We start from the raw sequence: 114924 nt of genomic DNA on the forward strand, positions 1-114924 counted from the left end.
CTGGGTGTGTCCATCCCAGTACCTGCTGTACAGCACAGGGAACGCTACTCAGACTCTGTAATGCCCTCTATGGGAGAAGAATCTAAAAGAGAGCGGATATATGTATGCGTATGGCTGATTCACTTTGCCGTACAGCAGAAACTAACAGAACATTGTAAATCAACTATACGCCAATAAAAATTAATTTAAAAAAAAAAACAGAAGAGGGTTTAAAATCGCATCCTCTTGTATTTCAGCCTTTTTTAAAGAAACTAGACCGAAAAGATCCCTCTCCCTGAAATATGTCAGACGGGGCTTGTCGACACGCCAGCCACTCCTGCACAGTCACCGGCAAGGCAGACGTAGCACGAGCATCCTCGCGGGAGGGGAGCGCTCTGCGCAGGACCCGGGCTCAGTCCACGCCGTCCAGGTCCTGATGCTGTCTGCTCTCCAGCTGGAGAACCTAGAAGAGAAGATGCAGCGTCACCATGAGGACCTGAACGGCGAGGCCGTCACGATGCACCGATTCACCCGAAAGAGGGTCGCGGTCACGGGACTGAAAACGCAGGTCCTCCGACAGCATCTTCAGTGATGAGACGTGGGTGGATCCAGAGTCCGGAAGGATGTGCCTTGGCCCGGGCACGGGGTCGCTGCTGGGCTAGAAGATTCCAGGTGAGTTCCGTCTTTACCCACATGTGTTTTTCTCCATTTGAGGGTCTTGGCACACCCTCTGAACCCCAGGCCTGATGTGAGGGAACCCACTCCTGAGTGCGTACTGGTGGAAGCGAGGCCCCACGGCTGACTAATACTTGGCGGGGGGAGAAGGCTGGGCTGTGCACTACGGGGTGTTTTGGCGGCATCCCTGGACTCCGCCCACTAGATGCGGCAGCACAGACCCCTCCCCAGGTATGATAACCAAAAATGTCTCCAGACATTGCCTGACGACCCCTGGACGAGGGCCACGGCCACGGACATGCAGCGTTGCTTGCGTCCCATCTGTTTGCACATCATCTCCTCATGGTTGCTCCCCGCTCCCCACCGGCTAGCTCCGGCCGCTAGCTCGTCACTAAAGGGATCCTGCCTATAAGCTTAAATTATACAAAATGGCCCACCTCTGGCCCAACCCTGCCTCCCAGGTCACGAACATGAAGCTAAAATACCTTTGTTTAGCTCACGGGAAACATCCTGACCAGGCCCACCTATGAATGGCTGCAGGGAGGAAGAAAAAAACACATCCCCTCTGGGGCCAGGAAATGTTTGACTCTAGTCCCTCCCCTGTTAGGATAAAAGAAGCCTGAATTCTCGGGCAAGATGGCTCTACTATTAGGTAATTAGGGGAGAAAAGGAAGATGTGAAGCCAGTTGGATACCCTGGTAGTCTAGAAACGACAGTGGTTGGTACCACACTGACACAGTGTTGTAGCCCTGAGTTTAGCATCCTTAGCACAGCCCAAAATAGCTCATGCTCTGATTGACCTGAAACGTACTGGATCCTCTGCAGAAAGACGAACGCTAAAAAACGCCTCCGTATATATTAAAAAGCTTCTCGGTCCTCAACGGAAATGAGCTGATATTCCCTCAACAGACCTTTAACAGGGAGAAGAAGCATCTCTGCCTGATTTACCTGAGCTTCTATGCAGCGGAACTGCCAAGGCCAGCGGGCGTTGTACAGAAACGGCCGCAGGTCGAACCTGTTGTCGTCTGGGCTGTAGCTCTCGGCGTGATACGCGGGGGTCAGTGTGGTCATCTTGTGTCTGTTCATGGAATACTTCGAGAAAAACCGCTTCACTTTGTCGGCCACCTGGGAGGCGAGGGATGCACAGGGCCTGATGCTGGCAAAGCCGGAAAGACCCCAGGCTGGTGTTCCCGGCAGCACTGCCCTGGGCTGTGCGAGCTAACAGCACCCACCCCCTGCAACACGGCTGCGTCTGGACCCCCCGAAGGCAGGAGTGGACCGGTGCCACTGCTCGGGCTGGGGCTGCGGGATGAACTTTGAAGACGCGGTCTCCTGACTCCAGCACCCCGGAAGCTGCATCAGGAGACCCAGTTAGGGGTCCCGGGAAGATGTATCTCACGAGGCTTCCAGGCGGTTCTGCGGGGACCGCTCTGTCTGTGGGCTTCGGCCCTGAGGAGCCTGACAACTCGCAGAGAAGCAGCGATATTCCGACCTCAGAGTTCGCCCCCTGCCCCCCAAAAAGGAGGAGCTTGCGCGTTACGATGGGGTCCAGCCCCACCCAGACAAACTGAGCCAGCGCAGAAGGAAGGCCTGGGCTGCTGGGAGCCTGAAACTGGACCGTAGCTCCTTAGAGAGAGAGACTGTTCTCATCTTAAGGTCACACCGTGGCCACCTGCTCCTGAGTCAACTCCACCCACAAGGTGACCTTACCTGCCGACTCCCTGAGGACACTGCACATGGCTTACCTGTCTGGGGGTGCAGACGTCCTTCCACACGTAGAGGAGTTTGCAGAACATGCTGTAGGGCCCCATCTTGGCGATCTTCCGGAGCCTCCCGTAGACCGACAGCTCCGCGTAGGTCACTCCCATGTCTTCCTGGGGACAAAGGAGAGGCGTCTCATGAGTGACAGCAAGTCAGTGCTGGGGGACATGGAGATGGAACCGAGCCCCACCCCCACCACTCGCCTCATCACCTCCCTCCCGGCTCCAACCTCGAGAGACCTGAATTGAACACTGAAGGCCAGCCATGGATGACGCTGAGCCCTGGGCTCCCAGGCCGGGACCCAGCGATGGAGCATGGCTTGTTGGGGCAGAAAGGAGGCCATGAAGGAACCCAGCAGCAGGGAGGTGGGGGAAGAAGCACAGTGACAAAGCCACCGCCGTTACCTCGTCAGTCTGGGACACCCGTCCGTGGGCCAAGGGCTCCAGCTCGGCAGTGGCCGGCGCTACCAGGATGCTGCAGCCAAGACACACAGAGGTCAGTCACAACACCTGCGTATTAACTCAACAGATACCATGAAAGCACCAGGCAGTGCTCAGCCCGAAGACGGAGGGATACAAAGACCTCCCGGCCTTACGACAGCGGGAGAAGGGTGGTGAGGGGAAGAGGGAAGCAGCGGCTGCCTGATCTGGCCAGAGCCAGGGCAGCACCGATGGGAAGGAAGGGGGTGCCTGGTCTCGGGACCCCAAGCGCGCCTGCAGGGCAGGACTGTTTCCATCAGGAGATGGGAGCTATGGAAGGTGGCTGATGGGGCGAGGGTGGCCCGGGGCTGTGCCCAGACGCATACCCGGTGGCTCAGGGGCCACGGCTGAGGCCTCGTGGGTGCACACGCACCTCTGCAGGGCGGGAAGCTGGAAGCGCTCCATGCAGAGCTGGACGAAGGCTCTCAGGTCCGTCTTGCTGATCCCGCCTATGGGGTTGATGTCTGCGCTGGAGCAGTCGTACTTGGTCAGGTAGCCGAGGAGGCTGCAGCAGGAGAAAAACGCGCGGTTTCCATGCAGCAGACCCGAGGGGCTGCAGATTCCACGAACCTGGGGCCCTGGCCATCCAGCCCCTGGGCATCCGAAGACTCGCTTCTTCCAGGGCCCTGGGGCCAGACCCTGGCAGATTCAAGGGTCTTGGAGAAGCCTGATGTGCTGGGGCAGATTGGGGAAGGGGCAGAGGCTACGGACAGCCAAGGAGGAGGATCCAGCAAGCCGGACGAGACGTCTGGGCCGGGAAGCAGCTTGGGGACTGACCAGCAGCCACCTGCAAGCGGCCCGTCTGGGAGGGAGGGCTGGGGCCAGCAGAGTGCGGAGCTGAGGGATGGAGGTCCTCGGGAGGGAGGGGCAGGACCTCAGGCATGGACGCTGAGTCCACAGAAGCAGGGCCGCCTCCCCACTGCCAGACACCTCCTGCGGTCGGCAGAGTGGCCCCCAATGCCCACATCCTAATACCCGGAACCTGCATACGTACACATGCAGGGCGAAAGCAACTCCGCAGATGAGGTGAGGTTGAGGACCCTGAGACGGGTGATTGCCCTGGATTAGGGGGTGGGCCCTAAATGCGAGCACAAGGGTCCTTAAATGTGGAAGAGAGAACTGGCAGGCGGGGGCGCCAGTCAGCGGGAGCTGTGGCCACAGGGGAGGCGCACAGATTCTGCACCGCGGGCTCTGCAGACAGGGGAAGGGGCCACACGCCAAAGGATGTAGGCGCCCCCAGCAGCTGGAAAAGGCGAGTAACAGCTTCTCTCGCGCAGCCTCCAGGAGGAACCGGCCCTGTGCCGCCTTGACTCTGGCCCAGTGAGGCCCGTGCTGAACCCCTCACCTACTGGACTGTAAGATAATTCATTGGCGCCTTGGAGCCACCGACTTTGTGCCCACTTGTCACCTCAACCCCACGACACTCACCCCTTCGATGCGTCCGTCCCTCTCCACCCCGCCACCACCGCTACCATATTCTCGCTGGACCACTGGATGACCGCAGCTCTCCACCCGCATCCCAAGCTCCCCCCACACAAGGCCATTGCTGACCTGTGCCGTGGGTACTGTTTGGCCTTTGTCCCACCTGCACTCACACGGCTGACCTCTCCCCACTTTTCAAGAGAAAGACCAAACACTCAGCCCTCCAGGCTCCCACGAGGGTGCAAAGCCGGGGTGTAAGACCCCCTGGGTCCCAGACAGGGGGGATTAAAACCTGCACCGCCCTAAGCGGGGCTCCTTCAAGTAACCCCGAGGTGGGTGTAACATCACTCCCTGTCCCGTTAAACGGATGGCTGACGGAAGGAACAGGGTCCGGTCCGTGGGCAAGGGCCAGGGTTTACAGGCCAGAAGAGACCATCGTTTGCACCTGACCCCTGTGCCCCTTCCCCCCCTCGGCTGCTCTCAAAGGGGCATCAGGAGCTAAGGGAGATACAGACCCGGCCGGAGCGGCCGCGGGTCAACCAGGGGACTCGTGCAGAGCGAGGGCATACACACCTCTCATCCACGTTGGCAGATCCGAGCACGAGAAGCCTGCCTGGGGCGCCCCGGGACCAGAGGCTCAGCTGAGCGAAGAGGTAGGCAATGACCATCCTCACCCGCGCCTGGACCACAGGAGGGGAAGGTCATCCGCGCGGGGCGGGGGCGGGGCACGCGCATGCTAACACCGCCTCCCTGCAGCTCGGGGCAGGGGCTCTCCCAGCAACCTCAGGAGCACAGGAAAGTTTAAGTGATGCAGGAGCTTCCAGCGTCCAGAGGGGCCGGGAGCTCGTGGTCCCCTCACCCACACCGTGGGCTCCTGCGCTTAGCCACAGAGATGGAAGGACCAAAGCCCGAGGTCGCGGTGAGACAGGGCTGCAAAGCCAGCGGGGGAGACCGTGGTCCCTCCTGTCACTCCCTGCACTGCTCGGCAAGGTCACCCGCAGAAAGGGGACAGAGAGACAGGACAGACCCAGGCAGCTGTAGCCCAGGCCCCCTCTTTCCCTCCACAGACCACGCAGGGTCCAGCTCCCCTGCAGCCGCCTGGAAGGTGGGGCTGCGTCTGAGCCGCCCCCCAAAGACGCAGAAAATGCACGCACTTGCACACACGCCACGTTCACAAACCCTCACGCCGATGCGCACACTCTCACGCACACGCACGCACACGCACGCAGACCCCCATCCTTGTCGCGAGGCTGCACACTCAGGGTCTCTAAGGCAGGCTGCTGACCCCAGTGCCGGCTGTCCCCCGGGTTCCCTGCGGCCCCCGTTGTGGCCCCATCTGGGAGGCACACCTGTACGTTCTGCAGGGCCAGGTTCTCCCGGCTGCTTCCTCCGTGAGCTGCAAACGTAGGGCTTTTACCCGTCACCAGGCTGAAGATGCCCACGACGGCCTTCACGGCCGGGTCGATGTTGAGACGGATGTGGTGGCTGGGGAGAGGAAGGGAAGGCGTGCAGACGGTAAAACAAAAACACAGAACACAGAACTTACCATTTTCAAGTGCCCCACTCAGCAGCATCGAGGACACTGACGACGCCACCTCCAGTTCCAGAGCTTTCCATCAGCCCAGAAGGAAACCCTGTGCCCACGAGCGGTCTCTCCCCACCCCCTCCTCTTCCAGCCCCCGAGGACGCCTGACCCACTGTCTGTCTCTGTGGGTCTGCATGGGCTGGACATTTCAGAGAAATGGAACCACACAAGATCTGTGCTTTCGTGACTGCCTTCTCTCACTCAGGATGGTGCCCTCCAGGCTGATCCATGTCGTAGCCTGTGTCAGCGCTTCGCTCCTTTCTAAGGCTGAATACCGCCCCCTCGTAACCACCTCTTGGTTACCTACTCAGCTGTCGATGGACGTTTGAGCTGTTCTGCCCGTTGTGAATACACTGTCACGGACCCAAATGTGTAAATATTTGTTCACATCCCTGCTTTCACTTCCTTTGGGCATCTCCCTGGGAGCAGAAGTGCTGCGCGGGGACAGCTTTCAGCTGAGCTCCGCGTACAGAATGGGCAGCCTCTTGTTTTTCCCTTGGAGGCAGAATAAATGGGACGTTCTGAATGGAGCCGAGTCTCCCTGTGTGGCAAGATGCCTTCTCTCCACCTTCCTCAGGCACAGAGGCCTCCAGGTGGAAGCGGGCAGAGGGCTCCCGGGACGGGCGAGGGCCTGCCTGTGCTCCCAGCTGGAGGGGGGTGAGGAGGGAACCCGCTCGCCTCTGGGGTGCTCACTGACCCACAAACGTGGCCTTGGGGGGAGCTGCCCGCCGTCACCGCCACCTGGCCGCATCCGACGCCACTGACCAGCTACCTTCCGATCTGCTGGGCGAGACCTCTGGCTCTGTTGCACGTCTCCCGGGAGGAGTTCTCACTGGCCATGTAGCAGGTGGTCAGGATGCGGCCGCAGAGCTCCCGGGGGTCCTGGGGGGTGTAGCTGGTCTGGTTCACAATGGTCCGGACATCGGCCAGCACTTCCTGACCTGAAAACCACCGGACAGAAGCGCACGTGCCGTGTGCCAGGTGCCTGCACCACTTAATCCCTTCTCCACCGCCCGGGAACCTTGTCAGATCGGCCCTGCGATGCCCGTTTCTCGGCCGCGGACACTGAGGGAATGGCCGATGTCACCGCACAGAGCGACAGGGTGTGAACGTGGGTTTGTTCTTTCCTTGGGGCCACACTACCGACACACGGCAGCGACGGGCACCTGTGGCTTGATGGACACAGCCACGTGGGCCCTGGAAGGGACTTTAACGGCCTTGCTGTCCCCAGGCCCTGGGACTCGGGCGCGACGCTGTGACCTCTGAATACGACCTCCACCACGAGGCCCAGGACCTGGGTTTCCCCTCTGCTCCTCCCACAGGCTGACCCCCTGGAAACTGCTCGGGCCCCAGACGTCACCTACTTCCGCGCTTCACAGCCTCGCAGACCTGGTGGCACATGGAGTAGACGACACAGGCGGTGGCCCCGCTGTCCACCCCGCCGCTCAGGGGCAGGAAGAACCCCGCCTGGAACGGGCCGACCAGACGGGGGTGTGAGCAGGGCCTCTGGGAAGCAATGCGCCCCCAGATGCGCCCGGCTCCCCCTGCAAAAATGAGCGCCCACAAAATACTCTCCCTGGGGGAGGGGAAAAGATGCCCTGCACGTTCCAGGATGGACTTTCTAGAAGGCAAAGGGACCTCCACTGTGGAGGGTCTAAGGCTGGGTCTCCACGGTGAATTACAACAGACACGCACGATCACGAAAGCGGCAGGAGACGGGGAGTCTCGTAACTCAGTGTCATCAGACAGGACCCCAAAGACGGAGCCAGAGCTCAGCGGGACCTCTGGGCTCTGTCTAGTGTAGCTGAGGCTCCCGACGGAAGCAGAGCCATGAAATGCTTGCATTAAAAAAAAAGTCACCAGCCTGCCGCAGGATCAAACGCAAACCAACTGGGAGAAGCAGAGGGAGGTGGTGAGACACTGATGCCTTACCTGTTGGCTACGTCTTAAAAAATCCCAGAGCCAGCATGCGGGTCCGAGGCTGGGGAACGATGGGAAGCATTAGGATGGGGAACTGCTGACCTGGTCCACAGCTCACCTGGGGGCAGGTGCCAAGGTGGGCGCTGTGCCCGTGAGAGCCGCCAGCACGACGCCCAGGTCTCTGTTTTAAGCACTTCGTGTGAATGATTTCATTTGAAATCTCAAAACAGCCCCAGGGGGCAGATGCTATCATTGGCCCGGTTGTGAAATGGCACAGGAAGGCAAGAACAGCGTCTCTGTGCCCAAGGGCCCAGGGCAAGGAGTGGCAGGGCTGGGTGTGGGCCAGGGGTTCCGGCTGCAGCGTCAAGGGCAGGCTCTGGAGACCAGGACACGCTGGCCCCGCAGCGCCACCTGGCGGTGCAGCAGGGGATGGGGGGTTCCCCGGGGGACAACAGGACCACCCCCACCCCCAGCTTCCCAAGGGCCCCACCTGATCTCCTCGGCGGGACTGTGGTATTTCCACTCAATGGGCTCAGAGAGCGGCTCCAGCAGGTCCTCGTGGCAGGACAGGGCGAAGTCCACCTTCACGCGGGGGTAGGGGCTCACTCTGCTGGCCTGGGAAGGACAACCCCTCAGCGCTGGTACCCGTACAGGCCCCTGGGATGACTGCAGCCAGTGGGGAACACAGCTCAGAACCCCACTGGGGACCCTTCACGGCCGCCAGGACGGCCAGAACAGAGACGGATGTAGCAAACGCTGGCAGGGATGTGGGGAACCCAGAGCCCTTGCACAGTGCTGGGGGGACGTGAGATGGGCAGTGGCTGAGGACAGCCTGGCAGGGCCTCCTACAGTCAAACAGGGAACCACCACAGGACGCTGCAGTCCAGTCCCAGGTATGTAACAAAGGACACGCAAACACGTCCACACGGACACCCGGGCATACGTCCACAGCAGCACAATTCATCACAGACAGAGTGGAAATGGTCCAGACGTGCACCGACAGACGAATGGACAAACAGCACGTGGTCTAGCCATTTAGTGGAATATTATTCTGCCGTAAAAAGGAATAAAGCACTAACACACGCTACAGCATGGACGAACCACAAAACATTATTCTCAGCGAAAAAAGTCAGACGCAAAAGGCCACATATGATATGATTCCATTTCTATGAAACGTCCAGAATTGGGAAATCCATAGCGACAATGCAGACTGATGGTTGCCGGGGGCCCTGGGGGAGGTGGACGGAGAGTAACAGCTCGTGGGTCCGGGTTTCTTTTGGGTGATGAGAATGTTTTGACGCTGATTGTGGTGATGCTGCTTGACTCCACGAATACACTAAAATCCACTGAACTGTGTGCCGAAATCAGTGAATTGTGTGGTAAGGGAATGACATCTCAATAAAGCTGTTATTAAAAAAAATTCTGGGTCTTTGATGCGCATCCCACGTGTGTGTCTATAAGCACTTACCGCCAGGTTTCGAGATGAAATCTCTGCCCTGTAGCTTCTGACATCCTCCAAATCCAACGTGGCGGTGAGGACTTCCTGGAGAAGGGAGTTTCAAAGAGAAATCGTGATTTCCTGTTCTGTTTTGTTTTTCACTCACACGTCTAATTTGTTTTCGTAGGTGTGCCAAATGGCACCCGATGAGTTATGCCTTCTAAGGCAGGGACTGGGGGTCCAGGGAGAGGGGACAGCCAGTGGTGCTGCCGACCCAAAGCCCTTTCCTCTTGTCGTTGCCACGGGAACGTCCACGGAATTGCCGGCGATTCGTTAATCACGGCACGGGACACAATCCTGTCAATAAATGTCTGCTGGGGCTTCTGAGACAGCTTCTTAAAAAGACACACGAGGAGCAAGGGCCCCTCTTCTGCCTTTGAACGGGGCTGCATGAAGATGCATGGCTGGAGCTCCTGCAGCCATCCTGTGACCAAGAGGCAACTGAAAATGAAGCCCACACAGAGGAAGGCCCAGATGGAGAGTGACGGAGGGGTGGAGCCAGAGCCCCGGCAGTCATCACGTTGGGGTCCTGGCCTGGACGTGCTGCCTGTGCTCTAGGAGATGATGCTTCATTCCTTCGAACCCAGATGAGATGGGGGTTCTGCCACTTGCAACAAATTACAGAAAAGGGAAAAGTTTTAACTCATAGACGTTACTCCTTCCCTTATGAAGAAAAAAACACTAATCAAATTATATTATGAGGACATTGTCCCATACACACAGGTGCAGGACAGCAAGAACTGCTTCTGGGCACCACTGGGGGACACAGGGTGGCTGGGCCCCCGCTCCTGCCGCTGGGCTGTGGACAGCTACCTGTGTCAGCAGTGGGCCTAACCCAAGCTGGAAACACCCGTGAAGAGACAGAGAGTAAAGAGCTGCCGGGTCCTTTGGTTCTCCTGTCATTTCCCAAGTGACGGGTCACTGAAGCCGCCGGGCTGCCTTGACAAAGCCACAGAAAGTGAGGAGACGCCGGAGGAGTGAACCCTTCCTGAGAAGAAGGCTCCAGTCAACTTTCCCCAGAACTCGGTTAGCCTTGCACAAAGGCTCGACCGAGGCTGTGAGAAGCATGTGCCCTCGAGAAGGTCAGCTGACCACGGAGGGGGTGGCAGGACAGAAGGGCACGGCCCTGGCCGCAGGGCAGTGATGCCCCCTCTGTCCCCAACACTCAGGCAAAATCAGAGAGTTCTGGCTCGAAAGCCCCCTCCGGGGGGCGGGAGACAACGGTCCCCAGGTTTCTGTCTGGCGAAGAATCACACATCACCAAGTGTGCTTGCTGAAATGGGGGCTCCTTGGGGGGCCTGGACGGGGTCCAGAACGTGTAGTGACCTGCACGCCTGCTCATCCTGGAGCACGTGAGCCCCCCAACCCACCTGCCAGTGAATCCTGCCACCGGGTGCCTGAGGCTCTGACGTTTGGCTGAGTGTTTTGGCCAAGCCGACGTGCACTGAAGCATGTTTGGAGCAGATGAACACCTAGCCGTCTGCATGGCCTTCATCTTCCCCTCCAACGCCCTTCCGTCTTTAACATGGTCAATACTGAACAATAGGACGCCTTTGGGGACGCAGCCACTTGGAAAGCAAGGTCTGAGGGACCACGATCAGGACGACTTTTGCAGGGAGACGGAGTGTTCCCGCGGCCGGGGCCCAGACTGCCAAACCTCGGGCTTCCCTCTGGGCAAGAAAACACCATGGGATTCTTTTCAAAGTTCCTTTCCTCGGCCCATTTTGAAACCGAAGTTTGGTTTCATAACCACTTCCTTGCCAACAACCCCAAGGAGACTGCGGAAGGCATGAAACATCACCTCATCTGCGTGGATGCCAAGGAGGTGAAGCGACAGAAGTTACAACAGAGGGTCCTGGAGACTTTCTTATTCTGTGACATCACTTGCCCTTTGCTCCCGCAGAGCAATCCCCGGAGACTTTTTTTTTTTTTTTTTTTTTGCTACCACCTGCCTCTGTGAATGAGCATTTCCAACACTTGTTTCCAAAAAAAACCCAAGTTGGATCCAAAGACAAGATGTGCGATGCCATGTGAAACCTGTACTGACCGTCTGAGCCCAGTAAGAGTGACCCTTCCCGGCAGCACTGAAAGTTACGCTGTGTTGCGTTTGCGGAAGTGGAATCTATTCCCATTTTTGGGGCAGTAACAGCCATTTTCCTTCTTGGGTGCTTAAAAAAAAAAAAAAAACCAACAGGGAGAGCCACACGATTCTCTACAAGCACCTTTTCATCTCATCTTATTCTCTCTGTAACGGAAACTAATGTCCAATCACATGGGAAAGCTCTGTACTCACGTTAATGTGTTTTCAGAAGCAGAGGGTGTGCAGTTTTCATATTTGTGGCTCCAGTGAGGTTACAACAACGTTGGGAGGACGTGCCCCCCCGCGCGCCCAGCTGGTCATCAGTCCAGTGAGACCAGGGCGCCCCCCAGAATGAGGAGGGTGGGGGTCTCCAATGCTGCTTCCAGAACCCACGGGGCAGGGCCCACAGGGAACGTGTGCTGCCTTGATTTCTGGGGAAAACCCCCTAATGGCCCACCTGCAAGCCCCCTCCTGGATCCGCCCCCACGGACGGGCTCCGCTCTCATCACGGGGACCAGGCGCGGTGCCTCCTCATTCCTGAGGACTGGCTCCAGTTCCCCGCCAGCCCCGGCTGTGGGATTCTTCAAACAAGCCCATCACATCCTCCCGGGAACCAGGGGTCACCCCTCTTGTCACTACAAAGCCCGCTCCTGCAGCTCCTGGCCTCTCCCTCAGCTCCAAGTGCAGGCTCGGGGGGACCCTGCAGGGCACGTGGGGCTGATAAACTGCTGGGGATCCCATCCGTCCAGCGTGCTGTGCGGGCGGTCCCCGTAACCTCAGGGTGAGAATCCCTCCCGAACCAAGGAGGTGAAGAGGAAGCAATCAAAACCAGCAGGACCCACCACGGGGGCCACGTCAGACCCCCCGTCATGGGGGAGAACAGAGAACACAGCCCCTGAACCAGAGGCCCTCCCGCCATCCCACGCGGGCTGGTTCGTACCACGTCGTCCAGAGAGAACTGGGACCCCTGGGCAAAGATGCTGCCGTTCATGGCTATCAGGGCACAGCCGTCGTAGTACAGCCGGTCCCCGTCACAGCCCTTCTGATTGGCCAGCAAGTAAATCCCGCCGTTCTGGAAAATGCAGGGGACGGCAACGGTCAACTGTGGTCCGTCACCTTCACCCTCCTCCGGCCCAAACACACGAAGCTTCAGACGCCCCTGAGACTGTGTCATAATTAGCCCCCCACCGCAGCAAGAAAATGTGCGCCTCCAGGGAATGTCCGCAGCTATGGTGCTCTCGGCCTTCCAAGGTACCAGGCATCACACGAACCATTCATTCTCGCCTCCCAACTACCCTTCAAGGCAGGCGCTGTCACCTCCACCAGACAGGATGAGAGATGCAGCTTCAGAGAAGACAACCCCCCCAGGTCACGAAGCCGAGACTCTGTCCCAGGGAAGAGCAAACACGGCCCCTGGTGTCATGCTGCCAGCAAGAGGGGCAAACTCGTGGGCGTTCCCCGTGCCTTGCTGTGGTGCCAACGGGCATCCTGGTTCCCGGTCACCATGTCACTTGTCCTGAGACCAGTATGATATGATGGTCAAGAGCCCAGGAACCGGATGGCTGGGGTGTGAGCCCAGGGGCCACTTGACCGCCATGTACCGAGTGTCCTGCTCCAAAGAGCAGAGGTGTCAACAGCACCTGGCCCGTAGGGCAGTTTTGAGGGTTAAATGAGGTCAGGCAAGCGGGGCCCGGGAAGGGGCGTCACGCACACCGATCGGCTGCGGCTGTGACCAGAAGCACCGAGCATCCTCACGCTCAGGCCCCGCCCAGCGCTGGGCGCTGGGGTCACAAGCGTGAGACAGACACGCTCCAGCATCCCTGCCGCCACCTACCTTGGTGGTGGCCATGGTCACCAAGTCCACCCTGGCGTGGGCTTTGCGCAGCACGTGGTGGCTGCCTGAGGCATTGGTGAAGATCTCCACGCCGTCCAGGCCCATGTCCACGTGTGGGCTGTGGGCAGGGGAGGGCAAAGAGACCGGTGTCCCCAAACCACCCTCCCAGCCCCACAGCTCCCAGGGCATCTCCCCAGCCCCAGGCCATGACACCAGGAAGGCTGCAAACCTCCAATCCTCCGGGGCCCAGCGAGGATGGGATCTATGGCGCAGAGGGCAAGGCTGACCTGTGGGGTGTCCAGAGTTCCTCGCAGACCTCACTCCCGATGCACGTGTCCTGGGTGGAGAGGACAGCATCCCCAAAGGGCACGGTTTCCTGGGTCGGGAGACCAGAGCGCTTGAGACCCCTTGGCCATCCCGTCTGGGCCAGGTACTGAACCAGGATGCCAGATGTCACGCATGAGACTTGCATGAAGGCCACGATTTTGTTTCAAGTACTAATGAATTCCTCCTCGACCCGGAGCGTTCCCAGCCCAGGGGCCAGCAGGCAGCTCCTCCGCTGACCCAAGGGCCTCAGTCACACCTGGAAGCCGAGCTGAGCTGCCACAAGCTTGAGTGTGGCTGCCGCTAACTGTGACTCGGTTCCTGAAGCTTCCACGGGCCCAGACGGCCAGCGGCAGCAGCATCGGCTGGGTGCTCTTCTGACATCATCTGTGCTCCTGGGGGTCCCATCCCCATGTCAGAAACGAACGGACTGAGCTCTTACAAAGTTCACGCCAGCCGACGGGTCATCCAGCCCCTGAACGGCAGGGCTGGGGCAGGACGCAGGGTCCCTGTGTCTCTAGGAGCTATGTTCGTGTCCCCCGAGGGGTGGGAGCTTCCAGGGCAGGGACGGAGCTGCCCCTGAGGCCGCCGCACCGGTCTGAGCAGTCACCGAGATGAGCAAGTGCTGACAGGATCACCCGGGCGTGGGGCCCACCTTGGCCTCCTCTCTCGGGGACCAAGTTTCAGCTGCGCTGCCATTTCACTGAGCCAAAAAATCATCCTGGCGGGCCTGGACCGCATCCCAGCACTCTTGGTTGGGTCCCCTGACGTGTGTGTTAGTGAGTTCAACCCCCTTTATCACCAAGGGCAAGAACCGAGGGGCAGGCCTGGCATTTCCTGTTCTGATGCTTCTTGCCACGGACACAGCCCTCAGCCAGGACCCCGAGCTGGCCGTCCCGGGACCCCTGCACACCCTGCAACGGCTGCCTCGCATTCCTTATCACAGGGTTAGGGCTGGAATCCTGACCCCACCTTCCGGTGACAAGACCAGGGCTCGGGGCAACAGGGTGATAAACAAGCATGCAGGGGTGCTCTCGGTGACGGGCCCCTGACCTGAATTATCCAGGTTACGGCAGTTACGGGGCTGGTTTGCCCTGTGTCTTGAAAACTCCCCTGAACTTTAATCCACTTGCACCCAGGGCCAATTTCTGCAACTTGCTCTCAACCAGGGACACCAAGCAGCGTCCTTCCACCTGCAGGCGGCCCCCACGCTGGTTTAGGGGGGTCACCTGGCATGTTTTCTAGGATATCAAAGGGTCCTAGAAGAATGAAATGGAGGATTTCTCGCAGCAGGGGGACTGCTGCTGAAATGTTTGTTTCACACACACACACACACACACACACACACACACACACTCACTGTGTCTGGATCACGATGCACTTAAATTGTTCCCATTGCTGCAATTCACGGTCAGAAAAGTTTCCAGGTCACATGGGAGGCGACCAGACCTGGCTGAGAGCCCCTGTCCCCAACCTCAGCTGTGCCCAGCCCTGACTGCCTCGCGGGGGGCACCAACCCAAGCTGGCCCCCCGGACATCCTCTCTTAGGGATCAGAACCGGTGCCAGTGACTTAATCTGGCTCCTGAGCAGCGGTGATCTTGGCCCAAGGGCCAGGGAAGTGAGAGGCAGGCGGAGACCCCTGGCATAAAGAGGAAAAGGGTCTGGGGGCTGGTGGGATCGGGGAGAAGGGCACTCCTGCCCCCCCCCCGATCCATCCCCGAGGTCCAGATGCGTCCCTGCTGACCTGCTCCACTGCGGAGGTTCAGTGTGTCTCCATGAGCCACCTTGAGCGCAACAGTGAGGGGGTGCAGAGAATTGGGTGTCATGGGCTAAACCGTGTCCCCGAAATTCATGTGTGGAAGCCCTAAGCCCCAGCACCTCAGATGTGGCTGTGTTTAGAGATGGGGATCTTTAAAGAGGTGATTAAGGTAAAATGAGGTCACTAGGGTGGGGCCCTAATCCAATGTGACTGGTGTCCTTATGAGAAGAGGAGAAAAGCACACAGACACACACAGAGGGACGACCCCGTGAGGACACAGGGAGGAGACGGCCGTCTACACGCCAGGGAGAGAGGCCTCAGGAGGACCCAGCCCTGCCCACACCTGGATCTCAGATTCCAGCCTCCAGGACTGGACACAGTGAATGTCTGTTGTTTAAGCCACCCAGGCTGTGGTGCTTGGTTATGGTGGCCTAAACAAACTGATACACTTGGCAACGAGAATGGAAACTCAAGCAGGAGCCAGAGAAATCAGGGCCCCCCGAAACACCCGCTCTGTGCCCCTGGCTCTCAACGCCCCGCAGGAAGTGGACAGCACCGGGTCCCAGCTGTCCCACCGCAGCAGCTTCCAGGACGAAGGGGATGGTCGAGGTCCCCAGATAAGGCTGCAAAGTCAAAGCTCTTCAGGCCTGGCCAGCCAGGTGCAAAAGATAAGACAGGACAAGACAGATTTCTGGTGCTGAGTTTTCACAGAATGAACAGGCAGCCAAGGAAAGTCCTTCATGAGTTTTATAACTAGAAACCCTCCAAACCCGGCTTCTTGAGCAGTCCCTAAGCCCGAGCCCCAGCCCAGCAGGGAACAGCCGGCCTGCCGAGGTGGGGCAGGAACCCCTTCCCCCAGGCTCCCCTGAGCCCTCTACCCCGTTGAGTGAGCCAGAGGAGAGGAGAGGGCAGGGCCAGGACAGGCATGACACAGGGGCAAGGAGACGCCCACCGTCCCCCCACCTCTGCTCCCGGGACCCTCCCCACTTGTTACAGACATCACCCCTTTGTCTGTGCTCCTTACACGGGCCATGGTGATGCCCGTTACTTTGACCCGACGGGTCTTGCCCCCACGGCCCACCCCAGAGCGACGTCTGACCGAGAACGGGTTTTCTTCTCTGAGACTCACCTGCTTTGTCAGGTCCTGTATCATCCGGGGGAGAAAATATTCCTCTGTTTGCCTGAAAAGGAAACCACCACAGATGTGAGAAGGACCATCCGGGAAATACGCAGAACGGCACCCAGACGCAGAGCAAAACGAGAGCTTGGAACGGATGAGCTGGCAAAGGAACCATCAATTTAAGGCAAAAAGGCAAGTATAAGCCTGCGCGATGAGGCTCCCAGGCCACGTGACAGCGAGACGCTGGGTGCTCTCCTACCATCGGCCTGGCTTCCCCACCCTTTTGTAACTGACCAGGACACCATGGGGGCCTTCCTGGGACAGGCCTTCCCCCATAGCCTCTGCGTTAGCTCCTCTCTGAAGTACCTAGATAACAGTAGTTGATGCCCATTTCCTGAGTTGTTTTACAGATGTGAACACCCCCCACCACCACCGCCAAATGGAAGAACTACTCAGTGACCGTGAACACGTGGCCCCAGGTCTCCTGGAGCCTAAGGACTGATCATATTAACCCTGTGACAGCACCCTGCTGCCTCACCGTCAGCCAATCAGAGAACTGTGCACGAACTGATCGCGTACCCTGCAACACCCTCCTCTCCCGGCCTTTAAAAACGCTTTGTCAGAACCCTTCGGGGAGCTTGAGACTTCTCGGGGCCTGGGCCACCTCGTCTCCTTGCGCGGCCCTGCAGAAAACCTTTCTCTGCTCCGAACTCTGACATTTCAGTTTGCTTGGCCTCGCTATGCCTCGGGCACACACTTGTGTTAACACTTTCACGCGCGGCATCGGAGAGGCATGTCACGGCGATTATCTGAAAAGAAGTCGTATTTCCCCACGGAGACATCCAGGTGGACTTCCTGTTCAAGGGTCCTGAATCAAAATGATCACACCGCATGAACCCAACGTACGGTGACAAACGGATATCATCACTGAAGTAATAAAATAACGTCCCAGATTGTATGAGCTGGACACAGAGTTTAATACACAACTTCAGTACAAGCCGTCCCACGGTCTACACGAAAAGGTAGAATTCGAACAATAGATGGTTTCCAAATCTGACCTCAAATAGGCTGTTACCAGATGCACCATTGAGACATTTAATTAACTAGATTTCTTTTTGCTTTCTTGGAATTCACAAGAACCTTCTGCGAGATTTTTGTGGCTTTTACTTAAGTAAATTTTAAAAGCAGAGAAATGGAGAGGACAGTGCTGTTTCTCCCTCACTAATGAAGGGAAAAGAAACTGTAGACGTCCTCTGACCCCCGAGCTGCCTTGGCATCCCATAATGAGCTCACCATCGGTAGGCTCGGTGATGGCGGTGCCGCTGCGTCACAATTTGTTTTAGAGGGAAGAGCCGCCCCAAGGTTTCTCCCTTCACCCTCGCCTCTCCCCTCAATTTGCACGAAGATCCATTCAGAACCAGATGCAGGCAAGCCCACCAGGGAACGACGCAGGTTCCCCTTTGCTCCTCCCCACGCCCTGCTCCAAAGCCAGCCTACACCTAGCGGATGGCTCATGAGGTCCGCACAGTTCATTAAAGAACCAGAGTACTGACAATAAACCCTCCGGATCGGCAGTGAGTCATTCCGAGCTGGCTTCACGCTGGCCCGACCCATCTTTCCAGCTGCCTCCACACCGGAGCCCCTCCTGCTCTGCACAGCTCCTCTGATGGGCTGTTCTTCTTCCTCAGCGAACATCCCCTGGAGAAACCCTAGCAGCATATTTCTGCCGAGAAACCACTCCTGGCCATGCTAATTTCAAGTCTTTTCTGGCCCTCTGGGAGCTACAAGAGTCCCCTCGACACCCCCGCCCCCCAACACCCCCGTCTTGCTGGGCTCAGATTTGGGGCACCCACCTAAGAATCTAATGAAAGTGAACCCAGATTCTTAAGTTCTCTGCAGTCAAGAACTGGGCCTTTTTTCTGTTTTCCTACAAAAGCCTGAAATAGCATCTTGAAGCTGTGACGGACTCATTACTAAAGCAGGGACACAGTGACAGAACCATTTTATTGTCACCATTTTGGCACAACTCCCGAAGGGTAAAAACTCTGTTTTAGTTTTTTAACTGCACCAGAATGAAAGCTTCTGGTTCCAGCTCAGTATCCACTGCCACCCTTTCTACAGGCACCATTAAATGAGTGATGGTCTGAAAGGATTCAACATTTCAACATTAGAAATGGAGGAAAAAAAAAAGTGAACTAGAGATCTACACTGGCATAGAGTTAGAGACAACAGAAGCCAATGCAAGATAGCAAAGATAATCAGACAACAGAAGATAAAAAGTGAGCTCAAAACTAAGAAAATAATTTGAAAAATTAAGACATTTGAAGATATGAAAACATATTAGGTGCATCAAAGAACAGAACAGAGAGGGAACCCTTGGGTACTGCTGGTGGGAATGTAAGTTGGTGCAGCCACTGTGGAAAACAGTATGGACGTTCCTCAAAAAACTAAAAATAGAGCTACCATATGATCCAGCAATCCCAATCCCGGGCACATATCAGAAGAAAACAAAGACGTAATTTGAAAAGCTAAATGCACCCCAATGTTCATAGCAGCACATTTACAGTAGCCAAGACATGGAAGCAAGCTGTGTCCACAACAGATGAACGGATAAAGGACATGTGATACATAGACACAATGGAATACTACTCAGCCATGAAAAAGAATGAAATGTTGCCATTTGCGACATTGTGTATGGACTGGGAGGGCATTATGCTTCGTGAAATAAGTCACACAGAGAAAGATAAACACTGTATGATATCACTTATATGTGGAATCTAAAAAATAAAACTACTGAATATAACAAAAAAGAAACAGACTCGCAGATATAGAGAACAAACTAGTGGTTACCAGTGGGAAGAGGGAAGCTTGTTTCAGAAGCTGATCACAGGAATCTCTCTTTGGATGAAAATCAGAGGCCCCATGACCTGCAACCAGGGATTATACATACTAAAAAAGTCATCATTTCGGGCTTCCCTGGTGGCGCAGTGGTTGAGAGTCCGCCTGCCGATGCAGGAGACACGGGTTCGTGCCCCGGTCTGGGAAGATCCCACGTGCCGCGGAGCGGCTGGGCCCGTGAGCCATGGCCGCTGAGCCTGCGTGTCCGGAGCCTGTGCTCCGCAACGGGAGAGGCCACAAGAGTGAGAGGCCCGTGTATCACAACAACAACAACAGCAACAACAACAAAAAAGTCATCATTTAAAGGACTCTGTCTCCAACTTAGATGAAAGGACCCTTATCAGGTATTCATAAGTCGCTCAAGCATAGTGCAACAAGGGAACTGACCCTTGAGTTCATATTTCCCACTTACGAGGGGTCTCTGCACCAGACAGGTCTACAGAAAGGACTGCTGAGCCAACAGCCACCCCAGGATGAGAAGAAGACAGCAGTTGTAGACAGCTGACCCAAGAATCTGGACCAGACCCATTCTACTAATTCAATTTACTGTTTACCAAATGTCTGTCTCCCCTATCAACATTAAAGTTATTGTTTTACTTCGAACCATACCTTTGCCCCCAAAGTTCAGATGGAAAGAAAATTCTCTAGTGAAGTTGTCACAGAGTATACGTACTTGTGACAGGTACCAGTGCTTGCTTTAAGTCTACTGCTAGAAGCACATGTAAAATGTTTCCTTGACAATTCAGTATAATTGGTAAAATGTATAGCCTATAAAAGGTCTCCTTGCTAGCATACTTCTGTGCTTGTTCACTGCGTCTGATTAGTTTCCCCAACGTGGATAACTAGGCATATATATTTGTTTATGTCTATGTTTGAGGGACTGGTTAAACTAGGTATTATCGTTTTGTGTTTGCTAGGATTTATATCCCTTTTTGTCATAACTCTCTACTTGCTGTTTGCCTTGTATCCTTAAGCCCAAAGTCTTGGCCTCCTCTTGGGATTTGTGAGCATTTGCTATCAAATTCGAAACAGTTTCATTCCTCAAAGCTTTGTTAGGCCTACATCCCTCTTCAGCAGGAAGCAGCCAGAGTGGTCATGGCCCCCTTCCCTCAAGACTGAGGAAAGTTTAGAAGGTTCGGGGGACTGAAACCACGCCCCCTAGAGTTCACAGAGTTAACAGAAGCTGACGGGGGGGGGGGGGGGGGGGGGGACTGAAACCACGCCCCCTGGAGTTCACAGAGTTAATAGAAGCTGACGGCTAAAAGGAGTTCTTGAGGTTGTCTTGCAGAGCAGCAGACTGGGGAACAGCTTGTTAAAACCCCTCTGCTTGTAAACCGCCTTTACTGAGGTAGCTCACTTTAGTTATTGTTTTCTTTCTTTCTTTTTTTCCTCTCTTTAATTGAATACGCTCCCAGCTTCATGTAGCCCAGTTGTTTTACAAGAACGTGGAGGTTGGCTCATTGGTTACCAGGGAAACCAGCAAAGGGGCATGTCCCTCACCGCCCCTTTGATAAACTGTCATAGATAGTTCTGATCTAAAGATTAGAACAGTCGTCACTAGCTGGGGCCAGGGGGCAAGTATGTAGGCATTTACTGATTAGGCTCTATGACTAAGAGGGAAGGTGAGTCAGGTGAGCGGGGTGTAGGTGAGGCAGGGACTGGTCCAGCGGGGATGTACAGAGAGCCAGAGGGCAGCCACCTCGGGTGGCCTGACCGCACAGTTGCAAACCTGAGCATCTCGGCATTTGGTTTGCTGCACGTTGGACAAATGGATGTGTCCACAGCAACAGACTTGTGACTGGCAGTTCAGTGGGGCTGAGCCCTGAACCTGTGGGGTCAGACACTACCTCCAGGTAGACAGTATCAGCACTGAGTTCATTGCCTGCTGGTGGTAGAATCATAGAAAGCTACTGGGTGCTGAGTTTCAGCAAATGAGCGGCTGACAGGGGAAGACAGTCATCTAGGAGGCTGAGCAAACCCAGGAGGGAAGAGAAGTCCCAGAGAACTGTGACAGGGAGGGGGTGCCGGCTGTGCAGCCAGCCTGGGGGACAATAAGCAGACTGGGGCAGGAAGTGCCTGTCTGTCTGTGGGAGGGGTGTTGGGCGAGAACAGAGATTGAAAGCAAAGGAACTTGACACTGGTCGACTCCAGGCAGGAGAAATGAGCGAAGAAACATGGATTCAGAACACAATCTGCGGCTCAGCTGTGAGCGCAGATATCGGCCGATCGTGAAACCCTGAGCTGTGACTGGTTAGAGAGAAACAGCAAGCCCAAAATGGAGTCATCTGCACCAACACAGGAAACCAAGACTTCACTGCAGTTTCAACCTCTGAGAACAGTCAGTCTGACGTCCTGCTCACACTGGGGAGGCAGGCTCTGCACGACGAAGACCCTGCTGTTACTGTTCACAAGGGCCAAGACATGGAAGCAACCTAAATGTCCATCGACAGATGAACGGATAAAGAAGAGGTAGTGTATGTATGCAATGGAGTATTACTCAGCCCTAAAAAAGAATGAAATAATGCCATCTGCAACAAAATGGATGGACCTAGAGATGATCGTACTAAGTGAAGTAAGTCAGACAGAGAGAGACAAATACCATGTGATATCACTTATATGTGGAATCTAAAATATGACACAGGTGAACTTACCTACGAAAGAGAAACAGACTCACAGACATACAGAACAGACTTGTGATTGCCAAGGGGGAGGGAAGGATTGGGATTTGGGATTAGCAAATTAGACTATTACATACAGAATGGATAAACAACAAGGTCCTACTGTATAGCACAGGGAACTATATTCAATATCCTGTGATAAACCATAATGGAAAAGAGTATTTAAAAAATGTATATATATAAAACAGAATCACTTTGCTGTACAGCAGATATTAACACAACATTGTAAATCAACTATACATCAACTAAAAAAAAAAAAAAAAAAAAAGACCCTGCTTGCTGTGTCCTCCGTATCAAAGAGGAAGTCCTGGCCTGAAACTTTTCTCTCGCTAATATCTTCTCGTCCTGTCCTTCTTCTGCCTATAAAAACCTTCCATTGTGTACAGCCCCTTCTATTTACTAGCGGGAGGCTGCCCGGTTCCTGAATCATTGAATAAAGCCAATTAGATCACCAAATTCACTCAGATGAATATTTGTTTTTTTAAACAAACTTAACCAGAGAACTGTGAAGTGCCCATGTTAGGAAGAGGAGGTCAGAGAAACTAACAGTGAGGGCTGAATTGTGTGCCAAGTCCTGTCCTTCCAGAGCAGGAGGCCACGAAATGGCAATGTTTGCACGAGTTAGAAATACCAAGGCGGGGGCTTCCCTGGTGGCGCAGTGGTTGAGAATCTGACTGCTAACGCAGGGGACACGGGTTCGAGCCCTGGTCTGGGAAGGTCCCACATGCCGCGGAGCAACTAGGCCCGTGAGCCACAACTACTGAGCCTGCGCGTCTGGAGCCTGTGCTCCACAACGAGAGAGGCCATGATAGTGAGAGGCCCACGCATCGTGATGAAGAGTGGCCCCCGCTTGCCACAACTAGAGAAAGCCCTCGCACAGAAACGAAGACCCAACACAGCCAAAAAAATAAATTAATTAAAAAAAAAAGAAAAAAAAGAAAGAAATACCAAGGCGGAACCCAGAGGCTACAGGAGAAAGGAGAAAAATGGAAAATGGAAATGGACAGCTATGGGGAGCAGGGCTCGGAGACGGGGCAGATTGGGGGGGGCGGGTTGTGTATTTCTTTTTTGTTATCAAGCTTATAGAATTATTTATGAATTACAAAACCATATTATTATATAAAAGGGCAAACTATTTGTACTATGTATAAAGGAACAAACCATTGGACGAATCTCAAAAGCATCATGTTAAGCTAAAGAAACCGTTTCCAAAGGAATGTACACGGTGTGACTCCATGTGTATGAAACCCAAGAAAGGAGAAGGCTAACCCTGGGGGCATCACCTGGAGAGGGGCAGGGGTGCCGTGGACATGGCTCTATCTCCTTTAGGGTGTGATTGCACAGATGCACACAACGGTCAAAAAAGAAAGCTCCTAAAATCTGCATATCTTATTGCATGTTATTTATGCCTCACTGAAAAAGTGTAAAAGTAAACACTATTTGATACAACATTCCCAACTGTAAAGAGAAGTTCTGTCATATTATTACTTGATATTACATGATTTTTATAATATTTAAAGCATTCAGAGCACAGAAAAAAAATGTTTTTAACTAACATAACACTGGCATATAAATTTAGAGAAGAGAGGGGCTTCCCTGGTGGTGCAGTGGTTGAGAGTCCGCCTGCCGATGCAGGGGACATGGGTTCGTGCCCCTGTCTGGGAAGATCCCACATGCCGCGGAGCGGCTGGGCCCGTGAGCCATGGCCGCTGAGCCTGGGCGTCCGGAGCCTGTGCTCCGCAACGGGAGAGGCCACAACAGTGAGAGGCCCGCGTACCGCAAAAAAAAAAAAAAAAATTTAGGGAAGAGAGGGAAATCCTGAATAGATACTAGCAAACGGAAACAAAGTTTAACATTCCACATCCATTTGGAGCTTATAAAGACATGCAAAGACTTACCATGTTCATCTCAACATATGCTAAGAAGAAATTTGATAAATTCAACAACCATTCTCAATTAATTTTAAATCCCCAAAGTAAAAATAACTAAGGATGGATATAAATCTGAAACCAAATCAGAAACAGGAAGAGCTTTCCAAGTCAAGTTGGGAAAAAGACAAAAATGCCTGTTATCAAAGACGTTTGTTCTAGAAATGATCTAGAATATTGTTCTAGAAACGCTGGCCAAGAAAAGTAGTTTCGAAAATGAACTGAGGGATGTAAATATTAGAAAGAAGTAAAATTAGTTTTCTATTATATAATTTCTACCTTAAAAAAAAAAACAAACTAAGAAAATCAATAGAATAACTACTAGACCCAATAAGAGAATGTAGTAAGGTGGCCAATTACAAAAGCAACACACAAAATCTCAACTTTTCCTACATAAAATTCCACTTGTAACAGCAGCAACAATAAACAGACAGGAATAACTCTAAGAAGAATATAGGGCAGGGGTTCTCAACTGGGGAGGATTCTGTCCTCAGGGGACACTTGGCCATGTCTGAAGACAGTTTAAATTGTCACAAATGGACGTGTCTATCAGGTGGTGGCCAGGGATGCCGCTATACACCTTTCCATGCCTAGGACAGACCCCCACGACAAGAAGGATCCAGCCTAAACCGATGGGGCTGGAGCTGGGAAACCGTGATATACAGGATCAGATGTATAATGACGGAGGATGGGTGACTGATGACTGAGAGTCTCATGTGGTCTCTGATAAGTGGGCTATAAATTGATCGGCAGGGTCAAAGCAGCTATAGCTAAGTGACAGGTACTGCGGGGCAGGGACTCTGCCCGGAATCCTTGTCTATCTCCCCCACGACCTGCACAAGCTACGCGCAGGAAGACGCTTCACAAGCGTTCGAGGAGCAGTCACAGACCTGGCTCCCGGCATCGGGCAGCGACTCACCGGCTCCGGGACCACGGGGTGAACCAGCGCAGCTCTCGGTAGTTGCCTTCGTTGGCCAAGGCCATTTTGGGTCTGATGAGCAGGATCTTCCTACAGGCAGGGGGACAAGGCCACGCCTGAGATGAACACGACCCCTGCCGAGAAGCAGCTGCCGGTCCGTCCACCCCGACAGTCGACGGGCACAGGGCAGCTAAGACCCGGCAGGGGCGCGAGGGGACATGACAAGGCCTCTCTCCCTGGACTGACCTCCCAGCAGTGGGGCCATGTGTCCCCAAACCCAACCCCGTGGCCTCTCTCTTTCTAATACCTGAAGGTGTCCGTGGTGGTGGTGACCAGGAGCAGTGCCACTCGAGTCACCTGCCTGGTACCCCAGCCCCCACTAAGGTAGTGACAGAAGAAGCCTCCCTGCACAGGGCCCCCAGGGCCCGTGCCCCAGGGCACCGGCACGAGTGCCCGCAGGCCCTAGAGCTCAGCGGAGGCAGGCAGGTCACTGCTCCCGGCGGTCACCTACCTGTTGAGAAAGATCACCCTGCAGTTGTAGCGGACGTTTCGGTGCATCACGGGCCTGTGGAGAGAGGGGACCACGCGCTTGCTGGCAAAGAGCAGAGCTATGTGTCTGCTTGGGCCTGTGGAGAGAGGGGACGCACGCGCTTGCTGGCGAAGAGCAGAGCTGTGTGTCTGCTTCGATGTGAAGCTTCTCCGTCCTTTGTGAGAATCAGAAGGCCCCCCTGTGGCTTTCTCAAGCCAAAGTTAACAACAAGCCCAAGTGTTTCTGCCACAGCGTAGGCCCTAAATGGGAGAGTCTCCTAAATAGAGCACCAGGTCCCTCCCCGCTCAGGGCTCTTCCTCTCCTCCTGGGAGGTTCTCGGACCTTCCAGCGGCTCCCTCCCTCCCCTTCTCACACCCCTGCTGTCACATCACCTCTTCGTCCCCTGCTGGCCTCAGGCACTGGCCCCTGTGCCTCCCCAATTCTCCCTCCCGGCACCTCTCCTGACCCGAACACCCCCCACCCCAGAATGCAGGCTGCAGGGCAGGGGCAACGGGTCCGAGGGGCCGGGGCTGGGGTGGGGAGTGGTGGGCCCTGAGCAGATCTACTCACCCCTCTGTCTGGACCCTTCTCAGGATAGACACTGTGTTTACATCTCCTCCCGGACCACCTGGTACCCTCCTCCTCTGCAGGGGAGGGGATCAAAGCTCCAGAGGCTGGGGTGCTCTGGGGCCAGTGACTGGGGCAGAACTGGGGCACAGCTGGGTCGAGACGGGGCAGAGGTGGGGCAGAGCTAGGCGGAGCTGGGCAGAAATGGGGCAGAGATGGGGCAGAGCTGGGAAGAGCTGGGGCAGAGCTGGGGCAGAGCTAGGCGGAACTGGGCAGAAATGGGGCAGAGCTGGGGCAGAGCTGGGAAGAGTTGGGCAGAGCTGGGGCACAGCTGGGCAGAGATGGGCAGAGATGGCAGAGAAGGCAGAGCTGGGCAAAGCCCAGGTGCTGGAGCCCAGCTCAGGGTGAGAGCGCAGGCGCTCAGGGCAGAAGGCATCAGGCACCACGGGAGGATGGCCTTAAGGGGTACCTAAGACGATGGGTTGTCAGATAAAATTAATAAGGCAAATAAATAAATGCCCTGGGACATGAGTGATGGAGGGGGAAATAAAACCAGCCATTAATAGTGTGCGCTATCAAATCAGGTGGCCAGGTCCCAATCCCGCTTTGCACTGGCTAAGTCTCTCTACCCTGGGTTCCTCCTCCCAGAGGGACTGAAGGACAGGATGCAGGCGGGGGTGCCCCCAGTTGTGGTCACGACACACGGATGCCACCAGCAAGGACTCCCACCGCTGTGGTTTCTAATCCTCCCCAGGCCAAACCAAAACCTGCCTGTGTTCACATTTATACAAAAATGTGTTCAAGGGCTTCCCTGGTGGTGCAGTGGTTGGGAGTCCGCCTGCCAATGCAGGGGACGCGGGTTCAGGGCCTGATCTGGGAGGATCCCACATGCCGCGGAGCAACTAAGCATGTGCGCCACAACTACTGAGGCTGTGCTCTGGAGCCTGTGAGCCACAACTACTGAAGCCCACGCACCTGGAGCCCGTGCTCCACAACGAAGGGTAGCCCCTGCTTGCTGCAACTGGGGAAAGCCCGCGTGCAGCAACGAAGACCCAGTGCAACCAAAAATAAATAAATAAGTAAATAAACTAAAAAAAAAAAAAATGTGTTCAAGGCAGGAGGTAAACTTATATTTTAAACAAAACAGAGACCCTCAGTGAATATCCGATTTCCAATTGGAGTAAGCCTCTTGAACAAAAACAAACAGAAAATTGAAAGCTCAACGCATAAAGTTAAACAGCAAACAACATACAAGTAAAAGTATTTTTATCGTATGTGGGGATGGGTTGATATTATTCACACATAAAGAACTCTTAAAATAAATTAGACACTTCAACTGTACGCTAAAGAACAAGTGTCGCAAACGGCCAAAAACAAACAAGAGAGTTCACCTTCCTCAGTCATGAAAACAAACAAATAAGATCTTTTTTTTAAAAAAAAGTTATTGTGCGTTTTAAGATTCTATTTTGTTTTTTAAGTTTTCTTTATTTTGAGCTAGCCCTTTGTGATCAGCTAAGGATAATACGCCTTCAGAAACAGGGCAGGAAGGAGGCTCAGCACCTTTTTCCTGGAGGATAATTTGTAAAGACAATTTCAGACGGAGAATATCCATGACATCATGGTATGACGGTTGTTTTCTTCAGTGGTGCTTACAGATCCAGATAAATGCTGGATTTCCAAAGAAAAATATCTTTAAATATGACTGTTAGCACTTCGAGGACAAAAAGCAGAAAAATTATAATCGGATTATAAGTTCAAGGCCAGTAGAGGAAAGTGGAACAAAGAAAACACACAAAACACAACAGGAAAAACAAAAAAGAAAAAGCCATGATGACTAGGACATTTAATAAAGTGGCCAGAGGTGGGAATGTGAATTGGTACAGCCACTATGGAGAACAGTATGGAGGTTCCTTAAAAAACTACAAATAGAACTACCATACCACCCAGCAATCCCACTACTGGGCATATACCCTGAGAAAACCATAATTCAAAAAGAGTCATGTACCACAATGTTCATTGCAGCTCTGTTTACAATAGCCAGGAGATGGAAACAACCTAAGTGTCCATCATCGGATGAATGGATAAAGAAGATGTGGCACATATATACAATAGAATATTACTCAGGCATAAAAAGAAACGAAATTGAGCTATTTGTAATGAGGTGGATGGACCTAGAGTCTGTCATACAGAGTGAAGTAAGTCAGAAAGAGAAAGACAAACACCGTATGCTAACACATATATATGGAATTTAAGAAAAAAAAAAAGTCATGAAGAACCTAGGGGTAAGACAGGAATACAGACACAGACCTACTAGAGAACGGACTTGAGGATATGGGGAGGGGGAAGGGTAAGCTGTGACAAAACGAGAGAGAGGCATGGACATATATACACTACCAAACGTAAAATAGATAGCTAGTGGGAAGCAGCCGCTTAGCACAGGGAGATCAGCTCGGTGCTTTGTGACCACCTAGAGGGGTGGGATAGGGAGGGTGGGAGGGAGGGAGACGCAAGAGGGAGGAGATATGGGAACATATGTATATGTATAACTGATTCACTTTGTTATAAAGCAGAAACTAACACACCATTGTAAAGCAATTATACTCCAATAAAGATGTAAAATAAAATAAAATAAAATAAAGTGGCCAGAATCAGTCCATGTGGTGGGCTGCGTAAAGGCCCCCAATGATGTCCCCATCCCTATTCCTAGGACGTGCAAGCATGTCACCTCATGCGGCAAAGGGTACCTCGCCGATATAACAAAGTTACAGACCCTGAGATGGGAGATTCTCCCGGACTCTCTGGGGCCCTCATCATAACCACAAGGGTCCTTCTGTGAGGGAGGAGGGACAGTTGGAGGGCACGTGGCAGTGGAAGCAGGGGTTGCAGTGATATGATCGCTGGCTTTGAAGAGGGAGGGAGGGGGAGGGGCCACGAGCCAAGGGATGCGGGCGGGCCTCCTGAGCTGGACTCTTCCAAGGAAACCGATGCTCCCCCAACAGCCTCCAGAAGCCCAGCCCTGCTGACCCGTTTCAGACTTCTGAGCTCCACACCCACAAGGCAACAGATTTGTGTGGTTCTGTGTGTCGCATCTGTGGTACTCTGTCACACAGCAGCAAAAGAGGACACAAACATGGTCCGTGTGTCAAGAATGATAGTAAATGCGAACAAACGGGGTTAAAAATCTCATCTGTTCACTGTTCAAAAGAGACCTACCACACAGATGTCGCAGCAGGTTGAAAAGGCAGTGCAGCCCACGTGCAGGGCCGAGGAAAAGAAAGCAAACTCGGCCACATCCACACCACGTGACACAGGGTGAAGGATGCAAACAGAAACAACATAGAGGCCCGCCAGTGGGCTCTGGTTACGCAAAGCACATCACAGACACGCTCAACAACAGTCCTAGGCCAGAGCCCTACCCACGTGACCTGCACCCGTGGAAACTACACGCTATGGACCTACAGGCAGACCTCGTCTTATCGCACTTGCTTTACTGTGGTTTGCAGGTACTGCTTTTTTTTTTTTTTTTTTAATTGCAGGTCTGTGGCAACCCTGCATTGAGCAAGTGTACTGGCGCCATTTTTCCAACAGCTTCTCCTCACTTCCAGTCTGTGTCACATTTTGGTAATTCTCGCAATATTTCAAACACTCCCCCAGGAAAAAGATTACAACTCCCTGAAGGTTCAGACGATGGTTAGCATTTTTTATCAATAAAGTATTTTGTAAGTAACGTAAGTACGTATATTTTTAGACATAACATTGCACACTTCATAGACTACAGTATAATGTAAATGTAACTTTTATACACACTGGGAAAGCAAAAGCTTTGTGACTCACTTTATTGCCATATTTGGCTTTGCTGCAGTGGTCTGGAACCAAACTTGCAAGGTCTCCAAGGTCTGCCTGTACACCACGCGGGCCTACAGCTATGGAACCTACATCATGTACGTCTATACTTACGGAACCTGCATCTAGGGAACGTACACCATACGGACCTACACTTATGGAACCTACACCTATGGACCTATATACCACATGGACCTATACCACATGGAGGAACCTACACCTATGGACCTACAGCTATGAAAGCTATATATACCTACACCCCCTGGAACCATATGGTCAGCATGTCGATATGGAGTGATGTGGAACCATCCCAAGACTTACCGTTAAGTAAAGAAAGAGCTATACATGTGAAAGGGAGACCCTGTGCTCCCAGCTGTGCAAAGCGTGCTCCCACATGCACAGTAGCATCTGGAAGAACATACAAAAAAAAATCTCCCAGGAGCGGCCTCCGCTGGGGGAGTTGGTACCTGCAGGGCTAGAGAGGGAACAAAGCCCACTTCTCCACAAGAGGCCTTCTGTATCTTTGAAATGTGCAGATTCCACCTCCCTGATGTTAGGATGGCTCCAGACATACGACGCCCTTGAACTTGCCTCTTTCCAAGCCGGCCTTTCCCCAAGCTCACGCCAGCACTTACATTCCCACATCACAGATGATATCCTGAGTGACTGGAGATTCCAGAAGGGCAGCCAGGACCTGGAGCGAATGCAGGAGGGTGTCCGACTCGTAATAATGATCCCAACAACCGTAGCCACTGCAGAGGGAGGGAGCAGGACAGTGAACCCCTGAGACACACCGGGTGGGCCCGGGGGCAGGGGTGGGGCAGGGGCCTAGGGGCCTAGGAGTCAGAACATGCAGGGGTGCAACCCAGGCCTTGGTATCTTTTTTTTTTTTCTTTTTTTTTTGCGGTACGCGGGCCTCTCACTGCTGTGGCCTCTCCCGTTGGGGAGCGCAGGCTCCGGACGCGCAGGCTCAGTGGCCATGGCTCACAGGCCCAGCCACTCCGCAGCATGTGGGATCTTCCCGGACCGGGGCACGAACCCGCGTCCCCTGCATCGGCAGACGGAGTCCCAACCACTGCGCCACCAGGGAAGCCCCTTGGTATCTTTATAAAGCTTCCCAGGAGATTCTATTGTGCAGCCAGACTTGGAATCACTGCTACAAAAAAAACCCCCAAAACGATGCTCTTTATTGGAAATTCATGGACTGGGCCCCATCCACTTCTCAAAGTTGTCAGTTACAATGAGAAATTCTCTCTCATGTCAAAAAGTGTCTGCTCTTGGATTTTTTTTTTTTTTAACCTTCAATGTAGCCCAAATCCCACTAATCTACAAGAAAGGGATGCGAAAGAAACAAAGCTGGACCCAGAGAAAAACATTCCTCGGGCAAAGGGACCATGAATAATCATTCGAATGCCACTCACACAGCTACTCCTGAGTTTCTTGCTATAGATACGGAAGCTTGTAGGGGGCTGAATGGTGTCCCCCAAAAAGATGTGTCCATGCCTTAACCTCCAGAAGCTGTGGATGTGACGTCATTTGGAAAAAGTGTCTTTAGAGATGTAAGTGAAAGATCTGGAGATGAGATGACCCTGGCCCTAAAGCCAGTGACAAGTGTCCTTACATGAAACAGAAGGAGGAAAAGCCATGGAGAAGAGACGGGGCTGGGGCTGGAGGGATGCGGCCACAAGACAAAGAACTGGGAACCAGAAGCTTGAAGGGGCAGGAAGGACCATCCCCTGGAGGAAGCAGGGCCTTGCTGACACCTTGATTTGGGACTTCGGGCCTCCTGAACTGTGAGAGAATAAATTCCTGCCGTTTTAAACCATCCAGTTTGTGAAACTTTGTTACAGCAGCTCCAGAAAAAACTAATACAATGCTCAATGAGGTCCTAACAGGGGAAGTGGGTGGAGAGTAATTTCTCAGTCTGGGAGTCCCAGTAACGAAATGTACAGAATTTGTGAAGTACTATTTTATGTTGTTTTATTTATTTACTATTTTATCTTATTTCACTTCACTTTGTCTTATTTCCACACCGCATGGCTTGTGGGATTTTAGGTCCCCAACCAGGGATGGAACCCCGACCCCCGGCAATGACAGCGTGAAGTACTAACCGCTGGACTGCCAGGGAATTCTCTGTAAACCACTTTTAAATCTTCACAAGGTCCTTCCCACTACGCATGGCCCGGAAGTGATGTTGCCAACGCCGAGCAAACTTTGCACACGTGAACACAAACCCCCCAACTGGCCTTTGCCACCCTTAATGCCTTGAAAAGCATTCCTCTCGGCCTCTGGTTCTGATAAGGGGGAGAGCCTGATTCTTAGATGAAAACGGGCTCCAGACCTGGGATGCCCTTTCCTCTCAGGACAGACTCCTGCCTCAGAGGCTGTCACTTCCGTACCTCCCAGGCCACATGTGATATCAAACACCAATGCAATGCCAGACGTCCAGCCAGCTTTGACATCAGCCCCGGACTGGGAAAAGTCTGCCTCTCTACGAGCTCCTGTGTTACCCGACATAGGAACCTGGGATCACCCAGCCTTGCTGGGCCTGCTCTTGTTCAAGTGTGCCAAGCACGCACACTCACGGGCTTCTGATGGTCTCCTAGATGGGCCTGCATGTCCGCAGTTCTCAAGGCCCGCCACCTCCTTCCTTGCACTTTCGGCGGAGGCGAGCTGATATAGACGCCTCTACCTGCCCACCCTGGGGTTTCTGTGTGTTCTGCTCTCACCATATTTCCAGTTCTGGTCCAAGCCTGTATCTTGCTCCTTTGTGCTTGGCAATTTCAATACCTACATGTACAGAGAGAGAGAAAGAGGGGCAATTTCAGCACCCACAACGGGTCCAAAGGCAGATCCAACTGTCTCGCTGCCATAGGTGTCGTAAAAAACAAAAGGGCATCTCCCAGACCCTGCTGACACCTGCAGGAAATGAGAGACACAGGCAGGGCCTGCAGGGCTGACCCTCAGCACCAAGAAGGAGCAGGGCGGGGCGAGGGGGGAGTCACACACTGGTAGTTTATTAACCAGCAGATGCAGAACACCCTGTGTAGGGAGAAGACGGGACCCAAAGGCACCAGCAGCAGGTACCAGCCGCCTCTGGGTTTGAGCAGCAGGCCGGGGAGGAAAGGCTGGCCAAGTGGAGACTCAGCTCTGGCCACCGAGACTGCCTCTCTTCACTCCAACTAGATTTGCTCTGAGCTCTGATGAGATGAAAGCAGGTTGAGATCGAAAAAAACAAAAAGGATGAAGGTCCGAGGCACATGGGTGCTAAGGTGCCCTCACCTGAATCATTCTGTTTTTACTGCGGTTGGCAACTCTGCTGCAGTAACCAGCTGAGGACAGCCAGTCTGAGGCGGCCGAGCCTGTAGGGTCGCCCAGGGCAGCCCCACTTCAGGTGTAGATGTCAACAGTGCAAACTTGCGCTTTCAAAGGTGAGCCGGTGCAGGTGACAACTGTATGGGGACCCCCGTCACACACACACAACGACCACACCTAGTCTCTAAGCTGGGGGTCTCACCCCTATTCCACTTCCCTCTTTGGGTCGGTTTCAGCTCTAGAAATGTCACATGCGACCCCAAAGATATTTGAGGACAGGTTCACCCCAGCCCTCCCATCTCCACCTCCACGGCCAGACTTTTCTTACCACGCGTACATACCACGTGTCCCCAGGCACTGTAACCCACTCCGCACCCCCATTCATGAGGAGGACCCGGGCACTTACGGGCAAAGGCGTGGTCATAAGATAGCTTATCTTATCTGTCCCCATGCCAACGGCCTAGAGTTTCTCCAGAGCAAGGCTGCGTGTGCGTCACAGCAAGCCTGGCGGCCAGAATGGACCTTCGCCCCTCTGCCCCACGCCGCCCCTAGACTCACTCTTTAAAATCCTTTGCAAATTGCCCTCGAAGTCCAGGGCCCACTGGTTGAGCGCGCAGGTGGCTACGGTCACCTTCCGGCCCATCCTGGCTGCAGTCTCCTGGGCAAAAGGCCGGCCGGACGGTGGGTCTTTCTGTCCTAGGGAGACAGGCGGCCGCGGCTTGTGTCCTTCCGGGTTGCCCCGTCCCGTCCCGCCAGGCCCTGCAGGGACAGGACAGCAGAGCCCCAGCGTCAGGCCCCGCCGCGATCTCCCCGCCCTCGCCCCGCCCCGCCCCGCCCCGCCCCGCCCCGCCCGCCGAGCTCTCCGCCGCGCCTGCGCAGGAGGGAGGCCCGCGGAGCCGCGAGTGCTCGGCAAGGGTGCCAGCGCGCTACCCCCGCCCGCGCCGCCCCGACTCTGACCGGGCAGGTGGGACGGTCGCCAAGTCCTGGAGCGCAGGTGGAGAGGGGCCGGCCCGCCCGCGTGCCCCCATACCTCCCCGCAAACTGCATCTTAATACGCTTGTGCAACTTTATTTCCCCCCGTGATATTAATTACGTTCTTTTGGTTATTTCTGCATTTGTCACTGCACTGTAGGAATAAAGCCCACTTCATCCGTTCATTTAAGTTAGCAGCTCTGTGCCAGCACACACGCGCACTGCTATTTTCATTCCTGTAATGCATCCCGTGTGAGGGCAGCTAGTTTCTCTACGTCGCCTACCGTTGCCAGTTTCCCCTGGAGCTGCACTTACCTGCGCCTCGCTCGCCAGGCGTAGGATATGCACACGTGCAACTCTACTAAATGTTACCCAATTTCCTCTCTGAAGCATTTGAACCTATTCACTACCAGCAGTTTTTCAGGTTTTGTTTTCACATTTCACCCTTTAGTCCCCTTAGGGTAGGAATTCATTTTTTTCCCCTTGTGAATAAGTAGCTGGCTGACCATCGTTGATGGAATAGGCCATCCTTTTCTACTGGTTTGCAATGCTGCCTCTGCCATACGTACTGTACACGTTTTCACATTTCAGACAAACGTGTATCCTGTTTATAAAGTAATGCTTGTTCATGAGCTTCCATTTGGAAATTTCAGAAAACCACAAAAATGTTTATATGTTCATTTAATCCTCACTTCGACCCTTTGGGGCAGTTTTCATTGCTAGAAATACCTCAGTTCTTTCCAGTATGCTCAAATATCTCCTGCCAACCATGGCTGATTCTAGGCTTTGGGCAGGGAAGGAGCAAATCCTCCAATGTCTGGTTGGAGCAGAAAATAAGGACGTTCTCCAAAAATGATGGGAACGTGTTATTTGAAAAGGAAGAATCAGTTTGGAGGGGTTCCCACTGGCCAAGTATGGGACAATATGGGAACTTTAAAAAAAAGTAAATGACAGTACAGGATCGTAACTCAATGAGCAAAAAATCTATTCGTCCATTCTGACAAAAAATTAAGAGAGGGAAATTCTTTACAGAAAAATGCCAACAAATAAATATTGAAAGGTTGAGGAAGTTAGATCACCCTTTTTGCATCCAGTAGTTTGGTTCAGGCAAGAGTCATCATTAAATGCTAGATAATTGGACCGAGGGTTATCTGTGAGCAGTGTATTTACAGCCTCAAAGTATCACTCCACAGCTTACGCGTTAATCATGAAAGGAAAAATGGAGACCTTTGGCGGATACCACCTGAACCACACGATCAAACTTACCATCAACAAAGGGACAAAGTGACAGCATGTTGCCTCCTGCTAGGATGCGTGAAGATACGACATCTGGGTAGCATATCATCCTGCCCCACAATGCATAACCTAAAAGCAAGGACAACAGCCAAACCCAATCAAGAGACTTGCTGTGAAAAGCCAGCCTTGACTCTTCAAAATTGTCAAGGACGGAAAAGAAACAATGAAACGAACTAGAAAGTACTGCTGGGGCAGTGGTGTAGATGAAGGCAGGCTGACGAGCTCAATGCACAGTGTGGTTCCCCGATTGGATCCTGGGTGTTTTCAATGAGCAACAAACAACATGACTGGGACAACTGCAGGAAGCTGAATATGGGTAATATATTAGACAATAGCATGGAATGGATGTTAAATTTCCAGCGTGTGCTCATTCTATTTTGGTAAAGTAGAAGAATGTCCTTGTTTTTAGGAGCTGGATACTGAAATATTCAGGAGGGAGGTATCATCTGTAGCTAATTAGTGGTTCGGGGAGGGGGGGAAGGAGGGGATACACACACCTACAGAGCGAGCGAGCGAGCGAGAGAGAGAGAGAGAGAGAGAGAGAGAGAGAAATTAAATATGGCAAACTGTTGACGGCTGCTGAATCTAAGTATGTGGGTGTTCACTTTACTATTTATTCAACTGGTTTGCATGTTGGACATTTTCAAAATAAAAGACTACAGGGGAAAAACATGTCTCTGTGAGGGACACAGAGATGGCCATCCAGATCCCTCTGCCAGTAAACCGATGCCCCAGATGTTGGAAGTTGGGGTCAGCAGCAGACACCTTCAGCTCCCCTCCCCTCCAGGGGCTGCCTGGGTTGCACAGCTGCCCAACCCGAGGTCATGCCCTTGCTAGGGCAGGGGTATATGAAGGAGGCTTGGCCATTCCTGCTGTCCACAGAAATAATCAATAAACCAACCTATAAGAGGAATAGAAGAGTTTTATTTGAGGCAAACTGAGGATTAGAGCCCAGGAGACGCTGATTCAAGAAGCGATTCAGGGCTTCCCTGGTGGCGCAGTGGTTGAGAGTCCGCCTGCCGATGCAGGGGACGCGGGTTCGTGCCCCGGTCTGGGAAGATCCCACATGCTGCGGAGCGGCTGGGCCCGTGAGCCATGGCCACTGGGCCTGCGCGTCTGGAGCCTGTGCTCCGCAACGGTGGAGGCCACAACAGTGAGAGGCCCGCGTACCGCAAAAAAAAAAAAAAAGAAGCGATTAAAACTATAAAATGGGAGAAGCTTCTAAAGGCAAAACCCCCCAAAATGAGAAAAGTTGTTTGTTAAGAATTGAAATTGCAGTTGGCAAGAAGTAAGAGCGCTTGTTAAGCAAGGATTGGTTGGGGTCCAACATGGTTGCATAGTTACAAGAGGAGACCTCGAGCCTTTCAAGGTTACAGCGGGCAGCCAGCAGCTATTGTTCTGAGAACAGCTGGTGGTGTCCTTGAGGCTGACACAGTCCAGAAAATTCAGGTTCTCAGTGATGTAGGAACAGGCCTGAAACCATGTCCACAAAGGCCACCCAGATCCATTTCAAATGCCTGAACCATAGTCACTCCCTTTTGATTTTTAAACGCATTCTTTTCTTGAATGGTTAAAGCAGATGTACAGCGCACGTTTAATGGGCCACAAACAGGCTGTTTTGGTGAGCCTGGAGCTCAGGGTGAACCACGTGCAAGCCGGAATGACCCCCTCACACCTTGACCTGTGAACATTTCTCTTATCACTGCCCAGGGGACAACTCTGAGGGGCTGTCTTATTAGGGGGCTTCCCCACGTGGTTGACCTAAGCTGCTGCTCGCATCCCCACTCAGCTTCTCTCTCCACCCAGCCCTGCACACTGTGAGCGCACCCTAAACTCCACCTCCCTGTCCCTTCCTGGGGAAGGCCTGGGGTGGCCTCCTAGCGGCGGGCTCTCCCTGACACGCCTGAATAAAACTGCTACCCACACACCCTGTTTTGATCTCCACACCACTTTCCACCATCTGACACCCTATTTGCCTGCCCGATTGTTTATTGATCACGCACCACCACTACCGCGCGTGCGCCCCAAGAGCAGGGATTTTGGTCTGTTTTGTGGGTTGTTGTGGACCCGGCAATCTGTACACCACAGGCTCAGCGTGGGCTGCGCGCCTTTGAAGCCCCATTGGCAGAAGAGGAAACTGAGGCTGGGGATCTAAGCCGCTTGCCCACCACCACCGGTGGGGACGAATCCTCTCCCCACCCCCCCTCCCCACCCCCCTAGCCTGGGCGGGGCTCCCCGGCCCTTAGGGAGGCTGTGCGCGGGACGGGCCCTCAGCTGTCAATCTCGTGCCCAGCGGCTGCCGAATGGAGCGCGCGGTGGCCCGGAGTCAGCCCAGGGGGTGGGGCGAGGCGCCGCGGCCAATCGCGGGGCGCGAGGGCGCCGGGCCTCACAGGGCCCGTCTCCGATTGGTCATCTGCCATTACGCCACATCTTGGGACGACCGGCCTGGAGCGCGCGAGTAGGAGCGGGTGGGGAGCCGGGCGCGGAGACTGGCGCTCAGGTAAGCGGGCCAGCTGCGCAAGTGTGAGACGCGCGCAGGGGAGCGGGGGGCGAGCAGGTCCGGGGGCGTGCGCAGGTCAGGGGTGGGATGGGTGCGCGCAGCAGCGTGGAGGGGGGCTAGTGCTCTGGCGAGGAGGAGATGCGTGCTCAGGTGGGCAGGGGTGCGTGCGTGCAGGTGAGCAGAGGCCGGAGATCTAGGGGCGCAGGTTGGCCACCCGAAGACGGCCTTTCGGAGATGCTCCGTCCCCCGGTGGTCGGGAGATCCCGGAGGAGCCGGGGCGGAGCCAGGTGGGTGCTTCCTGCGCCGAGTGGGCCGGTTCCTTCTTCGGGTGCCCCGCGTGAGCGGATGCAGTTTTCTGTTGAGGAAACGCGGATAATTTGTCTTTGCTCACTGAGAAGGTGGGAGCAGGTAGCAGGAGACTCTGAATTGCTTTACTAGGAATAGATTAATGGGGGGGGTGAGGGGGGGTCGATGCACGGCGGGCAGGGCAGGGAGTGCTCACAAAAGACCAAACGCTCCCTCTTTTCTTTTCCAGCTTTCCCGACTAACTTAAATAATGATGTATTGCCTCTTTCCTGGACATTTTATAATTTTATGAAAAAGGTTTTTAAGGGTAGGAATTGCTCTGGTGAGATTCCCGACAAAAGGTAAAGAAAGGAGACAGGAAAGTTGGAAATGAGGAATCGTGTTTATCAAAAGTGGTGTGTGAGACCTGTTATTTACTGGGTGTCTCCTGAGTGTCCGGCACTGGGCTGGGTGCTTAGACCTTAATTCTGAGAACAACCTGTGTACTTGGCATCGCCCCCATCTTACAGATGAGGAGACTGAGGCTCCCGAGAGGTGAAGTGACGTGTAGAGTCGTGTACTTAGCGGCAGAGCCGGGGTTCAAACCCAGAGATACCGGCTACATGACTTTGGTTTGGGGGGAAGAGCCCCGTCGGCAATGCCTGCATTTAGTAGGGGGGTGGGGGTGGGGATGAGAAGCTGAGAAGCTTGGGGTTTGCAGAGGCCAGGTGGTGGTTGAGCAGCCCCAGGCACCTTGAAGGTCCCCAGGAAGGCGGCAGGAACAGGCCTGGGGAGGATGGAGTTACCCCACCTGCAGGACACTCGCCACTCAAAAACCAGGACGGTTTGCCAGGCAGAAACCCAGAAAAACCATGCACAATTAATTCTTGAAAAACTTCCCACAAAATCCTTTTATGTAACTACTGCTGCTAAAAAAAAAAATGGCAGATTTATGCAGCAGATCTACCTATTTACATAGAAGATCTACCTAGTAGAAAGCTGCTTTCTAAGATCAGAGAAAGTGAAGAAGCAAACTTACAAAAGAATTTAGAGGTAAACGAATTTTGGGGGAGAAAAAGGAGGGAGAGTGGGTGTGTATCGTGTGACAATCCGGAGAATACACAGCAAAATTCAGTGACCCCAGGGGCTGGATTGAGGGGATTTGTCTGACTTTCAGACTTCTGTTGCAGCGATGGTGTTACAGTGAGTGTATATTTTGCAGCTTTCAAAAAACAGAAACCCTGTACCTGCAGTCAAAGCTGCAGTTTACCCTTTCGAATCAGAGGTCATCGTTTCTGGAATTTCCTTCCAGGGCTCACATGTATTTCTGGAGGCCTCAGAAGCGCCCCAGGAGCGGGTTGCCATGCCCCAGCCAGGACCTCAACCCTCCCCAGAGAAGCCAGGCCAGAGCTGTCCAGTGCCAAGAGCAGCCTCTGCATTTGACCACACCATCGGCAGAGGGCTGGGGGGGGGGGGATGCAAAAAAGCTGCAGGTAAACCCAAGAATGACCCCCGAAATCACTCCCCTATGCCTTGAGAGCAGATGACCTCCCTGACCCCGGAGAGAGCCACAGATGTTCCCAGAATTGTGGCTCTAAGAACTCCAAGAGCTGTACCAACAACTCATTTCATCGTTGTTAAATTCTTTTATTATACAAGTGTCCACTAGACAAACTAGGAAAAGGCGGGGCGGGGGGGGGGAAGCCCACGTGGATGTCCCACACTACTGAGGGTTTGGGTATACGGCTTTTTGAATAGCTTTTTAGTGATAGACCGTCTTGCGGCTTGCCCTTGTGCTGTAACATACCAGGGAACTTTCTGCCACGTTAAGCTCATTCTTTTTAACAGTTGCTGAGTATTCCCCTGCACCGGTGTGTCAGTGTTTCTCTCACCTGTGGGTTTACACAGCCATCTGTGTGTGTCCCAGGATAAATTCGTACAAGTAAATGCTGGGTCAACCTGAAGGTCTACCTGGCCTCTGAAATTGTTCTCCCACCAGGAGAGCAGCTGCCCAACTCTCACCGGTTCTGAATTGTATCATTCCTTTAAGTCCAAGTTGGGGCATGTCTGTATTTTTCAGTGTCTACCACTCCTTGGACTAACAAATTTCCAAAACAGAACCCCTGCTGTTCCGATAACATTCCAACTAAATGTTTCTGTATGTATGTTAGGATAGTACCTGATGCAGGACTCAGAAAGGTTGGCTCTTGTCATCACTACTCTGAATTTTACTCCACAGTCTCCCAAGTGTGTCACAGAGGGTGGCGTGCACGCAGACCCAGCTCTGTCCCTGTAGGTCTGTGCTAACAACTTGTTCCGCTTTCCTCGCCTCAACCCCCTCATCTGTAAAATGGGCCTAATGATGGCAACTCTCCAGGATTGGGGTGGGAATTCTATGAGCTGATGGGTGCTTGGAGCTTGGTAGATGCTCAATAAATAGTCGTCACCTATGATAGGTTGTATCATCCAGGATCTCACGTTCTTTTAATACCCTGCGGCTTCCCCATCAGGAGTCAGAGCCTGCTTCCCCTCCCCTTGAAAGCTGGTGGGCTTGTGACTCAGTGTAGCCAGATGAATGTGCTGGGCTGACGCGGGGAAGAAAAGGCAGCTCGGGCACCTCCTCCCACTGCCTTGAGTCCGCCATGCTGGGAGGAAGCCCAAGCTAGCCCACACCGAGCGAGCACGTGATGAGCCGCCGCTCCGGGACACCCCAGGCCATAGCTACTTAGTCAGCCTCCCCAGATTCCCAACCCACGGGAACAAAGGACGAAAGACCGTTTGTTTGTTTTGTTTTGACCACACCCCTCAGCTTGTGGGATCTTAGTTCCCTGACTGGGGATTGAACCTGTGCCCTTAGCCGTGAAAGCATGGAGTCCTAACCGCTGGACTGCCAGGGAAGTCCTGATAGATTGTTGTTTTAAACCACTACGTCGAGGAGTGATGAGCTGTGCAGTGGGTAACAGAACCCTCTGGGGTTGGGCCTTGCAGGTGCATCCCCCTTAGACCTCTGACAGGCCAAACGTCACCCCGATGCCCTGTGTGAGCCCCACTGAGCCTTCCTGAGGCCTGGGTGGTGCTGGTGGTGGTGTCAGCAGTAGCCGACTCTCTGGGGCGGACTCTGATGGGGCTTGGGTGGGGCTCTGAGCACTTGGCCCCGTGACCTCATTTACCCGACAGAGTAAGTTACTTTGCGGATGAGGAAACCAAGCCTAGCGGAGAACTTGCAGCCTTGAGGGTGACATCTGGGCCTCCTGGGGGTTCACCATGCCATCCCATCCCTGCCATGCATCTCCAAATACCAGACCCTCGAGATGCCGAAAGCACTGCCACGGGGCTTAAGCCTTCTGTTGTGTGCACCCCGAGCTGTCGACGGTGATGTTCTCAGCTATAGAACATTGGAGGCACTCGCCTGGACTGCTTTGCTGTGAGGAGCCCACAGACGTCTCCCCCGCCGGGCCATGTAGTGGCCAGACTGGCCCTTGAGGTTCTCACCATGATTGCAGGACGCCTTCAGCAAAAACCACCATGGAACGTTGAGGAACGAGATTTATTGCTCACAGGTCCTGTGGGTACACGCAGCCAGATTGTGGGTAGAAAGAGGGTGCGGGTGTGGGGCTGGGCTCTGCCTTTATGAGGGCGTGAGGGCCTGAGGGCGGGGTGTCTAGGGCTTCACGGGGTCACTCTTTATTGGTGAATTTAAAGCATAGGAACAGGAATTAGGGTGTGGGAAGGGAGCAGCGCGGTTACTCAAGCTGTCAGTCGCTAGGTTACCCCGGACTTCCTGAGTGAGGGCCCTTCGTGGGTTGGGGGACGCCTCGGTCCTTATCTGGTGGTTCTGCTGGTGGCTATGTGTTTATTCAAGGTGGAGGGCTTTTGAAATGGACGCTTACTGTCAGGCACTCACACTACATCATCCCAAACCCTCAGGAGAAACATCCCTTTATCTTTGGCCTGTGGAACTCAAAATCCGGCCCAGGGAGCTGAGCAGGGTGCCCCCCGGCATTTCCCTGGCTCCTTCCCGGGTGTGGACACGAAACCTCCTTTATCCAGCTTTAACAACAAGCGCAGAACCTCGTGTGTGTTTGTGGTTGGGGGGGGGCTTTGATGCCCCAAGACACTCAGGAAGGTCCCAGGTCCGGTACGTCTGCTGAGAACCAGCCTCCGAGCCCAGATTACTGTCAGCGGTGCCCTGTATTCTTGGGAGCTCACTGGCTCCTAGAACGTGCGGTGGGAATGTGCAGGCTCTAGCGGGGCGTGATCCGGGTCACTGGCACAAATGGCTTGTAGAAACGGTTCAGAGGCACGTGCGCTGCCTGGTGTGAGTCTGCAAAGAAGCCAGCTTTGGCTCGTTGCTGTTCACCAGCTCTGTGTCTGCCGTGTTAAGGCTCATCTGCAAGACAACTCCTCCCTGAAGCCCTCCATCCAGCTCTGCCCGTTGTTGATCAGTGCTTACTCTTCGACAGATGGTGTGGGTGCCAGGCAGAGAAGCTGCGTGATGAGATTGCCTTCTCCTGGGGGATCCCCACCCATGGGGGCCTCTTGTGCTTTAGAACCCCTAGGCGCTGAGCTTGCGCCTTTCACTTGGTCCCAGCGGCGGGCCTCGAGAAAATACCATCTGGGTCCTTATCTCCCTTTGTTCCCCCGAGTCTCTTCGTGTCCCCTGCAGGACTTTGTTCAGCGGGTTGAAAAGGATCAAGCGGGCCTTGTGGAGCGTGGGAATCTAGCGACTTGAAAGGGGGCAGTTCGAGAAGGAAAACCTGCGTTCTGCCATGAAACCGCTTGGTAAGAGGTTGGAGGTAAGCCCATCTCAGCACTGCTGCTCCTGGGCAAAGGCAGGGACTTTTCAGCTTTGGAGAAGTAGAGGCAGCTTGTCCCTCAGCTCCTGGTATCAATTCTCGTCTGACTCTTAGCAAAACAATAAATTACATCCAGAATGCCACCCTGTGCCCTATTTTCAGCCATCTCCTGCCAAGGATGTTACTTACACCTTTATTAAAAATTCAGTGCTTATGACAGAGGGGTGAATGAACGCTATTATAAGCTCAGAATAATTATCTGGGCTTGTTTTAATCCCTAGAAGATACGCTTCTTCCTTTCGGCTTTCCACATTTCGTTCTCAGCCTGTACATTTCTGGCCCTTTTGCAACTTTCCAGCACGTTAGATCAGAGTAGCTGCTATGTACCAGGCTCGGTGTTCTGTGTTTTGGGGCTGTAAAGATGGGTGGTCCCCGCCTATAAAGAACTCTTCAGCCTGCCTTGTACATCGCAGATGCTCCACAAACTAACCTGTGTAAATTAACTTATGTGGCTGCAGTTTTCATTACTGAAAAATTGTAAATGAATACACAGTTGTATTAAAGTAATTCATGTTCCCATTTAGAATAAAATCAGTGTTAAGAGGCTTATATATGAAGTGAACAGTTCGGTGACTCATCTCATAGCCTCACTTCCCAGAAGCGAATACTTCTTATCCCCTTAGCTACTTTCGTGTGGTTTTCACCTGCTTCTCTCTAAACCATTTCCTTTCAGCGCTCCCAGCTTCACACGTTTCCTTCTATACATCTAGTAGTCAGTCAGTCATCAGAGTTTACATGGTTCTGGCAAAGTTATTATTATTTGCTGTTAAGCTAAGTAATGTACTATCATATGGTTTGGGTGTTTTTCCCCCTTTGTATGGCTTTTTGATCTTTCTGGAGTCAATGGTCGCCTCCCTTTTTCCATACACTCAGGTTTCTGTGTATCTATCACTAATTTTTTTTCTGCGTGTTTTAACAGAGCCATCGTACATATCAATGATTGTTCTACACACTCGAACACAACAAAATGTGTCATTTCCTTTCCTCCTCCCCCCTGTAGCCGTTCGTCTTGTGCCGGTGTGGACCGGTTACTGTCTGGTCCACTGCACAGCTGTTCTCTTGGGACTTCCTCCTGTCCTTTCACTGGGCATTTCTTTAGCAGCTTTCTTGGATCCTGTGTCTTCTCTGAATAATAGTTAACCTGGGAATAGAACTGTAGGTTGAAATAAGTTTCCATCAGAATTTTGAGTTTTCCACCCTTGTTTTCTAGAATCCAGCCTGCTGCTGGTGTGACTCTTCATCCTGGATTTTTTCTGAAAGCTTTTAAGATCATCTTTTTTTTTTTTTTTTTTTTTGCGGTACGCAGGCCTCTCACCGTTGTGGCCTCTCTCGCTGCGGAGCACAGGCTCCGGACACGCAGGCTCAGCGGCCATGGCTCACGGGCCCAGCCGCTCCGCGGCATGCGGGATCTTCCCAAACCGGGACACGAACCCGTGTCCGCTGCATTGGCAGGCGGACTCTCAACCACTGCGCCACCAGGGAAGCCCCAAGATCATCTTTTTTTTAATGCCTGATATTTGGAACCTTGACAATTGTGAACTTGTTCTAGACGTGGAGACGTCACTGCTTCCCCCATATTATGACCACTGGTTGGCTTGTATGTTGGTACAAGATGAGTGGCTATGGGTGGGAGAGAGGAATGGAAATGATAAATTGTGTTGGGAGTATGTAGAAAAATTATTAATATGTATGATAGCTCTGTTAGAGCATTCAGAAAAAAAAGTTAGTGATAGATGCATAGGGACCTTAGAAAATGGAAAAAGTGAGGCAACCATTAACTCCAGGAAAAATAAAAAGTCATATACTGAGGAGGGGACATTTTATAGGAGACCTGAACGAGGAGACCTGTGAAGCGTGTTCTAAGCTGAGAAGTAGCGGGTGTCATGAACAAGATAAACCACATTTAAGGATTGGTAGGGAAATCTAGAAAAACGGTACAGATGAACCGGTTTGCAAGGCAGCAATAGAGGCACAGATGTAGAGAACAAACGTACGGACACCAAGGGGGAAAGTGGCCGGGGAGGTGGGGGTAGTGGTGGTGGAGTGATGAACTGGGAGATTGGGATTCACATGTATACACTAATATGTACAAAGTAGATAACTAATAAGAACCTGCTTATAACAGATAAATAAATAAAATTTAAAAAAAATGATTGGTAGAGACCTCCTTGTGCCTGGAGCAGAGGGTATGAAGGGAGAGTGGGGAAGAGGGGAGGAAGGAGCACATTGTGGGAGGGTTCTGAGCCACAGGTGTCTGGGTTCACGTAGTAAGAAGGATGTTCTGCTGTCGTTGGAAAATGAATGGAGACAGGCAAGAGCAGAAGTAGGGCCATGTGGGAGGTTATTGCGGGTTCCAGGAGTGAGTCTAAGATGCACTGATCTCTTCCCTGCCTGGAATCTCCCATCTAGGACAAGATAAAGAATAGGTGAATGAAGGAGGCCAGCCCTGTGGGGCCCGTGAACAGTGGCAGTGAGGTGCAGTGTCCGTTTGTCACGGGACGATCTGAACGCAGTGTCTCCTTCCCTCAGGGCCCAATGGCTGCAAAGTCACAGTCCAACGATCCCAAAACCAAGAGTCCTGGCAGCGTCAGCAAGGCCGCGACCCACGGGCAGTGGGGCCGTGCCTGGTAAGGCTCTCACCCATCTTCCCAGCTAGAAAGTAAAGTGGAATCTCAGTGAGAGGTTGCCAGCCTTTGGGATTTCATGAACCTATTTAAAAAATTCTTTTTATCAGCAAGACTATCATTAGTAGCAGTTTCCCCTTTTAGAGAGTGAGGAATTACAAGAAGAAGAAACTAAAAACTGATTCCAAGGACAGCTGGTGCCCTTGTACCGCCCTCACTGTGCAGCGCATGGGGGTCATGGTTGTCGAGCGATAGAGTGCTGGGGACTTGGTGAATGTCCCCCATGGCCCAGAACGGGAAGCCTCTGGCCACCTGGGTTGTGAAAGGCCTTCTGCCTTTCGTGCCCTGGGCCCTGGGCTTTCTGGGGGTGCCCACGGGTCTGTCGGCCTTCAGACTGCTTACAGTGGAGCATGCAGGTGGGGTGCCCTCCCCAGGCAGTGGGGGCCTTTGCGCTGCGAGCTGACAGCCTTCTCTTGGGAAGCGCTGGCGGGTTTGCACGTGGAGCAGAGCATCCCGTGCGTCGGGTCGGAGGGTCGGGAGGGCGCCACGTGACCTCCTACCGTCCGTCCGCCCCACAGGGAGGTGGACTGGTTTTCCCTGGCAAGCGTCACCTTCCTGCTGCTGTTTGCACCCTTCATCGTGTACTATTTCATCATGGCCTGCGACCAGTACAGCTGCTCCCTGACGGCCCCCTTGGTGGACATCGCCACTGGGCAGGCTCGACTCTCAGACATCTGGGCCAAGACGCCACCTGTGACGATGAAAGCGGCCCAGATCTACGTGGCATGGGTCACGTTCCAGGTCAGCCCTCCCGGCCACCGGCCACCATGGGCGGGGCTCCGCCTCTGCAGAGCGTCCCCTCCTGCCGGGACAGTCCTGGCCCCTTGTCAGGGGTGGAGTCCTGGCTCACACTGGCGTCCTCATTCCCGGGACCCAGCAGGGAATCACCTGCAGCCCGAGGGACTTAGCTCTGTCTTCAGATCAAGGGCACCTGGTGGCATTTCAGTGTCTGACTCGCTTTCCGCGGAGCCTCCTCGAGGTTCAGGGCTGTGCCCAGCCCTGCGGGGACCTGCCGAGCAGGAAGCAGGACCCCGTGGCAAAGCGTGAGGGCGTGGCCCACCAGGGAAGCCCCACGCACAATGGGGAGCTTATCCTAAAGGGCCGCTCTCAGTCTCAGCAAAGCCAAGGCTGTGTCCCCAGCAGGTGGTTGCACAGACCTGTCCAAGGACAGCCTTGGCTCTGCTGTGACCCCACTGGCCTCACAACCAGGAGGAGTTCATCAGAAGGCTGTCTGCACCATGAACTTGGTGAGCAGGTGGTGTTTATTATCTGAACCCAGGAGGTTTCCAGGGAAACGGTGCTGTGAGATGCCACCCCCTCCCCGCCCTGGGGTTTCCTGTTCTAAAGGAAGACTTTGACCACTACTAGCTGTTTCTCCCCACATTCCCAGCTTTCGAGCTTCAGATTCCCTCTCATTTCAGGTCTCTTGGTCCCTTTGGGTAAAAAGTGATTCAGAGCAGCGAGAGGCACAGTAGCCTAAAGGCAGAAACAGCCCACGTGTCCATCGACAGTTATGGACACACAGTGTGATCCATCCACGTGGTGGCATGGTGTTCTGCCATAAAAAGGGATGAAGGTCTGACTCAGGCTACAGCGTGGACGGACCTTCAGAACACGATGCTCAGTGAAAGAAATTAGCAACAAAGGGATACATCCTGTCTGATTCTGTTTATGTGAAAAGTCCAGGATGGGCAAATGCATAGGGACAGAGAGTGGGTTAGTGGTTGTCAGGGGCTGGTGGGCAGGGGCCGAGGGGAGTGACTGCTTGTGGGTGTGGGGTTCCCTTTGGAGGGGGTGAAACTGTTCTCTAAGTAGACATTGGGGAGGGCTGCACGAGCTTGGGAGCGCACTGAACACTTCCGGCGAACACTTTCAAAGGGCGAGTCGTCCAGAATGTGAACTAGTGGGTTCTCCCGAGGGGAGTGGCCGAGTCCCGTGGGGAGGCGGCTTGGGCGCTCTGAGTAGTGATGAGTTTCCTGTTCAGGGCCCCCTTCAAAGCCCGCAGTCAGCCTGCAGCCAGAGCTCCCGGAGCTATAGACTCTCCTGGAAGGAATAACTGGCTATGAGTAGGCTCTCTCCCGTTCCTTCGGCGCCTCCCCATTTATCATCTCGGTTAATAAAGCAAGGCTGTGTCGAAGCACAGCGGGCCCCCAGCTCACAGGGGATTCAGCGGAAAATCTCTGTGTCTCAGGTGCTTCTGTACGTGCTGCTTCCTGACTTCTGCCACAAGTTTCTGCCGGGCTACGTGGGGGGCGTTCAGGAGGGCGCCATGACTCCTGCGGGTGAGCTGGGCCCCGCCCCTGCTGCCCACCACCTGTGGCAGCTCTGCCCTCCCTTCATCTCACGGGGCCTCCCCCCAGCCCCGCCCCCGCGCAGCTTCCATCCCAAAGGCTGCCCCTGGACAAAGTAAAAACTTTGCCTGAGAATTTCCACACCCCGGGACCGCCCCAGATTCGAGGTGGGAAGTCACCTTCTCAGTCGGAACGGAATGCGCCCTGCCCCACACTGGCTGTGTAGCCGGGCTCATGGAGCTTCTCCCCGGCGGCGACGCTTCGAGTCCCCCAGGGGCACCTGGTGGGACGGGGCTTTTGTTAAGGGGTCCTTGGGGCTGCCTGGCCCGTTCATTCCCCGCAGTCACTGAGACCCCACCCCAGCACACAGAGAGCACCTGGTCCCTCAGGGAGGCTGCTGGGTCCCCCACCAGGTACCCTAGGGGACGCTCGTCCGCTTCTGCTGTAGCTCAGCCCCAGCCTCCGGCAAACTGCAGGCTGGTGACTCAGCCTCTGGCTGGTTCCAGACATCCTGCACCCTCTCACCCTTCCAGGAACTCGGCAAGCAGGAGCGGTTAGTCCCCAGCTCACAGCGTGAGGTGTGCCACAGGCATTTTGACCCTAGGGGCCCGACTGGCAGCAGCAGCTGACTGGCTATCAAGCCTGGGGTCTGGGGACCCCGGCAGCTGAGGCCCAGAAAGGCGGCAGGGCCGGAGCCAGGAGCTGTTGCAGCTGGGGGAACGCCTCCGATCTTCCCTCTTCCCTCCGCAGGAATCGTCAACAAGTATGAGATCAACGGCCTGCAAGCCTGGCTCATCACGCATCTCCTCTGGTTTCTTAATTCCTACCTCCTCGCCTGCTTCTCTCCCACCATCATCTTTGACAACTGGATCCCGCTGCTCTGGTGTGCCAACATTCTGGGCTACGCCGTCTCCACCTTCGCCATGATCAAGGGCTACTTCTTCCCCACCGATGCCCGAGACTGGTACGTCCTCAGCGGCCGGTCGAGCCCAAGATGGAGAGCAGGTGCCTTTTTCTGTTACCTTGGGCTGGGAGGTTGCAGAGCCCTGAGGACTGAGAATCCTTGAAGGAGGAGCTTAAGGGAACCTGATGGACTCTGGGAAGCATCCTTTCCAAATGTCTGGGTGGCTTCTCCTGCCTTAGGGAGGATGCAGTTGAAGACGGCCGAGTCCATCTCTGGTGGCCGAGCTGTGTCGTGTAGGGCTGTCAGGGAGCAGGGGGGTGGAAAAGGCATATTCTGGTTGGGTGGCAAAGACAGTCCATCACCTCTTTTTCTGGAACGTCAATGTGGCCTGAAACAGTCTTAGTGAGGAGTCCTGTTTTCTCAGTGGCTTTAATGTAAGAACTTCCCAGGGAGAGCCTTACTGATGGGTGTCCATTCTCATGGGGCCCTGGGTTGGATAGTTATCAACCATGCATCCATCTCTCCTTCATCTATCCATCTATCCAGTTCTTCGTCCATTCATCCACCCACCCATCCACCCATCTGTCCATCCATCCACCCATCCAACTCATCCATCCATCCACCTACCCATGCACCCATGCACCCATCCATTCATCCATCCATCTCCCATCCCTTCCTCCACCCCTCCCTCCCTCCCTCCCTTCCTGTCTCCCTGTATCCATCCATTCACCCATGCACCCATTCATCCAGCCCATTTATCCATCCATCCACTCTTCCCCCCATCCCTCCCTCCCCACCTCCTTCCATCCGTCCATTCATCAAGAGATGTTTGTTGGGTTCCTCCTGTAGACAGGTGTAGGCAGTGGGGCTTTAGGTGTAAACAAGATTCTTATTCTCGGGGTGCTTACATTTTAGTTTGGGGGTCCAAATGAAAATAAAGTATGTTTCCTTTACTGTTACACCTAAACTCTTAGGTTGGTTGGTGGTACTTTGAGCTTGTGTGATTTTTTTATCACATAATGAGGCTGGTCTTCTAGGACTCATGGAAATCATTTTCTCTGCTTTATAATCACATCCCCTATTGTAGACTTTGTATATTTGGCTTCTTTCTACTTACCCTACCTGAGGGAAATGGACACGAAAATATGTTTCTCTGACTAGCACAGAAATCCCTGTGTATGTACAGCAAGTTATACTTAATGAAGGTCTCCACAAGGGTTACTATGGCTGATTCTCTGATCGCTCCTGGAGAGGGCTATAGGTCAGGTAACCAAGGTAACGAAACATTCAACTTGCCCAGCAAGGGATGGGTGTGGGCCCTGGAGCCAGGCGCCCGGCTCTGAGCAGCACGCTTTCTTCCACATCTACCTCGGCATCACGTATAACTCCACTTGCCCACGGGAGACCTGAATGCCCTGTGAGTCTTTCAGAATAAAATCTCTGTCCAGTCGAGCCAGTTGGGCAGCTCACCTGTGCTGTGCCTCCAGGGAGCCTGGAGTGGGGAGGGAGGACCCTGGGCGCTGGCCCAAGGGAGGTGCACAGATACAATCGCCCCACCTTCCCTGGAGCAGAGCGAGCAACTCAAGGGCCAGAGGTGAACGTGGAGTGAAGCTCTGAGTCTGCGGGGAGGGAGGGAGGCTGACGCGACCTCTGCCTGCCGCATCCCCGCAGTTCACGGCAGGTCTCCCCCCAGGTCGTCTCTCTTGGGCCTGCCGTACCCAGGCTGGGCTGGGCGCCTGTGTCCGTGCCAGCCGCGTAGGCCACTTGTGAGATGCGCTCGTTAACGACACGCATCTGTTCTTTGTATTTTAAAGCAAATTCACAGGCAATTTCCTTTACAACTACATGATGGGCGTTGAGTTTAACCCCCGAATTGGGGAGTGGTTTGACTTCAAGCTCTTCTTCAATGGACGCCCCGGGATCGTCGCCTGGACCCTCATCAACCTGTCCTTCGCAGCCAAGCAGCAGGAGCTCCACGGCCACGTGACCAACTCCATGGTCTTGGTCAACGTCCTGCAGGTAGCCTCTCTGTGGCCCAGGAGGGTGGGAGCTCTGACACCCAGTGGGCGCTGGGGAAGCCTGAAAGCCAGACAGTTTTCAAAAGACCGTAATCTGCCGCCTTTACGTGGGGGTCGGCCCCCTTCCCACGTGTCTCTGGTCAGTACACGGCCGCTCCTGTGTTGCAGGCCATCTATGTGCTGGACTTCTTTTGGAACGAAACCTGGTACCTGAAAACCATTGACATCTGCCACGACCACTTTGGGTGGTACCTGGGCTGGGGGGACTGCGTCTGGCTGCCGTACCTCTACACGTTGCAGGTGAGAAGCAGGGGCAGGGAGCCCCCTGTGACGCATGCCCAGCACAGCAGCACACTGAGCTGTAAGGTCCCCGGGCACCCTCAGCGCTGCCCTCGGAGCAGACACAGCTGAGCACGTGCCGAGCCTTGTCGTCACCCAAGTGTCTGTTGTTTTGGGGGGTGTGGGGTGGCGCCAGAACCTGGAGAAGGGAGGCTGCTCCCCTGTTTTAGGAAGAAGAGAAGGCTTAGTGTACGAGTCAGCACAGGCCACTGTAACAAATACCACGGACCAGGCGGCTTAAACAACAGCGTTCATTGTCTCCCCGTCTGGAGGCTGGAATCCGAGACCCAGGTGTGGGCAGGGCTGGTCCTCCTGAGGCCTCTCTCCTCGGCGTGTAGACGGCCGTCTCCTCCCTGTGTCCTCACAGGATCGTCCCTCTGTGTGTGTCTGTGTCCTGACCTCCTCTTATAAGAACACCAGTCCTGTGGGATCAGGACCCACCCTAGTGGCCGCATTTTACCTTCCTCACCTCTTGAAAGAAAGACATGCAACTCCAAAGACAGTCACATTCTGGGATGCTGGGTGTCAGGACTCCGACATGTGAATCTGGGGGACACAGCTCAGCCCATAGACTGAGAGAAGAAGATGATACGGAGTAAACTTTGGGTCAAAAGAAATGCTTTGGGGGATCTGGGTGGGTGGAGGTGGGTATTAGTATTCATGTGTGTTCAAATCTCAAGGCTGAAAGGATGAGAGGCCTTCTTTCCTTCCGTCATTTGCATTTAAGCTTTGAGTATGTACACGCAAGAGTGGAGGAGATGCAGGGGGCCCTGCGCTCTCGGAGCTCACAGCTGGGAGGGAAAGTCCCTGACACAGGCAGTCCAGTGCGGGGAGGGGGAGCTGGACAGGAAGTGGGGTGCTGACCCCTGAGAGAGGGCCAAGGAGGAGACCCCAGCCAGCAGGTGGGGGTCACAGCCAGGCTGAGAGCAGAATGATGAGTCTGAGGGTAAGAACATTCCAGAAAGGTGGAGTGGGGAATATATCAGGGTGGGGGGGAGGGCAGAGGGGGACATTTAAGGCACAAGACAGTTCAGCGTGGCTGGGACACAGGACGTGGGGGTGGCAGGAAGCCTTGCCCAATTGGAGGCTGGAGGATCAGAGGCCAGCACCGGGTGGGAGGCCTACAGGAGGGGAGTGTTCCAGGCGAGAAGAGGATGCTGGGGGTTGGGGGGCACAGGCTCTGGGAAAAGTTCCCACGAGTAATGAATCAGGCCGGGTCCCCAGGAGAGCCTCGGCACACGCTGCAGAGCCGAGGGTAGAAAGCCTGACTGGGGAGCCTGAGGGACCTGGGTTTGCACCGATGTAGGGCTGCCAGCCGCGGGAGGGGGCCTTGAACTCGTCCCTGAGCATCTCTGAAAAAGTAGGGCGGACATCACCTCTGTTAGGGCTGGGCATCCTCGTTCCTGCACCCGCTGTGTTCTGAGGCTGTTGGGGAATAGGGGAGAGGCCTCATCATGAACCCCCCCGCACCCCTCCCAGCTCACAGAGAACAGCCCCGCTTTCCTCTGCTTGGCACGCGGGCTCCTGTGTAGGGTGGCTGCTTCAGAGGCCTGGCCAGATGCCCACCTGCCCGTTCTGTGAGCAGGTATGAAGAGGTGTGGCGGTGGGGGAAAGAGCAGGTTCTAGGGCACTTGAGTGGTTAGCGGTGGCCTGCCTTAAACAGGACGTGCAGGAGTGGAGAGGACCAATGCTAACAGACCTTGTCGGCTGGCCCGGATGTGCGCGGGCAGGTGGTGAGTGGTTGCAGCCAGTCCTGCAGGCGATGATAACGGGGCCCGTGGTACCTGGCTGACTACCCTGTGCAGCAGCGTGAAACAGGATCACTGGGAGAGGAGGAAAATCACAGCAGAGTGAGCAGGCTTGAGGGGAGAGAGCCCTGGGCTGGGGGCCACAAGTTCTGGACTCTGGTCCCCACGCTGGATCCTCTGGACGGACCCTCTGGACTCATTTGTCTGCTTGGCTGGTTGCAGGCTCACTGATTCCCTGATTTTGTGAACACCATTTTCCAAGCACGCAAAGCATTAGCAGTAGATCACACACACACACACAGACACACACACAGACACACACACACACACACACACACACGTATGTGTGTTTATTTGATTATGTGACTGGTGCGTTCAAGTCCCAAATCTTCAGGGCAGCCAGCAGGCTGGAGGTCCAGGGAAGGGTTGGTACTGCAGCTGGGCCTGCAGGCCGTCCGCTGGTGGAATTCGCTCTTATTCCAGGGATTCTTTCATTCTTAGGGCTTCCGCCGATTAGACGAGGCCCACCTGCATTGCGGAGGGTGGTCCGCTTCATTCAGTCTAATTGGAAACATTAATCCCATCTAAAAAGTACCTTCGTGGGGCTTGCCTGGTGGCGCAGTGGTTGGGAGTCCGCCTGCCGATGCAGGGGATGCGGGTTCGTGCCCCGGTCCGGGAGGATCCCACATGCCGCGGAGTGGCTGGGCCCCTGAGCCATGGCCGCTGAGCCTGCGCATCCGGAGCCTGTGCTCCGCAGCGGGAGAGGCCACAACAGTGAGAGGCCCATGTACCGCAAAAAAAAAAAACAAAAAAAAAACCTTCGTAACAACTAACGTTTGACCAAGTGTCTGGGTCCCGTGGCCTAGCCAATGTGACACATTAAATTAACCATCACAATATTATATTCAAATAATCCTTGTAATATTGTTATATAATACGTATACTATATATGATACACATGTGGATGTATGTACGTGTAGATAGACAGACAGATAGGAAGGCAGCTAGGTGGGTAGGTAGGTGGACGTGCAGATTTGCATAGTTACCTGTCTGATCCCACAGCAACCCTCCGGGGCAGGCACTTCTATTTGCAGGAGAGGAAACTGAGGTGGGGCACGGGGGCAGCCGGTCAGGTGCACAGCAGGGCTTTGCACCCAGGCCGTGCTCCCGAGCCCGCGGTCCCGCTCAGCCCGCTGACCTCTCCCGCTCGCCCTGCAGGGTCTGTACCTGGTGTACCACCCCGTGCAGCTGCCCACCTGCTACTCCCTGGGCGTCCTGCTGCTGGGCCTGCTGGGCTACTACATCTTCCGGATGGCCAACCATCAGAAGGACCTTTTCCGCCGCACGGACGGGCGCTGCCTGATCTGGGGCAGGAAGCCCAGGGTCATCGAGTGCTCCTTCACGTCGGCCGATGAGCAGAAGCACCACAGCAAGCTGCTGGTGTCCGGCTTCTGGGGCGTGGCCCGCCACTTCAACTACACCGGCGACCTGATGGGCAGCCTGGCGTACTGCCTGGCCTGCGGCGGCGGCCACCTCCTGCCCTACTTCTACATCATCTACATGGCCATCCTGCTTACCCACCGCTGCCTGCGGGACGAGCACCGCTGTGCTAACAAGTACGGCCGCGACTGGGAGCGCTACACGGCCGCCGTGCCTTACCGCCTGCTGCCCGGAATCTTCTGAAGGGCCGCCCCGGGAGGAGCCCCCAGCGGGGCAGGGAGGAGAGCTGGAGTCAGGTCCGCTGGGGCAGCAGGATCTCTGCGCCGCACTCCAGGAGCCTCTGCGTCCTCACCTGTAAGATGCAAACAGCCCGGCACTTGTCCTGAGTGGAATTCCGGGGGCTTACACCGACTGCCTTCTCGCCAGCAGAAGTGACCAGCTTTCTCCGTGCAGTGTCCCCAGGGTGGGAGGATGACCTGGCTGGCTCACAGATGACGCTGTTTCTTCTCTGGGGTCTGAGCTGCCCGCTGCCCAGACAGCAGGAGTCCGACACTGAACGGGATGTCTTCCAGCCCCCGTGGTCAGTCCTGCCCTTACTCTTGCTAAATAAAGTAGAAGTGGACACGTAAGCTGTGGCAGTTATCAATTGACAGCCTCTCAGCCCCAGGTGCAGTCCTGCATCACCTGCTCTGCGGTAGTGAGCTATGCCCTTCAGACTTCTCTCCTTCGCACGTGCACCTCGTTACATTTGTCTGTAGAGGGCGCTGAGGGATGCTGCATCTTCTGGTTCTGGGTCTTGTACAGACTTGGCCCAGGCAACCCAGAGAACTTGGCCACACCATCCGGGGGCCTCACCCAAGCCTTCCCCAAGGAGACCTGAACCCCAGCCTCGGGGACGGGACACCCTTCACGTGTTTTCTTACCTTGGGCACACTCCTCGACCCGTAGGTATTCTGGTTTTTTTTTTTTTTTTTCAATTTACTTATTTATCTTTGGCTGTGTTGGGTCTTCCTTGCTGCGCGCGGGCTTTCTCTAGTTGCGGCGAGTGGGGGCTACTCTTCATTGCAGTGCACGGACTTCTCACCGCAGTGGCTTCTCTTGTTGCAGAGCACGGGTTCTAGGCGCACAGGCTTCAGTAGTTGTGGCACGCGGGCTTCAGTAGTGGTGGCTTGTGGGCTCTAGAGTGCAGACTCGGTAGTTGTGGCGCACGGGCTTAGTTGCTCCGTGACACGTGGGATCTTACCGGACCAGGGCTCAAACCCATGTCCCCTGCATTGGCAGGTGGATTCTTAACGACTGCGCCACCAGGGAAGTCCCCACAGGTATTCTTGACAGCTCTCTTTAGACGTTATGCCCTAGTCGAGTTAATAATTCTTTATTCAGGTGTATCTGGGACGTATTGCAGGTTTGGTTCCAGACCTCCCCAATAAAGCGATTATCACAATAAAGCGAATCACACAAGTGTTTTGGCTTCCCAGTGCGGAGAAAAGTTAGGTTTACACGATTCTGTACTCTTTTAAGTATGAAATAGCATTGTCTTAAAAGACAGTGTATACACCTTGATTTTAAAAAGCTTTATTGCTAAAAAATGCCAAAACGGTGACCATGGTAACATCACAGGTCACTGATCACAGATCACCGTTAACAAACAGAAAGAAAAGTTTGAAGTACTGCCAGAGATGCCAAGATGTGACACAGAGACGCGAAGTGAGCAAATGCTATTGGAAAAGTGGCACCGGTAGACTTGCTGGATGCAGGGTCACCAGAAACCTTCAGTCTGTAAAAAGCGTGATTATCTGCGAAGCACGACGAAGTAGATGTGCCTGTTTTAAACTTTCCCTGTTCAGACTTCTTTGTGGTTTGTCTCCCAGTGGGGCCTGGACATAGACAAGGGCTCGATTTCTGGTGTGTAGAGGCGATGCCCGGGGAACTTTGGGTCAGATGCTTGGGTCCTGCCTCAGAGCTTTGGGTACCGATCACGGGATTCAGGGGAGGGCTCCACACTTTCCCCACCATTGGCCCTCTGTTGGGGCCACTCTTGTGCTGGGTGTGAGAATCCATTCCGTTTGCCAAAGGAAGAAATTCCAGTCTGGCCACCTGCCCCCCACAAGAGAGCGGAGAAGCCACAAAGATGGCGGTGCTAGGCTTGCTTCACACCTGGAGGAACCGAGGACTGGAGTGTGCTGGGGGCCCTGCTCCCTGGGCAGGGAGGGCAGGTGCAGGGCAGTGCCTCCCCTGCTCAGTCTACAACTGGTTGAGCAAAGACAGGCGGCCTCCTGAACAGCCAGGAGGGGACCGGAGCTTGGGGCCCACCTGGGCCGACTTAAGAGCCGTGATTTTCCAATGCTGGTGCCCCACCCCTGCCCATGGAGCTCATGGGTCAAAGGGGGTCCCAGGTGTTTGTATTGTCATCAGCCACACAAGTGGTTTGAGTACCAAGGCCGGAGCAGTGAACTCCCACCGGGATGGCGCTGAGTACGGTGGGCCCCGCCGTTTCCTCCCAGTCACTGTGTGAATTCATTTTAAGGAGGCTGGAGGGTGGTGGCTGTGAGCTCAGACCCTGGCTTCCCTATTCAACAGCTGTGTGACCACGGCCAGGCAATTTCCCTCTCTGTGCTTTGTTGTCCTTGTTTGAAAACTAAGGGCGATGATTGTCTTCTTGCCTTGTGTGAGGTTCCTCAGCCAGATTTCCTGGGACAGCTCTGGGTTTGAACCTTGGATCTGCCCCTCAGTTTGCCAAGTTTCGTTCGCGTGTTAGTGTCTTGGAGCTGGGCTGCGCTTTGACCTGTTTTGTTCCGCGTGCTCAGCTAACACAGTGAGGCAGGGCGCCCCGTGCCATAGGGTAGGTTTATCTGCCCTCCCTCACCTCCTCTGCATGTGGATGAAGCCCGGTGCCCCCTCTCCGGGCAAGCACTGGGAAGCCCGGAGCTCCACCTTTGTGCATGGTGAGTTTGGCGTAGGTGGTGGGGGGAAAGGATGGTCCACACCGGAGACGCGCTGCCCACGGCGATGGGCTTGGCTTCACTGCTGTCTTCAGGGAGAGCTATCCCAGGAGGGACAGAGGCCTGGGGTGTTCCTCCAGTTCTTGGCGCTCTCCTACCTGGATGTGGGTGTTGTTTCGATCATGAGAAGGCAGGCCAGGCAGTGACCCAGCCAGGTTCTCTGGGTGAGAGGCTGAGTTGAATAGAATATGCAAGATCAAGATGTAAGTCCACACCGCACGCTTCTTTTCTAGAAAGGGCAGGTCGTTCTCACACTGCACAACCACACTCTGCCCCTCACCAGACTCAGATCTCCACATCTATTGGGAAAGATGTCGAAAGCATGCCCTGGAGTGTCACGTGGGCAGACGTGATTAAGAGGCAGGGACGAGATGGCTTCAGTGGGCGCCAGAAATTCAGTGCCCCACGTGTGGCTGTCCACCAGTGACCCACACACAGACCTGCTCAGGCCGCCAGTTCCTTGTCCTGGGAATACAGGCAGGCCTTGGAGATTGGTGTAGGGCCAGCTCACTCACCTGGACAAACAGGGATGTGAAGAGCGCTCTCGGTAAGAGGCAGGTAACCAGGGAAGCTCACTCACCTGGACAAACAGGGATGTGAAGAGAGCTCTCGGTGAGAGGCAGGTAACCAGGGAAGCTCACCTGCCTTGGGGCCTTAAATACCTCCATAAGCACCGGCGACTACAGAGGTCCCCCTCCGATGCCTCTCTGGCCTGAGTCCCATCCATGTGTCCAGATGCCTCCTCCCTGTCTCACTTGTGTGGGTTAGGGTTAGGATTACGTGGGTTTAGGGTTAAGGTTACGGTTATAGTTTGGCGGGTTAGAGTTAGGGCTATGGTTAGGTGGGTTAGGGTTATGGTTAGGGTCTTAAAGCCTTCTCAAAACTTCACGGATCAGCAACTCCCACGTCTCCCCCAGAAGTTGCTCTCAGGTGATGGCAAGTCCAGACCCACTCGTGGAATTATCCCTCTCTCACCCAACCGGCCTGTACTCCTGCAGGCTCTCCTGCAGAAGGCATCCGGCATCCGACCACTCCCTACCGTCTCTGTGCTGAGCCTGTCCCAGCCCCGCCCTCTCTCGACAGCAAGAGGAGCCCCAGCACTGGTTTCGTGGCCTCTGGCCTCTCGGCCCCAGCCTGTTCTTAGCACAGCACAACAGTCAGACTTGTCCTGTTAAGGTGTGAGAGTCAGAGCATGTCACCGCTCTGCTCGGAACTCCTCAAGGCCTCCTGTCACTCACAATAAACATCAACGTCATTTCCAGAACCTAAGGTTTGCCTCGCTCCTTCTCCCACATTTGCCCAGCGACAGCCATGCCGGCTGCCTCGCTGGCCCTCCAAGGCCCCAGGACTCTTCCACCGCAGGGCTTTTGCACAGGCTGTTTCCTTTGCCTGGAACACTCTTCCCCTTGGCATCCGTCTGGTCCCTCAACAACCTCCTAGACGTGGCTTAAATATCACCTTCACAGGGAAGCCTTCCTCACACACGCATCCCAGGACTCTGCTTGGCTTTTCTTCATAGACCCTACTCTCCAGTTACAGATTATAAATTACCAATTTATCTTGCTCATCTGTCTCCCCCACAAGAACACAAGATCAGTGAGGGTAAATTTCTGATTATTTTGTTCCCAGATGTATCCGCAGCCCCAGAACGCCGTCTGCCCTGTGTCAGCAGCTGACTCTTCCAGCTTCTACTGTGCACCCACCACCGCTGTGAGAACCTTACATATACTCTCTGACCCTCACAATAACCCAGCTACTAAATACTATCGTCATCACCCCCATTTTATAGGTGGTGAAACCAAGGCACAGATGGACAGTGGGACCTGCCCAGGGTTCCATGCTGATACGTTGCAGAGCTGGAACTCAAACTCCCTCTGGCGCCAGAGTCTGTGCTCATTACCACCTCCCCTAGAGCTTCATCTCCTCTTGCTCTACTTGTTAAATAACTAGAAAGCCTGTGTCTTGAAGCAGGGCTGGGCCAGAGGCAAGCTTTCCACCAGTGCTTTCAAGGACTTTGGGTTGCGACCCACTCATGGGTCATCAAGTCATCCCCAGGGTTATGTATTATCTGTCGCCATGTTATAAGTGACCCCTAAATTGAGTGGCTTAAACCAACAATAAACATCATCTCATGCAGTTTCTGAGGTTTAGGCATCCAGAGGCGGCTTAGCAGGTGGTCCTGGCTCAGTGTCTCTCATGGTGTTGCAGGCAAGGCGTTGGCTAAGGCTGCATCATCCGAAGGCTCGACCGAGGCTGGAGGACTTTCTCCCAAGGCAGCTCCTCGTGTATTTGGCAACTGGTGCCGGCTGTTGGCTGGAGGCCTCAGCTCCTCACCACGTGGGCCTCTCCACAGGCTGCTTGAACATCCACACAACACGGCGGCCCCCACAGTCTGATCCCAGACACACGACGTCCTTTATGCCGAACCTCGCAAGTCCTGCTCCCCCACTTCTGAGCTATTCCATTGGTTACACAAGTCAGCGCCTTTCAACACAGGAGGGGGCTACACAGGGGCTACCAACAGCCAGGGGTGCATCTCAGAGGCTGCCTGCCATAGGTTACTTGACAATAAAGGAACTTGCAAAAGTCCTTGGAGAGGGGTGCCTCACTGACGGTGGCATGTCTGATGGGTGGCAGAGTTCCACTCAGAGGCAAGAGCGTGGGCCTCGTCCGCTTCCACAGGCTGCACCTTCCCACTGAGGTCCAGGGCTCCTCGTGGTGTGTAGCTCCTGCCTGGCTCTGCTTTCTGGCCCAGCACCTAGGTTGTTCTCAACACCCATTGCTTGATGAACTTGATGCAAAGACGAGGACGAGAATATGGCAGGTTCAGCTAAGAACATGGGAGGCTGGGGACTTCGCTGGTGGTCTAGTGGTGAAGAATCTGCCTTGCAATGCAGGGGACACAGGTTCCATTCCTGGTCAGGGAACTATGATCCCACAGGCCACGGGGCGGCTAAGCCTGCGTGCCACACCTACTGAGCTTACGCGCCTCAACTAGAGCCCGTGTGCCGCAAACCACAGAGCCTACGTGCTCTGGAACCCGCGCGCCACAATCGCTGAGATTGTCCTCAATTCTTTTCATTCTTTTTTCTTTATTCTGCTCTGCAGTAGTTATTTCCACTATTTTATCTTCCAGATCACTTATTCATTTTTTCTGCCTCAGTTATTCTGCTATTGATTTCTTCTAGAGAATTTTTAATTTCATTTATTGTGTTGTTCATCATTGTTTGTTTGCTCTTTAGTTCTTCTAGTTCCTTGTTAAATGTCTCTGTAGTTTCCCCATTCTATTTCCAAGAGTTTGGATCATCTTTACTATCATTACTCTGAATTCTTTTTCAGGTAGACTGCCTATTTCTTTTTCATTTGTTTGGTCTGGTGGGTTTTTACTTTGCTCCTTCATCTGCTATGTATTTCTCTGTCTTCTCATTTTGCTTAACTTACTGTGTTTGGGGTCTCCATTTCACAGGCTGCAGGTTCATAGCTCCCGTTGTTTTTGGTGTCTGCTCCCAGTGGGTAAGGTTGATTCAGTGGGTTGTGTAGGATTCCTGGTGGAGGGGACTGATGCCTGTATTCTGGTGGATGAGGCTGGATCTTGTCTTTCTGGTGGGCAGGACCACGTCCATTTGTGTGTTTTGGGGTGTCTCTGAACTTAGTATGATTTTAGGCAGCCTCTCTGTTAATGGGTGGGGTTGCGTTCCTGTCTTGCTAGTTGTTTGGCATAGGGTGTCCAGCACTGTAGCTTGCTGGTCGTTGAGTGGAGCTGGGTTTTAGCCTTGAGATGGAGTTCTCTGGGAGAGCTTTCACTGTTTGATATTACATGGAGCCTGGAGGTCTCTTGTGGACCAATGTCCCGAACTTGGCTCTCCCACCTCAGAGGCTCAGGCCTGACACCCGGCCGGAGCACCAAGACACTGTCAGCCACACGGCTCAGAAGAAAAGGGAGAAAAAGAAAGAAAAATAAATAAATGAATAAAATAAAGTTATTAAAATAGAAAAAAATTATTAAAAATAAAAAAGTAATAAAAAAAAAAGAAAGAGAGAAAGAAAGAAGAGAGCAAACAAACCAAAAACCAAATCCTCCAATGCTAACAAGCGCTAAAAACTATACTAAAAAAACCCAAAAAACAAAAAACAAAAGGTGGACAGTCAGAACCCTAGGACAAATGGCAAAAGCAAAGCTATACAGGCAAAATCACACAAAGAAGCACACACACATACACACTCACAAGAGGAGAAAAAGGAAAAAAAAAAAAATTTATAAAATAAAAAAAGGAAGAGAGTAACCAAATCAATAAATCTACCAATGATAATAAGCTCTAAATACTAAACTAAGATAAACATAAAACCAGAAACAAATTAGATGCAGAAAGCAAACCCCAAGTGTACAGTTGCTCCCAAAGTCCACCCCCTCAATTTTGGGATGATTTGTTGTCTGTTCAGGTGTTCCACAGATGCAGGTACATCAAGTTGATTGTGGAGCTTTAATCTGCTGCTCCTGAGGCTGCTGGGAGAGATTTCCCTTTCTCTTCTCTGTTCGCACAGCTCCCGGGGTTCAGCTTTGTATCGGCCCCGCCTCTGCATGTAGGTCACCTGAGGGCGTCTTTTGGGAAGACTGAGGTCTTCTGCCAGCGTTCAGTAGGTGTTCTGTAGGCGTTGTTCCACACGTAGATGTAGTTTGGATGTATTTGTGGGGAGGAGGGTGATCTCCACGTCTTACTCTTCCACCGTTTGAAGGCACAAACAGGCCATTATCAATAAAAAAATTTTAAATTAAGAATTAATAAATGCAGACTTTTGGGTCAGATGAATACCCAAATGGAGAAAAATGAATCTTGACTCCAGCTCACATCATACAAAACAAAACAAAACTGAGATGTAAAAGGTAAACCAATAAAATCGTCTTTAAAAATAAAAGAGAATCATCTTGGTTAGGCAAAGATTTCTTAAAAAGGACAGTGAAACAATAAGGTCCTACTGTATAGCATAAGGAACTATATTCAATATCCTGTGATAAACCATAATGGAAAAGAATATAAAAAGGAATGCATATATATGTATAACTGAACCACTTTGCTGTACAGCAGAAATTATACGACACTGTAAATCAACTATACTTCAATAAAATAAATTTTTAAAAAATATAGAAATAGGAAAAAAAAGGACAGTGAAGCACTAACCACAAAAAAAGAAAAGAAACTGGATTTCAGTGAAATTAAGAGCTTCTTTTAATATTACTCAGCCATAAAAAGAAACGAAATTGTGTTATTTGTAGCGAGGTGGGTGGACCTAGAGTCTGTCATACAGAGTGAAATAAGTCAGAAAGAGAAAAACAAATACCGTATGCTAACACATATATATGGAATCTAAAAAAAAAAAAAGGTCATGAAGAACCTAGGGGCAAGACAGGAATAAAGACACAGACCTACTAGAGAACGGACTTGAGGACACGGGGAGGGGGAAGGGTAAGCTGTGACAAAGTGAGAGAGCGGCATGGACATATCTACACTACCAAACGTAAAATAGATAGCTAGTGGGAAGCAGCCGCTTAGCACAGGGAGATCAGCTCGGTGCTTTCTGACCACCTAGAGGGGTGGGATGGGCAGGGTGGGAGGGAGGGAGACGCAAGAGGGAAGAGATATGGGAACATATGTATATGTGTAACTGATTCACTTTGTGGTACAGCAGAAACTAACACACCATTGTAAAGCAATTATACTCCAATAAAGATGTTAAAAAAAAGAAAAAGAGCTTCTTTTCATCAAAAGGGAGCCTTCAGAGAGTGAAAATGCAATTCACAAGGAGGGAAAAGGTATTTGCAACGATGCTCCGCCCACTGGAGGACTCATGGACAGAATATATAAGGGACTCCTACAAATCACTAAGACGGTGATTGGCAAGCTGATTTGTATCAAGGAGGAAGAGACTTGAACAAAATGACCAATAACTATATGAAAATGTGCTCAGCATCTTTAGTCGTCCGGAAAATGCAGATGAAACCACTTCCCCCTGGATGGCAAAGGTGAAAGGGCTCAGAAGCCCACCTGTTGGTGAGTGTGCAGCCCCTGGCACTTCCGCCCCTGGGATGGGGGTGCAGGTTAGAACGGCCCCTTGGGGGAAAGAGTCTGGTAGCATCTCTTAAAGCCGAGCGTCTGCGTCCCCTGGACGCAGCTCCCCTTGGCCGGGTTGGACTGCCAGGGACAAAGCGTCTGTACTCACAAGAGTGTTCACAGCGGCATTGCTCATAAACAGTGAAAGAACCCGAAAGTCTGTCCACAGTAGAGTGGGTGACCAAGGTACAGCACACGGCAAACACCCCGCCGCGGGGGCTACAGCGCACGGGAGACTCCTGTGCACGCTGGTGAGCGGAGGAAGCCGGACCCAGGAGCAAACACTCTCGGAATTCCAAGGTCAGGCCAGCTGCACGATGGCACCAGGAGACAGAGGACGGTTACCTCTAGGAGTGGGTGACCGATGTGGCGGGGGCAGGGCAGCTGTCCCAGGAACCAGAAACACCTGCATCTCCATCCCGTTACACAAGGGCAGCGAATGTCAAAGTCCTCCCGGTGTGCCCATAAGGGCACGAACTTCATTGTCTGTACAAAGTCACAAAGCCCAGGGGCTAAATTGTGAGCGGCATTCACCACGCTCGTACACGTAAAGTCCATCCCCTGCAGCCACTCGCTCCCCCCTCACCCGACCCTACCAGATGGGCCTGTGCGTCCAGGCGGCCGTTCGGAGGCGTTCATGGAGATGGTGTTAGAATCTTGGTTCTGGACCCAGGGAAGCAAGTCTGTTACAGTTTAGCTACCCCATCGGGGTCCCCAGGTTGGCATCATGACTGGCAGAGGCAATGCCGTGGTGCTCCGAGTGGGTGGGATCCAGGAGTCCCCGTCACCTCTTGTTAGCGTGGCATGTGGGATCTCAGTTCTCCGACCAGGGATCGAACCCACGCCCCCTGCATTGGGAGCGCAGAACCTTAACCACTGGACCACAAGGGAAGTCCCTTTTTTTTTTTTTTCCATCGTTTCAATGAAGGTGCTACATGTTCTGCTCACAGAGGAGAACTCCATCGCTTCTGTCCCTGCCTTGTCCAGGCCAGGACATGTGGGCTCTCCTCCAGCCTGGACCTTCCCTGCCCAGGGCTGAGGGCAGCTCTGCCCAATGGTCAACTCTCCTCCGGTGCCCGAGGCTTCCCATCCAAGGGGAAGGCCTCAGTGTTCCGGCTGGGGCCTGGGTCTCAGCAGCAGGACTGATTCCTGGAGGACCCCATGCGCCAAAACAAGTGTGAGAGTGGATATAGCAAAAGTAGAAAGGAGGTAATAAAAACTAGAGGACGTGCCGGGCCCTGGCAGGCTGACCCTGATATCGGGGGCAGAGCCCTGAGGTCACAGCTGTGTCACAGCACAGCGCACTTGCTCTGCATCATGATGGCCGCAGGCCACCAAGACAAGGTCATCCCACACCCAGCACTCTTGGTGAAGCAGGCAGAGAGGTTTGTCATTTCCTTGAGAGTCTCACGTGTTTAAAAACGTCACGTTCCTGAGGTTTCAGTGGTCCGGGTAGCTCAGCTGTACAGAACTGCCTTTCCCCAGTGGACGGGGTTGGGGAAGTCGTTAGTGGGTTGTCTTGTCCGTCATGTGCATTCAGCTCTTTGTTTCAGTAGCTCTGGTTTGGCCTAGATGCTTTCGCTGTTATTTTTTTTGATTTATTTATTTTGTTTATTTTTTATTTATTTTTGGCTGCGTTGGGTCTTCTTTGCTGCATGCGGGCTTTCTTTAGTTGCGGTGAGCGGGGGCTACTCTTCGTTGCGGTGCGTGGGCTTCTCATTGCAGTGGCTTCTCTTGTTGCGGAGCACGGGCTCTAAGCGCGCGGGCTTCAGTAGTTGTGGCTCGCGGGCTCTAGATTGCAGGCTCAGTAGTTGTGGCTCACGGGCTTAGTTGCTTTCTGGCATGTGGGATCTTCCTGGACCAGGGATCTAAACCCGTGTCCCCTGCATTGGCAGGTGGATACTTAAGCACTGCGCCACCAGGGAAGTCCCACTTTCACTGTTTAATTAGAGGCTTTTGAAATCTTTTTTTGGCCACACCGCGCCACATGCAGGATCTTAGTTCTACAACCAGGGATGGACCCCGTGCCCCCTGCAGTGGAAGTACAGAGCCCTAACCACTGGACCACCAGGGAAATTCCTGAAATCTTCTTTTAATAGGAAGAGGGACGTCGCTGAGCAAGACCCACGGTTGCTGAATAAACGCAAACCCCCTTGAGAATCAGGCCTGCAGGTGCCACATCTCTTCCTCGGGGAACTTAGAGGTGAGAGCGGGGCAGTTGCTTTCCAGGTAGGAAAGTGTGCTTCGGGAATTTCAAATTTCTTACGTGTAAAAATGAATGGTTTCATGTTTTCTCTTGATGCTTTTTTTTTTTTTTTTTTTTGCGATACGCGGGCCTCTCACTGTTGTGGCCTCTCCCGTTGTGGAGCACAGGCTCCGGACGCGCAGGCTCAGCGGCCATGGCTCACGGGCCCAGCCGCTCCGCGGCATGTGGGATCCTCCCGGACCGGGGCACGAACCCATGTCCCCTGCATCGGCAGGCGGACTCTCAACCACTGCGCCACCAGGGCAGCCCTAGGTGCTTCTTTTATCTTCTTCCTCCAGCTATTAATAAAGACTTTTTAGGTAGGGATTGAACCAACTTACTTCTAAAAGTGTCTGGAATTCAATTCTAAAGGTGTCGGGAATTCCCTAATTTCTGTGGGTCTGGACACATGGGCAGGCTCCTGGGCCCCAGAGTCAGGGGCTCCTGGCAGAATACATAGCAAAGCAGCCTGGGTTTCTGTTCCTATGTCTAATCACAGCCCGGAACATCCACATTTAAATTAAGATTCTATTAAGGAGAAGGGTCCACCTTGGGCTGCTTATGGCCACGAGTAAATGAAATATGTTGGAGTTTTCTTCCAAATATGTATTAGAAATCCACAAGCATTTGCATTTCTCACCAGTGACACCAGCCAGGGTAATACAAGTGAGGAAATCCCTAAAAGATCTCTAAAGCCTTGAGGGAGCAGAGCCTCGATTCAACAACAGGCATGTAGCCAGACCCAGGTTTTGCCAAAATGCCCTTTCTTCTCCCCTCCTGTGGACCCTGGCCAGGCTGGAATCGACACATCATTTAAAAAATTTTTATTTATTTATTTATTTTTTTTGCGGTATGCGGGCCTCTCACTGCTGTGGCCTCTCCCGTTGTGGAGCACAGGCTCCGGACGCGCAGGCTCAGCGGCCATGGCTCACGGGCCCAGCCGCTCCGCGGCATGTGGGATCCTCCCGGACCGGGGCACGAACCCATGTCCCCTGCATGGGCAGGCGGACTCTCTACAACTGCGCCACCAGGGAAGCCCGACACATCATTTTTGATATGCTCCACAGAAGACAAAATTTTGCTTCCAGCATTATCAGGAGAAACAGGTGAATGTGGAGATGGCGCCTATATAAATTTCAGTCCAGCAAAGAGGAGGTGTCCGTGCTGAAAGGGTGAAACTTTGGTCTAGATGGTGGGTTCGGTGGTAGAAGCCAAAAAAAGTGAGATGTTTTGGGTGGAAAATGCTGGTAACTGGTATGACTATTGTCCAAACTGAAAAATACTGGAGCTCTCCAAGTTTGAAAACATCAAGAATCTTTTCTGGCCAGAAATAATGTCTGGCACACAGTAGGTCTGCAACAATTTTTGGAATGAATTGATGAAAAATCAAATCCACAGAGGAAGCTTCTTTCCAGGCTAACAATAGCCCATTTTATAGGTGCCTCCGTGAACCCACTCACCCAGGAGTGGGCAAACTTCTTCCAGAAAATGCCAAGTAGGAAATACTTTGGGCTTTGTGGGCCAGACAGCCTCTGCCACAACGATTCAACTCTGCTGCTGTAGTGAGAAAGCACACAGACAATATGTAGACAAATGGGCTTGGCTGTGTTCCAATAAAACTTTATTTACAAAAACACACAGGGAGCCGGATGTGGCCCATGGGTCATGTGTGCAGTCCCCTGCACTAGATGGACTCATCGGTTCTACAGGACAGAGATGGCACCTTTGTATCCTCTCAGGACCCAGAACTGGATATTTTAGTTAAGTACAATGTATTAAAACTGCCTCTCCCAAAGAGAACCCTCCTACACTGTTGGCGGGAATGTAAACTGGTGCAGCCACTATGGAAAACAGTATGGAGGTTCCTCAAAAAACTAAAAATAGAGCTACCATATGATCCAGCAATCCGACTCCTGGGCGTACATCTGGAGAAAACCATAATTCAAAAAGATACACGCACCCCAGTGTTCATAGCACACTATTCACAATAGCCAAGGTATGGAAGCAACCTAAATGTCTATCAACAGATGAGTGGATAAAAAGGATGTTGTACATATATACCATAGAATATTCCTCTGCCAATAAAAAAGAATGAAATAATGCCATTTGCAGCTACATGGATGGAACTAGAGATTATCGTACTAAGTGAAGTCAGTCAGACAGAGAAAGACACATACTATATGATAGCATTTATATGTGGAATCTAAAATATGACACAAATGAACTTATTTACAAAACAGAAACAGACTCACAGACATAGAGAACAGACTTGTGGTTGCCAAGGGGGGAAGGAGGGTGCAGGAGGGATGGATTGGGAGTTTGGGATTAGCAGATGCAAACTAGTATATATAGAATGGATAAATCATGAGATCCTACTGTATAGGGAACTATGTTCAATATCCTGGAATGAACCATAATGGAAAAGCATATGAAAAAGAATGTATATATAGGTATAACTGAGTCACTTTGCTGTACAGCAGAAATTAACACAACACTGTAAATTAACTACATATCAATTTAAAAAAAGGAGAAAAAGAAAACAAAACCTGCTTCTGCCTCTTCCTTTCACTATTGTACATAAAATTTTTTTTTCATGTTGTCAAATTACTGTGTATTGTGTTAGGGGTAAGTTGAAAGGCTGAAAACCTTTCTTTGCTCCATGTTTCCTTCCTGGACGTGGATTTGAGAGCCGGGTCCATGAGCATTGTGGTCTAGTGAGCGGCCACCAGGGGACACCCCGGGCACACAGGAAACTGAGCTGCTTTGCACGAAGAAACAGAAAGCGGAATCGAGTCTGGAAGGGGTGTACCGTCCCAGGTCGCGTTGTGTGCGCTCTTGAGGCGCAGGGCTTGGAATCTGGATGGGAAACGCTGAGCCAGAAGCGTTCTTCAATTGCCACACTCTGTGGAAGGTTTGCTGACGTGTATTACTCGTGCAAATAATACTTGATTGTAAATATGAACGTGTGATGTCCTCTGGACTAGACCAAGAAGCGTGACATCCTAGGAGAGCAAGCCGAGACCCCTTCCGGCCACATTATTTAAATAACTGACCTGAACATTTGTTTAGGGGAGAGGTCAAGTGCTATGAGGAGCACATGGCGGGGCTGAGCCTCACCTGGATCTCCCCCAGATTCAGCTCTGTCTCCGACCTGCACCTCCTCACGTCCTCCAGAGAAAGGGGGCATGCTCTTCCTCGTGCCACAGGTTGTCAGCCACCTGCTGGCATTCAAACACACCCCTTGGCTCAGATGAGCATGCATCCACACAGTGGAATAGGGAATACTCTACAGTGGTGAAAACTGAACCACAGTCATACCACCAGTGTGGGGAGACCTCCAAAGACTGAGCAGAACAAGCAAGGCCCTGAAACATCCAGGGTGATCATTCCCTGCATAAGTTCAAAAGCAGGCAAAACCAAAGAATACCTTCTTCAGGGACAGATCCAGGTGTGGCAGAACTGAGACAGGAAGCAAGAGAATTATTAACACAAACTTCAGGGTGATGGTTGCCTCTGGGAGGGAGGCCGGAGTGGAGGGCGACGCAGAGGTTTGGATGATATAGATGCCTCGCGCTAGGTGGTGAGCTATTAACTTATTTATTAAAATAAGTAGTCGTTGCTAAAACGTGCGTATACGTTACATGGATCTTGTATAACATCATCATAAACTAGTACAAAGAAGAAGACTAGTCACCCCTTCCCTGTTTGTATCTCAGGGCACAGCTCCCTGGGGGAAGGGAATAGTGTAGAGCTGGGGCCCCTCAATTTCTGACCATTAGGGGTTGCAGTGTGCTTTCCTAGAAGCTGTAGGGGATGCACTGCTAATTCTCGTCTCAGCCTGAAGACCTGCACCTCGTGTGAAGACCCGGCTTCGTGGTCGCATGGGAGATGTCACAGGGGACAGCCTCAATGCCAGGGATGCTGGGTCCAGGAGCACAGTGGCTGGCCCGGATGCCCCTGTGGGTCCCCACGGCTCCCAGGTCCCCAGTCCAGTGGAAACTAGAGTTTCTGCACAGTGGGGGTAACTGCCTTTGGCTGCCTCTGAGTAGCCCCTCAGCTCCCAAGCCCCAGGGCCCCACCTGTCAACTCCTCCCCCAGCACAGGCACTTAGCATCAGTAAATGTCATCAGCCTGCACATGCTGGGCTTTTCTGGGCTGCAGGAAACATTGTCTTTTAAATCCCAGACGTGGAGGGACCAGTTGTCCCAGTCTTCCCAGGACTGGGGTGTTTCCAGGGACATGGTTCTTTCAACATTAAAGCTGGGAAAATCTGGACAAACCAAGACGAGCTGGTGATTCCGCCCGGACTTTGTAACTTAGATATAAGGCTTGTTTTTTTTTTTTTCATCTTTATTGGAGTATAATTGCTTTACAATGTTGTGTTAGTTTCTGCTGTATCACAAAGTGAATCAGCTGTATGTATACATATCTCCCCATATCCCTTCCTTCTTGCGTCTCCCTCCCACCCTCCCTATCCCACCCCCCTGGATGAAACTTCAAAGCTTTTGCACAGCAAAGGAAACCATAAACAAGATGAAAAGACACCCTCAGAATGGGAGAAAATATTTGCAAACGAAGCAACTGACAAAGGATTAATCTCCAAAATATACAAGCACCTCATGCAACTCAATATCAAAAAAACAAACAACCCCATCCAAAAATGGGCAGAAGACCTAAATAGACGTTTCTCCAAAGAAGAGACACAGATGGCCAACGAACACATGAAAGGATGCTCAACATCACTAATCATTAGAGAAATGCAAATCAAAACTACAGTGAGGTGTCACCCCACACGGATCAGGAAGGCTTGGTTTTGTTCCAATTGATTTCATGCCGTGAAAGCACTCCAGACCTCCTGCATGCCTTTCATAAACGCCGGATTTATTTTGGAGGGGGGCAGGAAGGAAGGTTTGACTTTATCCTCCACTGCCCCCAAACAACTCCTTCTACACCTTCGGCTCAGTCATGGCACTGGGGGGGACGGCAAGTGTTTTGGTGGGTGACTGTGAGCTGGTGCTGGGGGCAGATTAAACTAGTCAAATAAGGATTCAGGGCAATTATTCCTCTTCCAAAAGCTGGGAGTGGGAAAGAAAATGCTTTTTAAACTGGGGAAGCAAGCATTATACCAGATTTCTGTCGTCAAAGATGGTTGTGTTGTCTGATCTTGAAGCCATGGAGATAAGAATCACTGGGAGGGCTTCTTAAACAAGAGCATGTCTGATGGTGTCAATCTGGGGTAAGGACATAGGACTGCATTTCTAACTAGTGAAGTTAACTCTGCTGGCCTGGGGGCCACATTTTGAGAACTATTGTCGTAGTGTTAAGGGCATTAAGTATGGACTAGGGGGTGTCAAACGTTTTCTATAAAGGGTCACATAGTAAATAATTCATTCAGGCTTTGTGGCCACCTGGTCTCAACTACTCAGCTCTGCCATGGTAGCCCCCCCTCCCCAAGCAGCCATAGGCAATATGTAAAAGATAAATGGACGTGTCTGTGTCCCAATAAAACTTTATTTACAAAAGCAGTCAGTGGGCCAGTTTCAGCTCATGGGCTGTAGTTTGCCAACCCCTGGTTTGTGACTTTTGATAAGATGTTGAGCTTCTCTGTGTTCTTTATCCCTGTGTATTGGTGAGCAGATGACTTTGACCCCATTGACAGCAGGCCGCAAGGGTCGCGGGAAGGGCCATTTATTAAAAATACAAAGGCAGAGTAGCAGAGTGTATCAGTCAGCCTTTGCTGCGTAACAACCATGCTAAGACTTAGTGGCTTGTGACAACCACCATCTTATTTTTAGTCATCAGTCTATGGGTCAGCTGCGTGATTATTCTGGTCCGAGCTGGTTTGGTCTCTGATGGGCTCTCTCATGTATCTGGGGCCACCTAGCAGACCCTCTGGTGCTGGATGATTGAGGATGGCCTCCTTCACATGTCTAGCAGGTGGTTGGCTATTGGTTGGGCACCTGGGGTTCTCTTCCCAGTGGCCTCTCCTCCTCCAAGAGGCTAGCTCAGGCTCTTTTACCCAGTAGTCTTATCGGAGCAAGAGAGGGGGTCACAGTTCCTCTGGATGGATGACTACTAACATGATGTCATCTCCATCAATGTCACTGGTCAAAGAGTCACAAGTCCCTCCCAGATTTGACAGTGGGACAATAGGCCCCCTCCCTTAGTAATAGGGGAAGCTGCTTCCCCTGACAGCTCAGACTGAGAGCTGCGTAGGGAGTCAAGCTCCCTGAGACTGAGTTTCCTCTCCACCTCTCACCAGCTGGAGCTCTTACTTTATTCCCCTGTGCCTGTCTCCTCATCAGGACATTGAGGCTGGTGCTCCCCAGGCCCACACCATTGCTGGGAGGCTTAAATGAGTTAACTTAGAACCGTGTCTCGCACGAGAAAGTCCTCTCCACATGGTGGCTGTCATTCATGTCTAAGTGAAGCCCCACACTTGTGACAGCAGTGGGGACACAAGGAACGGAAGACCCAAGGCCATATGGAGTGTCCTTTCATCTTTCAAGGACTGCCCCGCCCACCCTGGACGCCAGGCTTTTGCTTCTCTGCTCCCCTGTCTGGAATCTGTGCAAGTTTTCCAAGGCCAATTCATAACATTGCCTCCTGTTTACAGCCCTTATCACACTGGATTAAAGTGACTTTAGAAAACAAGTGTGTTTCTCCTGTAAGCTGGGAACTCCCTGAGTGCAGAACCAGTGTCTTACTCAGAGCCTGCAGTAGTGTCTTTGAGATCATCCAATCACAACCCCTTTAAATCATGTGGGGTATGTTTCTCCCCATTGTCTATTAAAAACATTGAAAGCCAGCCAGGGTCTTTTCCCACTAAAGGAAGGACCTGTAACAGGAAGTGTGTAAACCCTGCCTGTCCTGCTCCCCTTCAGCTGAATGCGGTCTCTTTACGGGGACACCACCGCATGGAGTTTGGGTAATTTTCTTAAGAAAAACAAACAGTAGCCACATTCCGTGGATCCTCTGTGTTTCCTGTGAGAAGAACAAATCCCGTTCTGAGGCATCAGGGATGGTCCAGCTCCATGTGGGGGGCGGGGGCGGCTGGGAGGAAGGAGTCTCTTTCTCCACGTAGACCCAGGAACTTGCTAAAGCAACTCACGAGTCAGTATTCCATACACGCTTGTGGGATTAAATGGTTTTATTATAGAAGAGAACCAAGACTGTAGGAATTTTGCAGAGGCAGCAGAAAGATACATCATTTCTCCTCCGGCAAGGACCATTTGGAGATGGATTTCTTTACTTTGTTTTATTTATTCTTAATTGAAGTATAGTTGATATACAATATTGTGTCAGTTTCAGGTCTACAGCAAAGCAATTCAGATATATATATATATATATAATTTTCCATTATAGGTTATTACAAGATGTTGAATACAGTTCCCTCTGCTATACAGTAAATGCTTGTTGCTTATCTGTTTTAGTAGTTTGTATGTGTTAATCCCACACTACTAATTTATCCCTACCCCCATCCCTTTCCCATAAGTTTGTTTTCTATGTCTGTGAGTCTGTTTCTATTTTGTATATTGATTCACTTGTATTATTTTAAAATTCCACATATAAGTGATAGCATATAATATTTGTCTTTCTCTGTCTTACTTCACTTAGCATGATAATCTCTAGGTCCATCCATGTTGCTGCAAATGGCCATACTTCCTTCTTTTTCATGGCTGAGTAATATTCCATTGTCTATATGTACCACATCTTCTTTGTTCGTTCCTCTGTCGATGGGCACTTGGGTTGCTTCCATGTCTTTGCTATTGTAAGTGTGCTGCTATGAACATGGGGATGCACATAACTTTGCAAATTTGAGTTTTCCAGATGTATGCCCAGGAGTGGGATTGCTGGCTCACATGGCAACTCCATTTTTAGTTTTTTAAGGAACCTCCATACTGTTTTTCATAGTGGCTGCACCAATTTCCGTTCCCACCAACAGTGGAAGAGGATTCCCTTTTGGAGATGGATTTCTTTTTAACAAATGGACTAGGTGGAGATATGGTTGTCTGAACTTTGAGAGGTATAAGAGATGAAAGGCTAGAAATGATTATATGTATGTCTATCTATCATCTATCTAATCCATCCATCCATTCATCCCGGGGCTCACAAAACTCTTTACAAATACTTTAGCCCACAGACTTATCTTCCAATTCTATGCTACTCCAACATCCCCTTCACAAACACACACGCACACACACACCACACATACACACACACACACACACACACTCTCACTCATCCCAACCTCTCCCATTTGGGAAACTCAAATTTCTCAAACTATCATAAGGATAAACCCTTGTTTTTAAATCATCCGCTCCTCAGGTGTCACAGCATTTATGGTTTATAAACACGAGGCTTTACACTACTGCTCTCCTCCGTAGCTACACCACTCACACAGACACAGGACCCGTCAGGCACACCAAGGTCACAGGTGGGAAGAACCTCCTCTCTTCCATCCTTGGTAGACGGGGGTGGGCATTGATGCACCTGACAGTGAAAAGAACAAGAAAATGTCCTGAGAATAACCTCCACAACTCGGTCATTCTGATTTTTGCATTCCTCCTCGTGATGGAGTTGGTTTGGAGGAAATTGCTTTGCATAAAAGGGAGTAAAGCAATCACTCGAATCTGTTGTGATCTGGGTAATCCGGGACCTGGGACACCTGGTTCTAACTGCTTCAGAGCTTGGGATTGTCTTCCCACATGCTTTCATAGGTCTCCGTCATGAAGGTCCTTCCCTCCACCAGGGTTTTTCAGCCACAGCTATTCTGTCCACCTCCCTCTCCCCAGGAACATCTGGTGGTGTCTGGAGACATTTTGGGGTGTCACAAGTGGGAGGTGCTACTGGCCTCCAGTGGGTAGAAGCCAGGGTGATGCTCAACACTTTACGATGCCCAGAATGGCCCTCGTAGCAAAGAATTATCCAGACCAAAATGCCAATCATGCCAGAGCTGGGAACCCTCGTTCTACACACTCACCTGTTCAGAGCTGACGGGCCCACCTAACTTGCTTTGGAGGAGAAGAGTATGCAGCACGCTCCCTCTGCATGACAACGTTATCCTGCGATGTTTGCACACTACAGTCACAGCTCAATGTTCAGGCAGGGCAGGTGGTCCCAGGCAGCCCACTTCAGTTCTGATGCAGACCTACAGGGCTCTGGATTCAAGGAGCTCGAGATGGGGAGGAGATGCAGGTAGGGAATCTCACAGGAGAGGAATAGAGGACCAAAGGTAGGGATGTGATCTGTGTACTCAGGGGACGTGAATACTTTCGGCAAGATTGACAGGCCATCCCTGAGAATTGTACATCATCAAAAGCTTTGAACGATGTAAAAAAAATGGTGGCAAATCCTACCTCTGACAAGGGTCTAGTGTCTGGAATGTATGAAGATCTCTCATAACTCAAAAATAAAGGCAAACAAGACATGGGAGCAACCTAGGTGTCCACTGACAGATGAATGAATAAAGAAGATGGAATGGAATACATACACAATGGAATATTACTCAGCCATAAAAAAGAGTGAAATAATGCCCTTTGCAGCAACTGGAGATTATCATACTAAGTGAAGTAAGTCAGAAAGAGAAAGATAAATATCATATGATATCACTTATATGTGGTATCTAAAATAGGACACAAATGAACCTATCTAGGAAACAGAAGCAGACTCACAGACATAGAGAACAGCCTTGTGGTTGCCAAGGGGGAGGAGGGGTGGGGGAGGGAAGGACTGGGAGTTTGGGACTAGCAGATGCAAGGTATTTCATTTAGAATGGATAAACACCAAGGTCCTACTGCATAGCACAAGGAACCGTGTCTAATATCCTGTGATAAACCCGAATGGAAAGGAATATGAAGAAGTATGTATATCTATATCCCTATCTTTCTCTCTCTCTCTCTCTCTCTCTATATATATATATATATATATATATATAACTGAGTCACTTTGCTGTACAGCAGAAATTAACACGACATTGTAAATCAACAGCATTTCAATAAAATTAATTAAAAAATAAAGGCAAACAGAGCATTTGTTTGGGCAGACTATTTGAGGAGAGATTTATCCAAAGAAGGTATGTGAATGGGAGATATACAACTATGCACATGAAAAGATGATCAATGTACGTAACCATCAGGGAAACACAAATTAAAACCACCACAAAATGTCACTTCATACCCACTAGGATGACTGTAAAAAAAGACAGACAATGACAGGTGTGTGGTTAGGGATGGGCAGAAACTGGAGCCCTCAAACGGTGCTAATAGAAATGACGATGGTGCAGTCTGGCAGCCCCTTAGGAATTTTAATCATAGAGCTACCATATGACCCCGCAACTACCCGAGAGAAATTAAAATATGTGTCCACATAAAAACCTGTCCATGAGTGTTCATAGCAGCGCTGTTTACAAGTGGCGTGATCACCTCTGGGGCCAGAGTCATCCAAACCGCAAGAAGGGGGATTTGATGGAAAGAGAGAAGCAAAGGCTCTTAGAGAACTTGGAGAAGACTAACTGCGTCAAGAAGATGCCGTCTCTGCCAATCACATACCAGTGGCTTCATGAGAAGCAACGACACAGAGGGACGCCACCTGGGCTACAGGTGGGCTCCACCCTTTACATCTCTGGACCTTCTTGTCTCCAGTTCTCACTGGTGCCAGCCATGTGCTTTTCGTACATTTCCTGAAGTTTGGGAGCAATTCAATCTTCCCCTTCCTTTTGCGTGTCCATCCTGTGGGTAAGCTGAACGTTTCCCTTCCCATTTCCATCACACCCTCCCTTAGACTTCTGTTTCTGTGTGTTGATATGACTATTCAGACTGACAAGGGAGTCCCAGCTCCATAAGGATTTGGAGCAGAGCGGGAAAACGCCCCTTCATAGAATGTTGCATTCTGGGCCCAGCGGCCCTGCCCTCCTTTCCAGCGACCGGCAAGCTCAGGGAGTCAACCCGTTAGAGGCAAATCCCCTCCCTGCTCTGAACCAGTTATATTCCACTCAAGACACCTAGATGAAAATGTTCAGGCTTGGAAAGAGCTGCGCAATTACTCGTGGCCTAATTTTCCTCCTTTTGCTAAGTAAATGGACATGGAAGGCAGCATCAGATGATTTTTAGAAAACCAAGGAAAGGGGCTTCCCTGGTGGCACAGTGGTTAAGAATCCGCCTGCCAATGCAGGGGACCACGGGTTCGAGCCCTGGTCTGGGAAGATCCCACATGCCGCAGAGCAACTAAGCCCGTGCGCCACAGCTACTGAGCCTGCGCTCTAGAGCCCGCGCTCCGCAACAAGAGAAGCCATCGCAGTGAGAAGCCCGCGCTCCACAACAAAGAGTAGCCCCTACTCACCGCAACTACAGAAAGCCTTCGTGCAGCAACGAAGACCCAACGCAGCCAAATAAATAAAATAAATAAATTTATTAAAGAAAAAAGAAGCTACATGAAGATACGCAGCCAGCAACCAGACATACAGGACACCCACGAAAATGCCCAAAGTCCTGCGTAAAGGACAGACCAGAATTCCAAAGCAAATCAACAAACAGTAGCTGGGCATCCGGTGGAGCGACAGGTGCTTGGACGCAGACGTTAACTCTGCCCGGAGGAGCTCGTGACCCGTCAGGGAGACCGGGGCAGGTGGAGGTGGTGGACGGGGTGGAACGGGCCTCGACGTGGCAGCAGCAAATCAGCCGATGTTTCTGGACGGCAATTTGCCAACATGTTTATGGAGCCTTTCAAAATTCTTGGTCTTCCCACCGGTCATTCTAAGGACGTACAGGATCAAGAGTTGGTCCAGGGTTCAAGACAAAGCAAGAGGAGTAAGGAGGCTCATCGCAAGGTTATTTATAAAAACCAGAGAGATTGGGTCTAAACCTTCCACGATAGGGGTCAGTTAAAGGGATGAGCAGATAATAGCTATAGCTATAGATAATATTTTAAATACATGTTAATATTTTATTTTCTAATTTTTATTTTATATTGGAGTAGAGTTGATTAACAATGTTGTGTTAGTTTCAGGTGTACAGCAAAGTGATTCAGCTATACATATACATGTATCTATTCTTTTTAAAATTTATTTCCCATTTAGGTTATTACAGAATATTGAGCAGAGTTCCCTGTGCTATACGGTAGGTCCTTGTTGGTTATCTATCTTAAATATACTAGTGTGTATATGTCAGTTCCAAACTCCCTTTTTATCCCTCCCCCCACTTCTCCTTTGGTAACCATAAGTTTGTTTTCTAAGTCTGTGGGTCTGTTTCTGTTTTGTAAATAAGTTCATTTGTATCTTTTTTTAGATTCCATATATGAGTTATCATACGTTATTTGTCTTTCTGTCTGACCTCACTTAGTATGATACTCTCCAGATCCATCCGTGTTGCTGCAAATGGCATTATTTCATTCTTTTTTATGGCTGAGTAATATTTCATTATATATATATATATATATATATATATATATATATATCTCACATCTTCTTTATCCATTCATCTGTTGATGGACATTTAAGTTGCTTCCATGTCTTGGCTATTGTAAACAGCACTGCAGAACATTTGGGTGCATAAATACATATGATATTTCCTATGCAATGCATGCATACAATAAACACATAGCTACACCACATACCACTGCCCCCGGGAATCGTACCGCACATGGCTGTTCACAAGGCACCAGACAGAAAATGACCCCAGTGACCCCTATGCTATATGTAGGAATCGAAAGGGTAGATGCCCACTGTTAACAAAGGCTGTCTATGACTAGTAGGATTTGGGGAGACTTTTATGTCCCCCCATAGTTTTCTCTAGTGAACATGTTGTCTTTATCTGGAAAAGAATTAAAATCACTTTCAAAATGAAAAAAACATTTGTTACAGTAAAGGTTTAGTTAAAATGCAATATTCAAAAGGGAAAATGGATTCATTTATTTTGAGGGTAATTAATTTTTTTTAATCATGTATACAACAAGCAAAGTTGAAACAAATATCACAATAGAACAGGGCAGCGGTGGGTGGTAGGACTCTGGGAGATAGGGATTTCCTTCTTTATACTTTCTCATGTTTTCCAAACTTGTAAAAACATGGAAGAAGTTGTCTAGAACCAAGTGGAGGGGGGGATTCATTTCGACCCTGGGCCGGGAGGCGGGAGAGGTCTCCCAGGAGAGGCAGTGTGGGTGCTGAGCTTGGGGGCCTGGCCAGGACACCAGCAGGCAGACCACCAAGACCACGGTGCCTACCAGGGTCCCCCTGCCCAAAGCCCCCGGCTGGGTGAATGGTGAAGGGGCTGCTTCAGGGGACCCCAGTGAAGCAAGTCACGGGCCACACCAGGTAGGAGAAAAAGCCTTAGCCCAGTGCAGTCACATGCAGGTGGTCATCTGAGAGCCTGGCTGCTCCAGCAAACTGCCCAGAGCGGCCAGATGGCGGCTCGCCCCCCAGGCGTGCCCGGCTCTGGGTGCGCGGAGCCAAGATCGTACCTGGCTCCTCACCTACCCCGCAGGTGAGAGCCTTGCGAATGGCACAAATAACCGCATCTTCTGTCTCTCCCTGCAGCCGCATCTAGGTCACGTGCAGCGCAATGAATGTGCCCCTCATCTGTGACTGCGGCTTGGGCGTCAGCAAGGTGGGCTTCGCGGGGACCGAAGCGCCCCTGGCTGTGTTCCCAACCGTCCTCGGGAAACTTTGTCAGGATGGGAGTGCCGGGTGTCCTCCCTGGGGGCCGCAGCTCCTCCCCCACACAGGCCAGCCACGTCAGGTCCGTAGAGCAGGGTGGCTGTGGCGAACGTGCATCAGACTCACGGGGCGCTTGGCTTGGCAAAAGGCAGGGGGCCAGGCCCGCCCAGAGCTTCTGCTTCAGCGGGTCTAGGGGAGAGGCTCAGGGTTTGTACTTCCCGCCACTTCTCAGGGGATGCAGAGGCTGCTGGCCCGGGGCCACACTTCGAGAACCACAGACTTAGAAAGAACAGGCCGATTACATATGATAGAAGAGCAGACAGTTGTCAAAAATAATCATGCCCATCTATTTACTGTTTGATTTTCCCACTTCTGAGAGGGGAAGGAGTTCTCCACCTTTAGGAAAAACGTCAGTCCACTAGTACTAGGAGACAACTGACACTCAGCCTCCGTGACAGGAGGACAATAGGGATGGGTGGGGACTGAGGCCAAGGCTCTGCCTGAAAGGGCATCTTTGCTGCCTGTTGACATGCAAGAAAGCAGGCCCAGTATTGCCAGATTCTCCTGCTCTTCAAGAGAATTTAGAAATTCAGGGTTTTTTATTGTGATAAAAAATATATATAACATGCAAGTTACCATTTGAACTTTTTTTAAGCATACAATTCAATGGCATTAAGTACATTCACCTCATTGTGCAACCGTCACCCCCATCCACCTCCAGAAAATTTTCATCTTCCCAAATGGACACTCTGTCCCCATGAAACACTCACTCCTCATCTCCCTTCCCCAGCCCTGGTCCCACCACCTACTTTCTGTCTCTATGGATTGAACTCCTCTAAGGACCTCACCTAAGTGGGACCACACGGCATGTGGGGTGACAGATTTCTCTGTCACGTAACAGGGTTAACAAAAGTATATACATACATACATTTGGCCTGAAGGTTAAACAAGATGGTGAATGTACGATTAACACAGCTTCTGGCCAGTAGGAAGTTTCTAACCATTACCTCCTGGGAAATCGGGGTGATCTCATCTTGAGGTCCTTACCTTAATTACATCTGAAAAGAACCTTTTTCCAAATAAGGTCACACTCACGGGTTCCGAGTGGACACATCTTCTGGGGACACCACTCAGCCGACTACAGTGACCTCGAGAAATTGAAGCCTAATGCAGCCTCTGTACCCCGACACTGAATTGATTCTCAGAGACAGAGTTTGGGGTGAAGTAGAAAAGATTCACTTCATTGCTTTGCCAGGCAAAGAAGGCCACAGCGGGCTAATGCCCTCAAGGCTGTGTGTCCCACCCTGGAGGGGGTAGTGAGGAGTTTTATAGCGATGGTTCAAAGAGGGCGTGGTCAGCTCACGGACATTCTTCTGATTGGTTGGTGGTGAGGTAGTCGGAAGGGCATCATCAACCTTCTGGTTCCAACTGGTCTGGGGTCTGTGTGCTTGTGGGCAGCAGACAGTTTACTTCTCCCACCTGGAGGGGGCTTAATATCTGTAGAACAGCTCAAAGATATTGTTGTTTGTATCCCTTGATGGGGAACCAGGACCCTGCCCCAAGGCTGCGCTATTGTTTCTCCTAACTGCTTCTCCCTTGTCTCTGCATCCACTCCCTTCCCTAATTAACAACTGGTTGAACCTGCTTTTTGGAATGCAGGGAAGGTCATGGAGGCCGAATGAAGCCTATTTCCTGTAATCAAGAAACGTAGGGGCTTCCCTGGTGGCGCAGTGGTTGAGAGTCCGCCTCCCGATGCAGGGGACACGGGTTCGTGCCCCGGTCCGGGAAGATCCCACGTGCCGCGGAGTGGCTGGGCCCCTGAGCCACGGCCGCTGAGCCTGCGCGTCTGGAGAGGCCACAACAGTGAGAGGCCCGCGTACCGCAAAATCCTCAGTGTGGGCTGGCAGGCTGGAGACCCCGGGAGGAGGTGGTGCTGCTGTCTTGAGTCCCACGACTGACCGGGAGCAGAATTCCTTCCTCTTGGGGGACCTCCGTCCTTTCTCTGAAAGCCTTCAATTGATTGGATGAGGCCCACCCACATGATGGAGGGCCATCCCCTTTACTCAAAGTTGACTGATGTCAATGTTAATCTCACCTTCTCAGCAACACTTAGACCAGTGTTTGGCTGGGGACGGGTCAAGACACACCCAGGAGAACAGTTGGGTGTGTTAATTTCCTTGGAGACTGAGCCGTTAGACTTCCGAGAAGGGCCGCCCAAACTCCCCAGATGAAGCTCTTGTTGCTAGCGGTGGCCACTGACTTTCAGTCCCGTAGGCTCTGGAGTCTGCAGCAGCATGAATGCTGGAGATAAGAAAAGGCCTGGAGAACCTTCCTTCATCTACTGACCGTGGCTGAGCTGAGTGAGAGAGGGGCCTCGACACCCCTCCAAGCCCCTTCCGACGCACAGCTATAGACTGAGCTTTATCCACCGGGACGGCTGCCAGCCACTGCAGCAGGGGGAGCGGAACGTTCTGAAAGCCCCTGCGCATCCCCCGCTGCAGCTGCAGAAGCAGGAACCCAGTCTGGCCGCCCCTCGATCCTTCCTCCCAAAGTTTCGCGGTCTCTGAGCCTCGTCTGCTATCTGCTCTCTCAGAAACCGAATTCTCTCTGAATAATTCCCCACCAACAGGACAGAATGCATTTACTTCCCACCTCTCCCACCCCACTTTTAGGGGTTTAACTACTCAGTAGCTTGGAGAGGGGGAGTGAGAATAAATTGGGGGGCAGGGGGCAGGCAGTGGGGGGCTTATACTTCCCCTGTTGCAACTGCTGCTGGGTTAGTGCCCTGGGGCGGCCGTGACCAAGGGCTGCTGTCCTGGTGGTGAAACAACAGACAATTAGATTCTCCCGGTTCTGGAGCCCCAAGTCCAGAATCAAGGTGTCGTCAACTGAAACAAACAAACAAACAAACAAACAAAAAAACCCCGCACAGGCTAAAAGCTGAGAAATATGTTTTACTTGGCAGACTTGCTGAGGACTCGAGCCCGGAAGACAGGCTCTCAGACAGCTCTGAAGAACTGCTCTGAAGAGGCAGGGGAGAAGCCAGGATATATAGGGGTTTCGCAACAAAAACCAGGTCGTCGGTATGTCAAAAGATTATTGCTAATTAAGGAAAAACACATATCTCAAATGAACGAATTTAGCGCTTTTCTATGTATGGGAAGATGCAAGCGTCTAGGCTCACTGGAATCGTTCCTTTGATGTGCACCTCAGCTATCTCGGGCCAGATTCTGCTTTTCTCCACCCTCGAGGTGCACGGTCGGGCGGCTGCAGTGACTGATGGCTTGATGGCCGTGACACCCTTTGTTTACTGATATGACAGGCGACCTTCTTCATCTGCGGTGTTTCAGGGCCACACTCTCTGAGGGTCCAGGGGAGGATCTTCCCCGGCCTCTACCAGCTTCTGGTGGGTGCAGGCATTCGTGGGCCTGGTCTGTCTCCATCATCACGGGGCTTCTCTCTCCCCTATTCCCTTCTCTGTCCCAAATCTCCCCTCCCTTCTCTCTCATAAGGACACTTGTCATTGGATCTCAGGCCCACCCTAAATCCAGCATGATCTCGTCTCCAGATCCCTAAATGAATCACATCTGCAAAGACCCTATTTCCAAATAAGGTCACACCAACACAGGTTCTGGGGGCGGCCCGTGGACCTACCTTGGGGGCCACCAGTCAACACGCTGCAGCTGGTTTCTGCCTCTGCTCTGCTCTGCGGTGCCCATGCCGGGGCTGGGGCTCCTCTGGCTACTGCTCCCTGAGAGGTTCTGCAAATAGAAGGCGGCGGGAGGGGACAGTCTTCCCGTTCTCCTGCCCCGTTCAGCCTCCCGCCAGCAACAGCGATTTCCTGCATCCTCCGGCTCCATCCACACAGCGCCCAGTGGCCATGAAAGAATGGCAGGGCAGAGCCCCTCCCAGCCCTGTGGGGCCTCCTCTGAGCCCTTGTTCTGCAAACCCACTGCCCGGTTCTCCCTGCAGCCAAGCAGCGTCGGGTGGTTCTACTCTCTGCCCTGGTTGTGCTTTCGAACCCCTGATGCTGTGTGACCACGTCCTTGTATTCAGTCCCTCTGTTTGAGATCCCTGCTGTGGCATCTCTTGCCCCGACACGTATAATAATTGGTCCTGCAAGGTCAAAACTTCAAGTTGCATTCTTTTCCATTATGGTTTAGAATATTGAAAAATAATGTAAAAAAAAACAAACTAAATACTACAAAAAGTAAAAAAAAAAAACCAAAAAATTCCAAATAACAACTTAACGTTGCCCCATGGAAAATATTCCACAGCCACAGGGGAGGAAAAAATACTTGTTATCTCTACAAAGAGGCACAACAGGAAACGGAGTGTACATAAAGTAGGTTCCATACCTGGGGAAGCATAAGATCAGCAAAAAACCCCAAATTCCTCACCGAAATAGCAACGTGTGACCGAGACGAATGATCAGGCAGCAAACCATCTATCAGGACCGCAGCCGACCGGGCTGTCTGTCTTTGTTTTCCGTGAGACACCTCGCCTGCATCCTCCCAGGCTTCGGGCAAGCCCCTGGGTGGCAGGAAGGAAGTGTCTGTCTCCAAGAGGGGTCGGCATGTAACAGGATGCTCTGCGTGGACTCATTTCCATCCAAGCGCCATGACTCCTCCTGGGCACTTCGGTGTAGCAGCAGGTTGGCAGTGAGACCCCTCGTGGGGGACCTGCAGCCACAGAGAGGCAGGACGAGGCTCAGCTCGGAGTCACCCCGCCCACTGTAACCAGAGCGGTCGGCAGACCTGAGCACCGTCCATGTCGAACCAGGATGACCCTGCTTCTTCTTCACCGCCGCAGGCGCGGTGCCCCAGAGCACCCACCCAGCCCTCCGTCCTGCACCGAGCCTCAAACCTGCACAACGGCCCAGTGTCTCTCCTCCCCTTGTCTGGCGTGCTCCCTAATAAAATCCTCATACCTTTCATCTCTTGGTGTCTGGTTCTTGGTGGACCCAGATTAACACACAGCCGACTCTCAGATCGTTTCCGAATGATAGAATGAACGGTTTAATCCGCATGAAAGTAGATAGATTTATCTTCCTAAAAAATAACAGAAATTAACTTAAATCGCACGCTTTCCCCCACTCACTTTCCAAAGCAAATGTAGAAGCCAGTGTGTCCCTCACCCCATGGTTCTTTCCTCCCCCGCCTCTCTCTTTGTGGCCTTAGTGTCCTCACCTACAAAGTGGGCAACAGCGTGTCCCAGCAGGGGTTCCTCGGGTACACTTCTTCCCTGCAGGTCATTTGCTGAAACCCCTTAGTGGCATTTTGACACAGTGCACGGGTCTGAGAAGGCCATCGATGGCGGTGCTGTGACCCAGAGCCATCCCCAGTGGCACGTCGGGGTTCCCCGCCGTTCACTGCGCACTGACACACGAGAGCCCAGTGAGGCGAGTTGCTCCTGAGGGCAGATCTGGCCTGGCCTACGTCTTTCAGAAGCTGTTGGTGGGAAAGGAAGAAGAAGACTGGTTCATCGGAAATGAAGTTCAGAAAAATCGAGGGAAACTCAACCTGAAATATCCCATCACCAGCTGGCACAACATGGAAAAGGTAGGCTGCAGCTGCTGTTGGGTGGGACCCGCTCCCAGGGCCCCCATCGACGCCGAATGGCAGCCCCGCTGCCTGGCACCTAGGAAGGGATGAACCGCCAGCATCCGGGGCTCTCCCGGCGCTTCCTGGCTCTGGGTCCCTGGAGACACTACACAACGGTACTAACCTCATCGATGCTAGAGTCGGACCTGGGCCTGAATTTTGCCTCCACCGTTTATGATCTGCGTCATTTTGGACCAGCAACTTGGCTCTCTGGTCCTCAGTTTCCTAATCTGTAAGAAAGGGGTATAACTTTTCCTATCACACAGTGCTGTTGTGAGGATTAAAGCGGACGATGGATAAAAAATCCTGAATCCACTCCACACCTATTAGGATGGCTGTTCCTTAGAAAACCAACCAACAAACAACACTCATGCCCCGCCCCAAGAAAATAACAAATGTTGGTGAGAAGGAGGGATTAGAAAACTGAGACTCTGAAACACTGCTGGCGGGAATGTAAAACGGTGCAGCCTCTATGGAGAACAGTATGGTGGGTCCTCAAACATTAAGCTAGAAGCACTGTATGGTCCAGGATTCCTCCTTCTGAGTGAATCCCCAAAGAACTGGAAGCAAGGACAGGAAGAGATATTTGTACACTCATGTTCATAGCAACGTGATTCACAACAGCTAAAAGGTAAAATGACCCAAGTGTCCTTCAGCAGATGATTGCCCGTCCCTAAAATGGAATATCATTGTCTTAAAAGGGAAGGAGATTCTGACATAGGCTACAATGTGGATGAACCCTGAGGACATAATGCTAAGTGAAATAGGGCAGTCACAAAGGGACAAACAATGTGTCATTTCACTTCCATGAGGACCTAGGGTCAGCAAATTCTTAGAAACAGAAAGTAGGCTAGTGGGGGCCAGGGGCTGGGAGGGGTTGGAGAATGAGTGTTTAATGGGGACGGAGTGTCAGTCTGGGGAGATGGGAAGTCTCTGGAGATGGATGGTGGTGACGGTTGAACAACGATGTGAATATACTTAATGCCACTGAACTGTACACTTAAAACAAGCTTACAGTGGTAAATTTTATGTTCTGATGTGCTGTTTTGCCAAAAGTTTTACTTTTGTTTTAGGTTCGAAGGGTTTGTTAGCAAAAAGACACCACTCGTCACACAAATAGACAATGTCAATTTAACTTTCATAGAAAATCATTAGAAAGGAAGAAATAGAAATGAAAAGGGATAGAAAAGTAAAAGCAGGTACATCACCAGATGGGGCGACACCTACACCCAGACTCGGCGCTGGGAAGTCCTGAAAACAGCGATCTGGAGTCCCAGCTGGGAAAGGTCCCAGGCAGTGCGTCCACCCCGTGGGTGAGACTTCAAATTGCAGTTTAGGGGACTGCCGCTTATAATACCAGGCCGCTAACTGATATCATCCATTTGCATGCAAATATACAGCTCTCGGTTTCCTCAGCAGTGCTGTTTATCTCATTTTGTGTATCGTGCAAATTTCTAGACCCCCAGGAAATGACCAGGTTGAGGAGGCTCAAGAAATTCCACGATCCACTCCCTTCTTTTTCTTTTTTTTTAAAGTTTTAAAAATTAATTTTATTTATTTATTTTTGGCTGTGTTGAGTCTTTGTTGCTGCACGCAGGCTTTCTCTAGTTGCGGCGAGCAGGGGCTGCTCTTCGTTGCGGTGCGTGGGCTTCTCATTGCGGTGGCTTCTCTTGTTGCGGAGCACAGGCTCTAGGCGTGTGGGCTTCAGTCGTTGCAGCACATGCACTCAGTAGTTGTGGCTTGCAGGCTCTAGAGCGCAGACTCAGTAGTTGTGGCGCACGGGCTTAGTTGCTCCGTGGCATGTGGGATCTTCCCGGACCAGGGTTCGAACCGGCGTCCCCTGCCTTGGCAGGTGGATTCTTAACCACTGCGCCACCAGGGAAGCCCCTCCCTTCTTTATCTTAAGTGCCGCCAGACTTGCTGGCGGCAGCTCACAAGCAGGCACGTAGTCCAGGCAAGGTCACGAATCGGTTCGAGGCCTAATATCGCCTCTGAAGCCTGAGCAAGACGATTTCCATTTCAATCCTCCTAACACGTGCCCCCCACTCTCCTCAGATCTGACACTACTCCTTCTACCAGGTGCTGCACGTTGCCCCAGAGCAGCATCCTCTCATGCTGACAGAGCCGCCCTTGAACCCGACGTCCAGCAAAGAGAAAGGGTCGCAGGTAAGAGGCCAGGTGGTGGGCAAGGGGGTCAGGGAGAAGGCTGTGTGGCGGGCAGCTCGGGCCCCCCCCAGCCTCGGGCTCCCTGCGGCGAGAATGAGATACCAGCTGAGACCCAACCTCTTTGACATTAGTGGCAAGAGCGACGGCAGCCTCTGGAGAACTCGCCAAGCAGTGTGGTACGGACGAGGTGTTTAATCTGAATGATTTCATCTAGACCTATGGCTACTCTACGGGCAGGGCGATTATTAACCCCTTTGCACAGATGAGGAAATTGAGGCTTCTGGGAGTGGAAGTAACTTAGCTGAGGTCACCCAGCGAGTGGCCTGTGGACCCGCCCAGACCCCGGGGTCTGAGTGCACAGCCCCATTCTCAACACTGATGCCTGGTGTGTCCTGCCTGCAGGTCTAACCCTGACTTAAAAGCTCCCAGACCTCCTCCATCTCTGGGCCTCACGCGGGGCCTGACATCCCCGCACCCCAAGGAGTTGGTGGTGTGTGCTGGTCGGATTGCCCCAGATTGAACTGGATTGAACTGGGTGGTGGAGCCCGTCAAGGCTGCTGGGGAAAGGGGGGTGCGCCCCCAGTACAGTGGCAGAGTACTCCTCAGGCTGGAGCGGGGTCCAGGTGAGGTGGGGACCACAGGGGCTGCCTTATTGAGGACTGAGGTGAGCCAATTAAGCAAGCAGCCATGTCCCACCACCTGGCCCCGACTCCCTGGAGCCCAGCGGTGCCTCCCGCCGTGAGCGGTGACCCAGCGGGCATGCCCAGTGGCCCATGCACCACCTGCACACAGAGGAGGCTCGTGCCATGTCCCAGAAGCAGAGCACCGCCCAGCACAGCTCAGGATGCGTTACCTTATGCCGCCTCGTGTAACACAGCACTCAGGGGAGCCAGTGAATCTCCCCTGCATGTGGGCAGGTCGGTCACAGATGTGGGCCCCGCGGGCGCCATGTGGACCTGGCACAGGCCTGCAGCCTTGCCACATCAGATACCAGCTCCAAGAATGCCAGTTGCCCACTGGGGCCCCTGTGAGCTGGAGAGAGAAGACAGAGACAGAACTGTCCCTCACCCGAGGGAACGTGCCACTCCAGACTGCCTTATTCGGGGTCCCCCAGAGAAACAGCACCCGTCGGAGACGCACATAGAGAAGGAGGTTTATTATAAGGGATTGACTCACGGGATTATGGAGGCCAGCAAATCCCAGGGTCTGTAGTCGGCAGGGTGGACCCCAGGAGAGCGGATGGTGTACGTTCCAGTCCAAAAGCAGGAAAAACCGACGTCCCAGTTCAAAGGCCACCAGACAGGAGGATATTCCCTCTTATTCAGGGGAAGGTCATGCCTTTTGTTCTAGCCAGAACTTCACTGATTAGATGGGGCCCCCCGCTTTGGGGAGGACAACCTGCTTCACCCAGTCTATGGGCCAAAATGTCAATCTCACAGACAGACCCAGAGTCACGTTTGACCCAATGTCTGGCCCTTCCGTGGCCCAGGCACGTAGACACGTTAAGACACCCTCACACAGACTGCACTGCTGGCCACACGGCCTGTCTTGGGCACTTCCCCACCCTTCCCGGGCCCACTGCCTGCCTTTCTGTCCTGACTGTCTCCAAATTTACCCTCTAATCGTATCAGGATCCCAGCAGGAAACCAAAGCACACTCACGTCAGGTAATGTTGGTGAGGGTTTGTTAAAGAGATTGCGTACCAAGGTGAGCATGAGTCTTAGGAAAGCAGCACGAGAGGGTTGCAGAGCCCCCGGGTGGTGACGGGGAGCGTCCCCTCGCCTCCACTCCCAGGGCTGAAGGAGCAGCAGGGGGATACCTGCATCTGGAAGGCTCAGCAGGTAGGAAGAGGACCCCTCAGGTCTCCAGCACCCTCTCCTGCATCCCCTGGCTCTCCTTCTGCACCCCCACGGGCAGATCCCGGTGGGTCACCTCGGGGGGAGTCTGTGACTACAGCCCAGGACAGAGAGAGGTGCCGAAGAGCGGAAGCTCCTGCAGGCTTCTGAAACAGCAGGCGATGGGGGTCCGCACCGGGGCACAAGGAATGCCACCTCACTGTGGACAAATGGGCTTCCCCGCATCTGTGGGCGCCACGACGAGCTCCCCAACATGCAGGCCCCTCCGAGCAGGGTCCCTTCCCTGCCTACGTCCGTCTGTCCAGCAGTCCATGTCCAGGGCTCCTCCCGGAGACTGGGACAGGCTGAGAAGTGCAGGGTTGATTTTTCTCCTGGAATAAACCTGCATCTGAAGAGGATTTCTGGGGGCCGTGTCCCAGAAGAGAAGCCAACGGGGGAGCAGCCCAGCGTACAAGGAAGGGCCCAGCCTGGCCTTAAGACCTCTGGCTGCACCAACGTGTGTGACCTCAGGCGGCTGACTGGTCCTCTCAGTGTCCTGGTTTCCTCCTCAGAAGGATGCTAACGGTATCGGCCCTGGGGTCGCTGTTGAAATGAAATGAGTTAATGCTGTAAAGCGCTTGTCCCAGTGCTTAGTGCCCATTGAGCCCTCAGTAAATGCTGGTTCTTGTCCCCTGGCCTCAGTTTTCTCATCTATAAAGTGGGAGTTTGACCGCAGGAACCCTGAAGACCCTTCCAAGCTCTGTGACCTCTGGCCTCATGCCAGGCCAGGGGGAGCAGAGGTTGGTTTATGTCTTTGTGTTTTTAGGGGGAGCGGTCTCTAGTTGGAGCATAAAAGATGCCCTCCCTCCTCCATCAGGATCCAAATTCCAGGACTTTTTTTTTTTAATTCCAGGATCCACCAGGTTCCAATGTGGGGGGCACCCAGGAACAGCACAGACTTACAGGCTAGTCTTTGTATGGACATGTGTTTTCACTTCTCTTGGGTAAATCCTCAATCCCCCCAGACCCTGCTCTGCAATAACGCACTTAGTGGGCAGCACGCTTGGTGAGTAATGAGCTCGGTGGCGTATCCTGGCCGTGTGTAATACTGTGTTTTAGTAGAGACGTGGATGGACCTAGAGACTGTCATGCAGAGTGAAGTAAGTCAGAACGAGAAAAACAAATATTGTATACTAACACATATTTGTGGAATCTAGAAAAATGGTACAGATGAACCTGCTTGCAAGGCAGAAATAGAGACACAGACATAGAGAACAAACCTGTAGACACCAAGGAGGGAAAGGGGGGTGGTGGTATGAATTGGGAGATTGGGACTGACATATATACACTAACTAATATGTATAAAAGAGATAACTAATGAGAACCTGCTGTATAGCACAGGGAACTCCACTTCACTGTACAGTAGAAACTAACACAACCCCAATCAAAAAAAAAAGTGCTGTCTTGACCCGGTTAAGAGGTCTTTGCTAGAGGCCGGTTAATTTCCCTCTTAGGCAGCTGGTTAAGTCTGCACCTCAACCGCTCCCCTTATGGTCCTGTCACACACCCCAGGGCCACGATACACCTGCCCTAATCACTTCAGAACCGGGTACCAGACCATTAGGGACTGCCCCGATGCACAGAGGCCGTGAAATTATTCAAACGAGCCAATCCAAGGAACCCGTGCAACCTAGCAGAGCACCCTGCTGGCCACCCGTGAGCTGCCCCCAGCAGCTCCAGCTCACTGCAACCCCGTCCTTGGGTGCCGCGCCCCCGTGGCCCAGCCTGGCAGCTGTCCCTGCTTTGGAGCTGTACGTAACAAAATCCGCCTTCCATCTGTCTGAGTGACACCGTGTTGGGTCCTGCCATCAAAAGAACCTGTACTCCTATGGCCCCGTGTCACCATCTTGCAGGAGAATCATTCGTTCACCCAGCCAGGTTCACAGAGGCAGTGCCCTGCCGTGTTCAGCAGCCGTGTTCACATCCCACTTTTGCCACCTGCTCCCTCGCATTCTTGTCCAGTGGTCTCTCCTGTGGATGGGGGGGGGCTCCAATATCACATACCCCCGGGGGTCACCACGGGCTGTAAACGCAAGGCTGTGCCTACCCTGTTCACTCCTCCCACCTTGTATACAGTCAGCACCCAGGAGAGATTTCCTGACCAAGCCACGTCTGGACTAAGGGTCTGGCGTGCAGTTAACACACAATAACGGTTAGCTTTCATTGTTCCGTTTTAATAAAACAAATGAATCCTCCCACGTGTGAGAATTTCTGTAACATCTGCCCGCCCTCACAGAGCAGAAAGAAGGATGTATTCAGTGGAGGGACCGGTAACGGTTTCACAGAGACACTGGGAATTCAACTGCATCCCCACTGTGAGAAAACGGTGGTTCATAAGATGACGTGATGCCCTGTGATCAGTCCTGAGACGGTCCATAAGGTGCTGTCCCATTAGTACCTGGGAAGAACGCGAGCCCATTTTACAGACTGGGAAACAGTGTGGCAGCGCTCGTCAGGGCAGGGCTGGCATTCCTGACCCTGTTGTCTGGATCCCTCAGGGGGAGCCCAGGGCTTCGGGCCAGTCGGCCTCATGTGCTCATGGAATTAAGGGAAACCCGCCCCCTGAGTGTTCCGCGCTTTCCCGCAGAGCCTGTTTGAGACCTCCAGCGTGCCGGCCCTGTATTTAGCCATATTCCCTATATGGCTCGTGGGTAGGTGGTTCCAACCTGTGCTCACTCTCCACCTTCAAGGACGTGTGGGTCACCAGTGAGGAGTGTATAAGGACATCGGTTCCTCCATCGTCAGGAGGATAACCCTCTGATTGTGACTGTCCGGACCCCATCGCCTGTCTCATCAGCACAAGCTCCAGGCTGAGCCCCAGCTTGGCTGGATTGATCAGAGCTCAGAACCAACTCAAACGTGAAGGCGGCCCTCCCTCCTCCAGACTTCGACAAGAAGGGTCAAGAAAGGACAGACAGCATCTTGGGAAACGCTCGCAAGGCACTCACTATGTCGGAGCAGAGTCACGAGGGGAGGGAATTTCCGGCGACCCCTGTGTATTATTTCGGCGTGGCTAAGCTGTGCTGCCGTAACAAACATTCCCCAAGTCTCAGTGTCATAAAACAAAAGTATATTTCTCACCCGTGCTACACGCCCATTGAAGGTCACAGGGGCTCTGTCCTGCTTTACCCTCACGCCATCTAGAACATTGTCATGCATTGTGGGTGCACATAAGGGTGCCCTGGAGGGCCTTTCACTGGCAGCAAAGGGACACATGGCACGTCTGCTCAATTAATTGTCCAGAACAAGTCACGTGGCCCCAAACCACCACGGAGGCTGGGAAGTACCACCCTGCCGCGGACCTGGCCTCCAACATGGGATAAACAGCGCAGATGCTCTGGTTCACAAGCGCACAGTTAGGGCACATTCATGCAGGGGGCATTACGTCCTTCACGGATTTATTCCTCATCACGTTGCCGTGAGATTGGCCTATTCAAGCCGACTTCGTGATGCCGGAGCTGAAGCTGAGAGACGTTTATGAGTTTGAGCGAGGTCATTTCAACAGGGACGGGGAGTTTACACCTGTAGAGAACTCCTAGTTGGGACACCAGAGGGTGAGGGCAGAGAAATAAGGGGAGAAAGTCAGCACGAGCATCTACGAAGAAGTTCCCACCCTGGAGGCCCAAGTTCACCTTGTGAAGGACCGTGGAGGGCCGAACAGAGCAATGGGGCATCCCCTCGGCGGACGCTGCCTGGGGAAATCCCACAGTGTCGAAAGTAAGAGCAAATTCTAGAGGCCGTAGGAGAAAACAACAAAAACCAGGTAAACTATAAAGTAAGGTTACCAGAAAAATCCAGGCTGCCCAAGGAAATTGAATTTCAGAAATGCAACACATAACTTTATGGTATAAGCGCGTCCCAAAGATGGCATGTGTTCTTATTTGCTAAATCTTTCAACCTTACTCTAAAATAAAGAGGCTTTGATCTGCACCAGAATTCTTACCTGCAAAGCTGCTACTACAAGATAAGAGGACAAAACCACGAGGAGGAGAGGAAGGATGCTCTTGAGCTGGAAATCTCATACCTCCCCCGACTGGGGTTGGAATGTTGGGAAAAACATCATTTGGCCACCGGCAAAGACTCAGAAAATTTACCACCCACCTGCCCTCTCTCTCTAATAAAAAGTCAAAGATTATCTATGAGATGAATAAAGAAACAAGCTAAGAAAGGAACAGTGGGGATTAAGGAAGACCAAAGTGGGAGTTACATCTAAATAATTGTTTATACGGAATTTTTAAAAAGCAAAGCAATGTGGAACCAAAAAATCTCAGAGCATCTCAACATGGGGGGTGGAGCGGGGTTAGAGGCAAGAATGAGGAAGAAGATGAATCTGTGGATAATATGGACATGATTGAACTCCGATATTGCTGGGAAAGGATAAGCTTCGATGTGCATGTTCGTGATGTAAGGGTAACAGGCCACTGCGCCATGCAGACCCAGCCTGAACCCGTGAGATTCTGTCTACTGTCCTCAGCATAAAATAATGGCCACGCAGCCTGCCCTAAGCCCTGCACCTGCCCAGGTACCTCAGGCCCTGGAAGGGAACCGTTCTAGCAGCCTCTGCTGCCTGTGAAAATCATCTCCCTCTTGGTGGAATGCCATTGCTTACGGCAAACAGTGGTTGGTTTGTTTCAGTTAGCAGATGTTCCTGTTTTTTTTCTGACCTGAAAGCAAGTATCATTCTTTCCATAAATTTGGAAATAGGAGCGAAAGTTGCTTGCCATTACCTTTCCGTTAGCTATTCACCCGGCACGATGCCTCTGACAGGGCATTCCTGTGCCCTGATCTGTAGGCTGAAGACCACCCAGACATCCCCCCTCTTGATGACAAATTTCACTTTGAATGATGGTAGTTGAACGAATAGATCAGGATACCTTTATGGTAGTAAACCTTCAAGTAACGCTTTTAATGACTTGTAAGTGGACGATGGAATCTAAACGAATTCCCCTTTATAATATTCTGAATTTTGTACTATCTGCGTTCAACTTTCAACAATTGTTTTGATTAGCTTAAGGGAAACCCGGGGGAAAGTAGCAATAAATGGGACTCGTGTAACATGAAATTACAAAGGAAAGTGAAAATATAAGTCATGAATCTTCTCACCTTTTTAGGTGCATTTAGCTTCCAAGTACATCAGGCAAAGGGTATAGTGCCTAGAAAGTGCTGAGAACTCCGTCAGAATTAGCGTGCCCCAGTCAAACCCCTCGGTTCTGTCCAAGTAAGGAATAGCGCCACTCAGAATCTTTAAAGTAATTCTTGTCTTTTCTCTTTCATGGCCCACATAAAGTGTAGCAAATCTTAATGATTCTACCTCCAAACGCTATACAGAATCTAATCATTTCTCACTGTGCTCCTCCTCTCCCTGAGGCTTTGTCACTGTCCCCTCTCGCCTGGAATTTCCAGCAGCCTCCTGCCTGAAGTTCCTGCTTCTGCCCAACAGCCAGAGTGACCTTTGAAACACACAGATGAGATCACAGCATCCTTCTGCATAGAACCCTCCGCGCAAGCCCGATGAGCCAGCGCTTCGCGCCCAGCTGGGTGGTTATAATCAAGAAAACAGACAGCAAATGTTGTCGAGGATGTGGAAAATTGGAACCTTGTGCATTGCTGGTGGGAACGTAAAGGGGTACAGCTACGATGGAACACAGTTTAGAGGTTCCTCCAAAATCTTAACGTAGACTTACCGTGTGATCCAGCAATTCCACTTCTGAATATATACCCCAAAGAATTGAGAGTAGGGACCTAAACCGTATGTGTACAGCGATATTCATAGCAACATTATTCCCAACAGCCAAAAGGTGGAAACACTCCCCGTGTGCATCGATAAACGCGTACTTACACAAAATGTGGTCCATCCATAAATGGGTTTTATTCAGCCATAAAAAGGAAGGAAATCCTGACAAATGCTGCCACATGGATAAACCCTGAGGACGTGAGGCTGAGTGAAAAAAAGTCACAAAAAGGACGGATGCCGTCTGATTCCACTCGTAGGAGGTCCCTAGAGGAGTCATATTCACAGAGACAGACAGTAGGGTGGTGGGGGCCAGGGGCTGGGGGAGCGGATGGGGAGATTGGTTTAATGGGGAACTGAATTTCAGTTTTGCAAGATGAGAAAAAAAGCTCTGGAGATGGACGGTGGAGATGGTTGTACAACACTGTGAATGTCCCTGACGCCACTGAGCTCTCCACTTAAAAATGGTTAAAATGGTCAATTTTACTTTATGTATATTTTACCATAGTAAAAATTTTGAAAACTCCCAATGGGCTCTCATCCCAGAAGGAAACGTACAGGCTTTACTTGAGTCTCTGCCTGTGTGACCCGCCCTGCTGCCAACCCTGTGACGTCACCCCCCCCCATGCTTCCCGTCACTCACCCACTCTGGTCACACCTGCCTGCGGGCTGCTCTGCTCAGACCCACTCCCACCACAGGGCCTCTGCTGCCCCGACACAGTGGCCCCAGAGAGCTCCTGGCATGACTCCCTCCCTCCCTGTGTTCAGGTCTTTGGGGAAACTCTCTTTAGCAGAGAGCCTTCCCGGACCTACAGTCCCGCCCACACCACTCTGTGTGTGTCCTGCTCTGTGTGCTTTTCACGGCTCTGATCTCTCTGCAGAGTTTTCCTTTGCTTCTGTGTATCGTCTGCCCTCCAGCTGGGAAGCCAGGCCCTCGAAAGCAGGGACTGTGTGTGTTTGCTCACAGCTGAATCCCGGCACGTTGGTCCACCATGGTTGTTCAACACGTATCTGTTGAACAAACGAGTGAATGAATGAAAGAAATGGACAAAAAATAAAGAAAACTTATAGAAAGTGGGCAAACTACAGGGATTGGCGATGCCCAGCAGAGAACAAGTAGATGATAAAATTATGAATCAATGCTCCAACGCACTGATGGATTTCTTTGGATTTGGTGGAATTAGAAATTCTACAGGGCTTCCCTGGTGGCGCAGTGGTTGAGAGTCCGCCTGCCGATGCAGGGGACGCGGGTTCGTGCCCTGGTCTGGGAGGATCCCACGTGCCGCGGAGCGGCTGGGCCCGTGAGCCATGGCCGCTGAGCCTGCGCGTCCGGAGCCTGTGCTCCGCAATGGGAGAGGCCACAACAGTGAGAGGCCCGCGTACCGCAAAAAAAAAAAAAAAAAAAAAAGAAATTCTACAAGCTAAGAAAAACAAAGATGGGAGTGAGATACTGCTCGACACCTGCTAAGTAACCAGGTACCACGTACAGAGGAAGCTCGTGGGGAGAGGCGCCCTGGAGCCCAGGCACAGCCATAATCTTCGCCTAAGCTTCACCCCCACCCCACCTGTGAGGGGACATTCCTGCCAGACTCCCTGCAGTGTTGCACGTGCCAACGGAGCCTTGAGCACTGCAGGTGGACATGGGGACAGACTGGGGGAATCAATATATAACGCTCGGTCCATACAAATCCTCTATTTCTATGTGATGGTTAAAAGCAATGAATTATCCATAGGAGATTTTAAGATGCTCTGTCTTAAAAATCTGTGTTGAATTTTTTAAAGTAAAAATGGAAATCTACAGCTCGAGAGATCTACTTTCTATTTGTGTAAAGTTATAAAAGCACATGGTTTAAAGAGTCAGACTATTCTAGGGAACTTCCTGCAAAGGGCCAGATAGTAAACATTTTCACTACACAGTGTCTGTCGCAACGACTCAACTTTGCCTTTGTAGAGCGACAGCTGCCCTTGACGATGTAAATCAATCCATTTACGTTACTTATGATGCTGGATATATTTATTTATTTTTATACTGCTCTTTTGAATGCTTTTCGTTTCTTTTTACATTTTTTACATTTACGGTTCTTCTACTGAACTGACTTAATTTTCTTCATTCCCCAACTGATTTGGGAGTATGTATGTTATTTCTTTTCTCTTGTGGTTACCATAAAATCTTTACAGGCTTGCTAAACGTAAAGTTGGGGATGAATTCGTTCCTACCGCTACCTCTGGAGAGATTGTAGAACACCCGTGTTCCAGTCTCTCCTCCTCTATTTTATTTCTGTCTTGGGTTTGAATTTGACTTTGTTTGTTCCTTTAGAAGTCCTCTTAGCGAGGGTATGCTGGTGGCAAACTCATGCCTATCTGAGAATGTCTACGTTTTGCTCACACTTTGAAAAAATCTTTGATGTATAATCCACATGGCATAAAAATTCATCCACTTACAGTAGGTAATTCAATGTTTTTAGTAAATTTATAGCATCGTGCAACCATCACTGCAATGTAAGTTTAGAGCATTTTCATCAACCCTAAAGGAAACGCTGTATCCCTTAGCAGTCCTTCCCCATCCTCCCCTCCCCCAGCCCCTGGCAGCCACGCATCTGCCTTCTGTCCCTGTGGATTTCCTTATTCAGGACATTTCATAAAAATGGAAACACACAACACATGGTCTTTTGTGTGTTTTCAAGGTACATTCGTGTTGGAGCGTGTGTCAGTAATTCATGCCTTTTTATTGCTGAATGATATCCCATTGTACGGCTGGACCACCTTTTGTTTATTCACTCATCTTTGATGCTCACCACTTCCGGGTAGACCCATAAGCACCACCCCCACACACCCCCTCCCTCCCTGCTGCCTAGATTGGAGTCGACCTTCAGCTGACCTTGGGAGCTCTGGGTTGCAGATGGAGCCTGGGTCCTGGAATCCCCTCCTCAGAGAAGAGGCACTGAGGCTGTTAGATGCTCAATAAACAGACTTGTGTTGGGTTAAGCTGCTGAGACTGAGGGTTATCTGTTAAAGCCGCTGGTGTTTTAACTGATGTATGTGTGAAGCGTGCAAGTTGGGGGAGAAGGAATAAACTGGGCTTTCATCCTTTGAGACCTGAAGCTAGCCAGACCTCGATTTTTCATTTTAATAAGATAATAAATCACACACTCCTTTTTTGTTATAAATGTTTGAATTGAGTTTTTCTTTATCACTTGGGAGCCAAAATACCTATACGTGATGCAATCTACAATAACCAATTAGAAAATAAAATTGGGAAAAGGCAACAAATGCTATAAAATACCTAGAGAAGAAAAGTAGACTAACAAGAAATGTACAAGACTTAACATTAAGAAAACCATAAACCTCTATTGACTTGCTAAAGAAGACTCAGATAAAGGGAGAAAATAACATGCTCAAGGATGAGAAACAATATATAGAACGTCAGCTCTCCCCCGTTCACCTAGAAATTCAGTGCAACCCTCATCACAACCCAATGAGACCTGAGTGGAATTTGACGAGATGATTCAAGGTTCATTTGGAAGAGAATATACACAAAATACCAAGAACGGCCCCAACAAGCCCTTGGGGTGTCCAGAGCAGCCCCCTTTCACAGCAGCCAGCAGCACACCCGGGCCGCGGGCCCAGCTGCACCTGAGTCTCAGGTGTCCCTCAGAGAGCCACTTCCCAGCGCCCTAGGACGTGGCCCTGGCAGGTCGAGGGCGCCAGGATCCGGGGCACAGCATGTCAGGAGTGATACCTTTATGGTTCAGCGCTCTTTCTCCCTTCTGGATCTCCCTTTGGTGTTGGTTTGGATGAGGTTTATAACCACCCTCTCATGCAGGTGCGGGCATGTGCCCAAAGCCTGGCTGACCCGTCCCAGTGGGATGTTACCCAAGGCAGGCCCGTGAGGCTCAACTCCAGGATGCTGGCTGTTGGGTAGCAGCTCCTGTGAGGGAGCTACCCTCTTAGGCAGAAGTCTGAAGCTGCTGGCAACCCTCAAGCTTCCACAATGGGGAACCTGCATGAGAACTAAGCCATTGCAGGAGAACCCCCAGGAGTGGGGAGGGGAGAAAGAGAGGGAGGGAGAGAGACAGAGAAAGGAAAAGAAAGGGAAAAGGAGAAAGAGATTCTGATTCCTCACAGCACGGCTTTAACCAACCAAGCCTGAATTCGATCACGGACTCATTGTTTGGGAAGCCAGTAAAATCCACTTTTCTTTAATCTAGTTTGTACTTAAAGATGGTTCTTTAAAACAGAGGAGGTCTGGGACCCAATCTCAGGGCTTCTGGATAAATAGATAAAAATAAATAAAAACCTTTTTCTTGTCAGTGTATTTGGGACAGAATTTTACATTGGGATTTAGACTTGGATAATCTTTTCCAAATACCCAGCTTCAGAACAGGTCTCCTCCCGGGGATGCATTAGCCACTCCCTCCCTCATTTTCTCGGTCACCAAAAAGCCCCTTTCTACCAGGGGCTGAAGTCAGAAGGTCCCCTGCCATGCAGCTGGCAGGTTTTGTGAGGCTCTATTTTCCTAAGGAAGAGCCCCGTGCATCTGCCCGGAGCTGGTAGCCCTTGCTGTCTTGACATCATCACTGCCAGCACCGTGAACCCAGGCTGGCTCTCCAGCGATGAAGCCACCCGGCAGCAGAAGGCCTCCAGCGGCTCTCTATCCAGTCCCCACGTCTCAGCCACCAGAACAAGCCACAGGCTGTGACTAAACGAGCGGCCTCCCTCCCCTGGGTCTCTTTCTTGCCTCTCTTCACCCCGTCATCCAGCAGGCAGCTTGTAGTGGGTGCCGTGCTGAACGCTCAGGATAGAGACGAAAAGCATTGACCCTGCTCCCCAAACTCCCCAAATATCTAAGAGAGGCTTCCAGTGGAAGGGATGCTGGTGAGAGGCTCAGAGAGAAGATTCCCACCTTGTGTTCCACGTGGCAGAAGAGAAATCCACGCTGCAGATGCATACAGAGGGCGTGTCTCACTGGAGGGGTGAAAAACCCATTCAGTGGAGCGGGGGCCAAGGCGAATTTAAAATAGAAATAGATCCTTCTGGAATTCCAGGAGAAGCAGGATCACGGGGCATCAAGAGGGGCGAGGTCCACACACATTCAGGAGCCGGGGTGGCAGAGGGTCTCCTGAGCCTTCTCTCTGGTCTCCCCCGACTAAGACTTGCTGTTCAGAAAGGGGGCATCTGTCAGGTGCCTCGTCAGCCAGTGGTCAGCCTTCCCCGGGGCAGGTGTCCACACAGCCAGATGGCAGGAGGGGCCGACGCCCGGGGCTGCGGACACGGGCTTGTCTCTGTCCAGTGCAGGCCACCCCGCCCCTCCCCGCGACACCACCGTCCGTCTCTGACCCTGCCCTTCGCCGGTCAGGAGTCTTAGAGTGGTCAAGGTCCCCAGACATTCTTCCCTTCCTGTTACAACCTCAAAGCCCCTCACCAAGCCTGCACGGAGGCTGCTTTCTGAGTGGCCACGCCAGGACAGAAAGTACACACAGGAGTAAAGGCAGGTGTGGACAGAGCTCTGAAGAGCCCGGGGCAGCTCCGGAAGCCCTCCCCTGGGAATCCCCAGCTCCACCTGCCCAGAGAGGCTGTGGAGTCCTTCCCACTCCGGTGCTCTGAAGAGCTCTTCCCAGCATAACTCCAGATGGCACTCCTGGAACCTTCTAGGCGGTCAGCAGGGCAGTGGGAGATTCCAGAGGAGTGTCCAGACAATGGCTCCTCTGAATGTAACAGGATGGCGTTAGGGGCCTCGGGCCTGAACTGGGGGTGACTGAGAAGGAAAGAGCTGTGTTCTCCGAGCTCAGAGGACCCCAGGCTGCTGGGCCACCGTAGGGAGGGGGTGCTCAGGGACAGACTGATACCACCCTCCCCCCCCCCACCCCGCCCACCGCCAAGCATGCGCAGCTGGGAAGCAGGTGGGCTTGTCCGTCCAGGAGCTCCGTGTGCATCCGGAGAAGCCACGGCCCCTCTCAGCACCATGGACAGGGGGCACCTCCCCTCCCCGAGGCCAGGGACCCCGGCACCCCAAACTCCCACGTGCTCCAAAAGGGCAGAGGGGCAGTTCATCCTCCACTTGGGTATTGCTCTGCCCCCGCCTGATGCTGTGCTCGGGGCTGTCGGGTACAGCCTGCCTCGGTACCCCACGTGGGCAGATGGGGCAGCACGCCTGAACCCGGGGGCCCGAGGGGGCCCAGAGGAAGGATTCCCCTGGCCTGGGAACGAGGGGTGATGGAATGTGGAGTCTCCCTAGGGCCTCCTTTCCCAGGGGAGATGCCTGGATGGGAGCCTGGGGGTGGGGGTGGGGGTGGGGGAAGAATCCATGGAATTCACACTTGCCCACAGCCAGGCCAGCCACAGCAGCCACCCAGACCAGGGAAGAGACGGCTCCCTCACCCTGGACAGTCAGGTGAGGAGCCGTCTCTTCTGCCTCCCTCCTCCCCACCCACACTGAGCACCCAGCGCAGCAAAGAGGGTGGAGCACGAGAGAAACTGACTCTTTAACTCTCCTCACTCAGCTGCTCCCCTGGCAGAAGTTAGGGCTGAGGCAGCCAGAGGGGGACATAGAGGGAGAAAGACTTTGAATCAAATATTACCTTCATCTGTCCATCCCTCCACCCACCCCTCCCTCCACCTACCTATTCATCCACCTACCCATCCATCCATCCACATATTCATCCCTCCATCCCTCCCTCCACTTACCCATTCATCCATCCACATATCCATCCCTCCACCTACCCATCCATCCATCCATCCATCCATCCATCCCTCCCTCCACCTACCCATTCATCCATCTCATATCCATCCATCCATCCACCCATCCATCCATCCATCCATCCATCCACATATCCATCCCTCCCTCCCTCCCTCCACCTACCCATCCATCCATCTCTCCATCCATCCATCCCTCCATCCCTCCCTCCACCTACCCATTCATCCATCTCTCCATCCAACCATCCATCCATCCATCCATCCATCCATCATCCATTCCTCACTTGGCCAGAGCAGAAGTCAGGGCTAAGGCAGTGGGGGAGAAAAAGCCCTTGAGTCACATATGACATTAACATTTAAAAACGAACAGGACCAAGTTGTTGAACAAATAATGAGACTGCCTCAGTCCTAATAAAAGCACAACTTCCTTGATGCCAGTCCTGCCCTAAGGACCCTCCATGTGTTGCCTGCCCCCGTCTGTGCTGTAATCATGGGAGAAGGAGCTTAGGTGCTATGATTATCCCCATTTTAGAGAACATGAAGGGAAGCGCCCAAGGCCACACAGCTGAGGCTCAATGCCAGGCAGTTGACCAGCGTGGGTCTGTCTTTCTGCAGTAACCAGAGGTATCCGAAGGGTGTCAGAATCGGGGTGATCTAGCCCTCAGGTAACCTGCTGATGAAGAGGAAAGAGCAGGGGTAAGATGGGGTCTGACAGCACAGTCAGAAGTAATTACTGGGAAAACAATCTGTATTTATATCGAGTCCTCAGTGATGGGTTTCCTATACATGTACCTAGAAATCCACTTGCCTGTGTCGTGTAATTACCAGCATTCACCAAGTGATTTACTTTAACTACTCGAGAGTGAGTTTCTCTTATTAAATACACAACAATTAGTGATCCTAACAGCCCATTACGACTTAATTGGATGCTGAAAATTGCTTTGTTAAAAACCAATTGAGAGGGACTTCCCTGGCGGTCCAGGGGTTAAGACTTCGCCTTCCAATACAGTGGGTGCAGGTTCGATCCCTCGTCAGGGAACTAAGATCCCACATATCTCGTGGCCAAAGAGCAAAACAGAAGCAATACTGTAACAAATTCAATAAAGACTTTAAAAATGGTCCACGTCAAAAAAAACAACAACACGCCAGTTGAGAGATAGGGGTAAATAACTGTAAACTCAGCCCCCAGATGACTTTCCTGCTCCTGGAGAGTTGGTCTCCACCCTTGGCTGGATTTGCAATCCCAGTCCAAGGTATCACGTGCCATGGGCAGCTCAGACCCCATGCACAGTCACACCCAGGACGTCAGCTTGACTTCAGTGCTCAGATTAGGCGATCCCTTCTGCTCCAGTCTGGGCAACAGCAGTGAGGGAGGATGGGAGGAAGGTTCAACTGGGGCCATCCTGTCACTCCCAGGGCTTCCTAACCAGTTGTAAGTTCAACTGCAGCACCTTCTTCAGCTCACGCAGGATGACGCTGCCGCTCTGGGTGCCCAGCCTGTATCCGTGCACTTAGTGCTGGAAGCTCAGGAATATGGACGCCATATTATTTATTCTCTATTTTCATCCATCCATCCATCCCTCCATCCAGCCATCCACTCCTTCAATGATCCATCCACCCACCACCTACCCATCCACCCATTCCTCACTCATTCATTAAGTACTGAGATCAAACCTCATCAATGCACAAGTTTGCAGTAAAACACCTGTATTTGAAGTCTGGTTCAAGCAAGCTGTATGACCTTACGCAAGTTACCTAACTTTCTATCTAGCACAGCTTCTTCATCTGTAAAGTGGAGAAGATAAAACTGCGGTAGATTCAAAGAGTCGACCCATACGAGGGGCTTAGCAAAGTGCCTTGTGGGTAATAAGTGCTCAATAAATGTTAAGTCTTGTTTCATTCTCATCATTATTAAATATTCACCAAGAGTTACTGTAAGCCAGATGCTGTGGTTTTAACGAGAGGTCCAGAAAAGGTTCTGGAGTTCAAAGAAGTTATTGGGGAAGGTTTCATGGAGCTGGTAGCATGCTTAGGAATTATCTAATACTTAAGTTTGTTCCGATTTCAGAAGAAAAAGAGCTTAACTTTGGAACCTGGTCATTAAACGTTCCCAGAGGAACCTTTCTGCTACTTTGAAATATGGACAATACTGTGATTTCATTCTTATGTTTTATTTCTGTTCGAGTCATCACTAAAACTTGGTAATTTTTAAGGCAGATCATGACACTGTGTTAAACTAAAAAAATTCTCGATAAGAAGACTGGTTGAACATACTGTTACTCTTAAATACCAACATTTTATTTTATTTATTTATTTATTTATTTTGCGGTACGCGGGCCTCTCACTGTTGCGGCCTCTCCTGTTGCGGAGCACAGGCTCCGGACGCGCAGGCTCAGCGGCCATGGCTCACGGGCCCAGCCGCTCTGCGGCATGTGGGATCTTCCCGGACCGGGGCATGAACCCGTGTCCCCTGCATCGGCAGGCGGACTCTCAACCACTGCGCCACCAGGGAAGCCCATTAAATGCCAACATTTTATTGAACAAAGCAACTCTCGTTTCTGTATCTCCATAAAGAGTCAGACCCAGATGATCTTCAAGACATCTTCCAGCTCTGGCCAAAGTCAGTGTCATGTAAGGCTTTCCAGCACCAAAGCTCACTGATTTGTAGAAGATGCTGGAATCTGTGACTGTGTGTCCCTCGAGGAAAGGGCATAACTTAATAGGAAAATGGATAATTAAAAAATAAAAACTAAGCCAAGTAGTAGTTGAACTGAGTTGGCAAGGATTATTGAAGCCTTCGAGTTTGCTGTCTGTCTGCCCCCGGGTTGGACTGGCCGTCAGGCTCAGCAGTCGGGGGATGGGAACAGGAGGGGAGCGGAGTGCTGGTCTACTCGGAGAAGGACGCGGGCACGGGGCGCAGCGGGTCATCACGGTCAGGGTGACCTTGCAACCTCAGGCTCGTGGTACCATTTTGCTGCACTCCAGGTGGGATGGAAGCCTGAACTTTAAGGAAAAAGTCTACGCGCTGCAGAGGAGAGACCACTGGCTTCTCCTCCTTTCACGTAACCTCATCCTTTCTGAAGGAGGATGGAATGATGGGGAAAGAGAAACTTGGCAGTCCTGGCTCAGCTGTGTGACCTGTGACCTCAGGCAGGTCACATGACCCCTCTGAGCCTCCCTCTGCTCGACCTCATCTTTTCTGACCGTCTGCTCTGTCTCTGTCTATACGTCTACCTTATCTCTGTCTCTATGAGCAGAGCCGTTATAAGAATGAATATGAAATGGCATGTACAGATTGTAAAGGTCTCTGCAAGCACAAGAGATGGGCATAAACCAGTGATTCTCTAACTGAAAGTATATCAGAATCACCTGGAGGTCTTTCGGATGGCGGCCATTCTGGCAGGTGTGCGGTGGTATCTCCTTGTGTGTTTTGATTTGCATCTCTGATGATTAGTGATGTTGAGCATCTTTTCATGTGCCTGCTGGCCATCTGTATGTCTTCTTTGGGGAAATGTCTATTCAGGTCTTCTGCCTGTTTTTTAATCGTTTTTTTTGTGTGTGTTGAGTTGTATGAGCTGTTTGTATATTTTGGATATTAACCCCTTATCGGTCATATCATTTGCAAACATTTTCTCCCATTCAGTAGGCTGCCTTTTCATTTGTTGAAAGCTTCTGTGCAAAAGCTTTTAACCTTAATTAGGTCCCATTTGTTTATTTTTGCTTTTATTTCTTTTGCTTTAGGAGGTGGATGGAAAAAATATTGCTGCAATTTATGTCAAAGAGTGTTCTGTATACGTTCTCTTCTGGGAGCTTTATGGTTTCAGGTCTTACATTTAGGTCTTTAACCCATTTGGAGTTTTTTTTTTATATCAAAAAGACCACAGATAACAAATGTTGGTGAGGTTATGGAGGAAAGGGAACTCTAACACTGCTGGTGGGAACGTAAACTGGTGCAAAGATCCGGCAATTCCACTCCTGGGTATTTATCCGAAGAAAAGGAAAACACATGTATGTTATCACATGTATGTGGAATCTAAAAAATAAAACACATGAATGTACATAACAGAACAGAAACAGACTCACAGATATAGAGAACAAACTAGTGGTTACCAGTGGGGAGAGGGAAGGGGGGAGGGGCAAGATAGGGGTACGGTATTAAGAGATACAAACTGTATAGAATAGATGAGCAGCAAGGATATTCTGTACAGCACAGGGAAACATAGCCATTATTTTGTAATAAATTTAAATGGAGTATAATCTATAAAAATATTGAATCACTATGTTGTACACCTGAAATGAATGTAATATTATAAACCAACTATACTTCAGTACATAAAAAAAGAGTCACCTGGAGAGCTTCTTAAAACACAGATTACTCCCCCTCCGCCATCCAGCATTTCTGAATCTGCAGGAATTCCACTTCTAGCTGAAGTTCCCAAGGCAACGGCTGCTGCTGCTGGGCCGGAGAGCACACTTTGGGAATCGCTGGAATGAATGTTTCTTGTCAATCTCTAAGTTGGCTGCTATAGGTTATACTCCAAGAGGCAAACACCTCCTGTTCATCTCCACCACAAAGCAGGAAATATTTTGTAAAGATTTGGAGATTTTTTAAAGTGTGTTTGTGAATCATCGTTATGCTATGAAAAAAGAAGACGTTATATTTATTTAACAGCTGAACTTAAAAAATTGACTCAGAGTACTTTTAAGGTGCTCAAAGACAGAGTAAAAAGTTCTAGAACTGCAGTCTAAAGCATGGCCCTGCCCCAAACTCGCCCAGATGAGAGGCCCCCTCAGTAGCTTGTCCCATCCCTGTTGGGACCCCAGGAGAGAATCCTCGTCCCCGGCCAGCTACAAGCCTTAGCAAGAGCCCCTTTGCCACGCCCTCTCTCTGCGCCCAAATTGTTATCACTGACACAGTGTCCTCTCTCCCGCCTCCCTCCTCCCTCCTCCTGAATAAGCTTAGAGCAAAGCTCACATCTGCCCCCATTGACATTGTATGCCGCCTTCTTCAGGAAGGCTGTCAGCAGGAGGCTGGGCGTCTAGGAGGGGGCACTCTGCGGAAAGATGCATAAGCAACCCATTTCTCCAAAAACAAACACACAATCATAACCCTGACTCCACTCTCTTTAAAGCACGGCCAAATTCAGAAATTCGGACCCAGTGATCATACTCTTACTCTACCGCCTGCTTTGCCCTAAGGAAAGATTTCACTCTGATTCTGAACCTGTAATAACTATTGGAACTATGGCATCTTAAAGTTGTTCACTTGGGGTTCATCTGCTACAGTAGGTGGTAGGGAGCTAATATTGTCTGGGAAATAGTGAGAGAGAGAGAGAGAGAGAGAGAGGTATGCGGTGGTGGTGGGAGAGATATGTGGTGCGGGGGGGGGAGCAAGAAAGGACATCAGGACCACCCTCCATTCTAACCTTCCCTAGTGTCTTCCTGGCCTGCATTTCCCACAATCCTTTTCAGTGAGTGGTCCAGCTGTGATCTGGGCGTTACCCACGGATAAACTTCCATCCGACTGAAAGTGCGTGTAAGGCAAAGGCTCCACCACCACGGCTTGATGCTCCTGAAGGTGAGAGCACAGCTGTGTGGAATCCTGATTCTGCTGCCCTGTACCATCCCATGATGAATTCCTTTCTACTTAAACTAGCTGGGGGGGGATCCTGTTCTTTGCAAGAGTCCCCATACATACAACACGGGAGTGCATTTTCCGGGGAGAAGGTCCATCATTTTCCTCAGCTTCTCAATGGGGCTGTGACCCAAGGGAAGCTGGGAACATCCCCCATTTGTGATCCCCAGGACATTCTGCTGGGTCACAGCAGGTGTCCCAGAACATGGGCAGGGAATCAAATCTCTCTGAACTTTTGGTTTAAGGGAATGCTTCTAAAAAGCGCTACTAATTTGTATGCTGCCCACCTGGAGTTTCACATCCTGGGTCTAAGTAATACATTGCTCACCCGCAGCCATTTTCACTTTCAATTCAACAAATTCAATGACTTGTTTAATAAACATTCACTGAGTAAGACTTCACCAGACCCTTTGCTAGGAGCTGGGGAAATAGAGACATTTGCCATAATTCTTGGGAGACCTCCGCCACTGTATAAGGAAGAGAAACCCAAAAAAACAAACCCTTGCAATGTGGGGCCATTACGGCCACAAGACACACGCACCAGAGGACGAGAGATCGCAGAGGAAGAGGGCAACAGACACCCACGTTTGTGAGCGCCTATCGTGGCCGACTGCAAAACTGGCCACAAATTCTCCCTCTCCCATCAGGGGGCGGAGTCTGTTTCTAACCCTTAATAGGTTGGTCATGTTGGGCCAATGAGGCAATGGCGGGCAACGGCAAAGATGACGCAAGCAGGGGCTAGAAAAGCTCGCGTGCCTTGGGCTCGCCCTTGGAAACGCTGCTCCCGCCACCTTGTGAGTGGCGGGCCCACCTGGGATGCTGGGAGACACAAGGCCCAGTGACCCCGTTCCCGCCAGCTGACTATCCGCCAATCACCAGCCAACCGCCGAACCGTCTTCTCTTCAAAATGTGTACAAATGAGTACTTCTCTTCATCACGTGGGTGTTTGCTTTACAGTAAAATGTTTGAAATTGCTTACCAACTAAATTCCCTAGCTCTTCCTCAAAAGAAGAGTGGAGGCGGGGGGGGGCGGGGAATGGACGTTCCGGAAGGCTGCACCCCATCATCCCGTGAGTCCCGACCCCCCGGCCCCTGCCGGTCCACCCAGATCAAGCACCCTCCCGTCTGAGGGCAGCAAAGGCAGCGTGTCTGAGTGGCCTGACCGTCACGCTGCAACTGACGTCAAACTTACGCTGATGGGATGGTTTTCAACCCCTAGATCAGGCGGAGGTGTTTGTACTGGTGCCGGTGTTGGAGGGGGGTTGGGACAGGTCGTTCGGGATCACAGCGATGTTTTGGCTGAGACTTTAGGGGGACAAGTGGATGGCCTGGAATATCGGGGTCACCGTATTTCTCCTCACTTCTCTCCTTGTCTCAGAACTGGACCGGCATCCAGGAACAACCTGCTCAGACCCACCTTGTTGGGGAAAAGTGAGAACAGTGGTAAATCTTTGAAGTCGTGTTTCTGGAGTCCTGTGATTCCTCTGAGTGGCCCGGCATTTCCCTCCCCCTCCCCCCTTTTTTGTCTAACTTTAAGTATCTTGCGGTTTTATTTGACTTCAGACTTAGAGACGAGTTTTTTGGATTTGACACCAGAAACGAGGGCAACAAAAGCAAAAATAAACAAGTGAGACTGTGTCAAACTAAAAAGCTTCTGCACAGCAAAGGAAACCATCAATGAGATGAAAAGGCCACCTACCAAGTGGGAGAAAGTATCTGCAAACAGTGTATCTGATAAGGGCTTAATATCCAAAAAATATAAACATGACTCAACAGCAAAATACAGACAATCTTATTTAAAAACAGGCAGAGGATTTGAGTATTTTCCCAAAGACAGAGGCCTGTGTGCAGTGCCCTTGTGAGCACCAGCTGGTGCCCAGCAAAATCTTCCTTTGGGAAGGAGCTGATTGGGCCCAGAACGAGGGCACGGCCCTCTCCTTGAGAGGCAGATTCACCATCGAGGCAGATTTTATCAAGAGAATTCATTGTAGCCCGCCAGCTCGTTGCCTTCGCCGACACCTTCCACAGCTTTCTGCAAGACAGAAATGCCTCCATCCCTGGCACGGGGCAGGGGGCCTGCTGTGGCAGAGGGCGGCAGGGATGCAGCGTTCTAAGTTCTGAGATTCCACCTCCTCCCCGTGGGACCAAGACCAGGACGGAAACCAGCTCCCAGCGGCAAAACGAGGCAAGGAGGCTGGCCATCCAGGGTCCCTGTGAAGAGCCCCCCGCGTGTGCTGGGGACTCCACCACTGCCCCCGCCACCCCTGCCGGGCACGCACCCCGCCTCTCTCCTGGGCCTGTCCGTCAACTCGCGGGGCCGACTTGCTCCCTGCGGGCTTGCCGCGGCCTCCTCTGCACGGATGTTCGTCGCTGGCTGAGTTTCCGCCCAGCTCAGCGAGGTCCCCGGCCCAGCAGCACGGGCTGGGGTCGCTCGGGCTTGTGGAAGTGTGGATTCTCCACCCGGCCCGGCCCTGGCCCGGCCTCGGACTCCTGCGCAGGGGCCGGGCCAGCACGTAGCGGCACCTGGGTCTCTGCCCAAGTGGGGCTCCGGCTGGCGCCTGGTCCCTGTGGTTCGGAGCCGACCGGCGGGGGTTGCCCTGACACCAGGTTGTGGGTCTGGCCATCCCGCTGCGCTTGGCGAAGCCGGGGGAAGGTCGGTGGGTGGGCAGGGCCATCTTCTCCCAGCCTGGGCTCTCGAGGCGGGACCTGGCCCCGGAGCAGGACGGCTTGTGTGAGTGCGTGTGTCCGTGTGTCTGTGCGTTCAAAGAGGGAGCGGGGGTCTTCCCTGGTGGCGCAGCGGTTGAGGGTCTGCCTGCCGATGCAGGGGACACGGGTTCGTGCCCCGGTCCGGGAATATCCCACATGCCGTGGAGTGGCTGGGCCCGTGAGCCATGGCCGCTGAGCCTGTGTGTCCGGAGCCTGTGCTCCGCAGTGGGAGAGGCCACAACAGTGAGAGGCCCGCATACCGCAAAAAAAAAAAAAAAGAAAAAAAAAAAAAGTAGGGAGTGGGATCCACAAGCGCGTCCCTGGCACACACACCCCGAGGTCAGTGCTGGGGCTGGGGGTGGGGAGATGGCTCTCTGGTCTCACCCACCCCAGCGAGAGCCCGTCACCCTGGGGAGGCCCTGTGGGGACTCGGTGTCCCCAGCACACGGGGGGCGGGGGCCGCCCCAGCACGGCGGGGATGAACACTGGCCGGGCAGGTGTCGGGAGCCTGCGGCCTCGGTGAGCATCAGTCCTGGTCACCGTTGGTGGAGTGTGGTCACCTTTCATCCGGCAAACTCTCTGAGACCCATCAGGCACCAGGCACGTGCTCGGCTAGAGCTGGAGAGAGACGCTGCCGCCTGTGAGCTGGGGCCCTGCGGAGTGAGGCAGGCAGGGCCAGAGCTGGGTGGAGCCCCCTCCTGCCCCTGAGGCCCGGATCCCACCCGACGCTGCCCGGCGTGGTGGCGGCGCCCCATCCGCCGTCTCTGGTCCTCCCGGCCCCCGTTCCCTTTGCTTGCCCGGAGTTCCACACCCAATGCTTTCATCAAGGTCTGGGCGCTCGAATCACTTCCGGACCCCGTCTGTTTCCTGTGGGGACCCCGATCCACACAGCGAACGCATCTGGCCGGGTTTCCGTTTCAGAACAACTTTCTCAGCAGCGGCCTTTTGGTGGAGGATGGATTGGGGCCGAGGCCGAGGGCCGCTGTGAGCCCGCGGGGGTGCCTGTCCCGGGTGGTGGGGCCCGAGAATGCAGGAAGCGCGCCAAGCAGCCCGCTCGGCCAGCGCTGCTCCCGATGTTCCTGTAGCTTTGGAGTCTTTCCCTAAAACACACAGAGGCGCTGCTTGCTCCGCTGAACCTGTGGCCTGGTGCATTCCCTGGCAGGAAACTCCAAGACAGACAGGGACCCTCGGGAGGGACCAGGACCCCACAGCACGGGGTCTTCCTGCTTTGCCCGGCCCTGCTGTTACCCGGCCGTGTGACAGGTCCCACCACTGCCCCTAGGAAAGTGGCCCCGGCCTTGGCGGACCAGTTGACGAGGGTGGAGGGCAAGGACCCCAGGCACCGTGGGCGGGAGGTCTCGCCCCTGCCCAGGAAGGCGACGTGGGAACAGTTTCAAGCTGTCCAAACGCCGAAGCCTGGACCACACCGGTGCCTGTGTTACCGACCAGGGCTCTTGGCCCCCTTAATCAATAGAAATGGATCAGAGGCCAGACGAGAAATTCAGGCAGGGCTGTACTGGGGCCCCTGCTGCAGCAGGAGGGGAGTGAGAACAAGTAAGAGGTTCCCTCGTTCACTTCCCGAGGGGGGCAGCTGGTTCCTTCTATGGGGGGCGGGTAGGGGTGTGTCTTGGGGTGACTTAGGGGGTGACTTAGGAGGTGACTTAGGGGGTGACTTAGGGGGTTCGACCAGCCCTTTGGTGGTGCTGTGTGCAGGGGTCATGCGCAGTGCCCTGCTTTTGCTCCCGGCTCTTCAGGAGTGGCAGCTGGGTTTTGGTCTCTTGTGTCTTCTTGTCCATAACTTGCCCCAGCTGCACACACACGCGGTTACTTTTAGTCCCTTATAGATTCTGTGTATTTTGTTGCTCAAGGAGATGTTTGTCCAGCTGCCAGCGCTGCAGCACAGGAGCAAAGCGTCCCAGGTCCCAGGTCCCAGCCTGTCTCAACTGGAGTGCAGATCTCACCGAGCCGTCAGGTACATTCCACGTAGAGCCTCAGCTGGAGGTCGAGGGGGTAGGAAACCCTCCGTGGAGAAGCCGAGGCATTGAAACCAGCCATCCTGCGCTTGAACTGTGGCGTCACGTGCTGGCAGCCAGGTGACAGGCATCCCAGCCCCCTGGCGCTCAGTTCTCCCATCTGCAGGTTGGGGACAGCGTCAGCCCCCGGGGGACTCACGATCCCGCCTGTGAGATGCCCAGCCGGGCATGGGGTCTGGCGGACCCCCGTGTGTGCCACCCCTCTGTCTTCCCTGTGGGGCGGCAGCGTTCCCCGGACCCGTGAGTGACCACAGACACACAGGCCACAGCCCCTGCAAAGACCCCGGTGCGGGCCATGTGTGATGACAGTCGAAAAACTTAACTTTTCTACTGACTGTACCTGTTGTGTGAATATCAGAGGGCCAGGGCTGGTGAGGAGATGCACCTTCCTGCTTTGTGTTGGAGCCGAGACCACCGGTGACACTCCCAGGGCAGCCAGCAGGGGCACAGGGAGTGCAAGAGACAGAACACAGAGGGACTTGCTGTCACCAAGGCTTTAAAACACCAACATCGCCGTCACCATCTCAAAGCAAACGGTGCTCTGCTCCCCCTGGGCAATCAGCTAGGTCTGGCCTCATGACAGTGGCCCCCTTGGTCCCCTTCTGCGTGGATTCCCAGCTGGTAAGGACCCAAGCCCCATTCAGCTGGGGCGGGCCAAGGGCACAGGAATCAGCAGAGTGGATGCAGCTCCTTTAATGTGTGATGGCCAGTGAGTGAGTGAATCCAGTGACCAGAGCATCCTTTGGCTAGAAGACAGGGCGGGAGGGAGGCGAGGCCGGGCAGGTGTCCACTGTGCCGGTTAGACAGTTGCCTTTCCTCAGGACACTGCACGGCCACCTGCAGGAAAAATGTCATGAGCGATGCACAGAGCTGTGGGGACGGTGGTGCCTTTGTGCAGGAAGGATGCTGCAAGGCTGTCTGTCTCCAGGCGCCCCTTTCTCCTTGGGCCGTTCTCACATTACCAGTCTTGCTTTTTTTGGAGAAAACAGGCGGGAAGTCTGGCACAGGGTGGGGGCAGGGCTCAGAGGAAGGACTGGCCATCTGCGTCCAGCCGGGTTGACCAGGGCCTGCCAGATGTGAGGCAGCTGCCTGACTGGCATCCAGCTGGGCCTCAGCTCAGGACATCAGAACCAAGCTTCCCTGCTGGCTCCTGGGGCTGACGGCCTGGCGAGCCTCTCTGGGGTCCAATGACCAGAGCCGGGTCCTGAGATGGGCTCTCCCAGCCCCCCTGTGGCCTGGCTGGGACAGTGCCCCTACACAGGGCTCTGGGCCTCCCAGCATCGGAGGGCTTGAGCCAGAAGAATCCTGAGGACAAAGGAGAAAGCAGAGGCTCAGGAGAGGCAGGTGGGAGGCCAGGTGGGTGGACAGAGAGAGACATTGGCTCAGAGCCGCCCCCCAGCGGCATGGCAGGGCCTGGGACTTAGCTTCTGGACCTGCATCCTCACTGGTGACCCAGGGCCAATGGGATGGCCCTGTTGAGAATGATGGCCACGAATGAAATGTGTGACACGGTGGCACTCGGTGACTCACAGCTGTCACAGGAGGGGCCCAGGGACTTGGTAACAGCGCTGGCTTTCTCCCAACCGAGGCCCCCCGGGCTCAGGCAGCTGGTCCAGAGGAGCCCGGAGTCCCCAGCCACCGGGGCTCAGGTGAGGCGCCTGTCCACTTAGGCCCAAGCCAGAGCAGAAGGTGACACTTCCTGAGGGCCTGCTCGTGCCAGGGAAAGCGCCAGACACCCCATGAGGATCCAGGGTCCCCCAAATCACTCAAGCACTAAGGACATGGGGACAGATGTCCAGGTCCCTACTCCTGGGCCAGCAGCCACCAGCAGCTCAGAGCTGCAGGGCACTTGGTGTTTCTGAACAGCAACTCGAGGTCGGGGGACCCACGAGGACTCCGTGAGCGAGGCTGGCGTCCAGCTGCTCTGCCGCTCGGGGAACAGCCTACATCCACCTGGCAAAGCTGAGGAATTTCCAGGTGGCTTGGTGGCTTCCGTGGGGGCCCTGAGGGGACCCGTAGGCCGCGGACTGGTTTTTGTCCTGAAAGAGAAATGTTTTCATTATGGAAAGGGGCGCACACACGCACCCCTCCACTGTCCCTTCCCATGGAGCCACTGGGCTGGCTTTAACCAAGCCCAGCTGAGGACCATCTCAGCCCCGCAGCCCTTGACCCTGAGCCCACGGGTCCCAAGGTGCCCCATATGCCCCATACGGCTTAGGAAGCACCTTCATGGCTGTTAGCTCAGGTGGCCCCTCCAGGCAGGTGGTAGAGGGATGGGTGTTGGGGATGAACAGGTGTGGAAGTCAAGGCAGAGGGCTGGTCTCTTTGCAAGCTCACCCAGCAGGTCTGTGGTCGAGGGGTGCCCATGAGGATCCTGGTCCAAGGCTGCCCTCAGATTGGGTTTCCACCCCTCCGTGCTCCAGGCTGAGCTTGGATTCCCCTAAAGGAGCCCCACATGGAGCACAGGGCTGAGCTCCCTGAGCTCGCATCCCTGGGAAGCAGCAGTGCAGGTGTTTATTTCTCCTTCATTCAAGTCGCCATCCTCCATGAGTCAAGAGGTCAGGACTGTGGCCCTCTGTCCCCCTGAACAGGTGGTCTCACTTTCTGCTCTGTGACCCTCTTCCCCAAACCAATGTAGAGATACCTGTGATGGAGGGATAGATTGAATGAATAGATGGATTAGATCGCTAGCTAGAGAGCTGGATGGATAGACAGATAGATAGGATGGATTAGGTAGAAAGAGAGAAGGGTAGTTAGATATAGATAGATAGATAGATTATGGAGAGATTGGATGGACTGATGGATATTGGAGTAGATTGATTATTGACAGAAAAGTAGATAGGTAGATAGATGATAGATGATAGATAGATTATGGAGAGATAGATTAGATGTGTGGACAGATGGATGGATGGATGGATGGATGGATATTGGAGTAGATAGATAGAAAGGTAGATAAGTAGATAGATCGTCAGGCAGACCTGCAGGCGTGCACCGTGAAGACCATCCCAGC

General features: G+C 52.3%; 2 protein-coding genes across 4 annotated transcripts; one reads left to right on the forward strand and one right to left on the reverse strand.

Annotated features, from left to right (window-relative positions):
* Positions 1–208: 208 nt before the first annotated feature.
* On the reverse strand, positions 209–33921 carry NADSYN1 (NAD synthetase 1). The gene is made up of 21 exons (XM_067747961.1): positions 33673–33921; positions 32529–32589; positions 30435–30551; positions 25372–25425; positions 24861–24950; positions 16447–16498; positions 13521–13609; positions 13234–13351; positions 12340–12471; positions 9290–9364; positions 8312–8436; positions 7834–7882; positions 7266–7368; positions 6674–6842; positions 5666–5801; positions 4890–4996; positions 3268–3399; positions 2820–2889; positions 2400–2528; positions 1603–1779; positions 209–442 (listed from the first exon to the last, which is right to left on the reverse strand). The coding sequence occupies exons 1-21, from the start codon at positions 33755–33757 to the stop codon at positions 392–394; spliced, it is 2121 nt and encodes a 706-aa protein (XP_067604062.1). The 5' UTR covers positions 33758–33921; the 3' UTR covers positions 209–391.
* A 3861-nt stretch (positions 33922–37782) lies between these two features.
* On the forward strand, positions 37783–62871 carry DHCR7 (7-dehydrocholesterol reductase). 3 transcript variants are annotated; one of them, XM_067747962.1, is made up of 9 exons: positions 37783–37882; positions 42834–42963; positions 45553–45650; positions 46226–46448; positions 47899–47989; positions 48749–48962; positions 50717–50921; positions 51089–51220; positions 54226–62871. In XM_067747962.1, the coding sequence occupies exons 2-9, from the start codon at positions 42937–42939 to the stop codon at positions 54688–54690; spliced, it is 1455 nt and encodes a 484-aa protein (XP_067604063.1). In that variant the 5' UTR covers positions 37783–37882; positions 42834–42936; the 3' UTR covers positions 54691–62871. The 3 variants fall into 3 exon arrangements, with proteins under 3 accessions (XP_067604063.1, XP_067604065.1, XP_067604064.1); XM_067747964.1 differs by lacking the exon at positions 37783–37882 and adding an exon at positions 38024–38169 and having other exon boundaries at positions 42834–42949; XM_067747963.1 differs by lacking the exon at positions 37783–37882 and adding an exon at positions 38025–38169.
* The last annotated feature ends 52053 nt before the right edge of the window (positions 62872–114924 follow it).

Source organism: Pseudorca crassidens, chromosome 9, assembly GCF_039906515.1.
Source record: "Pseudorca crassidens isolate mPseCra1 chromosome 9, mPseCra1.hap1, whole genome shotgun sequence".
Classification (NCBI taxonomy): Eukaryota; Metazoa; Chordata; class Mammalia; order Artiodactyla; family Delphinidae; genus Pseudorca; species Pseudorca crassidens.

Bases quoted from the DNA above. Each gene is read 5' to 3' on its own strand.
- DHCR7 (XM_067747962.1), top strand. From the start codon at position 42,937: ATGAAACCGCTTGGTAAGAGGTTGGAG. The intron at 42,964-45,552 runs GTAAGCCCATCT...TCCTTCCCTCAG, and splicing joins CGCTTGGTAAGAGGTTGGAG to GGCCCAATGGCTGCAAAGTC. The intron at 46,449-47,898 runs GTCAGCCCTCCC...TCTGTGTCTCAG, and splicing joins TGGCATGGGTCACGTTCCAG to GTGCTTCTGTACGTGCTGCT.
- NADSYN1 (XM_067747961.1), bottom strand. From the start codon at position 33,757: ATGGGCCGGAAGGTGACCGTAGCCACCTGCGCGCTCAACCAGTGGGCC. The intron at 2,529-2,819 runs GTAACGGCGGTG...CTTTGTCCCCAG, and splicing joins GGGTGTCCCAGACTGACGAG to GAAGACATGGGAGTGACCTA. The intron at 1,780-2,399 runs GTAAGCCATGTG...CTCGCCTCCCAG, and splicing joins ACGTCTGCACCCCCAGACAG to GTGGCCGACAAAGTGAAGCG.